At 51.2% G+C, this 141144-nt stretch overlaps 3 protein-coding genes across 16 annotated transcripts; 1 reads left to right on the top strand and 2 right to left on the bottom strand.

Annotated features, from left to right (window-relative positions):
- Positions 1-29061: 29061 nt before the first annotated feature.
- On the bottom strand, positions 29062-38636 carry DYRK3 (dual specificity tyrosine phosphorylation regulated kinase 3). 4 transcript variants are annotated; one of them, XM_036441638.2, is made up of 3 exons: positions 38382-38636; positions 36397-36508; positions 29062-30870 (listed from the first exon to the last, which is right to left on the bottom strand). In XM_036441638.2, the coding sequence occupies exons 1-3, from the start codon at positions 38456-38458 to the stop codon at positions 29299-29301; spliced, it is 1761 nt and encodes a 586-aa protein (XP_036297531.1). In that variant the 5' UTR covers positions 38459-38636; the 3' UTR covers positions 29062-29298. The 4 variants fall into 4 exon arrangements, with proteins under 4 accessions (XP_036297531.1, XP_036297532.1, XP_036297533.1 ...); XM_036441639.2 differs by lacking the exon at positions 38382-38636 and adding an exon at positions 37012-37105; XM_036441640.1 differs by lacking the exon at positions 38382-38636 and adding an exon at positions 33621-33668.
- Positions 38637-38854: 218 nt separating this feature from the next.
- Positions 38855-67287, top strand: EIF2D (eukaryotic translation initiation factor 2D). 9 transcript variants are annotated; one of them, XM_045583064.1, is made up of 16 exons: positions 38855-38872; positions 41052-41223; positions 49741-49931; positions 51226-51309; positions 53087-53177; positions 55867-55974; positions 57517-57740; positions 58154-58271; positions 60202-60247; positions 60673-60776; positions 60898-61047; positions 61407-61496; positions 62723-62818; positions 63804-63924; positions 65478-65652; positions 67085-67287. In XM_045583064.1, exons 2-16 carry the CDS (start codon positions 41168-41170, stop codon positions 67153-67155), a joined length of 1725 nt encoding a protein of 574 aa, XP_045439020.1. In that variant the 5' UTR covers positions 38855-38872; positions 41052-41167; the 3' UTR covers positions 67156-67287. The 9 variants fall into 9 exon arrangements, with proteins under 9 accessions (XP_045439020.1, XP_045439026.1, XP_045439022.1 ...); XM_036441643.2 differs by lacking the exons at positions 38855-38872; positions 41052-41223 and adding an exon at positions 48639-48866; XM_045583070.1 differs by lacking the exons at positions 38855-38872; positions 49741-49931 and having other exon boundaries at positions 41107-41223.
- A 2043-nt stretch (positions 67288-69330) lies between these two features.
- RASSF5 (Ras association domain family member 5) lies at positions 69331-140616 on the bottom strand. Of its 3 annotated transcripts, XM_036441645.2 has the most exons (6): positions 140084-140613; positions 115349-115470; positions 74859-74969; positions 73649-73946; positions 72959-73074; positions 69331-71504 (listed from the first exon to the last, which is right to left on the bottom strand). In XM_036441645.2, the coding sequence occupies exons 1-6, from the start codon at positions 140538-140540 to the stop codon at positions 71352-71354; spliced, it is 1257 nt and encodes a 418-aa protein (XP_036297538.1). In that variant the 5' UTR covers positions 140541-140613; the 3' UTR covers positions 69331-71351. The 3 variants fall into 3 exon arrangements, with proteins under 3 accessions (XP_036297538.1, XP_036297539.1, XP_036297540.1); XM_036441646.2 differs by lacking the exon at positions 72959-73074 and having other exon boundaries at positions 140084-140616; XM_036441647.2 differs by lacking the exons at positions 115349-115470; positions 140084-140613 and adding an exon at positions 95108-95316.
- Between the last annotated feature and the right edge of the window lie 528 nt (positions 140617-141144).

Raw genomic sequence — 141144 nt, 5'->3', positions numbered from 1 at the left:
GAATCATTGATTGGCTGCCTCCTGCATGCCCCACACTGGGGATGGAGCCCACAGCCTGGGTGCCCCAGCAGGGTATTGAACCGTGACCTCCTGGTTCATAGGACGTCGCTCAATCACTAAGCCTTGCCGGTGGGGCCTTCTCCTTATTTTATTTTAAATATATATTTTTTATTAATTTCAGAGAGGAAGGGAGAGGGAGAGAAATAAAAACACCAATGATGAGAGAGAATCACTAATTGGCTGCTTCCTGAACGCCCCCCACTGGGGACCAGCCTGCAACCTAGGCATGTGCCCTTAATTGAAATCAAACCTGGGACCCTTCAGTCCACAGGCCGATGCTCTATCCACTGAGCCAAACTGCCAAGGGCCCTTCTCCACATTTTAGCTAGCACATGTTATTTCTAGGTTTTGGGGTATGCTGGTTTCGGTAATAGCTATCCTAATGGCAATGGCCTTGAGAGAGTGTGAGCATGGAGTTTCAGGGCTCATAAACAGAGAAGATGCATCGGAGAGTCCAGCCCCACTACAGAGACATCCGACACAGACATCTAACGATGAGCAGGAAAGCTCTAGGCAGAGGAGACGGAGGTGACAATGAATGGGGAAATAAGGAGCAACATGGATTGATGAACAAGGACAGACCCAGAGACAGGGAAGCATCGATTGGACTCTCAGACCTCAGAGAAAAGGTAGAGGACGGTGGGAGAAAGGGGGAGAGATCAACCAAAGGACTTGTATGCATGCATATAAGCCTAACCAGTGGTCACGGACAACAGGGGGGTGGGGGCATATGTGGGGAGGGGCTTGGGGTAGGAATGGGGGGATGAGGACAATTATGTGATACCTTAATCAATTAAAAAAAAATGAGTGGGGAATGGAGCTAGATGATAAAATGCACGGCCTGTTTAGGAGCAGCAGGTAGTCAGATGGGCAGGAATGCAGGGCGTGGAGGAAAAAGTGTCAAGATGTGAGGCAAGAGGCACACTTTAGGACTAGAAATTCCACTAAGGCTTTGGCCTTTGGGCAATCGGGAGCCATGGGTAATGGATGCGAATGCGGCTGGCAAACGTCAACGTAGAGTACACATGTGAGACTTCAAAATGAGAAAGAGAGAAATGTGTTTAAAGAAACAAAGGTGCAACAGAGCGATACACAATGCCTGAAAAATGGAGGCAGATTCTGGCAGCTTCCAGGGAGGGAGCTGGGTCCCCAGAGTGCTGACCTGGGCTCATTTCCTTCCTACTGGCTCCCAAATACACAGGTAACCAAGCAACGCAAGTGGCCTGCCCCCATTGACCTCTGCAGTGAGTGTGTGTGTGTGTGTGTGTGTGTGTGTGTGTGTTTCAGGGCCCAGGGGGGCTCCTCCCATTAGATGAGAGGGTCCTGACCCCACAGGGCAGCAAGGCATCCTACTCCCTCCTGGACCATTGCACTCACCAGTGTGTGACACCAGTGTGTGCCCTTCTAGCGCAAGAATCGGAGTCACGCCGAAACCGGTTTGGCTCAGTGGTAGAGCATCGGTCTGCGGACTGAAAGCTCCCAGGTTCGATTCCGGTCAAGGGTATGTGCCTTGGTTGCGGGCACATCCCCAGTAGGGGGTGTGCAAAAGGCAGCTGATCGATGATTCTGTCTCATTGATGTTTCTAACTCTCTATTCCTCTCTCTTCCTCTCTGTAAAAAATCAATAAAATATATTAAAAAAAAAAAAAAAAAGAATCAGAGTCACTAAGACACTGCGGAGATCTCAACCCCGAGCAGCCACCTGCCTCTGACGGCCTCTTCTAAGCCTGAAGTCAGGCCTCAGCGAGGCCTCCCCAGTGCAGATGTCCCACCGTCCCCTCTGCCGTCCGGAGAGGGACAAAGAACTCTTCTCCGTTAACATGGAGGAATCTGACAAGGTCACAGAATTGTGGGTGTGTTTTTGTTGTTGTTGTTGTTTTGTTTTGTTTTTTGAACCTTTAACACATTCACAGGATACAAAATGCAACAGCCCAAAGGAGATACTGCTCCCTCCCGCCCTCACCCCTGGCCACCCAGTTTCTCATGCAACTTCTACAGGTCTCCCAGCCAGCCCAACCTCGTCTCAGAACCAGCAGGGACTGGGTTTGGGCTCAATCCCAGGATATCAGATCCTACACGTAGGAGGCATGCTGACAAGAGGTAAGTCCTGGCCTGGTCAGCGTGGCTCAGTGGTTGAGCATGGTTCTGTGAAACAGGAGGGCATGGCTTGATTCCAGGTCAGACCATATGCCTGGGTTGTGGGCTCCATCCCCAATAGAGGGCGTGCAGGAGGCAGCCATCAATGATTCTCTCCCATCACTGATGGTTCTATCTCTCTCTCTCCCTCTCCTTTTCTCTCTGAATCAATAAAAATGTATTGAGAAGAAGGAGGAGGAGAAAGGAGGAGAAAGGAGGAGAAAAAGCAGGAGGAGGAGAAAGAAGGAGGAAGAGGAGGAGGAGGAGGAGGAGAAAGGAGGAGGAAGAGAAAGAGGAGAAGGAAGAGGAGGAGGAGGAAGAGGAGAGGAGGAGGAGGAGGAGGAACAGAAGGAGGAAGAAAAGGAGGAAGAGGAGGAGAAGGAGGAGGAGGAGGAGGAGAAAGGAGGAAGAGGAGGAGGAGGAGGAGGCGGCGGCCCTGGACCAGCCATGCCTTCAGAGCTTGAACAACCCATGGACCAGCACCAACCTCCAGTTCCTCCTTTGCTCTTGGTGCCTGGGATGCAGGTGCCCCCCAGGAGTGTGACACTTTTGCTTCCCCTGGCACCTGTGAGGGAAGCATACAGTTCCTCGCGGAGCGATGGGAAGTTGGGGGTGGGGGGTGGCAGCTAAGGGTGGGAGCTGGATGCATGAGTGGGGAAGAGAGTGGGGCAAATCCTAAAAAAGGAGAGATGGGGCAGATGCTCTCTGGTTGAGTGTGAACCAGGAGGTCGAACCTGGGCTGGCTGGCTGCTCACTTGTGTCTGCAAAGGCCCTGTAACTCCGGCGAAGAATGCTGGAAAGGTAGCACAGGGGGCATGTGGGCAGCTTTCCCTTGCCTCCCCCACCCCCACCTTCCTCCCCCCCACCCCCCCCCCAACACACACACAGGTCAGGGCTGAGAGAGCAGTTTCCTCAGTGCTGGTGTAATCACGGCCACAGAGCAGAGCTCTCACCCACGTCACTCCCCAGGAATCTGGTTCTTGTTTACTACGAGGCAGCACGGCTATTCCAGAGCCGGTGGCCCTCCTCCAGCTCCCCCGGAGAGCAGAGCATGCGGAGGAGCCGGTGCTGGGAAGGGAGAGTGCTGAGTGGGAAGACCAGCAGCTTCTGGGACCCTGCCCCTCCCAGGCTCCCTCCCAGGCCAGATTGGAGAAGGAGAGGGCCTGCTGGACTCCCGCCACACCTGGGACCTGCCTCCCCAGAAAGTTGGAAGAAGGAAGAACAGGGAAGCAGAAAAGCGTATGGAGGAGAACAGGCCCGGAACAGCTCAGGGACCAGAATGAATGGGATTCTTGTGTGAAGAAATCGAAGGAACCTGGGCAGGGAATGGAGCCTCTGAGGAGATCTATGTTTTGCAAACGTTTGCATCCAGCCCGAGTGACTTGCCCAATGTCTGTCACAGTGTATGACACATCGTTTGGACACAGTTTTGCTGAATGGATGGGTGGGAGGATGGCAGATGGCACCCAGAGAAAGAGAAATAAAAGTCATGGTAATAGCTCCCATTAACTGAGCATCTATTATGTTCCTGGCATGGCTCTAAGTGCTTTCCATGTGTGAGTCAATCCCCATAACAACTCCACAAGGTAGGTGTTACTAATATATTTCCAGGAGTCCAGATAAGGAAACTGAGGCACGGTGTGAATTTCAGTAATTTGAAGTCAGGATTTAAATGCAGGAAGCTAGGCCCTGAACGGTTTGGATAGAATGTCAGCCTGCAGACTAAAGGGTCCAGGTTCAGTTTTGGTCAGGGGCACACACCTGGTTTGTGGGCTTGATCCCCAGTAGGGGAAGTGCAGGAGGCAGCCAATCAACGATTCTTTCTCACCATTGATGTTTCTATCTCTCTCTCCCTTCTTCTCTGAAATCAATACAAATATTTAAAAAATAAATAAATAAAATAAATACCCCGAAACCGGTTTGGCTCAATGGATAGAGCGTCGGCTTGGGGACTGAAAGGTCCTGGGTTCGATTCCGGTCAAGGGCATGTACCTTGGTTGCGGGCACATCCCCAGTAGGGGGTGTGCAAGAGGCAGCTGATCGATGACTCTCTCTCATCGATGTTTCTAACTCTCTATCTCTCTCCCTTCCTCTCTGTACAAAATCAATAAAATATATTAAAAATAAAATAAAATAAAAATAAAAAATAAAATAAATAAATGCAGGAAGCTAGGACCCAACACTGTCTTCTTCGGCGCCGGCTCTCCTGCGCGGGGAGTGGGGCAGCTGGACAGGGACCACCCAAAGACAGACAGCTGCCGCGGTGGAATAAAGCTCTGTCCCAGCGTCTTTCTTCCCTCATCAATCACCCGGCTGTGACCTCATCTCCATCCTGACCCCTGGGGGGCTGCACCAGCCCCGGTTCCAGGCTCAGAAAAACCATAATGAGACTGAGGCGGTTAGGCTTTTTTCCCAAACCAAAACTCCAATCATCTGCTCACTTGGCTCAAGATCCTGGTCTCAAAGCCATAGAAAGGCATGGGCCCAGGGGCCAGATCAGAGCCCTGACCTCCCATTCTACCTCTCTTTGCCGTCTCTGCCCCGTGCCTTTTCCTCTTCTGGTCCCTTTGTGTCTTCCAGAACAGTGTCCGCATGAGGAGGTGTTTCGGAAACATCCAGTCTGGCTCCTGCACTGCCCACCCAGCTGCCTGCTCTTTCCTTCCTGGGAAGCGGAGCTGGCGAGGTGGCACGACCATCAGGCCGGTGTGCTGCTTCTCAGAGTTCCCAGGGGCCCTGGCGCTGCAGACGGGAATAAGTGCCCACGTGGGATCCTTCCTCTGGCCCTGACGCCTGCTGTCTGACTACCACTCACCCCTCATCGGCTCCTGAAAAAGACAAAGGGGTAGGGAGATCTGGGGGAGATAATAGATCAACCCAAGGACTTGTATACATGCATATAAGTACAACCAATGGACACAAAACTCTGGGGAGGGAGGGTATGTATGGGGGGGGGGGCAATGTTAAAATATGTACACAGATAATAATTTAATTTAAAAAATGTGAAAATAAATAAATAAATAAAATAAAAAAGAGACAAAGGGTGTGAATAATCAGCCAGAAGAGAGCACCCGGCTCCCCTGAAGGGAGAGGGAAGAAAGACGCCTGATCCAGGGGACGGTGTGCTGTAGGGGACAAAACGGGCTCCGGAGGAGAGTGGGGGTCGGGCCTGGTCTGGGCAGATAAGGTGTGTGCAGAGGAAGCCATTAATCACGGGCTCCTGACAGCCGAGGGAGCTCTCTCTAGGAAATGGGGAAGGAAGCAGTAAGGAAGGGCCCGGGGGCTATCACGTGAAGGAGGAAGCATGGCATTAGAGTCAGGTTGAATGACCACCTCCTCACGCGCACGCGCGCACACGTGTGTGCCCCATGCATGCACACACGTGAACACACAGTTTCCTTTGGTTGGCTTCTCTTCACCTTCAGGCCTGGCTGAGGGGATGGGGCCGGGCATTATCACTGGGCATTTTAGTCAGTCTCACTTCCTGTTTCTCATGCTGAAAGCATAGTAATCATCATCATAGTAATAATAATAATTCCACTGCTTTGCCTGTGCCTCCTATTTATCTAGGGCCTCCCAGAGTGTGTATGAGTGTGCAAGTGGGAGGGGGCAGTGCGTTATCTCTTCTATCAGTCAACAGCTGGGGGCGGGGGCAGGCCTGGAGGTGACGGTGGGGGGTAGGAATGAACAATGGAAATTATTCGCCTCGTAGTTTTTTCCAGGAGGAGGGACCTACATGGGTTGGTAGTTTCCCCCCAAATGGGTGGTGTGCTCACCCTAAGGATGTCTGCATCTCTCTTCCCCCCCAAGGTCCTCCAAAATTAAATCCTCCCAAGACCTTTTCCATCCTCCAGCCTGCCCCAGTCAAGGAAGTCCTTGTGATTCGAGGCCCAGAAGGTTTGGGGGTGATTTCCTAGAGTCACACAGCAGGTCAACAGGAAACATAGAACCAGGCCAACCTTTCGGAGTTGTAACCAAGAAGGGAATTTCCAATCGCATGGGGGAACTTGCAAAGTTGTTAGGAAAACCACAGCTATTTCTGCCAAGAAAAGAAATATGCAGTCCCTGCAGGCTAAAAACCCGAGGACAAGGAGAGAGAGAGAGAGAGAGAGAGAGAGAGAGAGAGAGAGAGAGAGAGCGAGCTCTTCCTCAGAATGTGCTGGGAACATCTTTGACCAGGAGGGGGTAGGAGGAGCTGCCCCTAGCCTCCAGACTTTGGTCAGGAACAAGGGTTCATGAGATGGAGGTGGCAAGCCAGGATTTTCATCTTTTAATAGCCAGTGACCAGCTGTACTCAGAGGACAAAGGTGAGCCCTCTGCAGGCTCTGGGGACTGAGAAGGGAGTGGAGGGAAGTGGGGGAGGGAGCCATTATCCTGATGTCAACACTGACAGTCTTCCTGTAGATCCTGCCCTTCCCTTGGTGGTCTGAGGAGAAGGGGAGGGAGGGAGGTCTGCGGGAACAAAGAAGGCAGGAAGGGAAAGAAAATCACCCCAGAGAGACCCTAATTAATTGAGTTAAAAATGTTTTTAAAAGAAAATAAAAGAAAAAGAAAACCTTCCTTTCAGACACACACACACACACACACACACACACTCTGCAGCATTGTCTAGCTCTGTGGAGGATGAGAGGAAGTGATCTCACATCTTCATTCATGTGTTATTTATTGTTGTGGAATTTTTTTCTTCCCTAAAGTGCAATCATAAGCCTGGGCCTGCTTGGTGAGTGGAGGGTTAAAAACATGAAAATGAAAAGTTAACTGTGACCCTGTGAAAGATCAGCGTTGGGCTGTCAGGTTTTCAGTCAGGGGGTGGAATAAGAATAATATCAAACACTTACATGTCGGTTCTTACAAGGATATTTCTTGGATCACATGATCTCACACATCTAGAGGAAATAATGAACAACATAAACTGATGAACAAAAACAGACCCAGAGAAAGAGAAGCAGCGATCAGACTCACCTCAAACCTCAGAGGGAAGGTGGGGCAGAGAGGGAGTAAGGGGGAGAAATGAACCAAAGGACTTGTACGCATGCATATAAGCCTAACCAGTGGCCATGGACAACAGGGGGGTGGGGATATATGTAGGGAGGGGTTCGGGATGGGAATGGGGGAATGAGGACAATTATGTGATGCCATAAGAAAAACAAAACAAAACAAAAAAAACACTTACATAGCAACCCCTGTGTGCCAGACCCGGGTCTGCACCCATTATACAGTATGTACTTGCTCATTTCATGCCCACAGAAACCTTCTGAAAAAGGCTGCTGCTACCATGACATTATCATCCCTATTTGTTTCAACCCTGTCTCGGCATTTCCATTTCGGGGCCTCCGGGAGAGATGGGTGTTTAGCCACTCACTTCTGCTTCTTCCCAGCAGCAGCGGCGCCCAGGCCTGGCTACACAGTCTGCAGGACCCAGTGCACAATGCAAACGCAGGGCTCCCTGGGCAAAGGAGAGCTGTCCTTTCCCCCACCCCTCTCCTCACAGCCACATCTGCCTGGCTGGCCGTTCTGCTGACTCTAGCTCAGGGAGGCCTTCCCTCTCCTGCCCTCTTTAGCATCTCCCTGCCGCTGCCCTAGTTTTCTCTCACCTAGAATATTCCAATAACCAGCTAACCAGATTTCTTGCTTTCAACCCTGGGGTGTCCACATCAGTCCTTCACTCTGATTGCTACACTTGTGCTTTTATTAGTTTGTTCCAGAACTTTCCCTCCCCGGTTGTGAACTTCTCCAGGCAGGCTCTCTACTGGTACTCCCAGTCAGTCTCCTGTGCATCCCTCCGTGGCCCTGAGAAGAGCACAGTGGACCTTGTGGGTACATCTCCTTTGCACATCTCTCCTTTTCCTCAGCCCCAGCTTCTGGGAGTCTCAATCAAGAGAGCACATAGCAGCCCTAACCAGTTTGGCTCAGTGGATAGAGCATCAGGCTGCAGACTCAAAAGTCCCAGGTTCGATTCCGGTCAAGGGCATCTACCTTGGTTCCGGGCACATCCCCAGTAGGAGGTGTGCAGGAGGCAGCTGATTGATTTTTCTCTCTCATCGATGTTTCTAACTTTCTCTCCCTATCTCTTCCTCTCTGTAAAAAATCAAAAAATATATATATTTTTAAAGATTAGAAAGTTCTGCAGATGAGCAGTTGTGATGGTTGCTCAACATTATAAAAAAAAAAAAAAAAAAAAAGAGAGAGAGAGAGAGAGAGAGCACATGGCCCAGCCAGGGTGGCTCAGTGGTTGAGGAGCAACCCAGGAGTCAGGAGGTCCGGGTTTGATTCCCAGTCAGGGCACATGCCAGGGTTGTGGGCTTGATCCCCCCAGTGTGGGCCGAGCAGGAGGCAGCTGCTCAATGACTCTCTCATCATTGATATGTCTATCTCTCTCTCTCTCCCTCTCCCTTCCTCGATGAAATCAATAAAAATAAATAAATAAAAATATTTTTTTAAAAAAGAGAGCACTGCTCTTCGGTTGAAATTCCAGAAGAGAGTATGACATCCAACGTCCTGTCTCCTATCACATCACAACATGGTGCCTTAGAAAGACAGGAAGGCCTGAGTGCCCATCAATCCATAGGAGTGGCAGCGGTGAGAAGTGGGGGATGCTTCTTGCTTGGCACCGTAGGTGTGGGCTCACGTGGCCTGACTTCAGAAAGGCGGAGAGGCCCAACTTCCATAACGTTCAGTGCCCATCACAACGGAACTGGCAGCTCAGGGACTTGCTTTAAAGAAGTGGCCTTGACTGCTGCTGCTTCAGGAAAGAAGCCCCAATCAGAGATGCTTGAGCTGGACAGTGTTTAACGTCTTCATGATGCTCTGATCTCATGTGAAGAACAAACTCAATTACTGTGGGTCCAGGATATGGCAACCGCCCACCTCGGTGAAGATGTGCTCAGCCAGGAGCCAGCAGTGACCTAAACCGGAAAGAAGCTGACAGTTTCGTCATGAGATTGAAGGCAGGTGATCTCAGGTTGTCTGGCAGCCTGGTGAAGTCATCAGACCCCAGCGAGGATCTTGCCATCCTCACAGCGGGCTGGCCCTCACCTTCCTGCTCAGCTCATCCCCTCACTGTGGCAGGGAGACTGAGGCAGCTCTAAGCGTCGCCTCCCCAGACAAACAGGGTTAGACGGAGCAGAGAAAAAGGCAGTGTGAAACAGAGCATCCAAACAGAACTTGACATTCGAAGGGCGTGTGTTCTCCTGTGACTGTCTTATTTATCAAGAGAAAACAGGGAACCTCAGCGGATTTCCCCTCATGTCTCATTGGCCATAAATAGGCCATTGGCCCATCCAAACCCAACCACGGGGTGAAGGAAATGGAATCCCCAGGACTTGTCCCCTGAGGTGGGGAGGAACTTCACACACAGGAAAAAGAGGCTGATGGTTTTTAAGTAGGTAAGTGACAGCATGCCTCGCTCCCACTCAACGAACTCTTCCCCTGACCCTGTAACATGTTTAAGCATCCCTGGCCCTCCATTCTGCCTCTTCCCACATTTACCCATTTCTCCTCTTCCCTTCCCTAGCAAACTCACTGTGTGACTGCATCAGTCCTAGATTCCTAAACGTCAGGTGTGTAAATTTGGTAAGCCCGTATCACCCCCAAGACTCCTTGAATACACACATGCCCCGTGAGTACATATTGATTTGAAACGGAAATGTATTACTTTTCTTTGGGTTTTAACTTTCCCAACTCCTTAACATGACAGACAGAGTCATATGGCCCATAGACCTCACCCCATAGATTTCTACAAATTATTTACCCCATGGCCTTATCTTAGAATTTGGAGTTGAAAATGAACGTACCAAGTAGTTGGAATGAAGGGATGGATGAAAGGCATTTGTGGGGAATGATTGATAGGACCTGGTTACTATTAACATTTGGATGCACACAGTAAGTCCTATGTCCTCTGAATGTCCTCTGGCCAGGGGAATGCAGCCAAGTTCCTGGATTTGGAGATATTAAGACACGTGTAAACCAGCTTAGAAAATGAGAGGCCTGGCCCATGTGGGTGATGGTGTATTGGGTGGGAAAGAAAAGGAGGGAGAGGACATACAACATTAATAAACCAATCCCGCCGAAACCGGTTTCGCTCAATGGATAGAGCGTCGGCCTGCAGACTGAAAGGTCCCAGGTTCGATTCCAGTCAAGGGCATGTACCTTGGTTGCAGGCACATCCCCAGTAGGGGGTTTGCAAGAGGCAGCTGATCCATGATTCTCTCTCATTGATGTTTCTAACTCTCTATCCCTCTCTCTTCCTCTCTGTAAAATATCAATAAAATATGTTTAAAAATAAATAAATAAATAATAAACCAATCCCAAAACAACATTTAATAAACAGAAATAGGAAGGCTCAGTTTCAGACAAAGGCCAAGTAACATTCCCCTTTCACATGTTCTCTGTGTTAGAATCCCAACTTCAAAAGGCCAAGGTCAGAGCTCAGACGATGGGAAAGATCCTCAGTTTTAGAATTGGACAAAAAATAAAAAAATAAAAAGGCCAATAGGAAAGGGAACTGGAGTTAAAAAGGAGAAAGTAATTTCTAGGGATGCATCTGTGAGATTCTCTGGCAGGTGGAAGGGAGAGAGAACTAGCATAAGTGGACTTCTAAGGTAAAGTACCCCATGTACATTGCCTCATTCAAAGTCTCACACCTTAAGGTAAGAGTTATTGTTCCCGTTCTGCGTCTTAACAAAGAAAAACCTACCACATGAAGAGGAAGCAGCAGAGCCAGAACTGGAACCCAGAGACCTTTCTGACCCCAAAGCACATCTTTGTCACCTCCCTATGACCAGGAGCAGCCAGCCAAAACACCTCCCTTCCCAAGAATAGTGATATCTGTGTCCAGATTCATTCATTCATTAAACAATTTTTATTTGTTGATTTTAGAGAGGAAGGGAGATAGCGACAGAAATATTGTTCTGTTGATCCACTTATTTATGCATTCATTAGTTGCTTTTGTTCTCTTTCTTTAAAATATATTTTCATTGCACTAGCCGGTTTGGCTCAGTGGAAAAAGTGTCAGCTTGCAGACAGAAGGGTCCCAAGTTTGATTCCAGTCAAGGGCACATGCCTGTCTCAGTCCAATGTGTAGGAGGCAGCCAATCAATGATTCCCTCTCATCATTGATGTTTCTATCTCGCTCTTCCTCTCCCTTTCTCTCCATATATATTTAGTGATTTCAGAGAGGAAGGGAGAAGGGGAGGAAGAGAAAAAAAACATCAATGATGAGAGAGAATCATTGATTGGCTGCCTCCTGCACATCCCTTATTGGGGATCACGCCTGCAACCTGGGCATGTGCCCTTCAGTCCACAGGCTGACTCTCTATCCACTGAGCCAAACTAGCTAGGGCCATTAGTTGCTTCTTGATTGTGCTCTGAGCAGAGATCGAACCCACAACTTTGGCATATCGGGTTGCTGCTGGAACCAACCCAGCCAGGCCTCATTAAACAAATCATAATTGAATGCTTACCTGGTACTCTATGTCAGGATGAGCTGTGATTCTAGTGTTTTGTAGATGGGTATTCAAAGGGTCCCTAGAAGTCCCTTTTAGCTACAGAATTAGCCTCTGTAAGAAACCAAGGCAGCCACAGCTCCCTGCTGCCCAGGCTAGGGAGAGCCAGCAGGAAGTCTCTCTCAGGGTCCTGTGTTAAAAATGAGCCCAACCCAGGGTTTCTGCTGGGGATGATGGAAAAGTTCTGGCGATGAATAGTGGTGATGGTGCATAACATTGTGAATGTGCTCTGACACCATGGAATCATACACTTATTAAAATGGTTAACATGGTAAATACCCTATATATTATAATACATCTTTGCACAATAAAAAAAAAATTAAGGTACACTTATCAGGATGAACTCCTGAAAACAATTTTTGCAACACACCGTACAGCATTGCTTCCAAATGTACACCTACCCACAGAACTAACCATTCAGACCATTTAGACAGTTCAGTTCATTTTGGTTTTGAGCTATGAGTACAAAAGAGAAAGGAAGGAAGAGACAAGGAATAAAAGAAGGAAAGGCTCCAATGATTTCTGTGTGGAAAGAGTCACCATCATATTTGAACCGCTTCCCTAGCAAAGAACAAGAATTTGTTCTTGGGACTTGTTCCCCCGCCGGTAGCATCCTGTGTCAGATAGTCACAATGCACATGAAAGTACTTTCCGGTAAGGTGTCTGAAAAGAAATTGAAATAAAAAAAGGAGCCGAAACCGGTTTGACTCAGTGGATAGAGCATCGGTCTGCGGACTGAAGGGTCCCAGGTTTGATTCCGGTCAAGAGCATGTACCTTGGTTGTGGGCACATCCCCGGTAGGAAATGTGCAGGAGGCAGCTGGTCGATGTTTCTCTCTTATCGATGTTTCTAGCTCTCTATCGCTCTCCCTTCTTCTCAATGGAAAATCAATAAAATATATTTTTTTAAAAAGAGAGAGAAATACAAAAGGAGTCCTGGCCGGGTAGCTCAGCTGGTTAGAGCATTGACCCGATACACCAAGGTTTCAGGTTTGATCCCCAGTCAGGGCACATATAAGAAGCAACCAATGAATGCATAAAGCATAAACAAGGGGAACAACAAATTGATGTTTCTCTCTCTCTCTCATCAATCAATAAAAATCAATCAATAAATAAGACTGTTAATTGAGAACAGCAACAAGAAAATAGGCCCACCTCTATGTCTTCCTAGCCCCATGGTCAGCAAACTGCAGCTCGCGAGCCACATGTGGCTCTTTGGCCCCTTGAGTGTGGCTCTTCCACAAAATACCACGGCCTGGGCAAGTCTATTTTGAAGAAGTAGCGTTAGAAGTTTAAGTTTAAAATTTTGGCTCTCAAAAGAAATTTCAGCCGAAACCGGTTTGGCTCAATGGATAGAGTGTTGGCCTGCGGACTGAAAGGTCCCAGGTTCGATTCCAGTCAAGGGCATGTACCTTGGTTGCGGGCACATTCCCATTAAGGGATGTGCAGGAGGCAGCTGATTGATGTTTCTCTCTCATTGATGTTTCTAACTCTCTATCCCTCTCCCTTCCTCTCTGTAAAAAAATCAATAAAATATATTTAAAAAGAAGTAAAGAAATTTCAATCGTTGTACTGTTGATATTTGGCTCTGTTGACTAATGAGTTTGCAGACCACTGTCTTAGCCTGAGGGACACAGCCACTTTGACCTTCCCTGGAGGCAGCCCTGGGCACTGAAGAGGTGACTTTCCCCCTGACCAAGATGGAAGGAGCTTGGCAGCTGCCTGGGCCATGTGGGGTTTCTCATGCCCAGGCATGAGAGACAGTGATGCCAGCTTTCTACAGGGAATACAACCCAGCAATGAGACTAACTAGGTCCCAGGATCAGGAGCCTCTCCCTCCCCTCCAAACCCCACTTCCCCATACATACGGATGCTCCCCATTCCAAACCTGGGACTGCCCACCCACAGCATGGAGGCAGGCAGTGCCTGTCATCTCCACATTACATGTATGGGAACAGCTAGACTCGAATGAAGATACTCAAACAGGTCATCGCTTTTCGAAAAGGAGAAGCAACTCGCAAGATGCTCTCATTGGAAGCAGGCTCCTATTCAGAGCGTAGCTCTAGTGCTGTTTCCACTGTAGTGTGTCCACTCATGTAATTGAAAGAAGCTCCCGGCTAAGGTCCAGAGCTGCAGTCAGGAGAAAAAAAGGAGGAAGCTGGAAGCCTGGGCTCACAGTCATCTCCTATTTGGAGCTTTGGAGGACAAATTGCCATGGGCCCAGTAAGAAGGTCTCTAGAGGGTGAAGAAGCTGCCCCTGTGTAACTTTATCCCGATATTCACCACCAGAGGGAGCAGTTGCGCCACATCGGTAGTCTTGCCTCAGCGCTCAGCAGATACCTGCTAAGGGTGAGAGACCCCTAAGGCCATAGGGGTCCTTTTAGTTCTCCCTTGCCCAAGTACTGCCTGTCAGGTACTTACAAATGCCACTCTGTTGTAGATAAGGAAGGCTCTGCAGGGATCAGCTGGCCCCAGGCAGCTGGCTGAGTCCCCACCCTTAAAGGGTTCCAGAAATAGATTCTAGCACCTCGCTTTGGCTGCTGTCACAAGGCTGTCAGTTTGGGCTGCTAGTTGCTCACAGCCCCAGAGACAGGAGCCAGTGAGGGCAGATACCCCATCCCCCGCCCACCGTGGTAACTGTGAATCAGCCGCTGTGGAGGGAGCCGGGGCTTCACCTCCTGCCCAGAAGCCCCGGTACCTGCTTCCGTCCTTCTGGCCCCCTCCCAGACCATGCTGAGAGCAACAGGCAGAGCCTTGGCCTGGGAGTCCGGGGGCCGCAGCCCTCCCTCTGCCTCTGGAGTACTTGCTCTAAGAGACACTCCTTTGGAGGTGAGTGTGGGCTCATCAGACAACCCCATTTAGAATGTGCTCCCACCTCTTCTTGCCCCCAATGCATCTGTCTTTGCTTCATTCCATCTGCTGTCCTCAGAGGAAAGACTAATTGCATTAAAAAGAGCTGGCCTATTTTTGGTGTATTTCAGAGAAGACCTGGAGGAATAGTCACAGCGTGTGGAAAGGACCTCCCCAACACACACTAAAAAGCTCTAATTGGTTGGTTATTCTAGGATTGACAGCTCCTAAATCCTATTGGCTGGCTGGTCACTTAAGGTCGGTTCTATTCCATTCTCTGGCTGTGAATTTTTTTTTTTTTCTTCTTAAATTATTTTTTATTTATTTTTTTACAGAGAGGAAGGGAGAGAGACATAAAGAGTTAGAAACATCGATCAGCTGCCTTCTGCACACACACCCCACCGGGGACGTGCCCACAACCAAGGTACATGCCCCTGACCGGAATCGAACCTGGGACCCCTCAGTCCGCAGGCTGATGCCCTATCCACTGAGCCAAACTGGTTTTGGCGCTGGCTGTCAAATTTCAGGGTGGGGCACAAACTGAAAAGAGAAGTACTCTTCGGATGGTCTCAGTCCACATTATCTTAGAAGAAGGAACAAACTCATTATTTTGCCTTGTTATTTGCTACAAAGTCAGGGCAGCCACAGCCTGGGCATAAGAATTGTTCTGTGGAGGAAGATGGCAGGAGCAGGGTGTGTGGGGGAGGGGGGCGCAGAGATGGAGCAGAGGGTCAGATCCCAATCTCAGACTCATTACTCACATTTGAAGAAATATTGTTTCCTCCCAGAAAATTACTCTCTTTTCAAAAAAGAAAACTCATGTTTCTGCCCTGTTAAAAAATTCTTTGGTTCCTTATTTCTGTGCTCAACTGACAAACTCCCTAAACGGACCTACAGTGTCCCTTTAAAGTGGCCCAGCCCGGCCAGTGTGGCTCAGTGGTTGAGCATCAACGTATGAACCAGGAGGTCACGGTTTGATTCCTGGGCAGGGCACACGCCTGGGTTGCAGGCTCGATCCCCAGTTGGGGGGAGAAGGACGGGAGGCATGCAGGCGACAGCTGATCATTGATGTTTCTATCTCCCTCTCCCTTCTTCTCTGAAATCAATAAAAAATATATTAAATAATAATAAAAAGATAAAGTGGCCCAAACCATTCTCACCAGGTTCATTTTCTGCCATCCTAGTCTGGAATTGCTCACCGCTCCTTCCACCTCTTCGCTATTTGCACACATTTCAAGTCCTCCTCCAGGAGTTCCCTTCTGTCTGGCAATTCTACCCACTCATGGGCTTGCACTGCAAACATTACCTTCTGAAGCCTTCCTGACACCTCTGGGAGTTAGTCACTCTCTGCTGTGCTTCCCCGGAGCTTTGATCATACCTCCAGCATACCTACAGAACATGTCTGTCTTATGTAAAACATGGGCTCCTTGAGAGCAAGGAGTGTGTTCAATCATCCGTCTAGCCCGGATTCCCAGCGTGAAGTCCGGGGAGTTTTTTATAATATTAAGAAACCTGCCCTCCAGAGAGGACACAGGCAGTCTGGCCAGTTGCTCTTAGGTGAGGTGAGAAGGAAGGCGTGGAGTCAGACAGCTCGCACCCGACGGGTGTTTCCGGCCATGGCTATTGAGTAAAATCTCGGGGAGAGATCTGAGATGGGATCCTGCGGTAGATCCTGTTGCTAAGTGGCATTCCTGCTCCAGTGAAGGAAAGGACTCCCGGCCTTTCTCTCACCTGTCCTCTGCGCCCCATCTCACATTCCCGCTTCCTCCAGGAAGGCCTCCCTGAACACTCCTGCTCCTGTGTTCCCAGCTGGGACCACAATTCCAGAAGTTTCATTCTGGGTGGACAACACGATGCTGGTGTGTGTGTGTGTGTGTGTGTGTGTGTGTGTGTGTGTGGTGTGTATGTATGTATGTGGTGTGTGTATGTGTGTGGTGTGTGTATGTATGTGTGTGTGGTGTGTGTATGTGTGTGTGTGTGGTGTGTGTGTGTGGTGTGTGTGTATGTATGTGTGTGTGGTGTGTGTGTGTGTGTATGTGTGGTGTGTGTGTGTGTGGTGTGTGTGTATGTATGTGTGTGGTGTGTGTGTGTGTGGTGTGTGTGTGTGTGGTGTGTGTGTGTGTGTGTGTATGTGTGTGTGTGTGGTGTGGTGTGTGTTTGTGTGTGTGTGGGGTGTGTGTGTGTGTGTTGTGCTCCAGAAGAAGGTTTACTGATGCTGGTAACATTGCCTGCCTAAGATCACAGAGCCTGTGCCGCACTCACTCTGGATCCACTCCCACCCTTCTCCTCCGTGCCCTGTGCCCCAGGAGCTTGGCCTTTGGGGACGGCACCAGCCGGCCTCTGCTGTCTTCTGGCTTTTGGCCATCGGTGTGGCCCGTGGGAGGCCCGGGAGGAGGAGGAGATGGCAGCATACGTATCCCTTTGTTTCCGCCTGCCGGCCAGGGTTACTAAAGGCATAGCATTAGGGGGCAAGCCTCTCCTGCAGGCTCACCCACAGCCATGCTCTCCCTTCCCTGGTCCCCGTGCCTACCTCTGTGGGCCTCCCTGTCCCTTAACGGCCCCCTGGAACTGCCCACGCCTGGAAAATGGCCGCCTCCTCAGACTCTCCCGTTTCTCCATCCTGAGTGGGGGTGGACGCCGAAGCCACAGGAACCTTGTGACCCTGTCAGGGTTCTCAGCTGCCTGCCCGCCGCTGAGGACCACCTGTCAGAACCTCAGGTGTTCTGCGTGTGTCCCAGGCCCCTGTGACTTCTTACATTTTCCAGTCAGAGGAAAAGGGCACTTATTGTCAACCTCAGGAGTAATTTCCGTGGAGCTTGGGGCTCCTAATAGCTCTCCTGGAATCACAAATAATCCTGCCCCCTCCCTATTTATTTGGTGCTTTTTGGACTTAGGTATGCAAATGTGGAGTGTTTCTTTCCTGGAGAGGATTTTGTTTTTGTTTTGTTTTGTTTTGTTTTGTTTTTTGGGGGGTGCCAATTTCTCCCTTAAACCACCAACCACCTAGTCAATGCTCTTGACCCAGGGACATCCCCCCAGTTCCTCCAACAGCCCCTGCTCTCCCCCTGCTTCTCTCCCCCCTTCCCCTCCATCTCCCCGCGCCCCCCCCCCCACACACACACACATACTCACACTCCATAGCATCTGTCATCAGACGGAGAGGAGGGCTTCTGATTCCTCGTGATTCCCAGAACTGCTCCCCCGCCACCCAACGCAGCCAGCGGGCTGGCATCGCACCCTTCCAGCCCTCACACAGGCGGCATGTTCTCGCCAGAAGCCTCTCCACTCGAGGCTCCCTGACATCTCAGGGCACGCAGATCTGAGCCCGAGCTCCCGCTTGCTGAATCACTCCCCCGGGCTCCGGCACCTCAGCAGACAGATTAGCTGTAGGGGTGTCGAACTCAATCAGAGAAGGGGCCAAAATCTAAAATCCAGCCTAAATCGCGGGCCGAATGGTTTACTGAACAGTCATAAACTGTCATTGTGATGGAAATGCAGCGGAGTGCAGTGATGACAGCGCGGTGCGGGCCACATTACAAGGCCTGGCGGGACGGATTTGGCCCGCGGGCCTTGTGTTTGACACATGTGGCTCAGAGTATCACCTCCTCCGCCCAGGAGCTCCTCTCCGAGTGCCAGGACCCTGAGTGCCAGAGCTGGAGCATGCCTCCTGACGGGAAACTGAGGCCTAGAGAGGCACAGCCCCTGCCCTGAGTCACAGGAGAGGCTGGGCCGGAGGAGGCAGCGGGGCCAGGTGCACTGAGGAAGGCAGACAGATGCGCCTGGCTGGTGTGGCTCAGTGGTGGAGTGTCTCCCTAGGAACCAAGAGGTCACCGGTTCGATGCCCGGGGTGTAGGCTCAGACCCCAGTGAAGGAGGCAGCCTACAGATTATGTTTCTCTCTCATCAATGTTTCTGTCTGTCTATTTCTTTCCCTTCCTCTCTCTTTCAAAAAAAAATTCAACAAAAATATATTTTAAAAAAAAAGGTAGACAGATGCTGGTGTTCTGAGCTGAGAGGGTTGGAACGAAGAGCTGAGAAAGAGAAGTTAGGAGTGGTGTGAGTGTGTGTGTGAGTGTGTGTGTGTGTGTGTGTGTGTGTGAGAGAGAGAGAGAGAGAGAGAGAGAGAGAGAGAGAGAGAGAGAGAGAGAGAGAGAGGACAGAGAGAGAGAGAGAGAGAGGAGAGAGAGAGAGAGAGGAGAGAGAAGAGAGAGAGAGAGAGAGGAGAGGAGAGAGAGAGAGAGAGAGAGAGAGAGAGAGAGAGAGAGAGAGAGAGAGAGAGAGAGTGTTTGCTCCCGCAGGGGGCAGGGGCGTGCGGGGGACTGCAGCTCTGGCTGAATTAAGATTGGTCGTGGGACTCCGGCCAGGCTGTTTCTCCCTTCAGCTCCTCTGCCCGCACTGCCCCCCCCCACCCCCCGCACCCCGCACTGCCCTCCCCGGAGCTATCACGGTTGCCCAGGGCCAGGGCCGGGGGACTGGTAGTTTGCCCGGGGTGAAGTCCGACTGGCTGGCTCCCTCCCTGGCCCCAGGTGCCCCTTCCACCGCTCCTCCCCGTCCACCCAGGCCCCGTGGAAGCGCTGGCACGCTCGCCCCCGTGGCTCCGGTGCCAGCGGAGACGCTGGAGCGGGAGATTACCGGGCTCTTTTAACCGCCGGCTCATGTGACTGGCGGGGGCCAGGCAGCCGCACGCAGCCAGCCCTGCGGGCCGCGCACACAGCGCCATGTATTTCCTGCTGGCTGCTCCGCGGGCAGGGCTGGCAGGGCGGGGCTTCCTCATTGTATTTAAGCCTCCGCTGGCGCCACTGAATTGCCCCAGCCTCAGCCTTTGCCCCTTTCCCAACCCTGGAGGCAAAAATAACTGCCCCCCCCTGCTCCCTGGCACCGGGCAGGGGTTGGTGAATGGGGCATTTTGAGGCAGCAGAGGAGAACCTGCCTCCAAACCTTGGCTCTGCCACCCACCAGAGGGACGAGGGTGTTTGTGGCCTCCATTCTGGGCCTCCGTCTCCCTCTGGCTCTTCAGCTGGGAGGAGCCCCGAGGCAGGAGGCATTCCCCGTAAGGGTGGTCAGGGGCAAAGGTCACGGCCAATGAAGGAGGGGGGCAGTTGCCACAAAGGGCCTGTGCTGCCATCCATCCCGGCCGGCCTTCCCCTTGGTTTTTGCGGACCCCAGGGCATGTAGTCCATGCCCCCTACTACGTGTGTGTCTTTGTATTTCAATTCCTTAAAAAAAAAAAAAAATTATTGATTTTTTACAGAGAGGAGGAGAGAGAGAGAGTCAGAAACATCAATGAGAGAGAGTCATCAATCAGCTGCCTCTTCAACGGCCCCCACTGGGGATGTGCCTGCAACCAAGGTACATGCCCTTGACCGGAATCGAACCCGGGACCCTTCAGTCCGCAGGCTGATGCTCTATCCACTGAGCCAAACCGGTTTCGGTGCCTTTGTATTTCAATTCTTTTTTTTTTTTTTATATATATTTTTATGATTTCAGAGGGGAAGGAAGAGGGAGAGAGAGAGATAGAAACATCAATGATGAGAGAGAATCATCCGCCGCCTCCCGCACCCCATCCCCCCCCCAACTAGGGATCGTGCCCACAACCCCAGGCATGTGCCCTTGACTGGGATCAAACCTGGGACCCTTCAGTTCGCAGGCCGATGCTCTAACTACTGAGCCAAACCGGATAGGGCTGTATTTCAATTCTTTACCCCACTACATTCTGGAGCGAGGACCTGTTCTATTCATATTGGGATTGCTGGGCAAGGCACCTGCAGAAGGAAGAGGAGGCGCGCAGAGCCAGGTGGGCCCTGCTGCCCCCTGGGGGAGCCTGAAGAATTCGCAGTTGGGGGCAGTTGTTCCCAGCCCTGCCCCCCGTTGCTAACTTAACACCCTGTGGTCTCCTCCTCCAGTCCCCTTCCACCCTATCCCCACCCCCATCCTTAACCCATTCCCCATCCCTACCCTTATCCCCACTCCCACCCCCACCCCCACCCCCACCCCGGCCCTCCCGGCGGAAGCTGCACCTTTCTCCTGAGAGAACAAATAAAGAACCAGAGGGATTACTCTCTCTCTTTGAACTGCAGCTGCCGGGACCAGGTGGGGCTTGGAGGCCAGGGTGTGTGTGTGTGTGTGTGTGTGTGGGTGTGTGTGTGTGTGACGGGGCAGTTAGGAAGCAGTTGTCCTTGCAGGAAGCCCCATCACGGCCACGGAAGCGCTGGGCCCTGTTCTTTCCGCAGAATTGGGGGAAGCACCTGTGTGGTTCCCCGCCTCCTTCCTCTGGGGCTCCCCTCTGAGGCCTCCCGGCCCCTCTGCCGTGCCCAAACGTCCCTCTGGCCTTTTTGAAGTAGATGTGACTTTGGATTCCAAGGAGAGGAAGGACTCTGGAACGGAGAGGGGACTGGAACCGGGACGAGGTGGGGCAGCTGCTCAGAACCGAGGGAAAGATCTCAGGGACGGAGCTCCAGGTTCAGGATCCATCCCCTGCAATCACCTGCGTCTTGGGCTCCGACCCCATTTGATGACGGGAAGAAAATAAACGATGTTGATGTAGCAACCAGAGAAAACAGCAACCCAAGCCAGCTATTGTTGAGGGAAGAAAGGGAGGGAGCAGAGGCAGGGGACTGGTGCCCGCTGGCCTCCTCCTGGCCGATCTGCCTGGTGGCTTAGGTGGGCAGATTGATGTTTGAGGAGGGGCCGCAGAAGTCAATGCCCTGACCTAAAATCAAGTCTGAGAAACCCCAGGGGGTCCCCATCTCATCTTCCAGGTCCGGCTGAGGGCAGCGGGAGCGAGTATCAGTCATTTTTCTTTCCTTTTGTCAGCACGTTCTCTTCTGAAACCATCTCCCCTTCTCGCCCCACTCCCTTGCCAGTTTAGACACATTTTAAAACTGAGGCTGAGTGCAGACAACTTGGCGTTTCCTATGGACCCACCGCCTGCCTTCTGTCAGAGTCTGGGCATATGGCCTGCATACTGTCGCTGCCACCATCCCTGGCAGTCGCTACCAGAGTGCTTTCCACACCGCCATTGCTCAATAAGTCACTGTTGAAAGAACAAACGCACCCATGCAGGCCTGCAGGGACATGCCCCAGGAGGGCAGAGGTGAGCATGTGGGCCAGCGCTCCACCCTGGGAACCATCGAGAACCCTCCGCTGAGGTTCAGACCAGGCTTCCTGGGCCTGCGCCTTCACCAGGAGCTGGGCAGCAGCCAGACACAAACAGCCAGGCAGCCGCTGCAAATAAGGCCACATTGTGCCCAGTTTTCATGCTACAGAAAGGCCCATCTCAGCACCGGCTCGGTCTAGCTGAGTCACTTCAGGTTTCTGCCTCCAAACAGAAATTCCCTCCTGGAGATGGAAAAGCGATGGACCGCACAGCTCCAGCCCTCATCGCCACTTCCCTGCCTTCCCTAGGTCCTGGGAGTGTTTGCCCTCCCTGCAAAAGAAAGCCACGGGCACATCCTGGCCGGCTTGGCTCAGTGGATAGAGTGTCAGCCTGCGGACTGAAGGGTCCCACGTTCAATTCTGGTCAAGGGCACATGCCCAGGTTGTGGGCTCCACCCCCAGTAGGGTGCGTGCAAGGAGGCAGCCTATTAATGATCCTCTCTCATCATTGATGTTTCTATCTCTCTCTTCCTCTCCCTCCCTTCCTTTCTGAAATCAATAAAAAAAACTAATATATATATATATACATGAGTAGCCAGATTATCATGATCTCTGAATGCATAATAATCTGGCCACTAAGTAATAAAAGGCTAATATGCAAATTGTCCCCTCCACCAGGAGTCCAACCACCAGGCAGGCTGGCCAACCGCCCATGTCCCCTCCCCCTGGCCAGACTGGCCGGACCCCACCCATGCATGAATTCATGCACCAGGCCTCTAACACACACACACACACTGAGTGGCCAGATTATTATGCGTTCAGAGATTATATGTATAAATATAATGGCGCACTCGGCCATGGGGAAATTTAAACAGCTTTGCTGAAGGCTGCTGCTCTTGTACGTACTCTAGCAGCTGGTCTCGAACTCACAGCTGCTTCACGAACACGAGGAGGCCTTTCTCTAGCTTTAGGCCAGGCCGCCACGGGCAGCCACAGGCCATAGAAAGCCTGTTGGGAACAGAAAGCAGTCCTTGGGTCAGTGCCGCTTAGCTCAGTGGCCAGGGCACTGATGGCCCCGGGCCAGATCCGAAGCCAGGAGGAGGGGAGTTGCCCCTAAGAATATGTCTCCCTTTCCTTCTTTTGCTTGCTTCCCTCTCGTTTTAAATTGTCCCCCGGACCAAGGCCTGGGCCTGAGAAACACAGCGCCACTTCCCAAAGGAGCCGAGTGCCGGGCTGCATCCTGGAGCTGCTGACCTTGGGCCCAGCACATGGGACAGTGGCACAGCCCATGGAGCTGACGGTCAGGCTCCCAGGACGAGGGCCAAACCTGAGCACCCCTCTCCCACCTCGTGCTTCCCAGCTCCCTCTTCACACCAGGGCAGGGCTTAGACCGGAGCCCTGGGAACCGAGAGGACGTTCCAAGGCAGACTCTCTGCAAGGCTGTTGCTCAGCCTGCTCCTTCTTCCGTCCCAGGGTTTGCTTTTTCAAGCGTTTTCTTCCTCTATTGCTGCCGGCGGTCGAGAGGCTGTTCCTGCAGCACAGTGGAGCCCATGCTCCCTGGTGGATGGCACCCTCTCTATCCCTTCCCCTCCTCCACACACACACACACACACACACACACACACACACACACACACGGGGGACAGTGCAGGGCACAGCACCCAGGGCTGGGCTGGGGCAAGTTCCCAGCTTTGGTTTTGAAGCAAGCATGAGAAGCTGAAAAATGCTCAGAGCATAGTCACCCTTACTTTTAAAAAACAAACACCCCAAAATAAAAAAAAACAACCACACTGAGTCATCCACACAGACATTGCTTTCCCGGGGGAGCGTGCCAGCAGATTTCCACGGACTGTGGGAGAATCTCAGGGCCCCTAAAGGACCCCTCCTCATGCTCTGAGGCTGGCATCCTGAACTGGAATAGCCAGGGGCACCATCTGGCCCGCGCTGGGGCGGGCGCTCCCTTTTCGGGTTGTTTGTGTGGTGGTGGAAGGTGCGCCTTTCTGGTCCCCAGGCAGGCGGTTCTCCTGTTATAGGAAAACCAAGGAGTCCAGGCTCCGCGGGTGCTTGGCGAGCTATATTAAGAACCATCTCCTCTCCTTCAAAGTCTAGACAGTGTATTTGTAGCTCTGGCTTATCTCAGGGGTTATGGATGCAGGGACCGGAGAGCTTTCAGTCCTTACATGGATGGGTTCGCTGTGACTCCGAAAAAGGTCCCCCTGAAATTAGCAGGCATACTCTGACAGACACTGGGAGAGGATTGTCCCTCATTTGGTTGAAGGCCAGGTTGGGAAGCAAATTCTCTTAAAAATCTTGGGCTTTAGGAAGTACAGGCTGAAGATGGAAGTGGTACATGTTAGAAAGAGGATATTTAAAAAAAAAAAATGTTATTTAAAACGGAGAGGCTGCTCTGACTGGTTTGGCTCAGTGGCTGGAACATCGGCCTGCGGACTGAAGGGTCTTGGGTTCTATTCTGGTCAGGGGCATGTACCTTGGTTTCAGGCACATATCCAGTGGGTGTGCAAGAGGCAGCTGATTGATGTTTCTCTCTCATCGATGTTTCTAGCTTTCTATCCCTTTTTCCCTTCCTCTCTGTAAAAAGTCAATAAAATATATTTTAAAATAAATGAAAATAATACAGAGAGGCTGCCCTGGCTGGGTGGCTTGGTTGGTTGGAGCATTGTCCCATGCACCAAAATGTCATGGGTTCGACTCTCTGGTCAGGGTACATACCTGGTGTCCTGGTGGGTTCCACCCCTGGTCAGGGTGCATATCGGAGGCAACCAATCAATGTCTTTCTCTCATATCGATGTTTCTCTCCCTTCCTGTTTCTCTAAAATCAATAAAAACATATTGTTGGGTGATGATTAAAAATATACAAAATTAAAAATTTTATAACTGGGAGGCTGACCCCTGGCACAGGACAATTCTTCCTCCATCTGCCACTCCCTGTCCATGTGATGGGTGTCTGCAGTGGCTCTGTGGATAGTAAGTTCTAGCACGCGAGAGGGGCCCCTCTGGCGAGCCTGAATAGACAGGGGAAACATGTTCTGGTAAAGTCCACCTGCTTCGAAGGACAAGAGCTTATCCTCAGTTCGCAGGGGAGACCAGACATCCCGGCACAGTCTGGAACAATCACTGTCACCTTTCCAATTTCCGTGTTGATGACATCAAATGACAGATGCCAGAGACATAATTAAAAATGAACGAGAGTTTCCCATGATTCACTCAAGGGATAGGAGGATTCTGTTAGTCAGAGAAGCTCAGCACCATTTACCGGTATTAGCTGCTACCCGAAGTTTAGCATTTGTTTTCATTATGCCTTGCTTGGAATTAAGCAAAAAAAAAAAAAGGTGTTCCAACATGACCAGCTGCTCTAGATCCCAAACTGCTTCCCAGTTGACATTTTTATTTAATCTTTTGTTTTGTTCGGTGTTTTTTGTTTGTTTGTTTGTTTTGTTTTTTTATGATCAGACAATAAGCTCCATTCTTAACAGATTAAATGTCATGAAAAGTAAAATATGATGACCTTGCCAGCTCACCTGTCTGTCCCAACCCTCCTGAAAACGAAAGCACCTAAAATCCCCCTACGCTAGTCATATCGTTTCCTCTGGGAGGGAGCCCCCACGGGGGGGGCGGGGGGGGGCAGAAGCAGACCTTTATGTCAGCCAGGTTCCAGTTGCATTTTTCTTTTCGTTATTATGCTGGACCAGAAGAAGGTGGTCTCATAGAACCTTCATCCAATTATCCTTTTTCAAAAAGAGATCGGAGAGTAACTGTGTGGGTCAACTTAAAGAAGACAAGAGGTGAGCACACTCCTGGTGCGTGGGAGGGAGCACTCCATCACCTGCCCATGATCAGAAGCACACACACCGGTTAACTCAGAACAGCAATTTTCAACCTTTTTCATCTCATGGCGTATAAATTACTAAAATTCAGTGGCGCATCAAAACATCCTTTTTTTTTTTTTTTTTTTTTTTGCTGATCTGACAAAAATAAAAGGTATACTTTTGGTTCATTCACACTAGATGGCTATTGTGTTGGCTTCTGTCATTTTATATATTTATTTATTTATTTATTATTTTATTGATTTTTTACAGAGAGGAAGGGAGGAAGGGATAGAGAGCTAGAAACACCGATGAGAGAGAAACATTGATCAGCCGCCTCCTGCACCCCCCCCTCCCACTGGGGATGTGCCCGCAACCAAGGTACATGCCCTTGACCGAAATCAAACCTGGGACCCTTGAGTCCATAGGCTGATGCTCCATCCACTGAGCCAAACCGGTCAGGGCTGCTGCCATTTTTTAATTTGACAATCTAAGGGAAAAGAGGTCAGTGTCCCTGACTCAATAGTCAGGTATTGCATGTTTTCAAAATTCTTGGGGCAACCGGGGTGCCTGCCACGGCCCAGGGGGAGGGAATCGCCGACTTAAGAGCGTCAGGAAGTCAGGGGCCTGCCCCTCTGAAGCTCACATTCTAATGGGAGGAGGAATCGTGACCACACTCAGCAAACAGCTCAATCACTGGCAGGCAGAGGGTGGGACAGAGTCAACAAGATGAGCAGGCATCAGGGACGTCAGCCAATTCCCCACGTGAAGAGACAAAAATAGTTTCAGGAATGAAGTAAAACAGAAATGTCTACCCAAATCTGTGTCAAGTGGGAATTTGGAAACTCAGTCGATTTTTGCCAATTTTAAAATCAGTAAGAGAAGTCAGTTTATTGAAATGACCTGAAGAATTTAAAAAATGACGAAAGAACCCTGTAACTGTAGGACAGGGTTTGAATCTCTGCGTAACTCTTGGTCTGATTGGGTCACACACTGCTACGGCTGGCAAGAGATCCAAGCAAAAATGTAAGCGGCTGAGAAAAGGGGGCACAGGGTGACGGCATCTATCAACCACAGCTTGTCCCCAGACTTGATACCCACTCACACACCTCCCCAAATGCATCTGCACAACCTCTGCCCTGCATGAAAGCAGCCCACTCTCCCCAAACTCGAATCAGCCCGCAGAGACTGCCAACTGGGATGACTCTGCCCTCCGTCACTCCCCAGCTTGCCAAATTTAGGCAAACACATCATCCGCCTTTTTATTTGACAACCTGCGGGAAGCGAGGTCAGTGCCTCTGACTGAACAGTCAGATACTGCATGTTTTCAAAATTCTTGGGGCTTTCTAGAATTTGTGTAGTCATGGGTTGTCTCTCTCCTGTCACTCGACCCATTTCAATAACCTCACTGTCCACTCCACACCCAGAACCAGACCACGTGCCAACCTCAGCCACAGGCTCCTGTCTCCCCCGTCGCACACGGTGCTGACCGACCAAGACCACCGCTCACTGAAAACACAAACATGGAGATCGCATGCCCTCCGGTGCCCATCGGGTGTTCAGGGCAGAGTTCTTTGAACAGTTTTCTTAAAAGAGCAAGTCTTCCAGACTGATAACAACTGGCAAAACCACCTCCACATATGCTCTGCACAGATAACACAGGAGATTTTACCCAGCTTCTCTCTATGTTGGGAGAGTTCAGCAGGAGTTAGAGTGGTGGTTCTCAGCCTTTCTAATGCCGTGACCCTTTAATACAGTCCCTCATGTTGTTGGTGACCCCCAACCAAAAAGTTATTTTCGTTGCTACTTCATAACTGTCATTTTGCTACTGTTAGTGAATCGTAATGTAAATATCTGTGTTTTCCAATGGTCTTGGGCTCTACAGCAGCGGTTCTCAACCTGTGGGTTGCTGAACCTCTGTCTGAACTCTTCCCTGCCAGGGGGGGCTGAGGCCCGCTCTGGTCCTTTGCTTACTGTTTTCATAGCCTGTGCTGTGGCAATCAGGAATACTTTTTTGGATAAGGCAAAAGATCCTTCAATAATATACCTCTTTTTTTCTTTCTTCCTTTCTATATATATATTTGATTCTCAGGGAGGAACATCGATTTGTTGTTCCACTTATCTATGCATCCGCTGGTTGCTTCTTGTATGTGCCCAGACCAGGAAAGAACCTGCAGCCTTGGTGTATCAGGACAATGCTCTAACCAACGGAGCTGCCTGCCAGGGTGACCTTTTTCTCCTTTTTGTTACTGACTTGTCCAGCGAAAGGAGCCTCCTGCTCTTAGGGAGTTTGCAGACTAACTCCTAGAATGAAAAAGGAACTGGCTCCTCCCGAGAGCGAAGCTGTAGGAAGCTACCGTGTCCTCCAGGGCACACACGTGCTTCGGAGGAAGCTGGGAGCAGCGGAAGGGAAGGGAGGAAAGTAGAACTAGCGGCAGTGTTACCGGGTTACTGACTCTTCTCCTTCCTTCTTAGTAAGATATTTCCTTAGCAATCAGTTTATTACTAGTCCTCACTGTTTGAATCTTAGAAAAAAGGGTGTTGAAGAGAAAGGAAATGGATTACTACGTTTCTGATTTTCTTCTTATAACTGAAGCTCACTTGGAATGTAGGGACTAGTCGGCGGTGTCAAGGGCAAGTGGAACAATTGTGGCCCAAAGCTGGGAAAAGAGGAAGGAAAGCAACGAAACCCACGTCAGGTTCACCTGAAAGGGACCACTTTTGTAAGGGAGAGTCCATGGAAACGCAGCAAGTAGGCTGGTCCAAGAAATGAGGGAACTGCAGATTGCTTGCAGACTCCACCTCAGCGTTGGGGTCACTTGGGGCAAAGCAGCTGCATCTTCTTCCTTAGTGGCCGGAGGGGGGGGGGGGGGGCGCGGAGGCATCGGACTCGCTTTAAGGCCAGTACTCGGCAAAGGGTAAGTGGTCTGCAAAATGCTTTGAGTGCCCAGGAAACAAATCGGAGGCAAAAATAAATAAATAAATAAATAAATAAATAAATAAGTACAATACAAAATAAAGCTCTGGTCGGTACGGTAGTAGTTAGAACATCAGACCTTGAACTGAAAAGTTGCGCGTTCAATCCCATCAAGGACATGTACCTGAGTTGCAGGTTTGATTCCCAGTCCCAACAGGGGCATGTGAGGAAAGCAACTAACTACTCAATGTGTCCCTCTCACAACAATGTTTCTCTCTGTCTTTCTGCCTCTCTCCTACTCTCTTTCTCTCTCTCTCAAAAAAAAAAAAAAAAAAAAGAAGAAGAAAAAAATATTCTTGGGTGAGGATAAATAAATAAGCTGCACATCACAGAATGAGTCACTGAGAAGCAGAAACACCAATTTCCCAGGGAGCTTCCTTGACCCTGTCCTCTGCTGTGACCTCTTCACCTAGAATGACCCCAGAATGGCCTGCTGGGGCAAAAGTTCTAGCTTTGGCTCTCATCCATGTCCCACGTTACCCTCCGGAACAGATGCAGAGGGAGACTACAAGAGGAATGGTCAGAATAGACTTTGTGGGATACCTTCTATCTTGAGAGAAGAGATTTAAACCAATATAACACACAGCTTGATGTACATCTGGCAATAATAACGAAGACACATTGACTTATAAAAAGTCATTTAATGTATATTCCAGGATGGCCAATACAAGCTGGTTAGGTAATTAGCCCTTGAAGAGTTCCTTTTACATTTATATAAAAATGTTTTGCCTTGTTAAAAAAAAAAAAAAGAAATCTAGTCTAAGAAAAACATATCCACCAATGGCTTGTATTTTTCCCCCTTTTAGGTAAGATAGTTAAAAATACATACATGTGCGTCTCTGAGCATATCGCTGTCCATTAGCTAATCAGTTTTGGCAACACACTGCACAGAGGTATACCACCATTGGTTTCTGACATTAAGTTAGCTTTAAGCTTGTTGGCGATGCCAACGACAGGAGGCAGCTTGGAACCCAGTCCCTGGAAAGCATTTGCGGAATTCACGACCCGTTTCCCCGACACCTTCTCCACGGTGAGAGGTTTGGGTACAGACTTGCTGATCCACGGGTGTCTTAGCGCTTGAGCTGGGGTCAGGCGGGCGGTGGGGTCCCAGTGAAGACATCTTTTCAAAAACTCTATGAACAAGTAGTCATCGCACCCTTTCAGAGCTGTCACCCAGTCTCTGCTGCCTGGGGGACCCCGCTTTTTACCCCTCCGCGAGCGACCCCCCACCAGCACAACCCTCCCGTCAGCCTGAGTAGTCACAGAGCAGTAGCGAGGTAGGCCCTTGGAGTTAATAAAGTACTTGGCACGTTTGGACTGCTCCAGCAGCTTGGGCGGTGGCATCCCTAGCAGCTCCATCATACAAGCCAACTGGTCCCCCTCGTCCTCCCCTGGGAAGAGGGGCTGTCCGGTTAGAAGTTCTGCGAGAATGCAGCCAAAGCTCCACATGTCGATGGGGGTGCTGTAGCGGCCCCCCAGGATGATCTCCGGAGCCCTGTAGAAGCGGGACTGGATGTATGTGTAAAGCTTCTGGTACTCGAAACAGCTGGACCCGAAGTCAATGACCTTGGTGGCGCTGCGCCCGTGGTGCTTCAGGAGGATGTTTTCTGGCTTCAGGTCACAGTGAATGATCTTGTTTTTGTGGAGCGCATCCAAGGACTGCAAAATGGATTGAGCAAACTTCCGTACCAGCTGGACACTGAAACCCTGAAACTTGTTTTTCTTGATGAGCTCGTATAGGTCTATGCTCAGCAGTTCGAAGGCCATGCACACGTGGTTCCGGAACGTGAAGCTCTCCAGCATGTGGATGACGTTCATGCTGCCGGTCTTATCCTGCTTCCGGAGATGCTCCAGGATCCGGATCTCCTCGGCGGCTTGGCGATGGAAACGCTTCTCGTTGCGCACCATCTTCAGGGCCACGTACTGTCGGAGTTTGTGGTCATAGACCCGGGCGACCTGTCCGAAGCTCCCCTTGCCAATAATCTTCAGCACCTCGTATCGATAAGCGAGGTGGTCTCGAGGCACGTGAATGTAGGCCCCTTCGGCATCATCATACCCCCCGTTATTGGGACCGCCAAGGACTCCGTGCCTTTTTTTGGCATTTGGACCCACAAAGTAAATTTCTGGGTAATTGAGGATTTCCAGCTTCTCGTAACCGGTGAGCAGGTGCTTGTACTGCTTCAGCGCCTGCTCCGGGGTCAGAGGCACCGCTCTGGGGGCTTTGGGTGAATTGCCGGATTTTACCGTGCTCAGGCTATCTGAACTTTTACCCTGAGAGACAGGAGAGCACTTTTCCGAGTTGTGAATGCCATCCGACTGGAAAGTGTCAGCTCTTCGGTTGCCAAATTCTTGAAACAGCTCTTCTACCTTCATCTCACCTCCATTCAGAAAGCGTTGGGTATTCTCTCTTGTTAACTGCTCAGTGGTGATCTATGGAGAAGGAAAATGAATATGTGAGAGTCACACCAAAACAGTGGAAGGATGAAAGAATCCTCCCAGCACAACAACAGAACATATCCAGTCGTTGAAGTAACAGGACCCAAAAGTGAGGTGAGATAAGGAGGAGTCTCTAGAAACTGTTATGTTAATTTTCAGACCCCCTGAGTATTCTAGCCACCCCTACCGCCTATATGTGCCTTGTTCTGTTCGAGACAAGGTCTTCTTACCATACCCTAAGCATTCTAGTTCCTTCTAATAGGCATGTCTTTCTACTGAGAGTCCTTTCGTCCTAATCACCCAAATCCTAGTCTTTCAAGCCCAATTCAAGACCTCTTTCTTCCACTTAGAATTACTCCAAGCCCATACTAAATAACCTTATAGCTTTTCTAGTCTGTACCACAAAATCTGGCACTTCAATTTTACACACACACACACACACACACATTTTTTTTTTACTAATGGTTTCAAGTACCTTCCCAAATCTTAAAGGCATATAAGCAAGATCAAAATAACGTACATTCTAGTGTTCTGTAAATATTAAAGAATAGAGGCAGGATTTGAACCCAGGTCTTCTGACTATCTGCAGTGCCTTCCCATTAACATATCTTGGCACCAGGTTCTCCTACTGCCTGTTCTACTGCTCTCCAGGAGGGCTGAATGCTGACCAGGGTCTGGAACCAACCAAGGCCTCATCATCTACTCTCAGGTCCCTAAATAAGTTACTGCAGCCTTCTAGCCCAGCTCATTGAATCACAAAGGTTCTAAGCCAAAGAGAACTCTTGAGATCATCCAGGCCAATTCTTTGTGTACCTGAGTACCAATGAGAAACCAATGCCCCGTGCTTCTTGTCACACTCTCCTGAAGTCTCTCTCTCTCTCACATACACACACGCCTACTCTTCCTCAGCATGAGCCTCGGTGATGAAGACATATTACTATCCTTTTCACGTGGTTTTGCTTAACCTTTGCCTTCAAAAACAGTAACCCACAAAAGAAAGCTCTACTTACTCCTCTGAAATGAGACAAGGTTCTTTGAAATTAGATGGAAGAAAAGAAAAGCAAAATATCCAAACACTAAAAAAAAAAAAATCAACCCCCAAACAAAAAACAAAACCTATGAAAAATGTAAAAAGGTGCTAGAAGAAGAAAAAATAATGTTAACTCTGTTGTTAAAAAAGTTATGGGACACTTCAAAGGACATTTGTTTTTCTTAATAAACTCTGAAGAGCTGTACTCCCAATAGTTTGATAATTTCTGACAGCCTCTATGATCAAGAATAGGTAATTCCAGGTGAGTTCTTAACTACAGTCTCAATCCCTAAAAAATATGATAAAATTTAAAGGTAATGAGATAAAATGGCAAAGCCTTTAAAAAAACAGAACTTTAATATAAACTAAAGAAACAACACCTGGCTTATTACCTTAAATAAATAAAATATAAAAGATGAAAATATAAACAACAAAAAAAGGATAATAGTGATAGTATTTAAGTGTTGACATACTCTTTTAAAGACAGCTCCCAAACTAAGTTATAAAAGCAAAATATTGGTTCTTGCCTCCTCCTTTTAGGTCATTGAACCAATTGAAACATTTACAGAGTAGCACAGTTAAATGAGGCATTATTACACAATCTTACTCAAAAGCAGCCTGAACAACTACAGCTACACTTTGGCATTTACTTTTGAAGTAAGGAGGTGAGATATGGACCAGGAACAAACTCCCTTATACCTAAATAGATAACTATCACTGGTCAAAAAACTAAAATAGGCCTGTAGACAGAAATTAAATACCTTGCTAAGATAGAAAAAACAATGCAAGGTTTTTCTCATCAGTAATTAAGTCAAATGACTATTCCTGTTTTTAAGGATGAAAAATACAAGAGGGTCCAGTCTCTCCATCCAACAGTCACATGAACATTTATTGTTCACGATTACAAATGCTACAAAAACACAGCATTCTCAAGGAACACCCATGAATTAGGAGAGACTTCCGTTGAACTAGGGAATTATAAATGTTTGGTTTTAGTAGACTTACATAACAAAATGAACATCTGCATACATCTCAGCCTGTTTCCTTTAAAATGTTTACCCTCTAACTTAAATATATCTGGATATTTACCGCTAGACTAAGGACCCACTCTGAAGCATTGTGAAGTCAGAAGGCTTGGGTTAGGGTCCTGTCTACACTGCTTAAAAGCTGTAAGTCTTCGGACAGGTTGCTTAACCTTTAGCCCAGTTTCTTAGTCTCTTATCTGTAGGATGTGGACCGAATACCTGACGTTGGTGTGACTCAGATGATGATGGTGATAATATATGTAAAAGACTCTCACAAACTAGAAAACATTTAAAAAATACTGGTAACAAATAATTCTCAATACATACGATTTAAACTCCTACACACTCTCCCTTTCCCCTTTCAGTTTAATCTCTTCTCTCTGGGGGGCCTTCTTTCATATTTCCAGCCTCCCTCCACTGACGTCTGCACTAGCATGCCTCCTGCTCCATCAAGCCCCAACAGGCCTTCCCTTAGGGTGCACAGAATCACCTCACCCACTGTCTCCCCCACATAGCACTTGCTTGCAACTTGCTATACAATTGAATGTGTTACCTCTCCAGAGATATTTGCACTTTAACGGAGGATCAATGCCTTAACTCAAAGGAATGCCTCTCTAGGAACTGCAGCCGTCAATGACCTGCTGGTAGGAAAGGGATTTGTGGTCCAGGCCCGTCCCTGGGCATCTCACCTACTCTGCCTACATGTAAGGCTGCGCTGGCTCTGGAGGTCTTCGTTTCTGTCTGCGATAAAAAGAGGGTCTCAGGTTCAGAACATGAATAAGAACAGATATATAACAGAAATTTAATTTCCACAGAATTAGTACAATCAGATTTAATTTTGATTTTGATTTCCTGACTCATTGTTTTTCCTAATATGGAGCCTACATCTCCCCCCACCCGCCCCACCCCCAAATTAAGTCTTGTTTTGCCCCCTGGAACTACACAGAAGTATCCAAATTTCATGCCTCAGATACCTACAGGGGCTGCCCTGCCCCCACCAGTTTTTTCTCTGACATTCTCCACCTCCCACGGCAGTGTCAGGTTCCCTTACTATCCCATTCACGTTCTCAGTACAGGCTGCACTTTATGTCTCTCTTCAAGTGTGGCTCCCAGAACAGAATATGATGCTTCAGGTGTAGTTCACCATGGATTGCCAACGTTCCGATCTCCAGTGAATCTGAAGAATTCCAGGGAGGAATCTTTCCACACCGGGAGGGGTTTTCTCCTGAGCTTTCTTTCTTTTCCTGTAAATATCTCAAATACCGGCCTGAATCAATTACGTATCAAGTCTCTGTGCTATAAATAAAATCTCCCACTGTTCTAGGAGACTCTAGATTTTTCACACATGTTACAGTGTAACAGTTTTAAACCACTGTATATCTCCAGTCTTGGGTTTATAATCACAATAAACAAATAATGTACATGATCAACTATCTCGAATATCTTAACTATGTAATTGTATCCAGAGAAACAGATAAAGCCAGATGAGTTATGTTTTATTCAAGAATGCTTCATATATACTATTAATGTGGAGGTCTCTTGACATTTCAAATAGAATCTTCCACTGTGTTAATCAAGTCTTAAAGATCTTGTTAAGAAATTCAGAAAAAAAATTAGCCTTCTCCCCTGGATAGAAAACGCTACCCTCCCTAAGTTCTTGACCTAAAAATCTCTGCAATACAACACTTAACCCAATAAAAGCCCAGGAGCAGATAATGGGTAGGTTACAATGAGAATGCAAGAGCATCTTGGATCAAGAACAACACTACAAACTTTGTGAAAATAGTAATAGGGTGTCGAGACAGATTCATAGCAGCATGAATTGTAAGTGTAGCCAAGACGTCAAAAAACATTTTCCCGCAAAATTTGCAAAGACATTGGGTTAGAATCTACAATCTTGTGTTTCCCCAAAATTGCTAATCTAAATACCATACAGTAAGAAATTAATTTTGGTCCTGACACATACAATGTAATGACCTACTGGAAGATGACTAGCATTAGCCGACTCTGAATTAAAGTTACAGTCACATGGTAATGCGCCAGCCTCCTATAGAATGGTGCTAATTGGCAGCAAGTCATCAGGAAATCGGAGGGTCAACACAAGGAATATGTGGTTCTGGACTTCTCAGAGATTTTTACGTATTAAAGAAATAAATTTATGGAAAGGAACCTTACTTCCCTCCACAGAGAGTTTAAAAATAGGGTGACCAGCCTTCCAAATATATTTAGCCCATACTTTGTATTATTAGCTTTGAAAGTAGTGAAATGGTTGATCAGCAAAAGCTGTCAAAAAAAATTGGGAAGGACTATGAAAAATACAAGTAATGTTTTTCATATAGAAACAATTTTAGGTCTTCAACACAGAAATATGAAGGAGAAATATTACAAATCAGTCTCTGCAATTATTCAATTTGTTCATTAGGTGCAGCAAATTTAAAAGTGACAGGATAGCTTCTCCCTATCATGGAACTTGTCCAAACCCTGGTCTCCTTGCTACCCTAAGGGAATATGAATCATTTTTTTTTTCTTAAGTAAAATAGTGTCCAAAGCTAAATTTCTGCAGTCTCCAAAATAATTAAATGCCTCAAAAACCAAACTGTGCTGTTATGTTTTATTTATGAGCTATAAAACGGGTGTTCTCAAACTGATGATTGCCAGAGGGATAGGAAAGGGGAAGGAAATTAAGAAGCACAAACTTCCAATTATAAAACAAGTCATGCGATGAAAAGTACAGCATGGGGAATATTGTCAATATCATAACTCTGCAAAGTGCCAGGTAGATACTAGACTTTTATCACTCTGTAAGTTATATAAATGTGTATAAATATATAAACTATAATAAAGAATAAATTAAAAAAAGAAAATGTAAAACTAAAAAACATTAGCATACTAATAAGCTAAAACTTCATTTCTAATTGCAAGAGAAAAACCTGTAGATCTATGAATTCAGGGATATTTTTGTTAAATGTAGCCTTTGAATACAGTATATATCATGTCATAACAAAATAAACATCCCCTAGATAAAAACAGCATATTATTTTCTTCCTAAGGCCATGTATTTATCCCAGTGATTAAAAAGAATCGGTGAATAATAGAAGTTACTTTTTAAATATATTTTTATTGATTTTTAGAGAGGAAGGGAGAGGGAGAGGTAGATAGAAACATCAATGATGAGAATCATTGATCGGCTGCTTCCTGCATGCCCCCTACTGGGAATCCAGCCTGCAACCTGGCAAATGCCCTTGGCAGGAATCGAACCTGGGACCCCTCAGTCCTCAGGCAGACGCTCTATCCACTGAGCCAAACCAGCCAGGGCTAACAGAAGTTATTATTCCAATGTCAAGAGAAAGCCAAAAGGAAACAATGTCTGGGTTGCCAGTGAGATGTAACTGTACCTTGGGTATTAAGTAGCACTTCCTCCTTTCCAAGACAATTACAGCACAAAGAATGACTTCATGTACTTACATTTAGTCTTCTAGGCAGAGATGGCTCAGAAGGATTGCAGAGAACATTTGAACAGGGTGGGCATTTGGTTTCATCTATCATCATGAAGGTATCATAGACACCATCCCCCAATCTAGTTGAAAGAATCGCAGATAAGATCTGTTAGTGACTGAAGTACACACATTTTTATTTCCAAAACATCCTGTGTCTTAACTCTTCAGATCTGCCACGAGAATAATGCATACAAATAAATGCTTATGCTGCACTGGGGTGTTTGGCAGAGGAAGAAAGGAAACCAAAATTTTAAAAGTATAGATATCAATAGCATTTCTAGGTTTGTATTTTATAATAGTTAAAACAAGTCTTTCTTTCTGGATGTTGTTAAAAAGAGGAGATATCAAAAAAAGATTTCATTTAACTTACTACCTAGTTAAATTCTGAAGCCTAAAAACTGACTTGGTTTTTCTAATCTCAGCTCTCTACCACTGGCTGCCCTGCATCCCTCCTGATTCCATTTTCCACAAGCCACAATGGGGAGAATAATTCCAGTCTACACCTTCTGGGTCTTACAGGCAAGAAATAAAAGGCCTTCTGAGGGCTCTTCCCCCCCCCCCCCCCCCCCCCCCCCCCCCGTACCTATTTAGCATCTAACCTAACATGTAGAAAAATACAGCAAAAACTACAGCAAAAACTACAGCAAATACTAAAAAACTACAAAAGTACTAAGTTTATGGGAGGGAGGGGAGGGAGATTGGTAAAATATGTACACACATAATACCTTAATTTAAAAAAATGAAAAAAGTACTAAGTTTCACTTATTTTTATCCACTCCATTTGGATATACTACATGCTAAATGCTACATGATTAAGGACCGTCTCTCTCTTTTTTAACACTGTGTCTATACCATGGTAAGGAAACACAAAAAATGAAGAGGATTTATTTAACCCACAAGATGGCCCTGAATAACGTACTTCATCTACCACCAAGAACGTGGATTTCTCAGTTACACACGCCAGCATTTCATTCTGTCATTTTTATATGCTACACAATGATGATGGCCGGGATGCATGGAAAAGGCTTTTTTTTTTTTTTAATCTTTAAAATATGCTAGAATATTTGTCGCCTTTAGAAACTGTTTTGTAAAATTCGTCTAGGGTTTTCTTAATTGGTCTTGTAAGAATATACACAGTAAGAAAAAATAAGACAGAAAACACTACAAATATTTTTGAAATGTTCTTTTTAAAACAGGCTCGCATTCTGACAGGATCATTTGTATCTTTAACGAAAACTGCTTCATCGACAAAACCAAAAAAAATTTGGATGTGGTTCAGTCTGCCAACAGTATGAACAAAACGCGACAGACGTCCAGGTTTAAAAAGAAAAAAGATCTGCAGATTTCTCATAAATCCCCAGAGGGAATTACCCAAAGGAAGTCTCCATGCAAATGAAGCGAGGAAGGGCCCCTCTCCCCCACTTCGGGGTAAAATAGAATGCGAGGAGGAGGACCTCTCCAAATATTATAGGATCCCCCGAAGCCCCTTCAGCAGAGCCTTCCCAGGCAGATCCGAAGCCAGCCGCACCCCTGCCCTCCAAGCCCCAAGTTCAGCCTCGGTTATCTGCTCTGAGCAACAGGGCTCCTCAGAAAGCGATTGCTCCCTGTCTCCCCTGGGGAGAGTCTGCTAAAAAGTCCCAGCTTCTCAGAGTTCCTTACCATATTACCCCCCCCCCCCCCCCCCCCCCCAATCCCCCGATCCAGGGCTTCAGAGACAACCCTGAGGCTGGGAATTCCTCTTGCCCTAAATCCGCCCCAGCTCCCTCCCCGGCTCTCGGTGGGCTGGGGGGAGGGGAGCTCAAGAGGAATGGGGGGGCGGCTCCTGGGAGTGGGTCAGATCCCTCCCTTCGTCCCTCCCGCTGGGGTCCAGGCCTTCCCCGCCCCCTGGCCTCGCCAGCCAACGCCGGCCGCTCCATCCGGAGCCCCCAGCCCGTTACCCGGCAGCGCCGTTACCTCCGCTGCTGGGGCGGGAGTCCGGCTCCGGGCGGCCCCGCATCCTTCCGCCCGGGCCCGCGAGCCGAGCCTCCCATCCGCTAGCTCGGGACCCCCGGGGGGAGGGGTGGCGGTTGGAGGGCCCGACGGGCAGCGTCCACTTGCGCCGCTGGGGCAGCCGCCTCCCGGGCCACGATGCCTCCCCGGGGCGTCTCGTGCAGACACTGCAGCTCCACGCGCCCCGGCTCGCGACTGGCGGCGGGGCGGGGAGGGATGGGAGGACAGGCAGACTGGCTGGCGGGGAGGGGCGGGGAGCGCGCAGTGTGGTCGCCTAGCAACCGGACACGCCCCGGGAAACGCCTCTGCGCAAAGACGCATGACGCAAGGGGGCGGGGCCCGTGGCCTTGGCCCACAGCGCAGGCGCCGGGAGGTCCGCCGCGAGGGGCCGCCGGGGCGGGCGGACGGGTTCTCCCGGCGGGGAGCTGAGGGCGGAGGAGGGCGGCGGCGCGGAGGTGAGGGAGGCGGCGGTGGAGGATGGTGCCAGTGGCTCTCTGAGTCCCATGTCTGCCTCAGAAGTCTGCTGTTCCCTGAACAGGCTGCAGCCTGGAGTTCTCAAAACCTCGTTGGGAAATGAATTTTTTTTTTAAATGTGTAACTTTGGAAGACTCCTCAAGCGGAGCCTCCGGCCACCCCGCCCCCCACACCGGAGAGCAGTCACAAGCCCCGTTCGTGTCACTGCCAGGGCTTTCAAACGTTATATTGTGTGTTTTTTTTAATTTATTTCATTTTACCTCAGGAACCAGACCAGATGACAGGGTTCTCCCCCCCCCCCCCCAACCGCCCTCTTTTACAGCTTTCAGCTCTCTTTTCCAGAATATAAACGGAGGACCGAGTCCCCGGCAGTGGGATGCTACGGAGGGTAGGTCACAAAGAGCCCTTTTAGGGATGAGAAAACGGAGGCCCGAGGAGCCCGGCTCCCCCAGAACCTTCCCGTTGGCAAAACCTGACCTAGGAGCGTGCAGGTTCCCCGGCCTCCCCCCTGCTGCCCAAGGGGACAGGCTTTCCCTGTCCTTTTCTGTGGAATGTGTGTGTGTGGAGTCAGTGTGAAACGGATTTTTGGCAGGTGAAAGTGAGAGAAAAAGATGTTAAAAGAGAAGAGCGCGAGTGTTTTTGGTTTTTGTTTTTTTTTTCTTGAGTGCGGCACCGGTTCGGGTTTTCTAAGCCTGCCCCGCACGAGGCCACCTGACCCTCGTGAAAGGAACCGAGCGCTGAGCTCAGCAAGCGCCGAACGTGGGCGCCCCCTGGTGGTGGGATTTGGGGACTCGTGGGCCCAGACCACAGTCCATAAGTGAAAAAATTTCCACCCAAGGCTCCTTTTCCGCATGACTAAAAGTCATGTTTCTTGCTTTCATGTTTCCAAGTAAACTTCCCTTATAATTTTGTTTGGGGGGATTTTATTCTTTGTGATCAATGTTGTGTTAGCCTCTGATGTAAATATAAGTAAAAAATGTGGTCTTACATGATGCTTTAAAAAGTTTCCAATTTTATAAAGTTTTTTTGTGTGTTTTTTGATTTGTTTTGTTTTTTTTGACTCTCACCCCGGAGCAATCCTGTTTTCTTACAGGTTTGTATTTGGGCTCCAGTGGAAGCTTTTATTTAAACAAAACCCCATGGCAACAAAAGGTTTGAGCTAGGTTGTTGCTGAGGTCCCTTTCAGCTCTTAAGATTTGCAAAACTCTATTAACAATCACTCTCCTTAGTACCTATGTGTGGACACATCAGACCACTTCGCATCGGACTTGCCCCACAAGTTTTGTGATGACCTCATTCTGAATCACTGCTTTGAGAGAATTGGATCTCTGTGTCCCAGGCGTATCTCTGGGAGCCAACCTGAAGCATCCCTGCTCCCTTCCTCCCGGAGACAGGAAACACCAATCCTTTATCTTGATGCTATTCCCATGGTCAAGGGGTGGGGAGGATTCCTTGAGGTTGCTAGAGCTTCATACATCTCTAACATTAGTGACCCAAGTACTTTCCAGGGTTTCTTCAAGGAGGCCCTGATTTAACAGGTGGCTGGGTTCAAGTCCCCCACTGAGCTGCAGCTTCCCCCTCCAAAGCCTCACACATTCTTTGCAGCTACTTCCCAAAAGTAGTGAAGACTATTTTAGACTATTTTCCCAGTTCTTTAAAAAATATATATTTTATTGATTTTTTTTTCACAAAAAGGAAGGGAAAGGGATAGAAAATTAGAAACATCAATGAGAAACATTGATCAGCTGCCTCCTGCACACCTCCTACTGGGATGTGCCTGCAACCAAGGTGCATGCCCTTGACCAGAATCGAACTTGGGACCTTTTTTTTTTTTTCTTAATTGCTTTTAGAGAGAGGAAAGAAGAGAGGGAAAGAGAGAGAAACATCAATGATGAGAAAGAATCATCAGTTGGCTGCCTCTGCATGTCCTCTACTGGGAATCGAGCCCAAAACATGTGCATGTGCCCTGACTGGAATTGAGCTGTGACCTCCTGGTTCATAGGTCAGTGCTCAACCACTGAGCCACTCCTGCCAGGCTATTTTCCCAGTTCTTGAATCTGGCCAGCTATATGAGTTGCTTTGACCAAAGAAAGTGACAGAATTGTGTCATTATGAGTCTAAGCCTCAGGAGACCTTACCGGTTCTCTCTTATGCTCTTAGATGCTGCCACCATGTGGACAATTCTAAACTAGATTGGTGGAGAGTCAGCCCCTGCCACTGTCAGACATGTGAGAGACCGAGCCAGCCGAGATGTGTTGCCAGATGACTGCATTCACATGAGGATCCCAAGCAAAACCAGCCGAAGAACCAAGTCAGCAGATCCTCGAGAACTGTGAGCAAATAAAATGATCATTTTAAGCCACTAAATTTTGGGGTTCTGCAATAAATACATGGTACTTTTGAAAAAATACCAATTTGGACCTACCCACCAATTCCTCCAGATCTAATGATTAAGAATTTCTTGATAAGGGGCTCCACTGTTGTATATTTTTTAACCTTTATTGCTGAGAGTATTACAGATGTCCCCCTATTACCCCACACTTGTTTCCCACCCCACTCCAAACCTTCAGCACCCTATTGTCTGTGTCTGTAGGTAAGATTTTTGGTTAATCTCTTTCTGCCCCCTCTCCCCTTCCCTCTGAGATTCGTTAGTCTGTACTATGCTTTTATGCCTCTGATTCTATTTTACTCACCAGTTTATTTTATTCATTAGATTTCTTGTTTGTTTATTTTGATATTTAGATTCAGTTGTTGATAGATATGTATTTGTTGCCATTTTATTGTTCATATATTTTATCCCTGCTCCTCCTCCCTCCTTCTCCTCTTCTCTTCCTCCTCCTCCTTTTTCTTCTCCTCCTCATCTTCTTAAGGAATACCCTTTAACATTTCATGTAATACTGGTTTGGTGATGATGAACTCCTTTAGCTTTTTCTTGTTTGTGAAGCTCTTTATCTGACCCTCAATTCTAAATGAGAGCTTTGCTGAGTAGAGTAATCTTGGTTGTAGGTCATTGCTATTCATCATTTTGGATATTTCTTGCCAATCCCTTCTGGCCTGCAAAGTTTCTATTGAGAAATCAGCTGATGGTCATATGGGCACTCCCCTGTAGGTAACTAACTGCTTTTCTCTTGTTTCTTTTAAGATTTTCTCTTTGTCTTTAACCCTTGGCATTTTATTTATTTTTTTAAATTTAAAAAAATACATTTTATTAATTTTTGATAGAGAGCCAGAAACATCAATGAGAGAGAAACATTGACCAGCTGCCCCCTGCACAGCCCCCACCGGGGATGTGCCTGCAACCAAGGTACATGCTCTTGACCGGAATCAAACCCGGGACCCTCCAGTCCCCAGGCCAAAGCTCCACCCACTGAGCCAAACCGGTTTCGGCTATTTTTTAAAATATTTTTATTGCCGAAACCGGTTTGGCTCAATGGATAGAGCGTCGGCTTGGGGACTGAAAGGGTCCTGGGTTCGATTCTGCTCAAGGGCATGTACCTTGGTTGCGGGCATATCCCCAGTAGGGGGAGTGCAAGAGGGAGCTGATCGATGACTCTCTCTCATCGATATTTCTAACTCTATCTCTCTCCCTCCCTCTCTGTACAAAATCAATAAAAAATATATTTTAAAAAATAAATAAATAAAATATTTTTATTGATTTGAGAGAGGAAGGAAGAGAAACATCAATGACGAGAGAGAATCATTGATTGGCTGCCTCCTGCACGCCCCCTACTAGGGATCCAGCCTACAACCTGGTATTTGCCCTTGACGGAATTGAACTCGGGAACCTTTAGTCTGCAGGTCAATGCTCTATCCATTGAGCCAAACGGGCTAGGGCAACCCTTAGCATTTTAATTATGATGCATCTTAGTGTGGGCCTCTTTGGGTTCCTCTTGTTTTGGGACTCTGTGCTTTCTGGACTTGCAAGTCTATTTCTTTCACCAGGTAGGGGAAGTTTTCTGTCATTAATTTTTCAAATAGAGTTTTGATATATTGCTCTCTCTCTTCTCCTTCTGGTACCCCCATAATGCAAATGTCGGTATGCTTGAAGTTGCCCCACAGGCTGTTTACACTATCTTCATATTTTGGGATTCTTTTTTTACTCTCCTGATTATGTGATTTTTGCTTCTTCATAATCCAAATAGTTGATTTGATTCTCTGAATCCTCTATTGTTGAATCTCTGTAAATTATTCTTTATTTCAGTTAGTGTATGCTTAATTTCTGACTGGTCCTTTTTCATGTATTTGACATTCTCACTAAGATCCTTGAAAGTTCATTGAGTAACTTTATAACCAGTTTTGAACTATGTATCTAGTAGTTTGCTTGTTTCCATTTCTTTCATCTGTGGTATGATTCTTTGTCTCTGAATTTTGGTTGCTTCCCTGTGTTTGTTTCTATGTATTGGGTGGAGCGCTACATCTCCTGGAATTGATAGGTGTCCTGTAGGGCCCAGTGCCTCAGCCTCCTCAGTAACCTGAGCTGGGCACTCTGGAAGCACCCCTGTGTGGGCTGTGTGCACAGTCTTGTAGTTCAGTGTTTCCCAACCTTCTCTCATGATGAGAATCACCTGGTGGAGTTGTTAAAACACAGATTCCTGAATCCCAACTAAGAAGTGCTAAACTAGAATTTTTGGGAACATACAGGTAAAATTGTATACTTAACTAGTGCTCTAAGACAGATTTTATATACAGAGCACTAAGTTAGGTATGCAATTTTACCTGTATGTTCCCAAAAATTCTAGTTTAGCACTTCTTAGTTGGGATTCAGGAATCTGTGTTTTAACAACTCCACCAGGTGATTCTCATCATGAGAGAAGGTTGGGAAACACTGTTGTAGTTGAGCCTTGATTGCTATTGGCATCACGAAGAGGTGTTGACCTCCAGGCCAATTGCCTGTGAGGACCACAGTGGGAGAGCAGCTGTGCAGGATACACTCCTATGGAGCAGGATTTGCTTCAGTGGGGCTTTGTTGCTCACTGAGTCTGCCCCTTGAGTGTGTCATTTATGGATGTGTAGAGTTGTACTCTGTTATGGTCTGAAACTGTCCACCAGGTGTACTGGCTCTAGGGCCTCCAGGGAGGTGCAAAGTCAGCCATTGCCTGGGGCCACCCGGCAGGAGCTACAGAAGGATCAGCAGAGGGCTGCTATTTGCTATTTTTATTGGGCTTGGAGGTGCCCAGGTGAGGCCTAGCTGTGAAGCAAGGCAGGCTTGTGCTAGTGCCGGGTCTTGGGGCATGATGTTACCAGCTGCAGCTTGTTTGAGAGATTTTAGCAAAGTCTGAAGCCTGAGCTAGGACAGGCTGTTTATATGGAAAAGCTGCTGCAAACAGCTTGAGTGGGGCCATAAATTGGATGGAGTGAGTCTCAGGGAATCCCCAGGGCGGAACAAACAGTGTGCTTCAGGCTGATGGAGACTCAGATGGTTGCCAATCAGCCCTGTGAGAGGGGAGGTCCCAGCACTGGAACAATGACCTCTGTGAGCACCCACATCTGGGAGAGCACCACCCCCGAGTTCCTGCACTGATGCCAGACAAGCCAGTTCCTCCCTGTGTGTGTCTGAGTTCCCTGGCACTGGAGCTCAGAAGAAGCAGGATTTGCAAGTTAGTGCTCCTAAAGAGGAACACTGGAATTTCAGCAACCTCCTTGTCACTCAGCCACAATCCAGCCTGGGTTTTTTTTGTGTGTGTGTGTGTTTGTTTGTTTTCTTTTAAAAATTCTTTATTGTTGAAAGTATTACATATGTCCCCTTTCTTTCCTCATTGATACCCTCCAGAATTTCAGTTGCTAGCTGTGGCCACCTGGCCAGCCCTTTCACACCCTGTGCCCCTCCTACTAGTCTCTATGCGGTCTCCACTTTTGGTCCTTGGGTATCATGGTTCTCTCCTGCAAGTCTTACCTTGATTATTTAGGAAGTTTTTCTGTATTTTAGTTGTAATTCCAGTTTGTTCCTGGGAGCATCCACTTTGCCACTATTTTTAATCTAAGTTGGTATTTATAGCCCATAGTTTCTGGGACTTCTCTTCCCTGCCCTGAAAGCCTGGGCTGGGGGTCTGGTGTGGGCTGGGACTCCTTGCTCCTCACAGGCAGCCTCTGCAGAGACAATCTCCCTCCCAATTAGAAAAATGGCACATGAGGGTGACGGACCAGCCAGTTCTGCATCTCAGCCCCTCATACCAGTCTCAATGTGCTTCCTTCTCTAGTTGTAGGACTTCTATTCAGCCAACTTTCAGGTGGTTCTGAATGGTGGTTGTTCTGCATTCTAGTTGTAATGTTGATGTGGTTGTCAGAGGTGGCCTGTCTAGGCTTTTACCTATACCACCATCTTGGTTCTCTAGGGGCTCCACTGTTGTTCACCCACCAGGTCTGGAATTCACTAGTGTAGACCTTGGAGACTAAGTCCTACTGGACCTTGGAAACCCACTAAGGCTGTTCTATTCATACCACCTGGGCCAAGGAAATCAGTTCTCTGTCTCCTACCTTACAAGTATTGCAAGTATCAAGAAACACACGACAGCCCTGGCCAGGTGGCTCAGTTGGTTAGAGTGTCATCCCGTACAACAAAAGGTTGCAGGTTTGATCCATGGTCAGAGTGTGTATGAGAGGCAACTGATCAATCCTTCTCTCTCTCTCTCTCTCTCTCTCTCTCTCTCTCTCTCTCTCTCTCTCTCACCAGTGGAAACATATCCTAGGGTATGGATAACAAAACGAAACAAAAAACCAATTATAACTGCTCAAAGAAAATGTATTCTGAAGGTTTATAAATGTATAAATTTATGTATAATAAATGTACTATAAAAGTGAAGGTTCCCTTCTCTCGCGGAGTTTTCCCAGAGTCCATTAGGTTCTGAGAGTCACCAGTGACAGGTTTCTGCCACAGGCTGTGGAGGACATCTTCACCTCAGACCAGTCCTTCCAGAACAACTGTAACTTTCTGAGATGTGGAAGGTTTTACTCCTGAGCAGCTATGTGATCTTTTTCTGTCCAATGCTAGTGTCTGAGGGCTCCTATTGGCCTCATCTGGAATCCTCCAGATTCACTAGCTTTTAGAAGTGTGAGTTGGGGAGGCCATGAAGAAGAAAGGAGATTAAAAAACCTAGCTGAATATGTAGTTTGGCCAGTCCTAAGGAGAAAGGACAAAAGGACATCTTACAAAGGAAGTCTTCATCCCCCTGAACAGTGTGTATCTTGGATCTCCCTGGGTGTGTGGCAGGAAAGCTAGAAAGTAGGTGCCTCTGTTTTTACATGGGGTGCCCTGGTCTCGGCTGGGGCACCCCCACCCCGGCCAGGAGGACCAGGCAGTGCTGAGTTGGGCATGGTGACACTCTTCCTTGTTCTGAGAGTCAGCCCTATGGTTTGGTTTTGCAAGAGCAAGACCTTTACCTAATGTGTCTCCCTTTTATATTATGGTTCAGTAGCATCTCCCCATTCATAAAAAAGCCAGAGTCACAGGTTTCCTGGCACAGGGTTTTTCTGATTAAAGCTCTTCCCTTCTCTAGACCTCTCCAATTTTACATTAGTCAAACATCTTAGACTTTTCAATTTTTGTTAGCTGTAAAGTACAGAATAGGTAGTATAGTCAATTAGAGGCCCGGTGCACAGAATTCATGTACTGGGGAGGGGCTGGTCCCTTGGTCCCTCAGCCTGGCCTGCCCCCTCTCAAAATCTGGGAGCCCTTGGGGGATGTCCAACTGATGGCTTAGGCTGGCTATCCACAGGAGCGGGCCTAAGCCATCAGTTGGACATCCTTAGAGCTGCTGTGGAGGCAGGAACGCACTGACCACCAGGGGCAGCTCCAGCGTTGAGCGTCTGCCTGCTGGTGGTCAGTGTGCATCATAGAAACCGGTCATTCTGCTGTTTGGTCTATTTCATATTAGCCTTTTATTTCATAAGATTATTATATGATAGGATAATAGTGTAAATACCTGTGAATGGTTCCAAATGGGTAGTAGGCTTAATTAGGGGATCACTTCATAAATTATATAAACATCTATATCTGGAACTAATATAATACTGAATGTCAACTGTAATTGAAAAATAAAAAAAGTTTTAAACAACTAACTAATAGTGGATGATTTCCAGGGAGAAGAGTTGTACTGCATATACCTATAGATTCCATCACAGTAACATGAACAAATTGTCCATTTCAGGATGCAATGGGATGGAGAAATGTTTGGTTCCTATATTAGTTATCCATGGATGTATAACAAACCACGCCAAGCTCCAGCTTAAAACAACAATAATTACTTACTATCTTGTGGTTTCTATGGATCAGGCCTTCAGACAGGGCATAGTGAAATGGCTAGTCTCTGTTCCCCGATAGCTGGGGCCTCAGCTGGAAGACTTGAAAGCTTGTGGGGTCAGGCAACTTACTCAGAGCTGGAGATAGGCTCCCCCCACCATTGCCCCCAGTATGGCCAGGTGTAGGGGTACAAGGGGACAGGGCTCCGGTGCTATCCTCCTCTGGACTCCTCTGACTTTGGTTTTATGGCTGCAGTGCTTTAGAATAAGAGCCTGGTGGGTCAGAAGTGCAGGGGAGCCTGAGCTGGGACTGGCCCCTCTGCTGTATTAGGGGCCCTTCCAAGAATGGTGGTGGGCACACACTGTGCAGGGCTTGATCTTTGGGCAGTTAATGTGGCATTCTCCTTTGTGCAACTATGTCAGCTAATAAAGCAATTAGGTTTTTTTTTCTTGATGGATAGACATTCTGGGCTGAAGTTTTCACATGAAAATTTTAATTTAGTAGGGGCCAGGACCCCAGGTGTTCAAATCCTCGCCTCCATGGTACACAGCTATCACTCAGAGAAACCCAAACCCTCACCTCTGTCTGAGTCAACTAATATTAACTATTTATTGTTAATTTGCAAAGCCCTTTAGTGTCCTTGGGCTCCTACTGGCCTCATCTGAGATCCTCCAGATTCACTATTTTTTGGAAGTGTTAGCTGGGGAGGCCATGGGGCGGCCTCACATGTTACCTCAGTTGTTTCTCATGGAAACTCTAAGGTGGCTATGGCATCCACATGTCAGAGAATGCAAGAGTTTCAGAAAGAATAAGCCGTTGGTCCATGATCACAGCTGCAAGGGCATTTGATCCTAATCTAGCTCACAGATTTTTAAAAATAAGCAATATGAGTTAATAAACATATTAACTTATGAATGAGTAATAACATAATTACTTTGGAAACAGAACTCTCCAAATAATGCCTGAACCCAAAATTTAAATACAAATAGCCAAAAATATTTTAAAGTAATACATTTGAAAATCATTTGTAGTTTTTTTCCTCATAACATGAGGGGCAAGTCTGTGACAAGAGTAGATTCCCTGTTATTGTTATTATCACCCCATAGTAATAACATTTAGACATTTTCTGATAACATAGTAGAAAATCTTGGAGAAAATCCTAGCTTGAGGCTTAGTGTGCAAAAAATGAAAAGATTTAATAAACAAAAGCCCTTAAGAAAAGCATTCAAGGGGCCTGCAAGTTTAATAAAACACAAGAGTTCAATTAATTTTGTGGAATTGAATTAAATTGAGTGGAACGGGGGCTGGCAGGCCTCCTACTCAGCACACTTCAAATGTGATGAAGTGGAAATGAATGCAGTCTCTGTTGGGGCGGGTAACTACAGACTCGCTGGCTCAGGCCATTTGCGATTGCGCTCTGGACAGAGGGGCGTGACTCGGGGAGGGGCGTGCAGGAGCCCGCCCCGCCCAGTTTCTGTTCCCGGCCCTGCCACTGGGGGCGGCCGTGAAGCTGCGCGGCCGTGGTTTCCACTCGGACCCATATCCGGCCGGGCTCATTTCCCCGGCCAGGCCCCAGTATGGCTGCGCCCAGCGCTGCGGGTTGGGGAGACGCTGCGCTCTGCTTTTCCTGACAGCCTCTGACTTCTGTGCTCGACTTCTCTTCCTCAGGCCATTCCAGCAAACATGTTTGCCAAGGCCTTTCGGGTCAAGTCCAACACGGCCATCAAGGGATCGGACAGGTGAGGGGGAAGAGGGGCCTGCTCCGCCCATGAGGGCACCCAAGTACTTCTCAACCCGGTTTGATCCAGAGCCCTCTTTGGGTTGGGTCAGGTCGCGGGGTACACCCGGGAAAGGGACTCCAGGGGGCAAGTGTGGGTTAGGTGAAGATGAGGGCCTCATATATCTCCTAGGCTGCCTTTTTTTTTTTTTTTTAAATGAGTTTAAAAGAAAACATAATTCAGGAATCGCTTATAAAATTCAATCTAAGGCGGGGAGGATGTAAAAATGAAGGAGTACAGAGTCCCTGCCCTCCAAAGAGCATAGAGACCTCTGGGGCGCAGAGAACTACAGGCACACAAGCAAAAGTGCCCAGTGCTTGCTTCTGGCAGGAGGGACAGGAGGGTAAAGTGGGAGAGGATCGCACAGCACATATGGTAAGAACTAAATATGTCAGTATTGCAAATGCAGATGTCACGTTGGCACTTCCGGAGCCAGTGTTCTAGAGTTGTTATTCTCGGTGCCCTGGTATAGTGATGAATCATAAGCTGGCAGATTCACCAAGCACACATGAGCAAGGAGTGGGTCTGAGAGCTGAGCATGGTGTCAGGAAGGCAGGGCTGAATTTCCAGTTTCAGGCTTACTTGGAATGCTCACTGGGTCTTGTTTTGTTGATTTTTTTTCTTTGTTTGTAAAATGAAGAGATTTGCCTAGGAACATGTGAAAATAGATGAGACATTGGTGTGAAATAGAATAGGATGTTTAGGAAGCGTGTGCGAGAATAGAGCATTATAAATTAGTCTTTTCTTGGCTCTCGTGATTTTATAGCGTGTCCTCAATGTTTATTAAAATCCACCCAGACAGCGTTCATAGCTGGCATTGGTGTGCTCTCTGCAGGAGAAAGCTTCGGGCTGATGTGACAGCTGCTTTCCCCACCCTCGGAACTGATCAGGCCTCCGAGTTAGTGCCTGGGAAGGAAGAGCTCAACATCGTGAAGCTGTATGCTCACAGAGGGGATGCCGTGACTGTGTACGTGAGTGGTGGTAACCCCGTCCTATTTGAACTGGAGAAAAATCTGTACCCGACAGGTATGGCAGTAGGATGGGGATGGCCATCATTATAGCTCTTGCCTAATATCTGTTTCTCCTTATGTCTTCCAGTAACCTGTCTTTCTTAAACAAGTTGAAAATCTCTCAATACTATCCCTAAACATGTTTTTGGACCTAATATTTCTAGAATTGGGTCTTCCAAGGGCAGAAACTGTTATATGAGGGAGAAAAGAAAAAAAAAAAAGTTAACACACAGAGAGGGTAGTTGCCAAGGGAAATTCTGAGATGAAGTATATAATAGGTTACTTAGAATGGAGCAGAGGTCTTGAAAGCAGGTGAATATCAGGGCATGAATGTTTCTTAAAGCTACCTCTAGCAGGATTTTCATAAAGTACCAAAGACATACTATTGTAGGAAAGAAGCTAGATTGATTAAACTACATACTGGCTTGCTTAGTGATGTACTTCAGTCATGAAGATACCTACCTCATTGGGAGTCTTTCTTAGGCTCTGCCTGGCTCTCAGGATTCTTTGCTTTCTCTCTTTGTCACAGATGTCAGAGACTGTGTTCTTTTTTGTATTGTTTTCTTTCTTTTTTAAAAATATATTTTTATTGATTTCCGAGAGGAAGGGAGAGAGAGAGAGAAACATCAATGATGAGAGAGAATCATTGATCAGCTGTCTCCTGCACGGCCCCTACGGGGGATCGAGCCCACAACTAGGCATGCCCTTGACTGGAATCGAACCTGGGACCATCAGTCCACAGGCCGATTCTCTATCCACTGAGCCAAAGCAGCTAGGGCCTTTTTGTTTTTTATAGCTACGGACACCTACTTTGTCATTTGGGGCTTTCTTCCTCCCAGCTTGGCTGAGACAGTGCAGTATAGTGTCCTAAGGCCACTCCTACTTTGCTGCTGTACAATCACAGGCTCTTTCTGATCTAGGGTTTTATGGCTAATCACTATGGAAACAGAATAAAAATAATAAACACGGGCAAGTTCAACATTTCTTCACCAGGTACCCTGTTCTTAGGTTACTTGCTTCTGAGGTAAATGGAAACCTGTTGTGTCTGTGTCCCCACTTTTATCTACTGTGGTCATTTGCTGCTGCTGCAATCCAGGTGGAACAATAGGTGCCTCCAAATCTCAAATGACTTCCAATTTCTTAAATCTCTGCGCCTTCAGGAATGAAATCCTTTGGGCATCTTCTCAGCAACCTTTATAACTTTTGCTTTTTCTATATCCTAACTAAATCAACCTTAATGTTTGTGTTTGCCAGTTCCTCAGGGGATGGACTTTGGCAGTTAAGTGTTTTCTGTGTTTGTTTTTGGACAGTGTACACCCTGTGGTCATATCCTGATCTTCTACCAGCATTCACAACATGGCCTCTGGTGCTGGAAAAACTGGTTGGGGGAGCAGGTAAGAGGATTTTCCTATGTTCTGGCTCTAGGCTGAAACCTACTTAGTAAGGACAACGAAGACTTTAAGAAATGTATCTATTTCCTATATTCATTCATATGTTTGAAAAATGGATTTCATCCACCATGAATGTTGTGGCTCTCACTTGGCTGCCTCCATGAGCCCTTTGAGCTTCTCTGACCCTTTATAAAGTTTAAATAAGGTAAATGATGTGAAGGTACCTTGGGAACTGCCATATGCTATACTGTAAATCAATAGGCTGAACTTAGGAGACTAGGATAAGATAGATTGTGGAGCTGGAACCTCAGCTTGGTGCTTCAATATGGCCACTAGCCCGTGGCCCCCAAAGGGAAAAGTCTGCTATTCAGGTTGCCTTTTTTTTTTTTAAATATGTTTTTATTGATTTTTTTTTTAATAAATATATTTTATTGATTTTTGTACAGAGAGGAAGGGAGAGAGATAGAGAGTTAGAAACATTGATGAGAGAGAGTCATTGATCAGCTGCCTCTTGCACACCCCCCACTGGGTATATGCCCGCAGCCAAGGTACATGCCCTTGACCGGGATCAAACCCGGGACCCTTCAGTCCCCAAGCCAACGCTCTACCCATTGAGCCAAACCGGTCTCGGCTGTTTTTATTGATTTTTTACAGAGAGGAAGGGAGAGGGATAGAAAGTCAGAAACATCGATGAGAGAGAAACATCGAAACAGCCGCCTCCTGCACACCCCTTACCGGGGATGTGCCCGCAATCAAAGTACATGCCCTTGACCGGAATCGAACCAGGGACCCTTGAGTCCGCAGGCTGACGCTCTATCCACTGAGCCAAATCAGTTTTGGCAGGTTGCCATTTTTAATTTTCATTATGAATAATCCTATCTAATAAAGAGGGAATATGCTAATTGACTGCCACGCCCTCACAAGATGGCAGCACCCATAGTCACAAGATAGCCGGGCCCTGTCCCCTCAGCCCTGCCTCATCCAGAGTCCCCCAGTCCCCTCAGCCCCTCAGAGGAAGGCATTTGGGTGCAATTAGGCTGGCAGGGGAGGGCAGTTGGAGGTGATCGGGCTGTTGGGAGGGCAGTTGGGGACAATCATGCCAGCAGGGTAGCAGCTAGGCATCAATCAGGCCAACGGGAGCGGTTAGGGGGCTATCAGGCTAGCAGGCAGAGTGGTTAGGGGCAGTCAGGCATGCAGGTAGGTGACCAGTTAGGAGCCTGCAGCCCCAGATTGTGAGAGGGATGTCCGAACGCTGGCAGACATTTCCCCGAAAGGTCCCAGATTAGAGAGGGTGCATGCTGGGCTGAGGGACACTCCATCCTCCCCCTGCGCCCGTGCATGAATTTCATGGATCCGGCCTCTAGTCCTATATAATAAAAGGTTAATATGCAAATCAACCAAACGGCGCACTGGTCGCTGTGATGCACAATGACCATCAGGGGGCAGATGCTCAATGCAGGAGCTGTTCCCTGGTGGGAAGCTTGGCTCACAGCTAGTCAGTGCAGCTGGAGCCACCACTAAGGATGTCTGACCACGTCTTAGGCCCGCTCCCTACACTGTCAGTGGGACATCCCCCAAGGACTTCCAGACTGTGAGAGGGCACAGGCTGGGCTGAGGATTCCCCTCCCCCCCACCGAGTGCACGAATCTGGTGCATTGGGCCTCTAGTGTAGTTATTACATTAATAAATATTTGTTAAGTGAATAAATAAATGATGTTAAAATGTGGAATTAGATGGAGGCAAAACATAAATTGTGATGCTTTTGTTTTGTTTGCTGCAGATTTGATGCTGCCGGGAATAGTGGTGCCCCCTGCTGGTCTGCCTCAGGTACAGAAGGGTGACCTCTGTGCCATTGTCTTGGTGGGAAACAGGTATTGTGCCAGCCAGCTGTGCCTTTGGGGGAAGAACTTAGGTAAAATTGGGGAGGGGCTTGGGGAATGATAATTCTCAAAGCATATGGATAAAGGATTGAGAGGGGGGAAAAAACAGGTTCTTCTAGAAGACAGAGAATGGCAATGAGATATGTGAGGTATCCACATATCTGGGGCCAGTGTATTTGCCACTGATGCTTCTTTTTCCCCCCATAAATTTTATTTTATTTAAAAAATTTTAAATATGTATTTTTTATTGATTTCAGAGAGGAAGGGAGAGAGATAGAGAGATAGAAACATTAGTGATGAGAGAGAATCATTGATTGGCTGCCTCCTGCATACTTCCTACTTGGGGGATCAAGCCTGCAACCCGGGCATGTGTCCTTGGCTGGAATTGAACCTGGGACCCTTTAATTCACATGCCAACACGATCTGAGCCAAACTGGCAAGGGCTCCTAAATAATCTTAGATTACAGAGAGTTGTAAAGAGTACGGGGTTCTGCTATACCCAGCTTCCTGTAATGATCAACATTTTGTATAACCACAGTATAGTTACCAAAACAAAGGATTGGTACAATACCATTAACACAATTACAAACTTTAGTTCAGTTTTCCCCTGACGTCTTTTTTTTTTGTTTTCCTTCAAGGATTCAGTCTAGAACAGTGGTCGGCAAACCACGGCTCATGACCCCCATGCATCTCGAGAGCCGCAGTTTGCCCCTCTGTTGACTAATGAGTTTGCCAACCACTGGTCTAGAATACCACAGTGCATTTAGTTGTCATGTCTTCTTAGCCTCCTGTCTGTGACATTTTCTTGATCTTTCCTTATCTTTCATGCCGTCCATACTTTTCCCCCATCATCCACCTCATCATCCTCATTTAATTTTTTCAATAGCTTGGTTGAAATGTAGTTTACATATTATAAATTAATCTGTTTCAAAATTACAATTCAGTGCTTTTTAGTATACTTACAGCATTGGTCAGCCATGACCACCCTGCTTTTAAAAAATAATATAGGAAGTAATGATAAGAACAATTCTGAAAAATAAAAAATTCCTGTATCATAATCTTTTTCTCCTAGGAGTAACCATCTCATGTTGAGGCATATCTTTGACAACCTTCTTCAGTGCATAGATGCATGTGCATATAAAAATGTATGAATGTTTAAAGCTATGAACAAATAGAATTATACTTTATATTGTTTTCACTGATGCTAGTGTGGGCATTTCCCGTGTAAGCAAGCCCAGATATACTGATTCCTCTTACCTACTCTGTCATGATGGGAGCGGTCCTTTCCTAGTGGATATTCTGGTGTCTACAATTTGTTTCTATCAAAAAAGGCATCTTTGTTTTTCTAAAGTAGCTACTACCATTGCCCTACAAAAAAGCTGTATCAGTTTTCACTCCCACCTCTGGGTGTGATTTCCCTACATTCTCACCAGCTCTGGAGATGGGTCACTTTGATTTGTGTCATCTTGAGTGAAAAATGACATCTCATTATTTTACTCCTCACTTCTTTGACAAGGAACAGGTCAGTGTTTAAAGATCTTACTTTTGCTATTGATATTCTCCAATTTGCCTTGAACCTTTTGGAGCCACGCACTTACAAATATTTTCTTCCTTGTTTACCTGTAGCAAAATTTGCAATTGAAAAGAATGGCAGTGTTGTTGTTTTTCCCCCTGGTATTCTGTAGAAGAAAGGGGAAAACTCCAGAAATATGTATTTGGCCTGCCCAGTTTGACCTTTAGAATGCATATGGGGATGAAGCTTGGGGGTAGTTGGTGGCAGGTTAAAGGTACAAAGAAGTTTGTTAAAACTACAAGTTCTCTTTGAGGCTGAAGTTCCTGAGTTATTGACCGAGTGGTTGGAAAGACCCCTCATTTAAGAGCTGGGAAAGAAGCCAGTTTCTGTGGAAATAACTGACCAATGGGCCCAGGAAGCTGCTAAATTAGTAAACATTTTTTTCAAGTTCAGGTATTGGGAACTATGTACTTGAATCTTCTCGCTTGGGCCCCGGTGACCTTACCCCACAGCTACTCAGCTGGTCACTGATCCTTACAAGCAATGTGTGAGCGATGCTTGAGTAACACTGGGATGACAGAGATTTCCCATTTGGGCTTTGCAAGTTTTTGTAGTTACTATAAAGGTGGTGGTTTTGACATTCTGGACACACTCAGTTCCTAGATAGTTACACAGAGCAAATCCCGTTATAAAGAGTCAACTCAGAAGGAACCTCTTTAGTTGGCGCCACTATTTATCTCTTCTCCCTTCTTTATGATATCCTTCAGCCTAACTATGGCTTATGAATGGCCTTTCTTCTGAACTTCGGTATAGGATGGCTATGCTTTCTTTAAGATAGGGGAGTAATTTATATTTTTGAAAATAAAGAAAGGGAACTTTAAATATACTCTCATGGGTTTAATGACCTGCCTGGGTTTAATTCATAATGGGAATAAACAAAAAGTGTCAACATCAACAGAGGAATTGCTTAAAAGAAAGAGAGTATTTGGTCAAGGCTTTTTGAAAGTCATATTTTTAGGCAAGCTGAAGAAAATTGAGATTTCTGTGATCCTAGTGGATGCTTTAGATTTTCAACCATGTTGCTTTTAACATATGTGTGGAAAGGTGGTACTGACATGCTCCCTGGAAGATGCTCCAGGATCTTTATCTCTGCCTTCTCCTTCTCAGGGCCCCTGTGGCCATCGGAGTGGCTGCCATGTCCACATCGGAGATGCTGACTTCAGGCCTGAAGGGAAGGGGTTTCTCTGTGCTCCACACCTATGAGGACCACTTGTGGTGGGTCTGCTGTTTTTTTCTGTTCTACGGGGAGCTGCATGGGTGGAGAGAACATGGGGCCTGGGTTCAGAAGTGAGAGTTTTTTGGTACCTGCTGGGTCCTTAGGCAAGTTGCTGACACAGGCATTAATTTATATACATATATTTGCCTATCTGGAGAAGAAATTAGAGAGAACTCTTAATTATTTTCTCGGTGGATTATAGAATCCTAGGCTTTGAATAAGGCCTTAGGGATTGTCTGCTCCACCTCTCAATGCAGTTATAATCTTTATTTTTATAGCTCTGGTCCATCTGGTCTTGTCTGCCATCACATTTAGGCATCTTTTGGCCTATTCTAAGTGCTCAGAAATTCTCACTTCTGAATCCAAATCTAAGCAGAGTAGATCCTTTAGGCACCAGGGTGGTGATTATTATGTTGTTGAGGTTTCACATTCCAGATCTCTCCAGTAGGGAAGTTATTTCTCACTGTAACAGTTGCTTTCTGAAGCCATGTACCAGTCTATTTTCTGGTTATTTTTTTGTTACTTTCCCAAAACAATACATAGTGCTTTTCTCAAAAGCGTTATACCTGGTCTTTTGGCCAAGTGTTGTAGCCTGCTGGTATAGATTCATCCTTACATTCTTGGCCCTTCTTGGAGTTGCTCATTTTACAAATATTAGCTAAGCCTTGCTTTGCTGGGGATACAACCTCATCAGCTATGTTTTGCAGACATTTGCGAGCTGCTTACTGATGTTCTTACAGCACCTTGCAGTCAATGTCATCCTAAGTTGCTTTATCAGCAGCTCCTCAGACCCTACTCTCTCCCTCCTTTTAAAAATATTTCTGATATTGATCTGATCAGAATAGCCTAACCATACACTCTGGCATCACTAGTCATCAATAAGCCTTGCTGCAGCTGTTAGTTAAAACTTAGTTTGATTTACATAATTTTGATCAAGCTTGGCGCTTTTACCTCTTTCTGTGCTCTGCTGTTTGCCATCACTTTTTTTTTCTTCCTAAGGCTTAGTGGCATAAACCCTTTTTAATCTCTACTCTGCAAGTTCGATTGCATTCTGCTTTAACAGCAGGTGGCTTTGCAGTCCTTGAGCATTGCAGGTGTTTGTACTTTGTTATATTCTCGGAGCCTTGGGTGTTTGTATTTCACCAGAGTAGGCCTACAGATGCATTGCGATCTTAATTTTGTTCTTTAATTCAAAATAGTTTTATTTTTAACTCATATGAATAGAATACTTTTGGGGTTTCTCTTTAATTATTTTTCCTTTAATCTTTTTCTGTCCCCAGATGTCTGTTAATATTATTATCATTCCTTGAGATAGGGAGGAGGCAAGAATTATTCTCCCCATTTCAGAGATGAGGAAGTTGAGGCATGTGACATTTCTGGTCACAGAACTGGAAATAGAGTTTATATGAGACCCCAGGTTCTCTGTCCTCTCCTGAACACCCCTCCTCAGCCTGTGGCTCTTACTCACTCTGAATTCCTGGCTGACCCCTGACCAGGTGGAAAGTGCTATGTTTGGTGTTTCTGACATGAGCTTTTTCCAGGCAATCTGGAGACAGGTCCTCTCCGCCTTTTATTGCCCCACTGACCCCGGATCCCCCAGATGTCAGTGAAGAGCAGGATGACATGAGGCGCCTTACCCTGGAGGGAAAGGAGGAGAATGGAGAAGATCAGCAGATGTGTGGGGAGAAGACCCTACCAGAAGCCTCAGAAGACCCTGGCATCGGGGGCCTGAATCCAGACCCTGCAGATAGCAAAACCCTTCAAGGTATAATGCTGGGAGCGGGGGACTGTCCTCTCAGTTTAGGAGCCTGGAGTGAGCAACACTGGGCCTCTGGGAGGGAGGCCACGTCCTTATTTCTGTTGAGGCGGTGCAACGGCTTTGTGACAGCGCACCTGGGAGTCTTATCCACACAAGTCAGGCTTCCCTGGGGTGTCTGCCTTGGCATTTGGACTGTTTCCAGTTGCCGGAAGTGTTGGCTCCTGGCTGGGTGGGACTTTGTGCTTAACCCTTTCTCTGGGGTCAGCCCTCTTCAAGGCTCCGTGCTCCAGGGAGTCTGGGAGTTTTGGAACCTGGGGATGGGTTCCATGGGTAAAGTGGGGTCGGGGTGGAGCTGGGCGGGAAGTGCCAGGCATCTGTATCCCCCAGGAAGGATGAGGTGTTTTGTCTTCTCCTTGCAGAGCAAATGGATGAACTGCTACAGCAATGCTTCTTGCATGCTTTGAAGTGCCGAGTCAAAAAGACTGACCTCCCTCTGCTCACCAGCACTTTCCTCGGTAGCCACGTGTTCTCCTGCTGGTACGGAAGGCATGTGTGGGTGGGCGGCGGCCAGGCACAGTCTCTGCCTTATTCCAGGACAGGGCTGATGGGGCACTGGACGAAGGACACATGGTGGAAAGAGTGGAGTGCAGGGTTGATCTGGTAAATAAAGTAGGTCCTAAATTTTATTTATTTTTTATTTATTTATTTATTTAATTTATTTTTTTTATACAGAGGAAGAGAGAGGGATAGAGAGTTAGAAACATCAATGAGAGACAACCATCGATCAGCTGCCTCTTGTACACCCCCTACTGGGGATGTGCCCACAACCAAGGTACATGCCCTTGATGGGAATCGAACTCAGGACCTTTCAGTCTGCAGGCTGACTCTCTATCCATTGAGCCAAACCAGTTTTGGCAGTAGGTCCTAAGTTTTAAAGCTTAAATCTTAGCCAGCAAAAGGATGCTGAGGAAATGAACAGTGATTTCAGGGCACTGCTCTGCTGTGGTGCTCCTGGCAGCACTTTCTATCCAGGAAGAGTCCCGAGAGGCCTCTGTTAGGAGGCTTCTTCTGGAAAGTCAACCCCCTCACTCTCCTCCTGAGAAGTAGGTGGGCTGGGTTAGTTTATATCAGGAGGGAAAAGTAGTATGCTCTCCACCTCTCCTCCAAGCACCTGCCATCTGGAGAGGGAGTATCACTGTGGATAGGACTGAACTTTGAAGACAGAGCCATCTGAGCTCAAATGGCAGCTTCATCAGGAGTGGGAGCAGGCGAGCTCAAACTCGGCTCTGGGCTTCTCTCATTTCGAGCACAGCCTGCCCTGGCTGGTGTGGCTCAGTTGGTTGGACATCACCTGTGCTCTGAAAGATTGCTGGTTCGATTCTCAGTCAGGGCACAAGCCCAGGTCATAGACTTGATCCCTAGTAGGAGGTGTGCTGGAGGCAACTGATCATTGTTCCTCTCGCACATCGATGTTTCTCTCCTCCTCACTTTCTCTCTCTCTAAAAATCAGTAAAAATAAAATCTTAAAAAGAGAGAAATTAAATAGCCTCACACTTAGTAAGCACTTAATAAATAACATGTCAGGAGGTTTGCTTACTGAGTTTTACCCTGAGACTGACCTTTCTGTGAAGGCTTTCCTAGACAAGAGTGGGGTCTGTACTGTGTGGCAGGCATTTGGTCATTGGCCCTGACTTTGCTGGTGGCAGGTAACTTAGGGGCCCTGAATGTGCTCCAGATAGAGCTTCCTAACGGGGGGTTTCTGGAAGGACTCCCTGGGAGTTGCACTGTGGTGTGTGGCACACGTGGAGAGAAGATGGAAGCTATGGAGGGTGTTCATTGGGAGCCTCCCGTGAGCTAGTAGCCCTAGGGCAGGAACCAGCAAACATTTCTGTAGAAACAGGTAGTAAATGTTCCAGGCTTTCTGGCCGTGCAGTCTCCATTGCAAACATTCCACTTGGGGTTGTGGCACAAAAGCCAAGGCCGTGGAGTCAGCAGCTGGGTGGGCGTGGCCTGAGGATATAATTTGCAGAGTCCTGCTCTGGGCTCACTTACCACCATGAGCTCAGTGTTAGAAAGGTTCGCCTTGAGGTGAAACTTCTGAGGCCTCAGAAAATTGTCTAGTTTCAGAGGAATCCAAAGCTGTGTCCATTATAGTGGATATTTAAGTTAATTAAAATGAATAGAGTTTAAAATTTAGTTCTTTAGACACAGTCACATTTCAAGTGCTTAATCGCCACACTTGTAGAATAATAGATAGTGAACACTCCATGTTCATGGAGAGGTCTGTCGGACAGTAAAGATCTAGAGTAGCCTGGAGTGTGTCCCACTGCAAGGCCACCAGGGGGAGCTCTGGCACAGTGACCTCTTTCTGAATGAGGGGGAGGAGGGCTCAGCAACCTCCTCAGTGCAGGCAGGTCCCACCACTCTGGCTCTGTGAGCTTAACTTGCCTTTTCCATCTGCCATCAGCCCTGAAGGACGGCAACTGGACATAAAGAAGTCAAGCTACAAAAAAGTAAGCAGGCCCTTCTCTGCACACCCACAGAGAGTTGTGTTGGGGCACACGTGGCAGGAGCTGGGTGGGCACAGGAAGCTCGTTCTCCAGGGCTGAGGCTGGAATTAAACTTTTAATTCCAGGTGTAAGGTGGGGGCGGGGAGAAAACTCCTTGGGCTGAGGCAGTGGGTGGGCACCCACTCCCTTCTCTCCTCTGCATCCTTTGATATCTGATCAGAGTTTGGAAAGGCTTCACCATTTATTCTGTAGCAGCTTCTCACCCCCCGAGCCTCTGGGTGGGGGCCTCCCCGTTCCTAATTTGATGAGAGCAGGGACTGTCCCGAGTCCTTCCCCAGGACCTGCCTAGCTCGGTGTCTGGCACATCCTATATGCTCAGTGTGTGCAGAAGTGACAAAGTCCCCTCCCACTGGCCCTCTCTCCCTTAGCTCTCTAAGTTCCTGCAGCAAATGCAGCAGGAGCAGATTATACAGGTCAAGGAGCTGAGCAAAGGGGTGGAGAGCATTGTGGCTGTGGACTGGAAACACCCCAGGTGAGTGCAGGGGGCCTGCTCACCGTAGCTCAGCTGGCCCTGGGGCACTGGGGCCATGAACTGGGACTTGCAGAGACACTAGTATAAAATGTGTTTTTTCTTTCCTTCTGCTGGGTTTTAGGATCACATCTTTCGTCATACCTGAGCCCTCCCCGACCTCCCAGACTATCCAGGAGGGTAGCAGGGAACAGCCCTATCACCCTCCAGATATAAAACCCCTCTACTGTGTCCCAGCCAGCATGAGCCTGCTCTTCCAGGAGTCTGGCCACAAGTGAGTTTTTGGAGAGCAGCCCTTCTCTGCCTGCTTGGTGTTCTGGCCTGTAGTTCCTCTCCGCCTTAGTATTCTTCTGTGACTGGCAAAACCTCCCTGCCCTGTTCTCCCTTTCCCCAGGTCCAGCTCAAGCTTCCTTCCCAGAAAGTGTCTCTGGACTAAATGAGAGAGTAGGTCTCTCCCGTTCCTACCTGTAATTACTCCTCACACGGCCCTGCTTATTACCTCCATCAGGAAGAGGGAAGAAAAGAAGAGGTTGAAAAGCTGGGGAAAGCACCCTGCTGAGCAGGGAGTGAGTCTTGGGGTTTGCAGGTTATCTCCTGGCACACCATGAATTAACCCCCAACACTTCTCACCAGGAAGGGGAGCGTCCTCGAGGGCAGTGAGGTCCGGATGATCATCATTAACTACGCCAAGAAAAATGACCTGGTTGATGCAGACAACAAAAAGTGAGTGGATCTGTAGTGTACATCTTTAGGGGACTCAGACAATTTGTGGAGGATGTTGGGATGGAGGGGCATATAGAAATAAGACCAGGGTTTTTAAACCATGGGTGGAGACACCTAGATATTGTCTAGGGCAGTGGTCGGCAAACTCATTGGTCAACAGAGCCAAATATCAACAGTACAATGATTGAAATTGCTTTTGAGAGCCAAATTTTTTAAACTTAAACTTCTTCTAATGCCACTTCTTCAAAATAGACTCACCCAGGCCGTGGTATTTTTGTGGAAGAGCCACATTCAAGGGGCTAAAGAGCCGCATGTAGCTCTTGAGCTGCAGTTTGCCGACCCCAGGTCTAGGGTGTTCAGTTCCATGTTTGATGTCAACATTGGCTATAGACTGGGAAGTATTATACCTATCTACTATTGATTTTCAAATGCAGGTGCTTATTGGGAGTGATAAAATGCAAACCTTAAAGAATTACAGCTTTTTGGTCTTTTTTAAAAAAATAAATTTTTATTGATTTCAGAGAGGAAGGGAGAGGGAGAGAAAGATAAAAATATCAATAATAAGAGTATAATTGATTGGCTGCTTTCTGCATGCCCCCCACCTGGGATTGAGCCCACAACCCAGGCATGTACCCTTGACTGGAATCGAACCCGGGATCCTTCAGTCCATAGGTTGATGCTCTATTTACTGAGCCAAACCAGCTAGGGCTTCTGTTTTCTTAGTATAAGTGGATACAGAAGATAAAAAGCATCCTATAATATTTTTATTGATTTCAGAGCAGAAGGGAGAGAAACATCAAAGATAAGAATCACTGATTAACTACCTCCTGCACTCCCCACACCCCAGGCATGTGTCCTGACCAGGAATCGAACCGTGACCTCCTGGTTCATAGGTCAATGCTCAACCATGAGCCACTCCGGCCTGGCTTATTTTTACTTTTAAAAGACATCAAAAAGTTGTACTGGCCTACTTATAGTTAGCTAGTAGCAGAACTGAGCCAAAACTCCTGGTCTTCAGTTTTCCCCGACAGTCCGCTTCTCCCTTGTTCGGGGAAAGCACACTTGCACCTCCCATCATGGGTGCATTGTTTCTTGGAGTGTGACCCCACTTTGGTTCTATTTATCCTGACTAAAAAGGTTATTATGACAGGTGAATCCTGAGCTGGCCCCTGGGTCAAGGGGCGAGGCTAGGACTGCTCTGTTAATAGCCTCTTCTTTCTCTTCAGTCTCGTGCACTTGGATCCCATCCTGTGTGACTGCATCTTAGAGAAAAGTGAACAGCACACAGTCATGAAGCTTCCATGGGACAATCTTCTGACCAGGTAATGGGGAAGACCACCCCTCTCCAAAGTTTCAGCCCCTCCCCCAGCACATTGAACTTTAGAATCGTCATTGTCTTAGTTTCTGACTTTCCATAATTCATATCTCATCAGTCTAAATAAACAGGCTTGGGTAATTCTCATGAGAAGGGTCTTTGGAATGACATGAGCCAGCACAATAGAGGAGAACTTGAGAGGGAGAAAGAAAAAGAACACTTTAAAAATAAGAACTTCAGAAAAATGTGAAAGCAAAAGAAGATGTAGAAGGAAGTGTCTTAAGTCTTCAAAGGAACTATTCTTTACACTCTTTCTTTTCACAGAACCAAAACTGAAAATAATTTGTCAATGGTTTGCAGACTTACAGCCATGGGTCAGATCTGCAAACAAGGTTTTGTTGGGACTCGGCCACGCCCATTCACTTATGTTATTGTTGCGGGCTGCTGTTGGTGTCACAATGGCCAAGTCGAGTGGTTGCAACAGAGGCCACATGGCCCTTAAGGGTCAGACAGTAAATACTTTAGGCTTTGATAGAAAAACCCCTATTTGTTGAAACCCATATATGGCAAAGAGAAAATCTGGCTAAATAAAAGGCAGAAATTCCTTGTGGTAAAGGCATTCTATAACATGTGCACTATTGCAGCATGTTGGAAATGTGACACTTCGCCAGCCTGGGGAAGGTGGAGTTTTCAGACAGGTAGTAAGTCCATAAGGAAGCCTGGGCAAATTCTCTGAAGGCCAGGCCAGTTGGCGGGGCTCACGTCACTGAAGTTCCCTTCCCTGAGTATGAGTGGGTCTCAACTTCGGCTGCACCTGGCGAGTTTTAAAATACATATATACTTGGTTAGTTTCTGATTTAAATGGTCAGGGAGCAGCTCCGTAGGTGATTTGAATGATTCATGAGCAACCAAGGGCAAACCACTGGTGGTGGGAATGAGGCAATGGTTTCTGGTGGCTCTGTCAGCCCACAGCTCATTGATTCCCGTTTCAGATGTTTGGAAAAATTGCAGCCTGCCTATCAAGTGACCTTTCCCGGACAAGAGCCCATTGTAAAGAAAGGCAAAATCTGCCCCATTGACATCACCCTAGCACAGAGAGCTTGCAATAAAAAGGTAATTTTAAAAAAGACAATGTTTGAAAATGGTCTCTAATGTGGTTGGCCTCAAATACCACAAAGGCTATTTATGAAATACCCATGTTTGTGTGACTGGGCTGGGCTCCATATAAAGCAGGTAAAGCTGACCTCTCACTCGCTGACCTCTAGGATTTTGTGCCAGGAAACTGGCCAGAGCCTGGTTCCAGAGGTAAATAAGATTTTTTGTCTTTATAGGCTTCCAACTTTTATTAATTCAGTTATCTCTTGGGTCTTGCTCAGTGAAAGTAACTTGCAAAGAATTGCTAAGGAACTGACCGTGTTTGGCCACAGAGTCTTGGGAAGCATTCCTGGGGAAAAGGTGTGCACATTGTGCCTCAGGGAGACAGCAGGATGGCTGGGCAGGAGTCCCAAGCAGACAAACTTGGGTTCAAGATAACCTGTTAGTGTAGGGTCATGGGATTAGAGACCTGGGTTCACACGTGGCCTTTGCTTCGCTGCTTGACCTTGAACAAGTTAATGTCTCTTAGCCTAAGTTTCCTTATGCAAAAAGATGGGAATAATACCTACCTGATCAGGCACCGTGAGGATCAGCGAAGGAATATAAGTGTGTGAGTGTGTGTGTGTGTGTGTGTGTGTGTATATAAGGTTATTTAATAATTAACACTCATTTTATATATTAATAATTAGAATTGCCCAAAATTGAAATTTGGTGTTTTCTAAAATAGGGAGTTATTTTCTGGAAGTCAGTTAATATAGATTAGGCAGCCACTTGTTCATGCATTTGGTAGAGGTTGGAATAGATGTGATTTCTAGTGTCTTGTTGATTCTGAGAGTCTCTTAGGGCTGGAGCCCCTTGGCAAACATAGGTTATTTGGAGCTTTTACGGTCTTTACTGAAAGCAGCTGTCCCCAGCCCTCTCCTGATAGTAATGTCCTATACCATCTCCAGTCATGAATGAGAGAGAACGTGTTTTAAAGAAATGGGAGAATTGTGACTTTTAAAAGTATTAATATTTTTCTTTTTCATCTCAAAGTCACATGTCATTTTTGAAGTTGATGAAAAATAGAAAAATGCATGTGTTACTGATGAGATACTTGGTATTAAAATTGTTTATTTTTAGGTGTGATATTTTGCCTTTATGATTAAAAAGCTCTTATGTTTTGGAGGTATACACTGAAATGTTTGTGTATGAAGTGATCTGATATCTGGGAGGATTTGCTTTAGAGTAATATAAAGGGGGTAGTGGATGAATCAGGTTGGTTATGATATGATAACTATTGAAACTGGTGATGGGTATGTGGGAGTTCATCATGCTATTATGCTTTTCTTTATGCTTAAAATTCTCCATAAGCACATTTTTTAAAAAGGTATATATTATGTATGTGGGATAGAAAATATCCCACTAAATATTTAATATATATTAAATGTGCTAGAATCAATTTAGAAGTAAAAAATATTTGGGTATTAAGACACCATGGTTGTAAGAATGGTGAACATAGGGGGTGTTGAGTCGGCTAGCAGGAGGGAGGGTATGTGTCTGCACCCATCATCAGTCTTTTGTTCCCTTAGGTGACTGTGGTCCGGAATTTGGAGGCCTACGGTCTGGACCCGTGCACAGTGGCTGCCAAACTGCAGCAGCGATGCCAGGCTAGCACCACTGTCACTCCTGACCCTGGGACCAAGGACAGCCTGCAGGTCCAGATCCAGGGAAACCAGGTCCATCACCTTGGCCGGCTGTTGCTTGGTGAGCATCCCCTCTGAAGAAGCAGAGACACTGATCTCACTTGGCAAAAATCTTCCCATCCTCTGTATTTGGCCATACAGTTTTTACCAGCCAACAAGAGGTGGAGCTAATGCAACAGATCCTTTGGAGTAGTTTTCTCCCAGTCTTTCTCTTTTTATAAGCATTGTTGGCACCCAAACTGCTAGGCACTTGCAGGTGTGACCTCTCTAATGGTAATGAAGCTGCAGAACTGGTTCTGTTTTGCAGATGGGGAAACTGAGGCTCTGAGAGGGTCAGTGCCTGGCCCTGAGATAGCTACTGACTGCTGCAGCTGGGCTCTGAACTTGTCAGACTAGAGCAAGCATGTCAGACTTGTGGGCTGCGAGTTTGACATGCTTGCTGTAGAGCCAAGTTCTTTCGACCAACTCTGGGTCACACAGCCTCCAGTCTGTCCTCAATTCAAACTGCCTTCTGCATTTCTGCCTGAGTCAGTTTCCTAAAACAAGTGTGATTACATCACTCTCCTCTAAAGTTATTTTTGCCTCTTTAGTGCGCTCAGAAACAAGGCCCTCCCAGCCTGACCCACCACAGGCAGGCCCTTCAGCAGTTCCCAGGCCTCAGCCACTGGCCTCCTGCTGTGCCCCAGACACACCGCGCACATTCACACTTGGGTACTCACCTGGCGTGGCTCCCACAGCCAACTCTGCCTGGCCCTAAAGGCTCATTGGCCAGCTTAGGGGCCACGGGAAGCCTGTCTCAGAGCTTGTTCCATTTTTTCTGCTTCCTAAAATAAGAGTTTGAGAAATTGCTAATGTAGCACTTTCCAGTTGTATTTATAGTTCTGGTTAGTGTCTGCAGCTTGGCTAATTTTTTTTTGTCAGAACTTCCTGCTGAGCATCTTAAGTCAAAGACCTTGCCCCTTTCATCCTTTATTCATGCTCAGGGCCTGGCATGTAGTAAATGCTCAATAAGCAAATTTATTTTATGATAAGGCAGTAATCAGCAGTTAGCTTTTATAATTGAGCCTGTTTAAGCTCAATTATATAAGCCCTGTATGAGGTGCTGAGAGAAATACAGAGGAAAACACACAATCTCATGAGAAGGTTCTAAATGCCTGAAATACACTTAGCAAGTAGCTATCAGTGTGAAAATTACCGAAATTCACACATACCTCCACATCTAGGAAAAACACTTCATCCCAGAAGGCTTCTGTAGGACCGAGTTTGAACAGTGCAGAAGAGCAGATCCATGGTGGGAATGGTTTGAACAAATGGTCAACAGGAATGAGCACCCAAGTGATGAGAGGGCCAGGAGGTAGCTGTGCAGGGGGCAGGGGGGGGGAGCCCATGGGGCTGGGGCCAAGGAGGGACCTTGTGAGACAGAGCAGGGGCTGTGGGAGGGCAGGAGGGGGAGTTCATCCCCCACTGACGAGTTCCTGCGTTTTGGATTGTAGAAGAATATCAGCTTCCTCGGAAACACATCCAAGGCCTAGAAAAGGCTCCCAAGCCTGGCAAGAAGAAGTGACAGACTCTTGCTTCATGCGGTCAATCCTGTGGAATCCAGGTTCTGGGCTGCTCACTCATAGGAGCATTTTCAGCTTTTGCAAACAAAAAATATATAATTCTTTACCAGAATAAATTTTTATTCTAATCTAAATCTGATTTCCCTCTTGTTTCCTCCACTTAGCTAAAATGTACTAAATTTTCAAGCCAGGAGCCATTTTACCCAACAGAAGAAGCTGAAGTGCCTTTCCATTCATGTGGCTTCAGTGGTTTGGGTTCCTCCCTGGTTCTCAAGTCCAAGCGGCCACCAGAGTGCAGGCCTTGTTAGTTTGAAGTCCCTCTGACAAATAATCCACAGCCTCTTGCTCTGTAGGAATCCTCATCTATTCCTACTATCTCACTAACCTCCCACCCAAAAGAATGCTTCCCATCTCAAAGGATTATTCATACAGAAAGCAGAACCCTGCTGTTTTGACATCAACCCAGGCAAAAGAGGCAAGGACTGGCCCTGAATTACAGCAAAATTTAAATTCTAGGACGCGGGTTTCCGTCCAGTGATTCTTCCCAGCGTTAGTGCACTGCCACTAGCAGTGGTAAACTGATGCGGCCTCCAGGTGATGGCTTCCTTGCCGTGAAGGCTTATCAGGCAAATGCTTTCTAAACTTCCTAACCGGGCTCCTGCTAATGAAGCTGGTTTTCAGAGGGGCCACGAACTCCCTGAAATAGTACACCAGGTTTTGTCTGATCATTTTCCCAAGAGAGGTTACCAGGTGTTTGTCGCATTCCCAATGGAACACTCAATGCAAGAATGTCCAGATCCATTGCCTTGGTCCCTGCTCAGTTCATGGAAGTCACTTCTGTGGCTGAAACTCTCCTGTAAAATTGGAGGGAGAAGGGCTGAGCTGAATCCCTTTAGGGTTCTTTAGGTTGTACCATCAAAAAAACTACACTTCAACTTAATTTTTTCTTTGTCATCTCATTTTTTAAAAGAAACAGATGCCCAGCTGGTGTTGCTCAGTGGTTAAGTCAATCTATGAACCAGGAGGTCTTGGTTTGATTCGGTCAGGGCACATGCCTAGGTTGCAGGCTTGATTTCCAGTGTAGGATGTGCAGGAGGCAGCTAATCAATAATTCTCTCTCTTCTTCTCTGAAATCAATAAAAATATATTTTAAAAAGGAAAAAAGAAAATGGAACCCTCATGCCCTGCTGGTGGGAATGCAGATTGGTGCAGCCACTCTGCAAAGCAATATGGAGGTTCCTCAGAAAACAAAGTAGAATTACCATATGACCCAGCAATTCCACTTCTGGGTATTTGTGTGAAGAAAACAGAAATGCTAACTTAAAACTATATCTGCACCCCTGTGTTCATTGCAGCGTTATTTACAGTAGCCAAGACATGGAAGCAAGCTAGGTACCATTGACAGACAACTGAATAAAGGCATAACACAGATAATGAAACATTAGCCATAAAAAAGAGTAAAAATCTTGCCACTTCTGACAACATGGATGAACCTAGAGGGCATCATGCTAAATAAGTCAGACAAATACTGTAGGATTTCACATTTATGGGAAATCTACAAAAACAGACTCAGATACAGAGAATAAACTAATGGTTGCCTGAAGGGAGGGCGTGGAGGGATGGATGACAAAGGTGAAGGAGAACGAGTAGTAAACTTCCAGTTATAAAATAAATAATTCATGGGGATATAGTATACAGCACAGGGACTATAGTCAGTATCATAATGACTTTGCTGGGTTACAGATGGTATCGCTTTGAAAGGTATAGAATGTCCAATCACTGTGTTGTACATCATACCGATACGTCGTGTGTTGCTTATACTTGAATCATAAAAAATAAACTGGAAGCGGAAAAAGAAGTAGAAGAATCCTTGCTTACCTCAGTAGCTGGTCCTGGAGTTTAATCCTCCTCAGCTCCAGAAAGCCCGTCTCTTCTCCCTCAGTGTCTTTCCTCCCCTGCTCTGTGGGGATGTCGAGTAGCCGGTCACCTAGCAGCACTCTCCGGCCATGGATTGGGGCAGTTTCCTCAAGATTTGAACAGTAGCCTCACGCCTCTGTCCGCAGGCGAAAGAAAATCTGACACTGCCAAGAAGAGGGTGCTCGTCTCTGATCCCACCGCCCTCCAGCTCCCAAGTTTCATGAGAAGGTCAAGTTCAAGGAAGAGGTCTTCAGTCTGAATCACTTTTGCAATTAACTTTTATTACTTTTTTTTTTGAAACCCATATAGGAAAGGCATTTAAGGAGGAAATATCCTCAAAACAAACACACTGGGTAACGAGGATAGAAGGCACTACCAGCAGTCACGCCCTCCGGGGAGGGAGGGGATATTTGGTCCATCCTGGTTTTGGAGGCTCGGACCCTGGGTCCTGGGCTAACTGCTTCAGATAAAGTTTTGCGTTTTCCCATAACGTTCTTATTTCATAAACATCCCTCTCTTCATACATAGCTTTATATACAAAGCCTTTATGGTATACATGTACATGAGTTTCGTTTTCTTCTTTCTCAAAAATAAAGTAGCCACCCCCGTCAGGAGGTTCTCAGCAGCATTCACAGCGTTGCAGCAGGAGCCGTGCCTTCTATCCGTGGTAGAGACATGCAGCGTGAAGGGAAAGGACTGGACCGCGCCCTGAACTACACAGCAGGAGAGGCTTGGGGGTGGGGTGGGGAGTGCTAAGGCTGAGTGTGAGATGGCAGACCAGAGCGTTCGTGGTTAAAATCCCAAGCTGCCAGCCTGCCTCGCTTCTGCAGCTCTGCAGACTAGCACAGCTGGTACGATGAAGGGTCAGCATTCCTTCTGGGGTCAGGGCAGTGTGGACTCAGCAAGGCTGCACAAAGGAACCTGGGCTTGAACCAACCCCAGGGAGTCCTGGGAAGGCAGAGGACATCGAAGAAAGGTCTCTCAGAGACCGACTGAAAAAGCTGCCCTGCTTTCTCCCTCGCACTGGAGTGTCTGCATCCGGCTAGTACTTGCTTGCACTGTGTGGCTAGTGTACTTTAAAGTTTGGGCTGAAACAAGGAGCCAGTACAAGTGAGAGTCAGGAATCTGATCCGCCCTGTCAATGTAGCTTGACATCTCTTACTCCGGGAATCAAAGCCCAGGAACTTGGATGGGAAGAAGGCTTGACCCTGACCCCTGACCTCTGACACAAAAAGGGAGGGCTCCCGGGCCTTGTCTCCCACACCGCTGTGGCCCACTTCCTGGCAGGAACAAGCCAGCAGCAAAGCTTCAAACAAACTCCCTGCTCACGTCTCTCTGGAAACAAAAAGGCACTGAGGTCAGCGGGAGGCCAGCCCCACGCTTGCTGAGCGCAGTGCCACTGGCTGGGTGGGAAGTTCCCCTCTGAAATCGAGGCAGCTCCTCTGGCAGCACCCCGATTCCATACCCCCATACTGGCGAGGCTGTGCAGGAGGCCCAGGACCACGGCAGCTAGGCCCACCCCATTCCCTCGCTGGTGGAAAGCTGGAGACACTTGGACACGTTTCTCCACAAGCTCTTTGGCTTCCTCTGGCTGCCCGATTTCCGTGCTAGCAGGAGACTTCTAAAATGGCGAGTAGCTGGTTTCCTTGGTGGAAACACGAGGATGATGGCAGTATTAAATACAGTTGTAACTGAAGAACAAACAGTTGTTGACGACAACACAGCGAAGCACTACACACACACACACGCAGATGTACGCCTTCACCTTTGGGCTCACATGTGCACAGACTCCGGCAATGAGGGCCAGGGCTAGTCTGCAGCTTCCCCAGAAATCTGAGCCAGCCTCAGCCCTGGCACTTCTGACCTGGGCGCCGGGGGCCAGTGCGAGCCAGTCCTTTTATGAGCATCCTCCTGCTTTCAGGAGCTTAGCTCAGACCTGCCAAAGGAAGACACTACAGCTTTTAACTCATAAATAAGATCCCGTGGGTGGCACATAAAGGAGAAATAAAGGAGGCAACTATTTGGTTTGTGAAAGGCTCGCAGGGAGGACGCCAGCTGCTCTTTGCACAAGTGCCACTTGGCAGGTGCAGACGGGTGCTGCCTGGCGGTGGGCAGGACTCAGCCCCATGCACACAAGTGTCCATCAGACTGTGCCACATCTGGGACTGCTGATGGGCACACGCATCCGCCAGAGATGTCCTGAGAAAAAGTGTCTGTTGCAAAATAATAGTTAATAATAAAAATAAATCCGTGGGCACTGGGAGTGAGGAGGCGGGACCGGTTAGCCAGGTTGGCCTTGGGACTCTCTCAAGGCCTCCTCCAGTTTCTGCCTAAACTTGTCATACTTCTTCTGCACTTGTTCGATTTTGTCCTGCTCTTCTTTTTCCAGGATCGTTAGGAAGTTCTGGAGCTCGGGGATGGAAAAGGCATCCCACTGTGAAGCGAGAGGGAGAAGCAGGGAGAGAACGAATAGGAGACGGGTTAGAAGTCACCTGACCCGAGGGGCCCTGCTGCTCAGGCTCACAGCTGCGCACGGTCCGCTATTGAACAGGCAGGTGCAGTGAGCAAAGCCTGGCTTTCCCGTGTCATAGTAGCAACACGTTTTCAAGTCCTCATGTATCACCAGCAAGAGGTTATCTATGAGCCGGTTTTTAATATTATTAGTCAGTAATCTTAAATGTTCTCTGTAGCAGTTGAGATCTTAACAGTGATGCTGGGACCACCCAGGCCCCCGGCTGGTCTGCTCCGTCTGTCTGTGGGATGACAGGAGGCTCCCCACATGCAGACCCTCAGGATTTGGAGGAGAGCTGGACTTGGGCTCAGGAGGCTGAATTTCAGCCTAAATCACCCTGTGACCTTGAGCTCCTCACCACCCTCACCTCCAGCCCCCGCCCTTCTCAGCCTGTTTCCTCATCTGCTGGCAGAGCAGATAATGAGAGAACATAACCCGCAAAGCTCTGCAGAGCTTCGCTGGCCCAGGCCTGCCCCGATGGCCTGGCCTTTCAGGCTGACCTAGGAGCTGAGGCCCCTGGGGGGCCAGGGGTTTGGACTCCTAAATTCTTGGAGCACATAGGAGTGGTGAGGTTTATCTGGTCTCATCCCCACACTGCAGAGATGAAAAAACAAGTCCACTCAGGGAAGGCACAGTAACCACGATCACAGAACTTGAGGCGGCATAGCCAGAAGCAGAGCCCAGGCCTTGGTAACCCCAGGCCCACTAGCTGTCCCCTGGGCCAGCCATGCTCCGGCCTTTCCAGTGGAATACTTTCCCAAACAATCAGATCTGCCTGGGTGAAGTGGGGAGAAGGGACAGAGCCCCACTTGCCTAGATCCCCCACATCTCCAAAGTGACCCCAATACTGCTCTGCCAAGCCTGAGGCCTCCACTGAGCACCGAGTGACAAACACCGAGAGACTCCCCTGCTCTCCGTCACAGTCTCCGCCTTCCCAGCGTCCCAGGCGGCTGGGGCATCTGTCTGGGTTCCGCCCGTTTTACACCACCAGACTCCTCTAGGGCGAGCGCGGTCAATGTTTAAGAACCAGGGAGAGACAAAAGGCTCAAACATCTCTCTCTGGTGCTTCTGGGCCTCAGGGCACGCTGGAGCGAAACCACCCGGGCTTACCCAAGGAGTTCCAGTGCCCCTCCACCTGAGCTCTCAGAAATGAAGCACACGAAATCCTCTTTCCACAGACCTTGCCAGACACAGGCCCAGACTCGTTGCCAACCTGGCTTACACCCTGGACCTGGGCCCACACTCGCCCCAGCTCCACTCCTCCAGCCATTTCCCTGCCGCACCTGTGCCGGGCAGTGAGGACACACCCCTGCGCCACCCACAGTGCCCTGCGTCTGCGGTCTGCGTCTGTGCAGCTGCAGAGGGCCTATCCTTACCTCCACCTCGCCAGTCTCGTTCTCCTTGAGCACAAAGCTGAGAACGTCCGTGTCGGGCCCAGCCAGCAAGCGCAGGTAGAGGGGGCAGTCGGCCACGGAGAGCTTCTGGAACAGCACTGAGAACCGAGCAAACGAGAGGGGGGCTGGAGCCGGGCTGGGAGAGGGGCGGGCCCTGCTGGGGTGGGGGGCTGGACAGAACGGTGCTGATAACGGATGGAGTGGTCCTTTCAACCATAGAATGAACCTGACAAGAATATTCGGGGAGTGCTCGACCTCCAGTAGGGGGGCGTGGAGGCAGCTCTCTCATCATTGATGTTTCTACCTCTCCCTCTATGAAATCAATTAAAACAACAAGAATACACAGGGAGTAACCTTTCATCTCTGTGAGGGGGAAGCATGTTTCCATTCACGTCATCTCCCAAAAGATTAGGAGCGGTGGGGCGGGTTCCCACTCGTTCCAGATTAGGAGGTGGGAGCCCGGGTGTGGGCTTCCTGAGTCACACATGGAGCGAGGGGCGCAGGGAGGGCGTGAGCTGCAGCCCGCTCCCGGCCCAGCATGTGTGGCCCACAGACCTGCTGCACACGGACGGCCTGGCCTCACAGCGGTGTCTGCCGGCGAGGGCCACACCTCCCCCAGCTCCCGCGGGTGGGGACACAGACAGTTAGGAAGGTTTCCTCTCGCTCTCATACCTTGCCCGTCCTTGTGTATCCGCTTGAAAAGTGCAAACTTCTGGGGATTGTCCACGACCATGAACTTCTTGAGCAGCCCCTGGATGACCTCGCTGACCGTGGTGGTGCTGCTGATGTGCAGCTGCTTGATGGCATCGAGCGGCAGGTAGAAGGACGTCCGCTTGTCCGTGGTGGCCGCCAGGTTCACTTCCTTGATGGCGTCGTAGATGGACTGGGGCCGGATGCCAGCGGGCACCGTCACCGGCCGCCGCAGTTTCAAATGCACTTTGATGAAACCCGTGTAGGTGCCGTCTTCACTCTGCCCGTGAGGGGGGTGGGTGGGGGAAGGACAGATGGGGTCAGGGAGGGTCTGCCTTACACACGGTCCTTGCCACTGCCCCGGGCAACTCTCACATGTCTCCCTGAGTTCCTTCCTGTCTACTTTAACCTAGGGGTGCCCACTGGGTCCCAAGAAGGCCCACAGTATGTAGCTATCAGGAAGCATATTTGGGGCAGCTGTAGCTTGTCCCCAGAGCTGCCTGCCCCAAATCTGCCACCAGTCAGATGCTGATTGCCTTAGACAAGTCCCCCCTCTAAGAGGCAGGGTCTGAGTGGCCTCTTTCTAAAACCCACAGCCTGTAAGACAAACCCAGGCCCATCTGTGACTGGGTTTCCTGGGGTTTCATTTGGTTGAAGCCCCAAAGAACCAGTTGCCGCCAGCCTCCAGCAGGGGGCAGGGTTCTGCCACTTTCTCCTCCCCTCCCCACTGAAGATGGCCTTTCTGAGCCTGGCACAAAGTGGGCACCCCACCACCTCTACGCCCAAGCTCTGCCCAATCCAAGGAAGCTTTCCCAGACACAGGATGTACCCGTGCAACCAACAGGGGCTGCAAACACCCCTTGTCCAGGGCTTCCTGAGGCCCAAGCCGAGCCAGGCCCTCAGTCACTGTGTATCTCCCTTTTACCGTAAAACTCGGAGAAGTTAAAGTCTCCCAAGTGGACAAGGGAAGACCCAGAGATGGGATCTGTGTCTTACTCTAAAGCCCATCCTGTTTCTCTAAAGTACAGGGCCCTGGCAGCCTAGGCTGTCTTCCACAGCCCCCGAGGCCTCCAGAGGCCAGAAGGAAGGAGACGCCAAGGGGGGAGCCCCAGAATCCAGAGGGTTTGCAGAGGAGCAAGATGGGAGGAGGGTGTGGAGAGGCCTGGGGGCATGGGTGGGCGGGCCCGCTCACCAGCTTCATGCCCAGGCAGTTCTTCTCGCGGCTGTTGTAGCTGGCGATCTGCTGCTTGATCTCCTGCAGCGTGGGCGGGCGCCGCAGCTCCTCCACGGGTTTGCAGACATTCTGGAACAGACACAGCGGTGAGGGTGGTGTACGTGGGTCTCAGGACTCAAAGGGGAAGGCCACGTCTCTCCCTCCCCCCGCTCCCCGCAAGGCCTCTGACCCAGCGGAAGCGAGCAGCAGCCCCACACAGAGACAATGGATGGCGGGACCATCTATCTGCTAGACCTGGAGCCGTTACTGTCTGCTGCTCAGGTGTCCACAGCAGATACAAGAAAAATGGGTCCCCATGCTGTCTGTCTGACTGTGGCAGCCAAGAATGAATGGGGAATACGGGAAAAAACATGGAATTTCTGCAACTCAGACACAACTTTGTAAGCAGTGAAGAGCCTGTTTTACTCCAAAGAAGAATCTGAAATATGAGTTTATGAGAGAAGTACTGAAAATCACTCCCTTGCCCTCTGACTGATTCACTTTTTTTTAAAATATGTATTTTTAAATATATATTTTATTGATTTTTTACAGAGAGAAAGGGAGAGGGATAGAGAGTTAGAAACATCAATGAGAGAGAAACATCGACCAGCTGCCTCCTCCACACACCCTACTCGGGATGTGCCAGCAACCAACGCACATGCCCTTGACTGTAATCGAACCTGGGACCTTTCAGTCCACAGACCGATGCTCTATCTGCTGAGCCAAACCAGTTTCGACTGATTCACTTTTTAAGGGTTGAAACTAATTAAAACTCAGCCAGTTTTTTTACCAAAAAAAAAAAAAAAAAAAAAAAAAAAAAAAGCATGGATTTAGGGTAGAAACGGGCCAAATCCCAGCTGTGCCATCACCACACCCACCATCCCTGGGGAAGTAACTTCAATCTCCCTCAGCTTCAGTCTCCTCATCTGTGAAATGGGCGCAATACCTCTCCCTTGGGCTTGTTGTAAGAACAATGTGAAAGTGCCCGTCCCACAGGCATTGACTTTGAACTCCGAGAATCAGCAGAGCTCTTTCGCTGATGAAGGGTTGCTATGGAAAAGATGCTGTTAGATGCTATGGACAATGCAAAGAAATGCAAGCACGCTCCATCTCCTCGGGGAAGTAACAGTGGAGGTGGAGAGACCTGAATGTGCACGGATGCAGCATGTGCAGACCCAATGACAGCAAATCTCCCAGGCTCAGGGCCCGAGGGCGCGGGGACATGCGCTCAGGCCCCATGTTGTAGCAAGTACGTGTGCAGTTGTCAATGAATGAGGGCAGTGGTGGGGGCCGGGGCTGTAGCCCTCTGATAAATTGAGGGGATAAACCTCCTTTGCTGGGGCGGAAGGACGCCCAGCATTCACTCAGCACCTGCTCTGTGCCTGCACTCGGCATGCATTGCCTCACTTAATCCTCATGAACCAAAACTCTGCGAGACAGTGTACTGCCCATTTTACAGGTGGACTGCGGAGAGCAAGAGGTTAGCAACTTGCCTAAAGCCACAGTCAGTGTGTGCAGAACTGGAAGGAAAGCCAGGTCTGTTCTGTTGTGCTCTCCCCGTGACGTCATGACTTCTCCCCTCTCACCCACCCCCAGGAAGGTAAAGGGCAGACGGAGCTGAGGTATGGAGGTCAGTGTTCTTCACACTGTGGAAAGGGTCCCTCAGTCAACCTCCTGGATTTCTCTCAAGTTCATTGTCAACCACCTTCCCAGTGTTTCCTCCTAGTCTGAGTGTGGCTGGGAGTGCAGGAGGAGCCATAATTTGGGGGAACAAATGACTAAGGAGATTGGTTGGTCAAAACCCACCCAGAATTTGCCTGATCTCAGAAATCTACCCAATTCAGGGAGGGTCAGGGCTCTCTTTTGGCCAAAGAGAAAAGAGGCCGAGGGAGACAGGTGATCTCTGGGCTGCCTCCCTAACACCACCCAACACCGTGCCGTGGGCGTCGGGTTTGGCTGGGGAATTCACAGCCCTCTACCACCACATCACCACCCCGGGGACACGTCATCACCCCGTGAACACCACGGGCACCCACAGCAGAGCCGGACCTGCCCCCTCCCTCAGCCAGCTGTCCTGTGGGAGACACGTCACCCTCAGCAGCATCCATCACTTCCTCCTCTCACTTTCCAGTCCCTCGGAGCCCATAACACGCCAAGCTCGGCGGCTGCCAAGGAGCGCCGGCGTGGCCCCCCACCCTCCGCGCGGAGGTGAGTGGACAGCCCTTGTCGGCGAGGGCCTCTTCCCTCGGCCTGTCCTCCCCCTTCCCTCTTCCTCGGGGATCTTGAGAACAGCACTGTGCCACGCGCTTTCACATGCCCGGACTCCCACTACATACACATCTTACTATTGTCTTACAGATTACAAAACCGAGGCTCGGGGAGGCGAAGAACGTGCCTGAGTGTCTTAGGTCCCCCTGCTAGTGAGGGGCTGAGTAGGGCCTAGAACCAAGCCCACCTGAGGCTGAAGCCATGTCCGTCTCCATCACCACGTGGCCGCCTAGGACAGCCTCTTCCGCTGAAGGGGCTGCCCCTTCCCCCGCCCCCGGCCCCCGGCCCTCCAATGGAGGTTCCACGCCACATGGCTGGAGGCGCAGCTGCTACACGAAGGCCCATCAATTGGCCTGTGAGAGGCTCACCCAGGGAGCACTGGACCCGTGGATCAGGCCAGAGGTTCAGCCCACAGCCGGCTCCTGAGAGGACGGTAAGAAGAGCTTCTCATCTCTTCAGCCGCCAGGATGGAGGACCCATCTTTACCTGCTGGACCTTGAGTCCAAAGAAGACCAGCCAAGGGGAACCACCCAGGACACCTCCTTTCTGCTTGAGCCTCTTCATTTGCTATTGATTCATTCATCCAGGGACCTCAAAACGGAGCTGCTCCCCCCTTCCCTGGGCGCCACTCTGAGACCTGGCCTGCCCGCTGGGAGCTTCCAGTCCAAGGACCCGGGTCCTGTTACTAGTCTGCGTTCCGTCCGGCTCTGCAGCACGCAGGCTGCTGCTCAGAGTGAATGGCCTTCTCATATCCATCTATTTAAAAGAGTTAATGGATGGAAAGAAAACTCTAGACGCTCTGGGAGATCTCTCATAGTTTCCAACCAAACTACTAGAAAGGGCATCTGTGTCCCCCCCCCCTTCCACAGACCGTGTTCCAGGCCTGGTTTTGAATGCAGCCACGGTCAGGACTGCCCCAACCCAGGGCTTCTTCCTGTTCCCTTTCCCTCAGCAGATAACCCATCTCTTCTAAGCTGTTCCCACCGCAAACCTGGGGGAGTGACGCGGTGGTGCCGCAGGCACCCCCTCTGGCACTGACGCAGAAGACAGCCGTCCAGACCCCACCACCCATCGGGGAATGCCAGGAGCCCTGCGTGGCCAACACCCAAAATCTCACACCCTGGGATGTCAGCCGCAGGCTGGGCTGGCTGCGGCCCGCGCCAGATCCGGCAGACAAGGTCTGACCCACGGACCGAATGAGTCACCTCCCAAAATAGGCCAGCCAATCAGCCAGCAGCCACAGGGGCCCGCCAATCCTCTCCCATCCTGGGCTGGCACAGAATCTAGACCGGTGATGCTTAAACGCGGTAGCACATGCAATCCTGGGGGGGTTGTCAGACACTCAGTGCCTGTGCTCCATCTGGGACATTTCATTGGTCCGTGGTGCACCCTGGGCACTGGGAGTTTGGAGTCTCCCAGGTACCCTAATGTGCAGGGCTGTTTGAGAACAACTGGTATTTACAGACCTCAGGGGTCCCCATCCCGCTGCAGAGGCCCACAGACACCCACTGCCCAAGCATCTGCTGTGTGAACAGATCAGTCATATGGTAATCTTGCTGGGCTCAGTGGTTGAGCATTGACCTATGAACCAGGAGGCCACGGTTCGATTCCCAGTCAGGGCATCAGCCTGGGTTGCAGGCTCAGTCCCCAGTGGGGGGGGGTGCGGAAGGCAGCTGATCAATGATTCCCTCTCATCATTGATGTTTTTCTCTCTCCCTTTCTGAAATAAAAATTTAATTAAAAAAATAATAATAATCTTCAGAGGATAAGGCAAAGACCCCAATCTCTTCACCTGCCAGATTCTCCAGTGCTCAGAGTGAAAGATTTGTCTCTGTCCATGGCACAAAGGTAGGCACCAGGGAGATGGAGTTTGTCTCCTGGGGTGGCCCACGATGAAGACAGAACAGGAAAGTCACTCTTATGATTTAACTAATACTGGTTGTGGTCCATGGGCATCTCTCCTTGAGGGGTTTACCTATCTCAGTGCATCTGGCATGGAATCTGTCTGCTCTGATTAAGCCCTGGCATTGGTAGCTGATGGTTTAGCTGCTCCCCATGCCCTTGGCACATCCAGGGCATTGGGGGTGGGAGGTGTCCTGAGCCACAGAAAGGGCTATGTCCTCTCTTTGCTCTCAAGGATATTGGGGTGCAGATGCCTGAAAAGGCTGGGTGTCACGGGTCAGAGCAGAGATGCCTGCTAAGAGAACAATCCTCAACATTTCCTATTAAAATATCCTTAACAACAATATACAAAGCACCATCCCCTGGCAGTCTGGGGCCTACCTCCAAGCAGATTTCCCTTAAGCTGAATTTTTCCTTAAGAAAAAGATAAACACCGGCTGATGATGTAATCTAAGCAACGATCTGAGGAGAAGAGGCGCTGAGTGAATCCTTTGGCTTTTAGTATCCCCAGGTACACACAGGGCAGCCCAGGAGCTCTGACAACGAGGGGCCAGTGGTAGGGAGTTGGCGGAGGAGACTGTGTCCCACCCTGAGGGTGAAACAATCAGATGAGCATTCATCCCATCTTTTCTTGACCTAAAGCACACAAACCTCATTTCTGTCTAGTCCCTTCCTCTGATCGCCCCAGTCCTGAATGATGACGATGATCATCCTCATTGTTACTTGCTGGCTAACTATGTGCCAGGCACTGTTCTACTCGCCACCAGTTTATGAGAAACATACCATTATCATGCCTACTTCACAGACTCGGAAACAGAGCCCCAGCAAGGTTAAAGCAAACCTACATCTAAAGCTAACTCTATAGCACCTGGCACTTAAACAGGCAACTATTGATAATAACCTCCAAGTACACAGTCCATCTTGGTTATTCTTCCCAACTAGACTGAAGCTCCTTAATGACTTACACCATTCTCCCATTTCTTCTCTTCCATTTCTTCCATTACTTGCCCAGGAAACTTCAATGCCCTACCAGTGGTCGGCAGATTCATGAGACAACAGAGCCAAATATCAACAGTACAACGATTGAAATTTCTTTGAAGAGCCAAATTTTTTAAACTTAAACCTTTTCTAATGCCACTTCTTCAAAACAGATTCACCCAGGCCGTGGTATTTTGTGGAAGAGCCACACTCGAGGGGCCAAAGCAGCATGTGGCTGGCGAGCTGCAGTTTGCCGACCACGGCCCTAGACAGTTTTTCTCAGTGGCTAGAGCATAGACCGGCAGACCGAAGGTACGTGTGTTCAATTCCCTGTTAAGGGCATGCACTTCGGGTTGTTGGTTCTATCCCAGGCCCAGTTGGGGCGCATGCAGGAGGCAACCAATCAATGTGTGCCTCTAACATCGATGTTTCACTCTCTCTCCTCCTCCTCCTCCCTCCCCTCCACTCTCTAAAAATATCAATGGGGGAAATATCCTCAGATGAGAATTAAAAAAAAGGATACCTCAATTGTCCCCCACTGGCTACAGGAAAGAAAGGGTCCAACTTTCCCCGAGGAATCACAGCACCGTGAGCCTTGGACTTCAACTTGGACTGAGCTCTGTGGGAGAAGAACCCGTGCCTGTCTTGCCCACCTGGCACTCCAGAGCCTGTTCCACCTTGGCACAGCGTAGAGGCTCAGGGGACACCTGCAGGATGTAGGGGTGCTCATTCTCATTACCAAGTGATCTTGAGAGTCAGATAATCTCTTTGAGGCTCAGCTGCTTCCTCTACATATTGGGGTGACATCCTTTATTGCAAGAGTGAAACAAAATGAGATGATGAATAGAAAAGTGTTTGGGGAAAGATCAAGCCCATCCCAAGGCTCGTGTTGTTACCATCTCCCCAGGCACATGCAGTCCGACCCCGATGGGCGCTGCTTCTGCAATGCCAGTGCCGGGGAGTCTGCTCACGCCTTTCTCTACGCTAGTGGTGGGCGGACATTTTCTGTTTGGAGCCAGATAATATATATTTCAGACTTTCAGGACAGATCGTCTTTGTTGTAGCTATTCAACCCTGCCATTGCAGCACAAAGCAGCCATAAGGCAAGTGTGTCTCAATAAAACTTTATTCATAGACTCTGGCCCCTGGGCAGCAGTTTGCCTCTCTGCTGGACACGGCTGTTTGTGCAGTTCCTCCTGCCCCAGAACACTGAGCCCCCATCTGCACTAGCTCCAGCGTCTCCGCTTGGTTTCCCCTGAGATTCCACGGCCCCTCCTCATTCTCCCTTCTCCTAGAATACTAGACCCCTGACATTTTAATTCCCCGATGGAGACAGGGGAGCAGGTTTGATCTGGTCCCTGCCTTTTTCCTGAGTCATACTTCTGCCCAGTCCTGCATCCTGTGTATTTCCTCACGCCTTCAGCTGACGGGCCTTCTGTACCATCACTCTCACCTGATGGACGCTTTCCACAGGCGGACAAAGGCTTTATCGCTTCCTTGGAGTCCCGCTGACTCTCCTGCCTTCTCCAATGAGGAGGCAACAGGCTGGCTGAGGGAGGGGTGTGGGTGGACCTCTGAGCCCCCTCACCGGCTCCGGGGCTCACTCCCAAACACCAGCTCCAAAGCCTCAGATGCCTGTTGTTGCGAAGCTGCAAACTGCCACGTGCCATGGGCCTCTGCAGCGGCTTGCACAGGTCAAACCCACTCCTGCCAGGACCTCAGCCTGCACGGCTACATGCAACACCTAATGACAGGCTGCCTTTTATTGTTCAATTATTGTTTCACATGTGCTCATACTACCTTCCCAATTAGATGCTCCCTGAGGGAAAAAGACAGGATGTCTGATGACTCTGTTTCTTTTGTACCCCCTGCGGGGCCTGGCTGACACTGGGCGCACCCCCAAGGTGGCAGATAAATGCCTGTGGCCGGGTGGCAGGGAGAAGGCGGAGCAGCCCGGTGGTTCCCAGCCCAGAGCTCAGCAATGGGCGCCCGGTAAGCCCAGGAGCACCTCCCCCCAGCCCACACCCTAAGAGGCAGATGCTCAGAAGGGGTGGGCTGCAAGGGCTTGGGCTGGACGCCGGCCTGTGGCTCAGCTCCTGGCAGTTTCCTGGTGACAACAAATGCCAGACCATCAAATGACCTGTGACCTCTGGGGAGCCACGCCACTTCCCCTCTCAGGGCCTCGGTTTCCTCATCCGTGAAATCATGAAGTGAGACCAGCAGAGCCGTGTCCCTTGGCAGCTCTAAGATTTTACATACAAGATAGGGTGGCTTCTTTCATCACTGCTTCCTCTTCCATTTCAGAGAACAGGGTGTGGGGCCGGGCCTCTGGGAGGGCCGCGGGGGGCTCGTCCGAACAGCAGTGCTAACTGGTCTGGAGCAGTACCCAGACCGGCTCCAACCTCTGCTGCTCGGCCTGTCTCAGGACTCCCTACGTGCCTCCTCTGCCCGACGGCAAGACCCCCCCTGAGCCCAGCTCAAGTAGGTCTGCACCTTCTGAACTCGTAGGGTTCGAGAAAGCAAAACAAGAACTACCCCGGAAGCCATTGGCCATGAGCCTTTGCCACATTTCCTCTTTTCTTGGCTCTTAGCACATCCGTCAGCAGCAATTCTCACAACCCTCAGGCCTGTGCCGGGGAGGCGAGCTCCAGGCGTGAGAATGGCCGTCTGCCGACACCTCTACGCTGTCCTGCAGCCCAACGGCGGGGCTGAGCCCGCACACCCGAACCCCCAACGGACAGGGCCGACACCCAGCTGTCCGGGCTGGTTGGGATGCCTTGCTCCAGGCCCCAGACCACATTCAAGGCCCATCGGTCCCTCTGGGGTGTGCTGGACCAGATGGGAAAGCGGAAGCCCGAGTAGCCTCATCGTGGGCCCCTCCCAGGCCCCGAGGGGCTGGTGCCCGGATGGCGTTCCCAGGCACCTTGGCAGTGACGCGGTGGCTCCCATTCCCTCTCTGAATGGTCCAAGGTCCCAGAAAGAGAGAGGAGGGCTAGAACTTCCAGAACACTGCCCTCCAATAGGCTATTCCCAACAGAGGCTGGAAGGAAAGGCTTCAGCATGGAGCCATCCGTCCAGCAGAACGTGTGGAATTTGACTGCTTTGAGGGGAATACAGAAGAAATCTGGGAAAATCAAGGCGGGTATTTGATAAACTGGAAAGAGACAGAAATCCCCAAAGACAAAACTGCACAGCAGATGGCGAATGCTGAAAGTCCATCAACACTTACTGAGTTGCCTATGGGTGGAGGATATGAAAGGGACATGAAACTGTCAGGGTGGCCCCTGTCCTCAGGAGCCCAAGGTTATCTGAGGAGGGAGGACATACATGGATGGTGCACAGGCCCAGCGGCTTTCGGGGCAGCCCAGGCCAGCTCCGGGGTACGCATGTGATCTCAGTGAACGCGCCAGGAGTGTCCCCACTCATTTAGGGGCCCGTCTCAGTCTAGAAGCAGAGCAGGTAGCCTGGGGAGAGTCAGGACCAGGGAAGGCTGGGCGAGTCCTACGGCTTCGGAGCTGCAGGGACTTAGGTTCCCGCTCCGAGTACCTTCTCATCATAATAAACATCACCTTGGCCAGGCATCGCTCTGGGCTTCACAGTCACAATGTCACATAACCCCCGAAATGACACAGTGAGGGGTGGAAATCAACAACACAACACAGTTAGAAAACGGACAAAGGGTTTGGAGAGACATTTCTCCAAAGACATCCCAATGGCCAATAAGCACGGGAACAAATGCTCAGCCTCACGAGTCCCTGTGAAAATGCAAATCAAAACCACCCTGAGAAGATACCACCTTCCACCCGGCCAGGTGGCTACTATTAAAAACACCAGGAACCAGCGCTGGTGAGGACGCAGAGAAACTGAAACCCGTATGCGTTGCTGATGGAAATGGAAAAGGGAACAGCTGCTGTGGAAAAGAGCATGGCGATTCCTCAAAAAAAAAAAAAAAAAAAAATTAAACAAGAAGTACGATGTGCTCTGGCAAGTCCACTGCTGGGTATCCATCTACCCAAAAGAAAGGAAAGCAAACATTCAAGCCAATACGCACACACTCATGTTCAGAGCAGCCGTATCTGCCGGAGCCAAAAGGTGGAAGAAGCCCTGGATGGACGGTGAATGAACAAACAAAATGCGACATCTGCATCCAACAGAGTCTTCAGTGAAATGAAGCAAGTCACCAAAAGACAAATGCTTTAAGACTCCGCTTATCAGAGGTTCTATAGTAATCAGCTTCAGAGAGACACAAAGCAGGGCAGTGGTCGTGGGGGGCTCTGGAGAGGTGGGCAATAGGGAGTTATTGTCTAATGGGTACAGAATTTCAGTTGGGGAAGATGAAAAAGTTCTGGCAATGGAGCCACAGGGTTCTGGTGATGGCTGCACAGCAATGGGAGTGCACTTAACGCCACAGACAGCACACTTCCAGACGCTGGAAGCGATGGAGAAACGTCTCTTCAAGCCCTTTGTCCGTTTTCTAATTGTGTTGTTTTGTTGACATCCACCCCTCGCTATGTGAGTGTTACCATAACAAGGGAGGATTCCAAGGTCAAAGGAACCCGGAGGCCTTAACACCAGCTGGTTTCATCTGGTTCCCATGAAGCGGGGAGCTTCCGTTACTTTCTATAGTCTAACCAAGGGAGGGGCCAACCCCACTTCTAAGCAAGCTGCCCCATCACCCCCAGGCCTCAGAAGCAGGCTCTTCCCCGGGCACTGGCAGTGGCTGGATGCTCAGGAACCCAGCTTGGAGGAGCTGCTGGCGCCGCCCAGACAACTCTCCCGAGGGCAGCCCGGAGACAAGGAGCCCGAGCTCCGAGATCTGGAGGGGCCTCGAGATGAACTAGTCCCGTCGCCTACATCTGAGGCACCTCGAGTCCTGAGGGGGCTCACCTAGCGGGGACTCTCAACCGCTTCAGTGCTCTCCCTCGACCCTGTCCCAGCTAGCCATGGCCACGGAGCTACGCCAGGCTTCCGAGCTCATCCTCCTCCAGAGAAATGGATGCAACAGCAAAAGGAAGACTTGGGGGGATGCTCTCCCAGTCACTGAGCTGAGACTGTCAGAGCTACCCATCGCCCTGTCCCCAAATCGCTCCCTCACCCTCACAAGGTGGGCTTCCTGAAGGAGACAACCCCAAATCGCTCCCTCATCCTGACAAGGTGGGCTTCCTGAAGGAAACACCCCCAAATCGTTCCCTCACCCTCACAAGGTGGGCTTCCTGAAGGAGACAGCCCCAAATCGCTCCCTCACCCTCACAAGGTGGGCTTCCCTGCATGGGAATGCTTCCAGTCCAGGTTCCCGCAGAACCCTGAGTGCTGAGAGCTGTCGAGTGAAACCCAAGCACAGCAGCATCACTGGGCCACGAGAGAGGGGGGCTCTGGGAGTGCAGCTCCTGTGGTCTGTGGGCCCGGTCCTGGGCGGGACAGGGAGCCGTGACCACAAAAGCCGCTCTCCCACCACCAGCAGGATCCAGTTGGCTGGAGCTCCTGCAGGATGGGGACCAGCACCAGACACCATGCGGGGAATTTGGAGGCAGAGAGCTGTACATGGGGCCCAGTCTCAGCATGCCAGGTTCCCAGCATGCCTAGTCCCAGCATGCTCGGTTCCCAGCATGCCCGGTTCCCAGCATGCCCGCACTGCCCTCACTTGCTAGGAGGGGTGGGTCGGCCAGGACACCAGCCTGCCTGCCGTGCAGGAGGGAGTGCAGTCCTCCTTGGCTCCGCTGCCTGGAGGCCTTGGCCTGCGCTTACCGCTGAGGGCTGGGACGGTGCTCGGTGCCAGTGCCGGAGGCTCTTTGCCAGCCCACACTTGCCCTCTCGCCGCTGTGCTGCCTGCCCGGTAACCCAGCCCCGCGCTGGTGCTTGGGGTTCGTGTCTGATACCGAAACATGTCTCTGTTGGTTACCAGGTAGCTCTCCCTGTGTCATACAGGCTCGGGGATGTTTGACTTCCCCTCTCTCCTAAATGGTCCTCCAGAGTGCACCACCCTCACTGACCCCTGCTGACAGGGGCTGGCAGGGGGCGGCACCTTTGGGCCTCACAGCGGGCTCTGACTGCTTGGACAGTCTGGAAAGTGCCATCGGAGAGGCAGACAGCTTCGGGGCTAGGAGCTGTGGTGTCAGACCTCTGGGCCCAGATCCTGGATCTGCCCACACTCCCGTGTGACCGTGGACACAGCACCTCACCTCCTTCTGAGCCTCAGGCGGGGAGGAAATGGGATCCTGGGCATGGGGGAACCGGGCATGCTGGGAACCGGGCCTTCGCTTCACATGCAGCTCTCCACCTCCAAATTCCCTGCGTGGTGAGTATGTACACGCAGAGCACACAGAACGGGGCCTGACACGGCCCAGGAAGCAGCAAATATTGTTACATATCCTAGCCCGTTCCCAGCAGACCCCTCGCTCCTGCCCTGCCTCTGTCCTGGGAACAGAGCCTTACACCTCCACACCCCAACAAGAATGCCACATCCCATGTCAAACTCAACGACCACGTCCATTTCCCCAAACGGCCTTTGTTTTCTAAGGCCCGGAGTTCTCCGTGGGTTCTCACCACCAAATGTGGGGCCCTCCTTTGGCACCCATTCTCCCCTGGAGGGGTGAGTCCTCCCACTTTTTTAAAATATATTTTATTGATTTTTTACAGAGAAGAAAGGAGAGGGATAGAGAGTTAGAAACATCGATGAGAGAGAAACATCAATCAGCTGCCTCTTGCACACTCCCCACTGGGGATGTGCCCGCAACCAAGGTATATGCTGTTGACCGGAATCAAACCTGGGACCTTTCAGTCCACAGACCGATGCTCTATCCACTGAGCCAAACCGGTTTTGGCCTCCCATTTTATGGGAGGAGAAAGGAAGGCCTCGCCGGGCGAGCATGCTTCGTGAGGTCACACGGAGTGAAGGCTCGGGGTTCCAGGCCAGAGTTGGGCTCACTGACGTCAGCATATGCCCCTGCCCACTCTAGCTGGGCCCACTGAGAAGCCTCCATCTACAGGGACCGCCAAACGGGGTCTCCCCTTGCTCAGAACTAACCTGGGAAAGTAAGCCAGATGCGGGCGGAGTGTGCTGGTGCCTCCCCCTCCACCCGCCCCTCCCGTGTCTGGAAGGCAGACCGCGGAAGCCTGTCCCAGGAAGCTCTCCCACGCTCGCAGGGCCCCTCTCTCCCAGCCCCCGGGGGGCCCTGCTAGAGGAGGGACCACGCCAACTCCTGCCAGCAGGTGCCAGCCTGGTTGCTTAGGGACCCGGCCCTGCCTGGCCTCCTCCTCCAGGGCAAACAGCTGAGCAATCACAGATGGGGCGGAGGGGCCGAGCGTGTTTGGAAAGCTGTCCTCCTTGCCTTTTCTGCTCGCTCAGTGAGATTTTTTCTTTGGAGTGACTGGAAAAACCCATCGATTCCACATCCAGAAGCTTCACAAGCTTCCCTTGCACACAAACAGCCCTGGGATCAGCGTTCACAGACCTGGCCCTGAAGCACCGCCCGAGTATCCTCCGGGGCGGCCACCTCTTAGGCTCCTGTGACTGAGAGAGGGGCCCGAACCCTCTCCTCCTTCAGCCACGCGCAGCGAGCACCTGCCACGAGCCAGGGACACACAGACGAACCGGGCAGGGTTCCTCGTCCAGAAAATCACAACCATCCAAACGGGGGCGAGGAGAGAACGGTGTGGTATTTGGGGAGCAAAGAAGGGGGCATTCCAGTTACAACCAGAAGCGCCCTTTAAACACCCCAACCCCCCAGCTCCCACATGCTCCACACAAACCCTCACGTGCCCAGCCACGTGTGACTGAAGAGTGAACACGCTACCGCCTCTCCAATGTGGGGCCCCACCTCGCACTCCCCTGCAGACCCGGCTCCCATCGTCCCTCACAGCAGGGCGGAGGGGACAGTCCCACACCACTCTTCACACCAGGGGAGAGCCAGGAGGTGAGGAGGATGGTGGGGGGACTCGCGAACTGGAGGGGGCGAAATGACGAGAATGGAGTGTGGTGACCCAGATTCCCCGAGACCAGCACAGGAAACTGGCTGAGTGAGAAAAACAGCTTCTGACGATAGGTCACCGGGGTTTGAGATGGGCGACCTGAGATGCGACTCGGTCTCACGCAAGATGCCCGTGTGCGGTGGAAAGAGCGTGTGCTCTGAGGTTGGACAATGAGCAGAGGCAGACAGAAGCCATGGGCTCTGATTCCAGACCGACGTTTCCCACCACCATAGCTCCCCTTTCCCTCCTGGCCCCACAGCAAACGCATCAGGTCCTCTGGGGACACCCAGAGGATACTCCGAGCCAGGCTGGGTCCCCAGGCTCTTCTCTGAAGAGGGAGGCATCTGGAAAAGGAGAGCGCACAGGTGTGGGCTCCTGGCCAGTGTGGAGCAGAAGGTAGAGGAGAACCTGGGCTCCCGGGCACCCAGGCAGGGCCCAGAGGAGCCAGCCCATCAAGCTCTCGGGCTGGAGGCTGGATGCAGAGTACCCCCTGCCAGTGCAGACTAGGAGCTGGGATTCTGGGCTTGCTGTCAGCCTCTGAGCGTTCTCCTTCTCTCAGCTGCACAGGCGGGTGGGTGCTGCAGGTGCCGAAGCTGCACCTGGAGTTGCTTTGGAAGGAAAAGCCAGCGGAGTCGGGACTAATGTGAGGAAAGGGGGATCTGAGAAAACACAGCAGGGAGGGTGTCTTGGGCAAGTCCAGGGGGTCCTGAAGAGAGGCCTGTCTTAGCCATCCAGGTCCTCCTCCTGACGCCACCCTAGGGAAGCGCCCCCTTACAGCACTGGGAGGTCAGCACCTGGATCCCCTGCCAGCCCAGGAGGAGCTGGGAAGGCGGGCCTGCTCGCTTGCCAAGTGGGGGTGTGTGTGTGTGTCTCAATTCAGGAAGAAGATGGGGCCAGGCACATAGCTCCTGGACGTCAGTATAGGGGGGTCACCTGAGGAGAGTACTTAAAAAAGCAGATGTGGCCCTAACTGGTTTGGCTCAGTGGATAGAGCGTCAGCCTGTGGAATGAAGGGTCCCAGGTTCAATTCCGGTCAAGGGCATGTACCTTGGTTGCGAGCACATCCCCAGTAGGGAGTGTGCAGGAGGCAGCTGATCTATGTTTCTCATCGATGTTTCTAACTCTCTATCCCTCCCTTCCTCTCTGTAAAAATCGATTATATATACATACATATATATATATATATATATATATATATATATATATATATATATATATTTTTTTTTTTTTTTTAGCAGATGTTAGGGTCCTAGCTCCAAAGATTCAGGAGCCAGGAAGTCTGGTTGGGGCCCCTGAACCTCCATTTTCAAAAAGTGACCCAAAGAGTAATTACAACGAAGATCCCAGCCTGAAGCTTCAGATGCTACAGGGACCAGAGAGGTGCCAAGTAAGGAAAAGCACCTGTCCTCAGGGAGTTCCCAGGGCACTGAGGGGACACAGGGCCCATTCCAGGCACCGTGCATCCTCCGTGACCGATGGAGAGGTCCAAGGTCCAAGAGAGAGACTGTGCATGGCCCCCGCCCCCCTGCACCTGGTGTGACTCACACCCCCCTGCGCCTCCAGCTGAGGCCCCAGGAAGCTGCCATGTCTGGAAGGAAAGGACCAGCGAGGCCTGTTCCCATGTCCTCTCTGGCTCTCTCCCCCCCTCCCTCCCTCCATCCCTCGCCAAGAAAGTGAGAGCAGCGCTGCCTGAGCGAAGGCAGAGAAGGTGCTGGGAGGGTGTGTGGCAGAGACGGCTAAAAGCTCACCACAACCGGCTTCCTGCTCCACCTGGGCTCACAGACTTCATTTCCCAACCTTCTCTGTGGCCGGCTGTGGTCATGTGACTGAGTCCTGGCCAATGGCACGGGGGTGTCAGAAGCACACCATTTCCAGACCTGGCCAGCAAAAATCTCCCACGTGTGACTGGGGCCCCCACCTGCCCATGCAACTTGCCTTAAAAAAGAAATAGACTTTGATTCTGTTCAGCGACTGAGACCCAGGGGCTGTTTGTTGCAACAGTCAGTCCACCCTGATTATACAGGATGTAAGCATGCAGTGTCGGCTTTTGCAACTGGTACTTGGTGCTGCCTTGAACCTGAAGGAGATACAGGTTCTCATCTTACAGAGCTTAATTTCTTTATTATTTAAAAAAATATATTTTTATTGATTTCAGAGAAGGGAGGGAGAGAGAGGGAGAGGATGAGAGAGAGAGGGAGGGAGGGAGGGAGGGAGGGAGGGAGGGAGAGAGAGAGAGAGGGAGAGAGAGATCAACGATGAGAGAGAATCATTGATTGGTTGTCTCTTGCACACCCCCTACCGGGGACCAAGCCCACAACCCAGGCACATGCCCTTGACTGGAATTAAACCTGAGACCCTTCAGTCTGCAGGCCGACGCTCTATCCACTGAGCCAAACCAGCGAGGACAGGGTTTACCCTGACCCCCATATATACTGAAGTCCAGGAGCCATCAGTGCACCTAAAAGAACCCTCATGCAGCTACGCCATGTAGCCCTTTCGGCTAGCCTTGGGCTGGGCAGGCTTCTGAGAAAGCACATAAAAACACAGTCCACTGGTCCAATGGGCCTGAAGACTTCTACTTCCTTTTTATTGCTCCAATTTGGAACATTATTTTTAGTATCCTTTTCTCTTCTCTCATGCCAAGAAGGTCAGGGGCAGGTGTGTGCCTGAGGCTTGGCATGCCCGATGCTGGCACAGAGATGGGGACTTCCCTGGCTGGTCCCAGGGCCATCAAGCTTGGCTGACATCCGTGGAACGCCACCGAGGCCCTGACCAGGGAGGGGCTGACTGGCCAGGCAAGAGTAGATGGGACAAATGCCGGCACAGAACCAGAGCGGCTTCGTACTCTGACCTGAGACCCCTTCCTCTGCATCTTCCTTGATTTTTTCAATGGTGTCAGCATAAAGCAAAGAAAATCTGGTGGAGGAGAGGGGGGTGTGTTCTATGTGTGCTTTAACCAGAGGTAAAGTCAAGCTTATACTTTCCACATCCAAAGAAAACACTCGCAGGAAGGCTCTCCAGCAAGCGGTATGTTAGGATCGACACGAGAACTTTAAGTGATTAAAGCTGTAAGACTGGAATTGATGACAGGTTCCTCCTGCTGGTGTTAAAGGTAGGGCCAGTGTTCCTCTAGCAGTATGCCTTACGGAATGGAGGAATGGGCAGGATCACATGGATTGGAGGGATGGGAAGGATCACATGGAATGGAGGGATGAGAAGGACCTTATGGAATGAAAGGATGGGAAAGGACTTATGGAATGAAGGAATGGAATGCAGGGATGGGAAGGATTACATGGAATGGAGGATGGGAAGGACCAATGGAATGGAGGGATGGGAAGAATCACATGGAATGGAGGAGTGGGAAGGACTTACGGAATGGAGGGATGGGAAGGACTCTCTAACCCCTTCCCAGCCTGAGGCCATCTGGGCCTTCCTATTGTGGACAAGCTTCTGAAAGGACAAGGCCTACATCTGTCCCAGTCACTCGCTGAGTGAAGAGGATCAAGAAGAGCATTGGACAAAGATAATTTAATACAAAAAAATTTAAAAAAAAGAAAAAAAGAAAAGAGCATTGGACAAGGAGTCCAAGAGAGATGTCAATCATGACTCTGCCATACATCAGATGTGGGGCCTGATGAGTCCTCCTTACCCCACAGGCCTCAGTGTCTCTGTCTGCGAGACGAGGCACTAGCCCAGCCATGACGCTCTGCGAGAAGCGGGCTGTGCATGCCCTGGTGCGCGCCTGGTGCTGTGCAGGCCCGGCGCCTGCTGAAGGGCAGAGCGCGCAGTGCCCGTGTCCCCGCTCAGAGTCAGCCCCTTGCCTGCCACCTGCAGTCACTCAGGGGATGACAGGAAGAGGATGGCCCCCTTCCGGAGTCACATCCCAACAGGAATAAAGGAGCAACTGGCCTCACAGAGCGCTCCATCCGGCCTCTTCCTGGGCTGGACGGCAGGAGACGTGGGCTCTCACCTCGGTCCACCATGAACTTGCTGTGTGACCTTGGCCGAACCCCTCAGCCCTGGAGACTCCGACAGCTTAGACGGGAGTGACTGTGTGTGCACCTGGGCTGCCCCTCTGAGCACCCAGGGGGTTTCCACATAAGCTTCCAGGGGCCCCGTTTGGACACGCATAACCCTGGGTAACACCAGCATGACCCTGGGAAACGCCACCTGACCGCGGCCAGCCGAGGGAGAAGCCCGTGAGAGCACAGCCCCCGCCCCGCAACTGCACCTGGCGTGACTCACACCCCCCTGCGCCTCCAGCTGAGGCCCCAGGAAGCTGCCATGTCTGGAAGGAAAGGACCAGCGAGGCCTGTTCCCATGTCCTCTCTGGCTGTCTCTCCCCCTCCCTCCCTCCATCCCTCCCAGGGGCTGCGGAGAGGCCCCAGGAACTCAGGGAGGCTGCTGGGCCTGCTCCCAGGAGGTGGTGCCCGGCCCAGAGCAGCGGCCAGGCCTGCCCACCGCCCGCTCGGCCAGGCCGGACCCGGAGACGCAGGTTGCCCTGACAGCTATTTATAGACGCGTTAGAAGCCTCTGCTCTCCCCGATGGGGGCCTCGGTCTCTGGGCGACAGGGAAACACACATGCCTTTCCTTGGAGACAGGAAAAGAAATTCCCTGAGGAGCTCAGATGTGATCTCTTTGGGCAGGAAAAAAGCACCGTCGGGGGTCAGGCTGGGGTCAGAGTCTGGCCCATGGCTTTGAAACCGCGTCCAGGAGGGAGAAGAGAGCTGAAAATATTATGAAAGGTGTGAAAACAAAGGCTAAAACATCTGGCTGCAGCTCACCCAGCCCCTCGGTCGGCCACACACATCCTTGTGCTCCTTCAGCTGGGGCCAGCCCAGCGCCGGTCACCCTGCAGTGGCCTGTGTCCGTCCCCCCCCCCGCCCCCGCCTGCTGGCCTGGTGCTCAGGGAGAGCACCCTGACGGCAGCTCAGTCTCCAGCTGGGATGCCTCTCACGCTGTAGTCAGGCCGAGGCCAGGGACACGGAGGGGCCAGGCCCACCGCACACGCTTTAGGAAGCATCGAGCCCCGGGTTTCCACAAAAGGGCTTTCTGAGAAGGGAGTCCTGCCCTCCGAGGGCTCCCAGGCGGGCAGCACAAGCCAGGGAGCATGTGCAGAGGCCCCTGTGCAATGAACGGATCAAGAGCCAGCCAGGAAGAGCTGAGGTGGGGGCCAGGCGAAGGTGCATCTTCAGGAGTGCGGCTAGGAAGGGGAGCTTTGGGGGGGGGGGGCGGGGGGAGAGGAAAGGCTGTTTGGTCCAAAAAGCAAGTCAGCCCCCGGCCCAGCGTATTTTCTTGTGAGGTGGTTCTACTTCTCCCAAGAAATACCAGAAGCAGCTGCCAAAGAAACCCCAGCTTTGCGGTGTGCCTGCCCCTTCCCCCCAGTCATGCAAAAAGCCCACATTCTAGGGCCCGGGGCTCACAGCCTGGCTGGTAGTAAGTGCGGCAGCTGAACTTTGTTTAAAAACAGGAACCATCCCCCCCCTTAACCCCCCCCCCCCCCCCACACACACACAGCAGCAGAGCTCTGGAGCAATGCTCTGAACCCCGGGCAGGCACACGCTCCTCAGAATGACCTGGGCAGCTTTTCCAGGTCCTGCTGCCCACGCTGCACCCCAGGCCAATTCACTCTGACTCTCTGATACCCCCGTTTCCTAAAGCTCTCCAGGTGGTTCCGGGGCCCAGCTAGGATTGCGAATCACTGGCCTAAAGACCCCAGACGGCTGGAGTGCCTGTGTGTGTGTGTGTGTGTGTGTGTGTGTGTGTGTGCGCGCGCGCGCGCGCGCGCATGGAGGGGGGGGCGGCGGCAAAGAGGGATCCACACCATCAGGCAAAAACCCCAAAAGAGAAGACAGAGAAGACACCTCTGTTCTGCAGCCATGCTGTTCTTCATAAGCCTCCCCACCCTCACCCCTGCAGCCTACCCACCCCGGCCCCCACCCCTCCAAACAAGCCCTGCTCTCCAGCCCCGTGAGGGGGCCCAGATAACGGGCGCGGGGCCGAGGGGCCAGTGTGCGGGGCCTCCATCAAACACGAAAGTCAAAACCTCTCCTTTGGGTTCCGGGTGTCCCCTCGGGTGTCCCCTCACAATGGAAAGGCCCACTTGTTTGACACGTGGGCCCAGCAAACTGGGGGCCCCCAGGCAGGATGGATGGTTAACCAAGGAGGCCTCAGCCGAGCCCGGGAGCTCTGGGTGCAGTCTGCAACTACAGGATGGGCCGCTCCATCGGCGATGAGCCGGCTCACGCCTGTGACACTGACCAGCTCACCCTGGCCTACAAACAGCCCCTGTGAGGCCACCTCCCCTAGGATCTGCTGAGAGGTAGCCACTCCACCAGGTCTGTGGCCATTTGCTGGCTGTGCGGTCATGGGGGGCTGAGGAGGGGGGGGAAGAGACAGGGGATTCAGGTGAGCTGGGTGTGGAGGGGCTGACAGCTTTAGGGAGCACAGAGAACCCCACCAGGAGACTCACGCAAAGCTCTTTAGGTTCCTCCCAAGCCACCCAGGAAGTTAAGATGGTGGCAGGACAACCGCCTAAGAAAGAAGTTTCCATGTGCTCTGAAAGCACCCGGGGCCTCGGCCGAGCTGCCAGACTGCGTCTAAAGATGGTTCTGGCCATTCACCATGGGAAGCCTCAGCCTGTGGAGGTTTACCCTCCAGAGGCACTGGCCGAGGCCTGCTTTCTAACTAGAGCTCCAAAGCGCTGGTTTGGGGGAGAAACGACGAAAGAAAAGAAAAAAGGAAAAGAAAAAAACAAAAACAAAAAACAAAACAGTTGTCCATCCCTCTCCCCGCCCCAGGTAAGCATGTGGCCAAACCCCGCACCAAGCACCGTCCCCAAACTGTGGAGAGCCATGTTGGGAAGGTCGAGGGGACAGGAAACGCTGAACGGAGCCGTAGAAAGAAAATCCGAGGGGCTCTGGATCCAACTTCTGGTCTTGCCCAGCTGCATCCGGAGGGTCCCCAGCCAGCTGCCCACCCGCCCTGGCAGCACATGGCCCGGCCCGTTGGCCGGGAGAACGCTGCCCTCCGAGACCACAGAGGGTCCTCCCCACACCTCCCCACCCCGCCCAGCAGAGCCTCTCTCGCATCCGCATCCGAGCGCGTTTACCTTGGCAGAGTGCTTGCTCTGCAGGTGCCTGAAGAAGGTGGTCTTGGCCGTGAAGAAGCACTCCTCCAGCTCGTCCTCCAGGCGGCAGGACCCGCTGCTCATGCTGCTGTCCACCGTCATCGAGCCGAGCACGGACGAGACTCGGACCGGGACCCGCAGCGCATCGGCCGGGCCGCCTGGGGACACGCCCGGGGACGCGGCGGTGCCCGGAGCCTAAGCCCCTGCCCGGAGCCTGCCGGCCGCTCAGGGACCCGCTGCCTGGGCAGTTCACCCGGCCCGGCGCTCCAGCTGGGAACCTGCTCCCTTCCTGGCGCGCCCACCGCCGTCAGAGGCTGCAAACACGGGTCCGACCTGCCCTGCCGCGCCTGCCGGCTCCCCTGGCCTCTGCGGTTTCAGGGCTTCACGTCCTGGGCGCCCGCTGCCTCCCGCCGCCCGGAGCGCAGAGCGAGTGCCATCGCCACACCTCCCCCGCCGCCCGCCTCCCCGTGCCTTTCCTGCCCGGGCGGCCGGGGCGCTGCTGAAGCCACTTCCTCTGCAAGGTTCCTCAAAGCGGCGCCCCTCCCTCCCTCCCTCCCTCCCTCCCCTGCACCTCTCCACCCACTCGGTGCCACGACCCCGGTGCCAGCGGGCTTAGGGCACCGCAGGTCTGATTAAGGATGCAAAGGAGAAATAGACCAGGATGGGCCTGATGGGGGGGAGGGAGGGGGTCCTTCTGTCCTCTCTGTCCTGCAGACAGCTCCTTCTCATCCCCCGTTCACTGGGGGAAGGTGCTATAAGGTCAGCCGTCCCTCCTCCTTCCCCTCCCCCTCGCACCCCGCCCTCCCATTCCCCACCCACTGGGTGCAGAAGCCTAGTCCATCAGAGGAGTTAGAGAAGGCACTGGAGAAGGAGGAAATCGATATTTGGCCTGGCTGGAGAGCAGCAATATTTTTACTTGGAAATGTCAGAAGACACTGGGAGGGAGGGGGAGGACAAGCATATGCAAATCAAATGCAAAAGTTATGGCAACCTGGAGAGAAGCCGCCCTTCCCGCCAGGGAACTTGACCTCTGAGAGCCTCAGGGTACTGAAGGAGCCTGCGGACAACACCCTGTTATTTGTGCGTTTCCCTGACACTCCGGCCCAGAGGGGTTTTTGCCAGATCTTGTCCTTCCCACCATGGACAGCTCATTTACATTTTCTCCATGGGAACATGCAGGACACCTTCCTTGGCCGGGGCTGAATCCGTCACAGCAATTAGGGCACTAACCCTATCCGTAACCCCCCACCCCTGCACACACACACACACACACACACACACACAACTCCCCAGACCGCATTTGTACACAGTAGTTATAGCTGCCAGCGTTCATACAAGGGCTGCATGTGCCGGGTAATTCACAAGCAGCTCGCCTTTTAACTTTCCCAAGAGCCGGAAGGCAGAGATGATGATCCCCATTTTATGGATGAGGGGACTGAGGCTCAGGGTTACACAGCAGGACACTGTGCTATTCTAGGGCCTGTGCCCTCAGCTGCGGCGATGTAGTCTCTCTCGGCAGAGGTGGGACTGCTTCGATGTGCACTCTGCCATCTTTCCATCCAGTGTGGCCCGGAGTCCCGGAAAAAGACGCAAAGCTTTCCGAGCCCGGCGATGCCGGGGGGGCACCGTGCCCATGGGGTCTGATGGATCCTGGGAGCCCCAGAGAGGGTCTGAGAGGGGTCACCAGGCCCCTGTCCAAGCCTGTGTGGCTCTTCCTGCAGCTCTGAAACAATGCAGTCCAGGGCACAAGGTGGGCAGAGGGCTAGACTCGGCCCCGACACCGCGCTGCCAACTCCGTTTTAAGCTCTGGTTACTTCCCTGAGGAACCCGCTCCCTCCTCCACCTCAGCCAAATCTGTGCTCCAGGGGGTTTCAAACTGCAGCCCGATTTGGCTCCATCCTCCCACACAGTCTTCCTCCCAGAAGGCTGTGGGGCCTGGCAGGCACGGGCTGGAGAGAGCCGAGAGCCAGCACCTAGCTGCTGGCCGCCTGGGCTCAGAGGCCCTCCCCTACCAGGGGGGCCGCCTCCCGGGACAGGGAGGTCATGGGGGAGGCAGAGAGCAGACGTGGGGGCCGAGGTGAGCTACGGGCTGATTGAGGGGAAGAGCTAACATGAGTGGGGTTAAAAGTAGGTTCTGGCTTTTGTCTGGAGCAATCTTTTCTTCAAATGAGTATTTTAGAAACTTTTTTCCCCCCCCAGGGGGTTCCCCAGAGACAATGGTTCAGCCAAAGAGGCTGGTATTGGCTTTGGCAGTACCTCCTAGCCCAATGCCAACATGTGGAATCCTGCAAAGAGGGGCCTGGCATGATCTCGGCCATCACTGGCAGCCTACCTGCTATGGCCGGCCAGCGAAGAAACACACTTTTCCTTTGTCAAAGGGACTTCTTGCTCGGTGGGACTCCAACACGTAGGGAAAAAAAAACAGGCCCGGCGTCTGTGTGGCCACACCGTGTCCTTGGGGTCACGCAGGGACCTCTGCCCAGCACCTGCAGCGTCACGCGTCAGAACGCGATCTCAAAACACAGCGAGCGCCTTGTGTCAGACAGCAGGACAGAGGCCCGGCGTGGGCATGGCCTCTCCCTGGGAGCCGCGCCGGACAGCCAGCCACGACGGGAGAAGCTCTACGGGACACGGTGTTCTCTGCGGTGCTGCTCGGGGCCGTCACAAATATGACGAAATCTCGATGTCTCAACAGGGCTTTGCACAGCCTTTTACCAGCCATTACTTCACGCAGGGTGCTCTGTAACGCTCAGAGCAGCGATTAGCCCCTTTTCACAGGCGAGCAAACGCAGGGGAGCCGCACGCTCCATCACAGCTCACACCTTTCACACCTCTGAACCCCTTGGTACTGTGTCTCGGGCCCACATCACCTGTCGATGAATTCTAGGCTCAGAGAATCTAGGCTCTCGGGAAAAGTCAGCAAAACAGACTGCACTGGTTGCGGATCCCGGAATAGAAGAAATCCGCATGTGCATATACACAGAGTGGCCAGATTATTATGATCTCTGAATGCATAACAATCTGGCCACTCAATATATACACACACACACACACACACACACACACATATATATATATTGTGTGTGTATATATATATATATATATATATATATATATATATATACATATATATATATATATAGCCTGGTGCATGAATTCGTGCATGGGTGGGGTCTGGCCAGGTTAAGGAGACATGGATGGTTGGCAGGCCTGTCTGCTGGTCGAGGGGACAATTTGCATATTAGCCTTTTATTATATAGGGTATACACTGAGTGGCCAGATTATTATGCGTTCAGAGATCATAATAACCTGGCCCCTCGGTGTATAATGCCATAAGCTGGCCAGCCTCCAGAGGAAAACCCAGGCTGGAGCCCCAGGGTCCCAAAGAGAGAAGGCTGGATTACTGTCCGTGTCCAATGGCCTCTCCCCTGCGAATAACCAGCAGCAGTGATAACCTGGTGGGGGAGTGAGGGGGGTGTCAGGGGAGAGAAAGGGGCACAGAGAGCCTCCTTTTATGCACCAGGAGGTGAACAAACAAAGGATGGGAACCGGGTGTCCTTGTCCCTGGGCCCTGGAAGAGGGGCCTGCACCTCAAGCAGCGCATCCAGAACCCTAAATCCATGCTGGGGTTCAGGGGCCCCACTGAAATGGTGTGTGGGCGACCTCCCCGTCCCAAAGTGTCCGATGATGAAAAGCATGACACTATGCTTCCTTCCTTCCCCAGTGCACCCCGACAGGCGGCCGGATCCCACCGCTGGATCCTCCCCGTGGTTCTTTCTGCTCCAGAAAAGCTGTGACGTGAGACAAGGTCGGAAGTGGTTCTCTGGTCCCAGCTCCGCCTCCAGCGTGAGCAAGCTGGGCCCTCAGGTTTCCTCCTCCTCCCACTGGAGGGGTGTCAGAGAGGGAGAGCTGCCTTCGGGGGCTGGACACCGGGGTGAGGTGCCACCACACACTGGAAACGCATTTTTTGAATCGTTAGTAGCCACGACGTGCAGGCAGTGTCCTAGTGACCTTTTAACGGCATCCCCACAGCACACCGACGAGGAAGCTGCCGTTATTATCTCTGTTTTGCAGAGAGGGAGGCGGGTGAAGTCACCTGTACATACAGCGACAGTGCGTGTGGGGCGGAGCCAAACTGGCCCGGCTGGCCCGGTGCAGATCCCGGGCCCGGAGCTCCGGAGTCACGCGTGAACTCACAGCCCTTCGCAAGCAAGTCAGGACCCGCTTCCTCGGTCTGTCTGAGCCCTGCTCCCCGTTAGCTCCCTGGGGTTCTCTAGAGTCCAGCCAAGGACTGTCTTCTTCCCCTGCGTGCCCATGTCTCCAGGGGCCTGAGTCTCCCCGGTGCCGCCCGATGGCATCCACCACACCCACAGACTCAAGTCTTGAATCCTTTGTCTCCAGGCAGCTCCAGGTGGGTACCTGCTCACTGAGCGCCCAGCCCTCCTCCCCCTGCAGCCTGGCTCTTCCCGGCCTCACTTCCGCCTGCTCCTTCCCCCAGGTCTCTCCCATCTCCAGGGATGCCACAGCCTACATTAGTGCAAAGCTTTCCAGTAGTTTCCCTGTTCCCATGTGTGCCTCCTGGTTGCCCAAGTTCCCCTTCTAGACCAAGATCTGATCACCATTGTGAGAATATAAAACCTCCTCGTCCAGTGGTCGGCAAACTGTGGCTCGAGAGCCACATGAGGCTCTTTGGCCCCTTGAGTGTGGCTCTTCCACAAAACACCATAGCCTGGGCGAGTCTATTTTGAAGAAGTGGCATTTCTTCTGAATAAGTTTTAAAACTTTGGCTCTCCAAAGAAATTACAATAGTTGTACTGTTGACATCTGGCTCTGTTGACTAATGAGTTTGCCGACCACTGTCCTAGTTCGTTATCAACTAATAATTATTGAGTAACTACTACATACCAAGATCTAGTTGCTTATTCTTTCAGATGTTCATTTAACAAATCTTTACTGAGCACCTTCTACATGGCAAGCACTAGCTTCAGGGTTCAAGTTCAGGCTCAAATACGGCACAGTCCCCACCTTCTCATAATGTGCAGTCTAGTAGGACATGAAATAAGAAATTATCATTAGACTCACCGAACTCTTACACATTTCATGATCTCAATCCTCACAGCCCTGCAAGAAGGTAATGTACAGAAGAGTAAGCTGAGGTTCAGAGAGGTCACACAGCGAGTGAACGGTAGAATCAGACTGCAAACCCAGAGCCTCCGTGTCTGACAACTTTCCGTTATAACTGCTGTCCTTCCTCCAATGACTCCAGGGACATCCCATAGTCGGAGTGGGTCCTTCAATGCCGAGTCAACAGTCCACACTCATCTCAGGCCACAATCAAGGTTCCCTCAATTCACTTTCCCTGCCCTCTTGTGGTTTGGTTCTTGCCCATCAATATCCTCCTCCTATGTCCTCCCGACCTCCTGACCCATATTCGCCAATAACCACTCCCACTCCCACACCTTCCCATGCCTCTCTGAAGCCACCTCTCCCAGGTGTCTGCTCTGGGTTATATCTTAAGAATGCTACCTCCTGCCGAAACCGGTTTGGCTCAGTGGTGGAGTGTCGGTCTGCGGACTGAGGGGTCCCGGGTTCGATTCCTGTCAAGGGCGTGTACCTTGGTTCTCGGCACATCCCCAGTGGGAGGTATGCAAGAGGCAGCTGATCGATGTTTCTAACTCTCTATTCCTCTGTAAAAAAATCAATTTTATATATATATATATATATATATATATATATATATATATATATATATATATATATATATATATATATATTTTTTTTAAGAATGCTACCTCCCACCCTGAGAAAAGCATTTGACAGCATGAACCAACTATGCACAGCAGAGAAGTTAATTTCTCTCCAGACGGCTTCCTGTTATAAGAGGTGAGTGGCTGCACACCGTTCAGGTTAGACTCAGAAGGTTCGCTTTCTCGGGGGTTCTAGCCCACCCTGTACTTCTCTTGCTTGGCCGCCGGGCTAGCAGCTTGGGTTGGACACTTGGATTGGGCAGTTACAAGAGCCGTGGCCCTGAAGAGCTCCTGCAGGTCTGAGCCAGGCCCAAGGAGTCTGCCTGCCAATTGCTCTCCTTTGGGAAGACGAGGGAAGCACAAAAGGTGTGTCTGACCAACCCCACACCTCGCAGGGCCCCTCTCCAGCAAGGCCAGTCCTCTGATGGCCAGGCGGGTGTGGTCACAGTGGGAACAGGTCTTGAACTTCTGCACATAGACAGAGGGCTCTGCGGACGCCTCAGAGCCACAGGCCTGACCTGGCCCAGCCAGAGGTCATCTCCGCAGCCTATTGCTTCCTGGGTAGAAGCAGTGGCTGAGGCTGTGAGGAGCACAGAGAAATGTCACCGGGGCTTAAGGATTTCTAGAGAAATAAATACTAGAGCTCTCTCCCTCTCAGAGCCAGGATCTTAAATAGTTCCTGTTTGGGTTGCGCCTTTCAGCTCTGCCTGGCCAGCCTAAGTTGTTCAGAGAGGCGTTGGAGCAGCTCCTGGGAGAGGCCAACTGTCTACTGCAGTCAAATCCCTGACAGCTTTGGCCGGCACCTCTGGCTTCTAGAGCATGGAGGGAAATCTGTGGAGCGTGGACTGGATGTCCCAGATGTAGCCATAGCTTAGAGAGAGGCTGGGGACTGACTGGCACATGTAGGCAGTCTGGCAGTGCATAAGATAAAATGGAATCATAAAATATATTTAATTCACCCAAAAGAAGACAAAAAAATGAAAAAGGGAACAAAGAACAGCTAGGACAAATAGAAAACTAATAGTAAGATGGCAGACTTAAATCTACTTGTATCGATAATCACATTAAATGTAAATGATCTAAATAACCCAATTAAAGGGCAGAGATTATCTGACTGGATTAAAGAAAAAAAGATCTATCTGCTGTCTATAAGAAATGACCTTTAAATACAAAGACACAAATAGCCTAAAAGTAAAAGGATGAATAAAGAAATGCCATCCTAATGGTAATCAATAGAAAGCTGAAGTGGCTACAATGATATCAAAGTAGATTTCAGAGCAAAGAATATAACCAGGGATGAGAAGGTTATTTTGTCATGTAAAGAAAGGGGTCAGTGCCGAAACCGGTTTGGCTCAGCGGATAGAGCATCGGCCTGCGGACTGAAAGGTCGGAGGTTCAATTCCGGTCAAGGGCATGTACATTGGTTGCGGGCACATCCCCAGTAGGGGGTATGCAAGAGGCAGCTGGTCGATGTTTCTCTCTTATCGATGTTTCTAGCTCTCTATCCCTCTCCCTAACTCTCTGTAAAAAATCAATAAAATATATTATTAAAAAGAAAAAAGAAAAAAAGGGGTTAGTTAACAAGATGAAATAATCATCCTAAATTCTTATGCACTGAATAATGGAGCTTCAAAATACAGGAAGATAGAACTATGTGGAGAAATTGGAAAATTCAAGATTAAAGTTGGAGATTTCAACATACCTCAGTAACTGATAAACAAGTGGAGCACATGCTGTGCCTCCGTGAATAGCACCTACTGTTGTTATCAACCACAATTCAATTTGATAGACATTCATGGAACATTTCAGAGAGAGGCCCCAGCCCCCAGAATCCACTGAGGTGGGTATCTATCCAGAAGGGTTGTTAGGAAGAGGGAGAGGCAGGCCCTCAGGAGGGACAGACCTGTCCCCCACTGCCCTCCCCTTTTCTTGCTCCCCAGCTCCCCCTTGTGGTAGTTCAGGGTTCAACACATGGCCACTGGGCTGAAGACTGGGGCAGAACTGGCCCCAGGTGCTTCCCCTCCAAAAAGTTCTGGAAAGACAGAGCCCAAGTACAGAGGCAGTGGCAAGACTGGGGAGGGAGCGGTGGGGGGGCAGGGTGCCAGGAAACTTAGCTCTATAAGCCAGCTGAGTCACCACTCAGCGGCTGCAGGGGCTGAGGGAGATGGTTCCAGAGGGGCCCTGCTAAGGAATGACAGCAGCTTCATGGGGAGGGATGCAGGCAGAAAGGCAGCAGCAATGGGTGAGACTGAGACCACAGGCCGGGCTGATCTACCGGGAGCTTTGGAAGCCTCTGTCCCTTCGGTGAATGGGGACAGGGTCTGGGTCATTTTTAGCAATGGGGTGGAGTAATATCTTGGGCTGCAAAGGAGGATAATCGCTTAGCCGTGCAGTTAGAAGTGCCCACCCAAACCTCAAAGGCACAGTGTCCTGGTGGTACATACAGGACAGTAACCCATCTGCCCGTGTTCTGGAGAATTGGCAGAGCCAGCCTGAGAGGTTTAGACAGGAGTGGAGGGCCACAGGAAGCCACTGAGGGCTTTCACCACAGGGGTGATGAGATTTTAAAAAATCCAGTTAGGCTGTTAGAGGCACCAGAACGGCCCTGGATGCTCACCCTTCCTCTGCACAGGCTGCCACCCACATCTCTCGGAGCCGCACACCCACCCTGCCTGCTGTCCCATTTCTCAGAGGGGACACCTGAGGCCGAGACCCTGGGAGGTCTGTCCTGGGTCACACACCAGTGATCTCGTCTGCACAGTCTGGCCTAGAACCTAGCTCCTCTGTCACCTAGGCTAGGGGGTTTCTCTTTTGCTTAAGAAAACATGCACCTCCTTTTTTGGAAAATATTGTACTAGAAACGCATGTCAGTATCTGGTTATTCAAATGGCACGGAAGGGAACAGCAAAACTCCACCCTTTTCCACTCCCACCCTTTCCTAAGTGAAATCTCCTCCAGCGGTTGGCTGGGCATCTGCCAGACCTTCCCTGTACACACGCACGCACACACACACACACACACACACAGACACACAACATACGGGTTTGCCCCATGTGTACTTGTTTTCACTTCTCGCTATTCCCTGTTGGTACATATGGGTCCGTCTGTCCTTTGGAAGCACCGGGTAGGAGTGTGGGTGGCGGGCATGCCCTCCCAGCTCCCTGAAGCTCCTTCCACTGCTCAGTGCCCCTCAGGCACCAGCGGCACCCGGGCACCCACTGGAGGCAGGTACCAGGCTGGACTCTGTGGGCAGCAGTTCCCACGCCTGGCTCTGGGGATTTCAGAGCCGTGCTTGGCTCAATGACTCTGTGCAAAGGAATTTGAGGCCGTCCTTCGACACATTTTTCTTTTCATTTTAGAGATTAAGTATTAATTTAAACATGTCAGGAAAAAATCCCAAGTCCATCAAACAGTGATTCAAGGCTTTTCAAAGTCCCTTTACCACAAGCTCAGGTTGAGTGAGTCTATTCAAAGGGAAACACTGGGTACATAACAGCGGAGGTGGGACACGGGTCTGGCCAGAGCCCTAAGTGGAAGGGGCCCGCGGGAGGCCTGGGAACTGCTGTGGGAGGGGCTGGACTTGGCGGCCGGGACCTGGGAGTCTGGTTCCTGAGCGGCTCCTGGCTCTGGAGGGCCCGGGGGAGGGGGAGGAAGCGGTCTGCCAGACATACGGTCAATGCCTGGCTGCAGGGATTCCAGCGGAACAAAGAGTCCTTTTTCTTGTCATCGGTGCCTTCCTCGTACCAAGAAAAACAGCACCGAGGGCCACAGGGACAGGCCCTCAGGACCCCCGTGGGCGGCAGCAGGTGGCGGTGAGAACAGTTTGGGGTAAGGACTCCCTCCCTTCGGGCCTGCCTTTCCGAAGGCAATGAAGGGATCGGCCCAGACCAGCAGAGGCCTCACCTCATCCTGGGCACCGGGGGAAGCCCGAGGGTCTTTTCCATCCCGCACTTGTAAGACCACCTGACGTATAAAGTATGAAGCCTCTGGGGCAGGCCTCCAAAGAAAAACAAGAACCGCAGCCGGTTTGGCAGCATATGGCGGCCTTCATGTTCTTGGGGAAGCAGGCATAACCTGAAGACAGGATCTGGGGGGACTCGAAGGGATTTGCCTGGTCAACAAGGGAGGGAGGGGGAGGGGGAGAGGGAGAGGGAGAGGGGGGGAAGGGGCTCAACGATGGGGGCTATCCAGCCCCTGAATGGTCTGCCACCCAATGGAACAGTTGGACATCACAGGTCTCAGGGTGTCCAAGGACAGACACCAAAGCACTGCTTCTGAGCTCCCAGCTGCCGTTCCCCAATCCTCTGCACACCCCACATGGTCCTGTGAGTAGAGCTGGGGCTCAGAGGTCCCCCACCCCCCACACACGTCTGCCTCTTCCTCCTCCCGCCTCCCACAGGCGTGGCAGAGAGGGGACAGAGGAGCCTGGGACTCCTGCTTTCAAAGGCTGAGACACATGCTTACCTAGAGGATGACCTCCACAGTGACTGGAAACATGTACGAATGTGCAGGAAGAAAGAAAGAAAAATGCTACCCTTCAGTGGTTCTCTCCGGAGAGAGGACATTCCATGATTTTGTCTGTTTCCCTCAAAGAAAAAATGTACCGCCTTTTTAGAAAATATTAAGAAAACATGTATCACGTTTTTAGAAAATATTGTACTAGAAACACATGACAGTATCTGGTTAGTCAGACAGCATGGAAGGGAACAGCAAAACTCCACCAGACAGACACCCTCACTGCTGTACGGCCCCAGGTGAGCTGAGCTCAGACCGAGGCCCTAGCCACCATAACCGCCCCCCCCCCCCCTCCGCCCTACCCCCCGGAAAATGCACTCGCACATTAGGTGAGCCAGCCCAGGTGACGGTGTCGAGGTGAAAGCAAGTCCATCCTGGTATTGAACAGAAAAGCCAGCCAAGGCGGAAATCAGCACAAACCAGCTTTTCAGAAAAGGCGAGGGAGGCTGGAGCAGGGCCCGGGCTCTATTGATAGAAGGCTAGGTCCTGCCCCGCTTGTGCTGAAGCACGCAGCCTGCGCCGTCCAAGGCAAACACAGCAGCCCTCCCTCCACCGAACCCCCTGCCCCCCTCCCCCAAAACTCCCCCGCCAGGCCGTTTGCTGGCTGAGGGCTGTTCCCCGCCCACAGGGGACTCCTGGCTCCTTCTACGTTTCTGTGTGGCTCCCTCTCCATGTCAGCGTGCTTCTGCTCTAGACACAGCCAGAGGGCCCCAACTGAGAGAAACAGGGTCCCTCTGCTTCCAGATACTCAGATTGGGGAGCACCTGTTCACCGCTGACTTTCTGAGGATGAGACGGTGTACATGGCACACCCCAGGCCCTGCTCTGGGGCCTTTTGCTCACCACCCCTGGCAGCTGGCTAAGCAGCGCTAGGGTTTCTCAACCTCGGCATTTGTTTTTGTTTGTTTTGTTTTGTTGTTTTAGGAAGGGGGAGAGATTAAGTGAGGGACAGCCATTTGTTGTTCCACTTATTTATGCACTCATTGGTTGATTCTTGTATGTCCTGACCAGGGATTGAACTCTTGGCAAGCTTGGCATCCCGGGATTGATGCTCTACCCAAGTGAGTTACCTGGCCAGGGCTCCGCACTGTTTGGGGTCAGATGGCTCTGCTGTAGGGGCCTTTTTGTGCACTGGAGGGGGCACAATCCCTGGCTTCTACCCACCAGATGCCAGTAACACCTTCCAGGTGTGATCATCAAAACCCTCTCCAGAAACTGCCAGATTACCCCCCCCACCTGGGGGGTCCCATCACCCCCCCTTCTGAGACCGGCTGTTTTAGAAGAAAGAATAGAGGATATGGAGGGGGGCTCTGGAAGCAGTGGGGGAAGCAGGCTCCAGGTTGGGGAATGGGTAGATTTAAGGGAAACAGAAAGAAGAGAGGCTTGGAAGCTTCCAGATGGGGCAGAAAATTGGGAAAGTAAAGAGTTGTTTAAATAAGATTAGGAAATGTTGCTCTATGATGTGCTATTAGCCTCCCTTTTCCTTCTTCGAAGGAACACCATCAGCAAAAATCTGCACCATTCACCAGGGCTTTGGGAGTCAAATCTGTGCTTTCTCCTTTTCCTGCCCTCCCTGCTCCCCCTCCCCCACCTGAATGGATAGCTTCCAGCTAGGCACAAGGCCCTCCCAAGAGGCTGGGTTACATTCAGGCCATACCATAGCAGTTACTACTACAAAGTGTATGGAGGATAGAATTTTAAAATACATATTTTGATTGACTTTTATTGATTTCAGAGAGGAAGGGAGAGGGAGAGAAACATCAATGATGAGAGAGAATCATTGATCAATTGCCTCCTGCACGTCCCCCCTCTCCCCCCACTGGGATTGAGCCCAAAACCCAGGCATGTATTCTGACTGGGAATTGAGCCATGACCTCCTGATTCGTAGGTCAATGCTCAACCACTGAGCAACACCGGTTGGGCTAAAATACATATTTTAGAACTGATTCAATATCATGTTTATGAAAACACACACCTTGTTTGCTTTCTATAATAGTAATGCTTTCTCAGTGAGAGAAAAAGGCGTGAGGGAATAGCTGAGAGGCAGGTAACACCCGTGGGTGGATCAGATGATTGGACATCGTTGATCACGTGCATCGAGGTCCGAAAAAGCATGTTCTGGGGACTTGGGGGCCGAATCCTGGGTTCTTGAGGCTCTCTCAGATTCTCTTCAGGAAATAGGGGGCTATCCAGCCCCTGAATGGTCTCTCACACACATGGAGCCTGTTTGTTTCAAGTCTTGCTTCCCTGCTGTACCGCAGGCACGGCAAGGGCAGGAGTCATATCTGCTTCCTCTATCACTAAGTCCCTGGACTTCCTGGGCCTGCATGTGGTCAACATTCAAAACATATTTGTGTTTGTTTTTCCAAAACATATTTGTTAAATGAATACATGGACGGCGTCCTGGCACACTCCTTACTTCCTTGACCTGCTAGCAACCTTTGACTCAGACATTAAGACTCAGATCAAATGTCATCTCCTTTGGGAACTCCTTTCCGATTTTCCAACAGAAACAATTGCACTGTGGACTCAAAACATTAGGTTCATATTCCTTTTTCTTTTTTTTAATATATATTTTTATTGATATTTCATAGAGAGGATGAAGGGAGAGAGAGAGCTAGAAACGTCGAGGAGAGAGAAACATGACCAACTGCCTCTTGCACACCCCCTACCGGGGATGTGCCTGCAACCAATGTACATGCCCTTGACAGGAATTGAACCTGGGACCCTTCAGTCCGCAGACCGATGCTCTACCACTGAGCCAAACCGGCTTCGGCTTGGTTCATATTCTTACGGCAACATGCATCACAGTATATACCATTTGGTTGTATTCTGCCTCCCGTGCCAGAATGTAAGCTATCTGAGGACAAAAGCTATGATGTGTATCGTTTATTATCCCTACTCTCACCAGCGCTTGGCACATTGTAGATCCTCAATAAACGCCTTTTCAATGCAAAAGAGGAAAAAAATAAATGCTCTCCTGTAACCCTTCCAAATGCTAGACATCAAAGTCCAGACACATCTGGTTCAAGCGCTGTGGCAAAGTCCAGAACCAAGAGCTGCATTGGGTATCCAATTTCCTGGCCCTCTAACGCAGGTGGAAGCTATCTGCCTAGCTCCACTGAGGCTGATTGGTCCTGGCTGGCTGCTCCACATTCCTACCACCCCAGGGCTTTAAGGCCTCAAAGGATCTTCAAGAGCCTTCTTTGGAACCATCCCCCTTCTCCCATACTCACACCCACACCTCTGGCTTAAAGCCCTGGGTCAAAACGGGCTCCGTACAGGGCCCTGCAGATTTCTCTGTGTCACTGTTCCTGTTCCACACCCCTCTGCCAGTCTCTTGGAAAGCAGTGTGTGATATTGAGAATCATAAATATATATATATATATATATATATATATATATATATATATATAATATATATATATATTTGGTCTTTATCCCCATTTCAGGCACAGAATTCATAAAACCCTAGGACTTTCCTGAGTGACGAGAGCAACCAAGGTGTCTCTTGTCATGTTAATGAGGTGATGCTGGAACCCTACCTACACATGGGGGCTAGGAGGTTAAAACATGGCAGCGGAGAAAGTGGATGCAACATGGACACTCTCCCAGGACCAAACTGGAAATATGACTAAAATACAGAAGAACCATCCTGGAAAATCAACTGAGGACTAGCTGGAGAGAACCCTGATAACCAAGGACCGAAAGTAGGAAGGGCAGAGGTGTGTGTGAAAGAGCTGGCGGGGCTCCCATAGACAGCAGCTGAAGTCTCCAAGAGATAGCTCAGCTGTGTGTGTGTGTGGGGGGGGGGGGGGTCCCCACTGCGAATTCTGGGGTCTAAGTACCAAGCTTGGGTCTCTAGCCCAGAGCACCAGAACTGAGAAAGATGCCCATATAACATCTGGTTGTGAAAAGAAGTAGGGTTGCTATGTCCTAGTGAGAGATGTTTGAAAATGCAGGCACCTTCTTAAAGGGCCAACACAAAATTTTGAGTGCAACTTATCTTGGGCTCTGACAGGGAGAGGGAAGAGTAGACTGGAGCTGTCTGAGGACAGACCAGGATTGGTGGCTCTGGGGTTGGAGCTTGGAGGGCCTTCATCTTGGTTACCTATGCTGAGTCATTCCCTCATGTTCTCCTCAGACGTTTGCTATCCAGTTATTTTTTTTTTTGCCTGGGCAAAGGAGTTGACCCGCCCTGTTGGAAGACCTCTTGCCTCACCCTGTGGTCAATAGCTTGAGGCTAATCACATTGGAGTGTCAATGGGACTTCAGGGAGAGGCAGGTCACTGGAGGCTTTGAGACTTTGCCTGATCCAATCCAGGGACTGTGGCTAGGAAAAGCAGACCCTGGTGCAAATTTTGGTCCTTTCCAAAGGCAGTCAGCCCCAGCAGAGAAAGCCATAAACTGTGAATTGCTAATACCTCCAAACAGTATTCAAGGGCAGTCACAAACAGTGTCTGATTTTGTCCTGCACTAAAGATTGGAAGTTGTAGCAGATCCACCTAATACACAGAAACAAACCCAAACAGGCAGACAAACTGGGGAGACAAAAAAAAAAAAAAAAAAAAAAAAAAGCAAAGCCCCAAATGAAAGAAATATAGAATTCTCCAAAAGAAGAGCTAAATGAAATGGAGGTAAGAAATTTATCAGACATAGAGTTCAGATATCATGATGGCAAAGAGGCTCAATAGCATGAGAAAAGATATAGTAACTATGCAGAATGACATAGCACTGATAAAGAACACAGTGAAAAAAATACATAGTAGATTAGGGGAAGTGGAGTATCAGGTCAGTGAATTAGAAGACAGAGTAGAAAAAAAATAACTCAATCAGAGGAACAAAAAGAAAAAAGAAAAAAAAGAAAAAAGAAAAAAAAAGGAGGACAGCTTAAGGGAGCCGAGGGGCAACATGAAACATAACTATATTCTCATAATAAGTATATCAGAAGGGGAAGAAAGTGAGCAAGGGTTAGAGAACATGTTTGAAGAAATAATGGCAGAAAACTTCCCTAACCTGGTGAAGGAAAAAGTCACATAAGTTTAGGAGGTAGAGAGAGTCCCAATCAAAAAGAAAATAGGCCCACGCCCAGATACATCATAATTAAAATGTCAAAAATTAAAGACAAAAAGGGAATATTAAAGGCAGCAAGAAGAAAAGCAATTTTCACCTACAAAGGAGCTCCCATAAGGCTGACACCTGAATTTTCATCAGAAACTCTACAAGTCAGAAGGGAATGGCATAAAGTATTAAAGGTAATAAAAAACAAGGATCTGAAAGCAAGCTTACTATATCCAGTAATGCTATCATTCAAAATAGATGATGAAATAAAAGAGCTTCCCAACCCCCCTGCCAAAAAAAAAAAAGAAAAAGGCTAACAGAGTTTATCCCCACCATACCAGCACTGCAAAACAAACAAACAAACAAACAAAAAACTAAAGGGATTGCTGTAATAACAAGGGGAGGGAGAGGAGAGGAGAGGAGAGAACAGGAGAGGAGAGGAGGAGAGGAGAAGAGAGGAGAGTAGAGGAGAGGAGAGGAGAGGAGAGAGGGGGGGGGAGAGGGGGAGAGGGGGGGGGAGAGAGAGAGAGAGAGAGAGAGAGAGAGAGAGAGAGGGAGGAGTGCAGAATTTAAATGGAAATAAGTATCTATCAATAATAACCTTAAATGTAAATGGATTAAATGCTCCAATCAAAAGACATAGGGTAGCTGAATGGATAAAAACACATAAACCAATTATATACTGTCTACAAGAGACCCACCTCAGAACAAAAGACTCACATGGGATGAGAGGAAGGGATGGGGAAAAAAAATCTTCCATGCAAATGAAAACAAAACAAGTTAGGGTAGCAATAATCATATCTGACAAAATAGACTTCAAAATGAAGGACATCACAAAAGACAGTAAGGTCACTACAAAATACTAAAGGGATCAATCCAACACAAGGATATAACCCAGGTAAACATATATACACTCAACAGAGGAGCATCTGTCTAAATATGTAAAACAGCTTCCAGAGGACTTTGACAGGTTGACAGCAATACAGTCATGATAGGGGACTTTAACACCCCGATGACTTCACTGGATAAATCATCTGGACAAAAACGTAACAAGGAAACAGAGACTCTAAATTACACACTGGATCAGATGGATTTAACTGACATTTAACTTTCACCCTAAAGCAGCAGGACACACATTCTTCTCAAGTGCACGTGGGTCATTCTCAAAGATAGACAACACATTGGGACACAAAACAAGTCTCTATAAGTTCAAGAAGATTGACCTCATATCAAGAATCTTCTCAGATTACAATGGAATGAAATTACAAATAAACTACAGTAAAAACACTAAAAAACATTCAGACTTATGGTGGCTAAATAGCATGTTATTAAACAATGATTAGGTTACCAATGAGATCAAGAAAGAAATAAAAAAAACATCCTGGAAACAAATGAAAATGAACACACAACTGCCCAAAATCTATGGGACACAGTGAAGAGTCCCGAGAGGGGAATTCATTGCACTGCAAGCATGTTAAACCCGTGGCTGGAGGGCTGCATGCCTCGACCCATGTTTGACATGCTTGTACTACAGGTATACCTCAAAAACCAAGAGAAATTAATAATAAACTATTTAACCGTACAACTTAAAGAATTAAAAGAGAACAAGAAAAGCTCAAAATAGAAGAAAGGAAATAATAAAGATTAGAGCAGAAATAAATGACATAGAGGCTAAAAAAATAATACAAAAAAAAATCAATGAAACCAAAAGCTGGTTCTTTGATAAGATAAAAAGATTGATGAACCACTAGCAGACTCATCAAGAAACAGAGCGAGAGGAGCCAAATAAATAATAGCACAAAAGAAAGGGGTGGAGTAACAACTGTCACCACAGAAAGACAAAGGATTGTAAGCTATGAACAACAATATGCCAACAAGCTGGACAACTGGGCGAAATGGACAAATTCCTAAAAAAAAATACAATCTTTCAAAACTGAATCAGAAAGAATCAGAAAACTTAAAAAGGCCAATAACTGAGGAAATACAATAAGTAAAACAAAAATAAAAACAAAAAAAACCTCCAAGCAAACAAAAACTCTGGTCTGGATGGCTTTACAGGGAAGTTTTACAAAACCTTTAAAGAACAACTAACACCTATCCCCCTCAAACTATTTCAAAAAATCCAAAAGGAAGGAATACTTCCACATTCTTTTTATGAGGCCAGCATTATCCTAATTCTAAAACCAAATAAAGCCACTACAAAGAAAGAGAACTATAGACCAATATCCTTGATGAATATAGATGCTGAAGTCCTCAACAAAATATTAGCAAATGGCATCCAGCAAGATCATACACCATGACCAAGTGGGATTTATTCTAGGGATGCAAGGCTGGTACAATATCCACAAATTAATAAGCATGATACATTACATAAATTGAAAAGACAAAAATTACATGGTCATTATCAATAGACGCAAAAAAAGCATTTAAACAAAATACAACACCCATTTTTTAAAATAAAATCTCTTAGCAACATGGGAATAGAGGGATCATATCTCCACATAATAAAGGCTATATATGACAAGCCTACAGCCAACATCATACTCAATGGGCAAAAACAAAAACATTTCCTCTAAGAACAAGACAGCGATGTCTGCTTTCACCACTCCTTTTCAATATTAGAGGCCCACTGCACAAATTTGTGCACCAGTGGGGTACCCTGGCCTGGCCTGTGCGATTGAGTCATAACCGGCTCTCTGACATCCCGAGGGGTCCCGGATTGTGAGAGGGTACAGGTCAGGCCTAGGAACCCCACAAGTACATGATCAGGGCAGGGAGGGATGTGGGAGATTGGTCATCTGGGGAGAGACTGCAGAAGGCTACAGGGCGTGTCTAGCTTGTCTTGCTCAGTTCTGATGGCCAACCCAGCAGCAAGCTAACCTACTGGTCGGAGCATCTGCCCCCCGGTAGTCAGTGCATGTCATAGCAAGTGGTTGAGCAGCCTTAGCATATCATTAGCATATTGCACTTTAATTGTGAAAAGCAGACTGGTTGACTGGACACTTAGCATATTAGGCTTTTATTATATAGGATAGTACTGAAAGTCCTAGCCACAGATTAGACAACAAGAAGATATAAAAGGCATCCAAATTGGAAAGGAAGAAGTAAAACTCACATTATTTGCAGGTGACAGGATATTGTACATAGAAAACCCTAAACACTCCATTAAAAAATGACTAGATATAATTAAGGAATTTGGCAATGTAGCAGGATACAAAATGAACACCCAGAAATCGGCATTATTATATACCAATAATAAATTCTCAGAAAGAGAAACCAAAAAATAATCTAATTTACCACTGCAACAACAACAACAACAAAATTAAGATGCTTATTAATAAACTTAACCAAGATTGCAAAAGATTTGTATGTGGAAAACTACAGGACATTGAAAAAAGATAGAGGAAGATATAAACAAGGGGAGTAATATATTGTGTTCATGGATTAGTAGAATTAACATCAATAAAATGTTCATACTGCTCAAAGCAATCTATAGATCCAATGCAATCCTTATTAAAATACAAAGGCATATTTCACAGATCTAGAGCAAATACTCCAAAAATTTATATAGAACCAAAAAGGACCTCAAATAGCTGCAGCAATCTTGAGAAAGAAGAACAAAGTTGGAGGAATCACAATACCAGATATTAAATTATACTACAAAGCAAGTGTATTCAAAACAGCCTGATACTTGCATAAGAACAGGCATCTAGATCGATGGAACAGAAGAGAGACCCCAGAAATCGACCCAAAACATTCCCATTCACTGGTCATGCGGTTTGGATCCCTGATTTTTCATATGGCAGGTCGGGCGGTTTAGATGCCCTGACCTTTTCCTCCCTGAAGGCAGCATCTAGGCCTCAGTTGTATTTCAGCTCCAGGCTCGGAAAAGCAGTAAAACCAGACAAATGCCGCCCTGGCTGCCTTAGGACCAGCCACATTGACTAATGACCCTCTGCCCTGGCACCAGCCAATCAGTGAAGACCATGACCCTGAAAGAGCACACCGGGAAAGCTGATGAACATTCTATATTTAGACCCTTCCCCAAAACATCCCCTAGGATTTCCACCTGCGAGAGAGAGATATCCTCCAAAGAGCACGCCCTGCCATTCCCTTCCCCCTCTTCCCTATAAGGACCCAACCAGGAGAGCAGTGGGCAGTGGCAGCTCATCCCGGGCTAACCCCCTGAACCTGTCTCCCAGGCAAGTTCCCTGAGCCACAGCAGCCCAGCCTAGGCTCTCCTGCTGCTTCTACTAGGCCTTTTCTGTTTCCCTGTCCTACATGTATCTTTCCGTCATCTACGGACCCAATACCCTTTGGCTCAGTGCTGGGTAGCCCCTCCCTTTGGATATCCCCATCCCCATCCCCTTTTCCTTAAATAAATTCCATTTTTCCTCATTCACTGTCTGAGATGGCTCTTAAGCCTGCCCTTGCATCACCAACTTTAACCTTTCAGTATCTGTTTATAACAATCAGCTGAGTAACGTATTCCTCTGTGTTCTGCGAGCCACTCTAGCAAAAATCAAACAAACCCAAGGAAGGAGATGTGGAACCTCCCATCTATAGCCGGCAGGTCAGAAGCCCAGGGGACCACCTGGACTTGCAATGGGCATCTGAAGGTGAGGGGGCGCAGAGAGTGAATTGAACTGTGAGGCACGCAGCTGGTTTCAGAGAACTGCTTTGGTGGTATGTGGGGGAAGGGGGGCAGAATCCACATATCAGAAAAGAACACACCCGGAAAGCTGATGAACATTCTATGAACATCGAGCAGAATCAGAATGTATGTCTGGTCACCTGGCCAGAAGGGGACCCCAACATCCGGCAATACTCATGCCCCCTCCTGCTCACCAGACCTCCTGCGAGAGCTGTTCCCAGCCCGGCGCCCCAGCTTTGCTGCCTACCTGGCCAGCGGTTGGCGTGAGCGTGCAGTCCGGAGAAGGTCTGTCCCGGAGCAGGCCTTGCTGCTGGCTGCAGTCCAGCTGGATCAGGTGGCGGCATTCTGGGTGGCAGGTGAACTTACAGTCTGGAGGGAAGAGAGAAGCAGGGTCAGGGGCCAGGCTTCCCGAGAAAAACCTCAGGGGACTGCATCTCGCTCCAAGAGGGAAAGGCACGGGAGAGGATAGTGGACGGTGGGAGAGCACGCTGAGAATGAGGCCCTGCGCTCCACGCCATTACAAATGGCCAACATTGACCAGTGCTAGCCAGGCCTGCCTCGGAGATCCTGCACGTTGTGGTTCCAGACCAATGCCATAAAGTGAATTCTGCAATAAAGCAAGTCACACCACCTACGGAGAAGGTTACCGAAATGTGACGCAGAGACACGGAGGGGGCCAATGCGCCGATGGACCCGCTCAAACAACAATTTGTAAGCACCATGGTATCCTTGAAGAACAATGAGAGAAGCACAATAAAACCAAGTAGGCCCATGCTTGGCCTTTCTTACTTTGTGTGACTGTGCAGTCATTATTGTTATCACTTTACAGACAAAAAACTGGGGCTTAGGGATGTTAATGACTTTCTCAAGGTCAGATCATTTTTCTACGAATATACATTAATCTGTACTAATTCACATTAATTCATACTAATTCACATGAATTTACACTCATTTACATCAATTTGCATTAATTTGGTCTCCAAGGGACCGTGGATCCTTGGGGAAGGGCCTGACTCTTCTGGGCCTCATTCTGCCCAACTGTGAAATGTAGGTCACAGCAGCCCATGCCCGGGGCACGGGATGTCTCTGGTTTTAAGGGAGAGCAGGCCCTCACGGGTTACAAGTGCATCCAAACACCAAGGCATTGTCCTCGGCAGCAGGAAAGGCTGCTCCCCGTCTCTGACCTGCCCCGTCATGGCCTCTCTAACCCCGCTGACACACCCTCCAGACCACATCCCACACCAGGTGCTTCAGACTGAAAGCACACGGGTCACAGACAGTGTTCGCGCCCATGGGAGCAGGACCTCATGGGCCTTGGGAAAACCGAGGCCCAGAGAGGCAAAGGGAAGTGCCCAAAAGCACACAGCATGGTGGCAGAGCCGTAGCTTCCAGGATCTTCAAGGCAGAAGAGAGGTCCAGTTACGGGGGTGAGGGCCTGGCTGGAGGGGGCAGGGCTGGTGGTCGGCAACTCAAGAGCCTGGACTGGTTGGGATATCCTGGTCACTAGAGGACAACTTTTTAAAATACAGACTTTTAAAAACTGATCTCAGAGAGCAAGAGAGAGGGAGAGAGGGATAGCAACATCAATGATGAGAGAGAATCACTGATTGGCTGCCTCCTGCACGCCCCCTCCTGGGGACTGAGCCCTCAACCCAGTATGTTCCCTGACGGGGAATGGAATCATGACCTCAGGGTTCATGGATCGACACTCAACCACTGAGCCACACCGGCCGGGCACTAGGGGACAACTTTTGGTTCTTAAGGGCTTAGGCTCCCAACACTTTTCCTTTGTTTTGAAAGCATCACACACACTCTATCGTGGGGTGAGGTGGGTCTCTTCTTCCCACTCTCTTGGAGCGTTCCGGAATGAGACCCTCACACTCCCCAGCTGCCCCCTTCCCAACCGCCCCCCCAAGAGAAGCACCTTGTTCATTCAGGTTTGCCTCTGAAGTCTGCAGGGGAGCCCCCTGACAAATGCAGGGACATGCAGAGTTTCTGGAATCCTCCAACCTGACTCAACCCTCGGAAGCTCGCTACTCCTTCTGGGGCGGCAGATGACGCTCTGCTCATCTCCCTCAGGCCTGAAAGCGAGGCCCACGACGTCCCCACCTTCATTCTAGGCCTCCCTCCCGACTCTCCTCCTGGAAGCTGTCCCCTCACTCGGAGCCAGAATGGGTGAAGCCAGCTCTCTGGGCATGCCCCCTCCCTCTGCCTGTGCACCTTCCACCGCGTGCATTTCTGGGTCCCCCTGTGGGTGATCTCTACCTGGCACAATGTGGAGGCCAAGTCCCTCTCCTGCAGGGCCCAGAACCGCCAGGGCTTTGATAAGGCAGCACGGAGGCCAGAGCCGCGCCGAGTGGCGTTGTTCGGGCTCCGCTCCTGGAACGCACCTGTGCCGCTCTGGCCCTGGCCAAGCTCTAAGCAGGAAGAGTGCTCAGGGTGCCCGGAAGTGGAAATGGGGAGGAGGAAGGACCGGAAGCTCCCCCAGCTTTCTAGTAAGCAAGCGAGCGAGCGCTGCCGCCTACTCACAGATGGGAACGCGTCTTGGGAGGGGCAGAGGCCCCCCAGCCTCCTCCTTCAGCAGCTGGCTGTCGGCACAGGACACAGCGCTCCATCTGATTCTCAGTTTCCCTCTCCTCTCTTCCCCTCCCTTCCCACTCGGTCCCTGTCTGACACACACGCCCTGTGCAAAAAGCACCGAAACCTCCAGACGATTGTTTTGGCAGGCCTTGCTGCTGGGCTGGATGGAGCTAGGAAACAGGAGATCCCAGGAGGAGTGTTTCCAGATTTTAGGAAAACCCCTTTGAGCACCAAAGACGTGGATCCATCAGGCTGGGTAACCACAGCCGGGAGCAAACACCGCAGCACATCTGATAGTTCCTGGCCCCTGGGCATGCCACACTCAGATGAAGTCAGAGCCACCGTGCCTGTCTCCAGCCACAGCAGCAAGCCCACGGGCCCCCCAGGAGGCTGGCCTGCTGCGCTGAGTGGGACACCCCTGAGGTCCCAGTGACAGGGCCGTGTCCTCCTGGGACCCAGCGCTTAAACCCCGCAGGTCCTCTCCCTCAAGGCAGCTCATCTCAAGGTGCCGCTAAGCCAAATGGGCCCCGGCTTCCATGTGCTCCACAGCCCCGGCTGCTGCTGGATCTGAGAGAGACGGGACTTGGTGGTGCAGGGCCTATGGGCCCAGGAAGGGCTCAGCCTTCCCCAGGCAGCAGCACCATCGCCTTTGGCCGCAGCTTCTACGTCCTGAGCATGGACTACCCGTGCTCGGTGCTCCCATGAGGGGGAAGATGAGAGGAGGATGGGAGGAGGATAGAGGGAGGAGGATGGGAGGATGGGAGGACGATGGGAGGAGGAAGGGAGGAGAAAGGGAGGAGGATGGGAGGGCAGCAGGGGCCTCAGGCTAGCCGGGCAGACACACACGTGCAAAGGTAACCAGTGAGGGAGACCCTGAAGCAGGGCCCAGATGGAGGAGGCCTGTGCCGGGGACACAGTGCCTGCGGCCACGGCTGTCAGGACGGCTCAGGAGGCTCGGGGAGTTAGAGGATGATCAGACCCCAGGTGACTCCCAGTCCCTCCTGGCAGGGGCCAAGCGGAGACAGGAGCCGAGACATCGCAGAATAGGCAGGAGGGGGACCTCCCGACCCGAGGCAGCAAAGGGTTAGGGAGAGCCACTCCGACGTTCTAGCTGCAGTGTCTTCAGGGGAACTGGCATGGCTTCGCCTCAGCACTGCCCCTCCCGCTCACCCTTCCCTCCAGCGCAGGCCCTGCCTCTGGCCCCAGGGGTGCGGGAGGAATAACTGTGCTTCCCGGTTGGGAAGGGGCCGACTGTGAGGAGGAAGGCAAACCACAGAGGGTCTTCTCCAAGGAAGGAACCAGGAGCCGGACGGAGAGGGCTCGCAGGGCCCACCCTCAGCCCCCGGCTCGGCGAGCTTTCCAGCTGCTGAAACAAAGCACCATGGACAGGGCAGCTGAGCACGGCAAGCTGCCGCCTCGGCTCGGAGGCTAGAAGTCTGAGTCAGCGTGGCGGGGTCACACCCCCTCCAGAACCCGCAGGGAGACCCCTTGCCACCGCCTTCGCCTGGCCTTCTCCCTGTGGCCAGTCTTCACATGCCATCTTCTCGTAAGGTCAACCGTCATACTGGAATAGGGACCACCTGCTTAACTGGTTGCACCTGCAGCCGCCCTGTTTCCAAATGAGGCCCCATTCTGAGGGCCTCAGGCGATTAGGATGTCAACCTATGTTGGGGTGGGGCACAATTCAACCCACAACACAGAGCCTGGCCATACTGGGCACCCGTGCCCTTAGGCCCAAGCAGACGGGGTTTCTCACGGAACCAGCAGCCTGGAGCCCAGCAGCAGACAGACAGGGGAAGCGGCCAGGGGGTGTGGAGCAGAGGCCCGGACACCCGCCTCCTCCACCAACCCTGCTCCTGACATCCTCAGTCCCTGCCTGTCACCATCAAAGGCACCATCTGGAACCAGGGGGTCAGGCCCAGAGGTCCCGGCAACCAATGCCCAGAGATGGCGTTCCTTCTTCCACTTCAGCCCGGAGAAGGCGAACCCAGCAGGCAGAACCACCTGTGCCAGGAATTGTTTTTCCAAAACGCAGACACAACAAACCTCCTCCTAATCCCCAGGGCTGCCCAGGTTAGTTCCTGCTCCACCCCAATTGCCACAAGCCATGCAAACACACACCACACACCACACACACGCACGCACGCAGGCACGCACAAAAGGCACACACGCTGCTGCATAACCTGAGAGGCGAATTTTCATTGATAAGACATTCCACTGGTAAGGAGCCCTGAAGGCCTTTCACCCAGACCTACAGGCAAGATCCTGAGACAACATGGAACCTTCCCCTGACCCCCAGATGGCGCAAAGGCTGGTGAAAGTGGGGGCACCCAGGAGACGAGCCTGGTGGACAGCAGGCCCACAGGCCTCCCTGGTGAGGGTCACTCTCCGGCCCCGAGAGCAGCTTCTCACCTGCACGGCCAGCGCCCTGTGAGGCCTGAGGGGCGGCCTCCGAACCCAGGAGCCCTGCACCCGTTCTCTGGGCACCATGGCCTCCGAGCAGGAGGGCAACCTCGGAGCAGACTGACCCCTGCCGCAGCCTCCTCCAGGGCCTGGCCACACTCGGGGAATGGGAGGAAGATGAGAGAGGTGGGAAAAGGATGCCGGGAGGATGAGAGGAGGATGGAGGGAGGATTACCGCCCCCTCCCCCTGGCTCCTGGAGGGGTAATCCATAGTCTCATCACCTCCCCCATTCTCCGCCCATGGAGGGAAGATGAGGGGAGGATAGGGGGAGGATGGGGGAGGTTTGGGGGCAGAATGGGAGGAGAATAAGGAAAGGATGGGGGAGGATGGAAGGAGGATGGGGGGAGGATGGGGGAGGGTTGGGGGGAGAATAGAGAAAGGATGGGGGAGGATGGAAGGAGGATGGGGGGAGGGTGGAAGAGGATGGGCTCTGAGCAAGGCCTGGCCCAGTCACTGCTTAACCAACTCCCTGAACTTGAGGAGGTTACTGGACTTCTCTGACCATTGACTTCCTCCGCTATGCAATGGGAATAACAGCGGCTCCTCGGGCGGCCATGAGCATGGAGGGTTCTTGGTGTAAACCCCTCATGGAAGGCTGGGAGCACGGAGGCCCCAGATTTCCCCCGACTCACCTTTACTCAGCTATTACCGCCCCCACCCCCCCCCCCCCTCCACTCAGCTATTACCGCCCCCACCCCCACCCCCCTCCACTCAGCTATTACCGCCCCCACCCCCCCACCCCCCTCCACTCAGCTATTACCGCCCCCACCCCCACCCCCCTCCACTCAGCTATTACCGCCCCCACCCCCCACCCCCCTCCACTCAGCTATTACCGCCCCCACCCCCCATCCCCCTCCACTCAGCTATTACCGCCCCCACCCCCAAGCTCCTGGCGGGTAATCCACAGTCTCATCACCTCCCCCAGCTAACCGCTCCCAGACAAAGCGCACAAACAGCTTCTGGTTCTAAAGTCACTTTGCTCTTAGGCACAACAGAGAAATCCGAAACAAACCAACGCACAAACCACGTGCGCTGGGAAGTGACATCATCATCCAAGTGTTTTCCAAGCAGGAGGCTGCCCCGTCCTCCTGACCACATCGAGGGGACGGTCCTCAGTCTCTGGCCTCAGCCTTGGCTCCCTTCTCACACCTTCCTGAGACCAGTGGGGGCCCCTCCCTCAGCCTGCCCACCCCTGCAGCCCCAGGGCACTGTCAGCCTGCTCCCCCCTGCCTGCTCCCCGAGCCAGGCACACCCCCTCCATGTCACCCGGCCTCCTAGTCCCCAGGCTGCAGCTCTGAGGTCCGCTCAGCCCCAGCCTCTGCTCTGGGCCCCGCTCGGCGTTGGAGAGGCCCGGTCACTAGGAAGCAGCTCTTACAGAGCCGGGGAGTGGGCTGACCGTGGCCTCCAGGGTCCCCAGGGTCAGGGCTGGAACCCAAGCCTTAGGCCATATACTTAACCTCAATTTTCCAAATGTGGACTTTATTCAGCCTCAATTTCCTCATCTGCAAAGTGGAAGTAATATCTACCTTGCCAGCCGATTTGTTGCCAAAATCGGAATATATGGGCAGTATCCAGCAGGACCTGCACATGGCAAGTGCTCCGTGAACAAAAGCTGTCCTGGCCAGTGTGCGCAGTGGTTACAGCGTTGGCTCACAGACCAAAGGGTTACGCGTTTGATTCCCAGCCAAGGGCATGCACTTTACCTGCAGGTCCCTGTCTAGGCACAGGCAGGAGGCAACCAATTGATGTTTCTCTCTCTCTCCCCCTCCTCTCCCTCCTTTCCACTCTCACTGAAAAATCGATGGGAAAAATAAATAATCAATGAACGAAAGGTAGCTATACTTTTCAACTACGGGGCTCCTCTTTCTGTTGACGCGTGGAATGCCAGAAAGCTTCTCAATGTCCGAGTCCTTGTCTAATGTGTTGAGTGACGAAGAATTGCACAACTTCGCTGTTCATTTAAAGCTCCTCCTCCCCGCTCCTCCCTCCCTCCAGCCCTTCCTCCGATGGGCCTGGAGGACCAAGGCGGAGACAGCAGAGAATGGGGGGTGTTGGCGAGGGGGAAGGTAGACACTGGGACGTGTCAAGCTTGGGGGTCTGCAAGCCATTGCTCACATCAACGTCCTCAATACAGTTTCCGTCCTCCTGGTTGAGCTCGGCGTGAGGCTGGCAGCGGGCGGTGGAAACTCCCCACGCCTGGGCCGGGCAGCGCGCCCGGGACACCTGCTTCTCCAGGAAGCAGCCCGGACCCAGCCCTCCTGAGGCCGTGGCCTGCGATTCCTTGTTTCAGGGGACAGGCCACCCTGAGGGCACTCAGCACCCCAGCCTGCCTAGAGGGCATGGAGCACGCACTGCTCCCTCCCACCACACAACCCCAACACACACACACCTCACAGAATGTGCCAGAAAGCAAGCCAGGAAGCCACAGGCCGGGCAGATGCAGTGGTAGAGGAGAGGCCCGGACAGGCCCTGGTCTGAGGTCAGATGGCCGGCCCCCATGGACAGGAAAAGGGGGGCAGCCGGGTGCCCTGGGCGGTTGTCTCTGTGCAAAGAGCCGGGAGGGACATACCCGAACGTGCACAGGTTGGGGTCAGGTTAAAGGAGAGGGCTGGACGGGAGGGCTCCCCGGGGGCAGGCTCCCCGGGGGCTGGCTCCCCAGGGGCAGGCACACCGAGGTGAGAAGGTGTGGGAGAGGGGGGGATCGGTGCTGGCTGGAGGAGGACCCGAGGCCACCCCAAGATCCAGGCCCCCACCGGCTCCCCAAAGGACCGAATCGGTTTTGGGTGTGGCACAGCTGGGCAGGGGGGGAGGGGGGGGGGAGGTGGTGGTGTCAAGAGCTCTTCTGAATGAGGGTTCGGTCCGCAGGGGTAGGGCCTGCACGTGGTCCCTGGGTCTAAGGTACCACGTGTTCATTCCAGCCTGGCTCCTGGCCACACACCAGGCAGGCTGGATGTGCCCCTGCACCCGCTTCCCAATGACTCGGCTGGCCGCGGGCACCATCCTGCCCCGTGTGGGCAGGTGTGGGTGGGTGTAAGTGGGTGTGGGCGGGTGTGGGTGGGTGTGAGCGGGTGTGCCTCTCAGGCAGGCCTATTAATCATCCCTGGGCTGAAAGAACCAACAAAAGGAAGGCACTGCGGCCAGGCCAGGGAGCTGTGCTGGGTGGGGAGGTTTGAGGAGGAGCAGGTGGAGGGAGGGAGGGAGGGCAGAAGAGTTCACAGGGAATTGAGACAGAGATGCAGGAAGTGAGGGGCATTGCAGGCAGTGCCCGTCCTGTGCCCAGCGAGGCAGGGACAGGGCCAGAGCACCTTGCCCACGTGGTCAGTTTCACACCACTTTGTCCTCTGGGGGTGCTGTGACCCTTAAGCATGCCCCCGCCCCACCCTGTGCATGTCTGCATGTGCGTTTTTCATTGTATTATTTACACTTCCAATGTTTAGAACATTTACATTCCGCTGTAGTCATCATTCCCAGAGCTGTCTAAAATGAACTCTACTTTAGAATGGATTTGGCTTATTTTTTTTTTTTTTACAACAGTAAAACTTTTTAATTTTTCAATAAAATAGGATATATCTATATAGGAAAGTAGATATGTTAACTCCTCTTTTGGCTGACTGAATCTTGGGGGCGTTATACTTCTATATGCTCTGCTTCCCAGGGGTGCTTCAGGCACCTTAAAGAGATGTGCCCCTATTTCCCATCAGCTCTGCGACCTCATGCAGCCCACATGCTGACAACACCGCTGAGGAGGGGCCGCTGTGCGTGGAGAAGGGAGAGGTGTCTGCGGGCCTCGGTGGGACATCACAGCATCTCCGAGAACCCCCCTTACCCCCCGCGCACCCCCTCCCCCCCATCAATGATGGGGGAAGGCAACCGACTATAGGAAAATGTAAGAAGAAATGATTTGAGGTGCCAAATGGGCCCCATTCCTCACATGCAATTATCTGGAGATGGTCACCTGGGCCCTCTGACCTCCTTTCTGGAAAGGTCCACATGGTGGCCATTCAGACAGAAGTACAAAAGCGTGACACGGTTTTTGGACGGGGGCTGTTACAGTATGTGCGGTTACAGAACACGCAAACCCAGAGACACAACGAGGGAGCATTAAACCTTTCTGTGCAGGTATGTCTCTCTTCTTCCCACCTACCCACTTACTAGTCTGCTTTCCATGTATGCATGAAGGCTTCCTTCCACACAGATTCACCAAGGCCGACTAAGTCAAGCTGTTCCGAAGGACAGTTCTATCTGGAGACTTTGCAACAGAAACAGGTATGAAAGGAACACACACACACGCACACACACACACACACACACTTCCCCCAACATACACATATCCCATTTTAATTGCCACCCCAGAAAAAAAAATATAAGTAAATCCAATTGCCAGAGCACCACAAGAAATGGAAAAACGACTGGGAACACTGTATGCAGTTGTGTTTCAGGGGAGTTAACAGATAGCAACGGCCCTGGTCTCGAGTCAGCGTGGGGCCCCCAGATGCCTTCTCGGCTCAGGTCAGCATAGGAGGGGCGTCTGCCTCCTCCAGGCGTGTGTCACTCCACTCTGGGTGTAAGAGACACAAAGCAGGGGGGGTCCCCTACCACTGGGCTGGGGCCTGGGCCTCGGAGAAGCCGGAGGAGGAGCCGGGCCAGAGAGCAGGGCCTGGTCGAGGTGCGAGGGGCAGGCGTGGAATGAGAGGCTTGCGGATGTGTCTGTCTGTTTTTGCTTTTACGTTTAAAGCAAACGCCATCTCAGAGAGGGCGGCCCAGGGGGGACCTAGCCTCTGGCGAACGGGGAGTACGTTCCTGGTGACATCCCACAGACTCCACACTAAGGGCAGCCCAACGGGTGTGCGAGAAGCCCTGCGGGGGCATTTGCCGACACAGGCCGGGGGTGGCGGGGGCTCCCTGTGGACGCACGCACAGGTGCATGCGCAGGGATGCCAGGAGGTCACAGGAGGCCGGGAGCAGACAGGTTCAGCCCTCCGTGGGGCGGCCTGGCGGCTGCAGGCAACTGGTTTTTCCACAACTGCTTTCCTGTCACCTGCATTCACAGTGCAGATCAACAGCCCAACACTCACCAGCCGGTGAAGAGAGATTTTTTTTTTTTTTTTTGCCGAGAGAAGGAAAGCAAATAGATGACGTCTGGGGCTCTCCCTGCAGGAGACACACAGAGGCCCCTTCACAACTGTATCCCCGTGGCCAGGGCCACCGCAGACCTTGGGGGAGACCCAGACCTGCTTCCGGCGGACCCCCGGGCAGCCTTTTGAAGTGACACACGACGTGTGCCCTGGCAGCGTGCTTGCTTAGCGCCCCAGGGTGCGCGGTGGGCTCGTCTAGCCCGGCCTCTAATTAAGTGGGGCAGTAAACTCGATGACAGGAACTTTCCCAGAGGGCGCCTTTAGGAGTTCCACGCCCCGCCCTCCGCCAGCCGGGCACCCTTCACCCCCGCCCTCTCTCACGGAGATGCAGGCAGCCCGCCCAGGTGCAATGGGAGAGCAGACAGATGACCCCCTTGTTAGAAGTGCTTCGGGGAGCACCGCACAGCAGCAGCATCCAGTGAGGGCTCTGTGCGACAGCCATCCCGTCTAGCGGTGGACAGCCGCACACCACCAGCTTGACCCACAGGACGCAGGCTGGAGGCTGGCATTCCTTCCCCGTTTATCCCGGGAGAAACAGAGGCTCAGAGAGGCTCATCTGGGCAAGGAAGGCCTTCCAGCCAGAAATCCAAGATCCGGACTCTGCCGGCCTGGCTCCAAGCCCGTTTCCCCAAAGCCCCCACCACAGGTCGCTCCCGCGGCCCTGTCAGCAAGAGGAGCCACTCTGGAATTCAGTCCACAGGCTCCGGCTCCGTCCTCTCCAAGCACCACCTTCCCCCTCCCCGTGCCATCGATTAAGTCCGCCCGCTAACACAGGTCAGACAGACATCTTAGCCGCAGAGCAGTACAAACCCTGACCTCAATGCTGCCACTCCGGGCCTGATTGATTTTATTAAATCCATAGCTCCTTGGGCGGAATAGCCAAAAAGCAAGGAAGTGATCCGCTGAATAATTCTTCAGCGGGAGGCGGGACGGGCGGAAGGCGGACAGGAAAATACCAGTGAGCATTTAAATCCAGGAACTCAGTCTCCGGCTGGCTTCTGAGTGAGGGTCGCGGTGTGTATGAGGCTAGTGGTGAATATAAATTATTCAGGCTGGCTAAAGAGTATTTGTCTCTGAATAGGGGTTAGGCCTAGTGGAATTAAAATCCCCACTTCTCGCCGAAACCGGTTTGGCTCGGTGGATGGAGCGTCGGCCTGCGGACTGGGGGGTCCCAGGTTCAATTCCTGTTGGGGGCATATACCTTGGTTGTAGGCACATCCCCGGTGTGTGTGTGTGTGGGGGGTGCAGGAGGCAGCTGATTGATGTTTCTCTCTCATTGATGTTTCTAGCTCTCTGTCCCTCTCCCTTCCTCTGTCAAAAATCAATTATATATATATATATATATATATATATATATATATATATATATATATATATATAGTATATGTTTTTAAATCTCCACTTCTCAAGAGATAAAACCTTAATTGGAAAACTTATCTTTTCCATAGTCAAGAGCAAACTCTCATTTAAACTCTACTTTGAGAAGTTTAGCTCGGAGATGACTTTTCCATCTAATTCCATCCCTAAGGCTCGGTGTGGAGGCCACCCAGAGGCCCACTCCCTCCTGAATGTGTGTGCGAGCGGAGAGGAGACGTGGGCCGGAGCCCGGGGAAAGCTGACGGGCCCCAACGATCGGCGTCAGAGGGAAGCAGGATGAACAGAATCCAGGCTGGTTGGCAGCTCTGAGCCTTAGCAAAGGGCCTGCCTTCCCTGAGCCGCCTCATCTGTGACATAGCAAATCCTTCCCAACTACCATATAGCGATCTGGAGGGAATATATATATATGTATTTATACACACACACACACACACACACATGTATGTATTTATATTTTAAATCCTCACCGGTGCATATTTTCCACTGATATTCAGAGACAGTGGAAGAGAGAGGGAAAGACAGAGAAATATCGATGTGAGAGAAACACACTGATTGGTTGCCTCCTGCACGCACCCCAACCAAGGCCCAGGCTGGGAAGGAGCCTGGCAAACCAGGTACGTGACCTTGACCAGAATTTAATCTGGGACCCATTGGTCCACAGGCTGAAGCTCTATCCACTGAGCCACCCCGGCTAGGGCTGGAACACATGATATTAAAGACAAAGGGCCGAAACCGGTTTGGCTCAATGGATAGAGCATCGGCTTGGGGACTGAAGGGTCCCGGGTTCGATTCCGGTCAAGGGCATGTACCTTGGTTGCGGGCATATCCCCAGTGGGGGGTGTGCAAGAGGCAGCTGATCGATGACTCTCTCTCATCGATGTTTTTGTCTCTCTGCCTTCCTATCTGTACAAAACCAATAAAATATATTAAAAAACAAACAAACAAAGGAACACCCATCTCTGCCTCTTCAGCAGAAGGTGCGCTGAGGAAGAGAAGGTGCGTGGCCGCCTGACGAGTTCCGCAGGAGGAATCCCAGGCTGGGAGGCAGGTGCTCAGCCCCTGGGCCTGGCGCTGCCCCAGCAGACCTCAGGTGGGCCCGGCTCCTTCCTCAGACCCCGGGGAGCAGAATGACCTACACTCTGTGGAAATGTGAATACCCCCGCCCCTCCTCCTCTTCCACGCAGCCCACTGTCCCCTTCCCCTTCCCCGGGCAAAGACTGTCCTCACCCTACACAGAGCTCCGGGGAGGAGACCTGGCCCAGCCACAGCCCGAGGCTGGGGCTCCTGTCCAGCTGCGCCCGCCAGCCGTCTCCGGCCCGTGCTGCCTGTCCCTCAGGCACCTCCCCCAGCCCTGCAGGTGAGAAGCCTTTGCCTCGAACGCATCACGCCCCCAGGTCCTTGGTAACTGATGCCCCTCGGAGCCACGGGAGAGGCGATGGGAGCTTCCGCCAGCTCAGGAGCCCAGGTGAAGAGGACTCCGTGGCCCTAAGTCTCAGCCAAGGAAAGGCTGTTAAACCCCATGGCCAACATGGGCCTCTGAAATGGGGGGGACCATGTCCTTCAGGTCCGCCTGCTTCCCCTAACCCTGTTGGGGTGACAGCCCTGGAGCCCCCGGGGGGTCAGCACTGAGCATCAGGCTGCTGCGCCCCCTTCCCCGTGGGGGAGGCCACAGAACTCCCCTCGGTCCCTGAGCACCCCCAGCCAGAGGGACATAGACCTACCGCGAGCCAGCCCAGCCTCGGGGGGGACCCTCTGCAGGGCCTGGAGCTGTTCCGATCCCAGGTGGCCCTTAGGGAGCCTGCGGAAGAGCCGCCGGAGCCGGGCGGTGACGGTCCCGAAGCAGGCAGTGGCCGCCCCCCGCGCCCGGCCCTCTGTCATCCCAGCCGCAGGAGGTCAGCGGCCTCTCTCCAGGCCCGGGGTCCGGGGGCGGGGGTACGAGTGGGGCAGTCACCTCCCTGGACCTGGAGGCTCGTCCGGCCCTTGTGTGACCGAGGCTCTGCTGCGATCAGCCCGGCCTTGCTGCTGCTGCTAGGAAGCCAGACACCTGGGCCCCGGCCGGCACAGCCCAGCCTGAGTGAGGCCCCCTCCCTCCCAGATGAGGTCCTCCCTGCCCCCGCCCCCAGTGGAAAACTTTCTATTCCTGGGGCTTTTAGTCGATAAGATAAAGATGCCCCACCGAAGAGGCTGCGGGGCAGAGGCTGCGAGCCGCACTCCTGGAGTGGCCGGGAGTCTGGAAGCCGGTGTCTCCCAAGTTCCCACAGATGACAGCGGTGACTGCCTGGCCCCTGAGCTCCTTAATGGAGATCTTCGGGGATGGCGGTGAATCATGCTCTGCCCGCGGCACGGGCTCCTGGGGGACCACCGGGCTCCTTCACATCCTCCAGGGCTGAGCCTGCGGTGGGAGGGGTGGGGCTCAGCTTGCAGCCACCCAGGCCCTGCAGAGGCCGCGCTGCTCTAAGAGGGCCCATTGATCTGAGGCCGGACACCTGCTCGGAGGAGAGAGCCAGGCGGAGGAGAGAGAGGAAGGAAGAACAGAAAAGAGACGCTCACATAAAGGGCAGACATGCTGTCCCCTGGCCCTAACATGATGCCCAGAGGGTATCACCTCCACACTGAGTCCCAGGAGCAGCCAGGTCCTGGGGAGAAAGTTTCTGGGCACCCTGTTGCCCAGCCAAGACGGGTAGCTGGCACCGGACAGGCAGCCGCGCCTTCCAGGAAACCTCTGGTCTCAGGGCTGGAACACACGCTATTAAAAACAATCAATCAATCAATCAAGAATGCCCAGAGATTCCAGAATGCCTCTGCCAACCATGAGTGGGGCAGGCTTCAGAGGAAGGAGAGGAAATGAGCACAGAGGGCGCGGGTCCGAGCAGAAAAGAAGCCATGTGTTCTGGTCACCCAGTGTGAGGTCAGAAGCCAGCTCTCATCAGTTCGGAGGTGACTCTGCTGTTCCTCTTGCGAATGCCAACCTGCGCCAGCCACACACACACTCACACACACACATCCCTGTGCTGCAGATTTCCCAGGCCACAGAGCATGCTGATGGGCATCCTCTCCCCAAGGCCATGTCCTTGGCCCACTCAGAGAAGAAAGTGTTGGTAGAACAAACCTAAGCCGCACTCTGCTCCTCCTCACAGGCCACCGTCCTTCTAAGAAATCTGGCCAGGAGGCCCCGGCCATCGGCCGCCCCTCACTGCTGAGGGCCGCAGGACTTGGTGCAGCAACAATAAAAACTCATTTGGACGCTCAACCATAAGAACACGTTTTTACTGCCTGGCCGGTGTGGCTCAGTGGTTGAGCATCGACCCGTGAACCAAGAGTCCACAGGTTCAATTCCCAGTCAGGGCGCACGCCTGGGTTGCAGCCTCCATCCCCAGTAAGGGGGCGTGCAGGAGGCTGCCGATCTATGTTTCTCTCTCACTGATGCTTCTATCTTTCTATGCCTCTCCCTTCCTCTCTCTCTCTCTCAAATCAATAAAAAAACAAATTGTTACAAATAATTTATTAAAATATTTAATTTAGAAATGCGCTTCCCCCAATGCCACCTTTTCTCAGGCTGGGACACTGGTCCTTTCCCCCTGATTCTTCCTCAGTGGGACTAGCTGCAACTCCCGCCCCAGAAGAGGGTCATGAGCGAGTTCGGGTCCTGAAATGACACCTGGGGCCAGGGCTGGCGTCGAGGTTCCTTGGCTCTGATCCTTGTCCCCGAGATGGCCCCACGGGCCCGGGGCACCCACCTGGCTGAGCACAGGCCAGGGGGCAGCCCATCGCCACCCTCAGAGGGGACAGCACACACAGTGGGGGGATTTTAAAGTGTGAGTCACATGACAGAGGTAAAAATCCCTCCCGAATGCCCCATTTGGGCTCCGGGATAAACGTCTTCCTCCTCCCTGAGCTGTTCCTGGAGGGGGTTCCCACCGGGAAACCCGGTGGGAAGGGTCTGGCAAGGACTAGACTGGGCTCCGGGAGGCTCCTGGGCCTGGGAAAGCTGGACCCATCCCCATCCCTGGGGCGTTCCGGAGGAGCGCTGTCCAGGATGCCCGCGATGCCCTCCTGCTGCCCCTGGCACCTGGGCTCTGGCCGATGACCTCGATGCCCAGGCCCAACAGAATGGGGAGAAGCACGCTTCGCCATCTTAAGGGTTGGGTTAAACTTTATTCTCACCTTGAAGTACTCCTCTATTCCTCTACAGGTACCTCCAGGTTTCTTTCAAAGACATTCGTCACTAAGACAGACACTGACATACTGTACGCTGAGCCCCGTCTCTCAACACCCCCCAGTTACAGCAGGAATCTGTTGTTCCGTTTGCAGAGTGAGGCATCTCTGAGGTTTTCCCTAGTTGCAGAAAGGACGTGATTGTTTCAGCAGAAACCACAAAACTTCCAGCTTCCATTCAACTTCGACGGAAAAACAACAAAAAAACCCCCAGCTTCCTCCGAGTCAGCAAGGAAAGTAAGTGATGATCCTCAAGTGATCCGGTGAGAGCCTGGCCTGCAGACACGTGCAGCCAGCCTGTGGGGGAGGGGGACTCTGCCCTGAGGGGCTCCTCCCCACCGGGTCATACCCAGGTCTCGGACTAATTTTTCAGTCTCTGTCCAACTCCTCTTCACCCTCGCTGTCCCCTCTGAGATCCATCCTGATTCCACTTTGGTTCCTGCGTCATGAACTCTGACCCTGGTCATGGTAAGGAGGAGGCTTGAAACAGGCAAAGACCAACCTGCATTTCTACACTCACCCTCCTACACACACCCAACACCAAGGGGGTGGGAACGGGAAGGATACACTTGTTTCCTTTCTTATTTTTTTTTTTTTAATTTCCCCCAGTGGAAGGGAAGGGGAGAGAAAGAGGGAGAGAAACATCGATATGAGAGAGACACATTGACTGGTTGCCTCCATCACTCACCCCCAACCAGACCAGGCCCAGGATCAACCCTGCAACTGAGGTACATGCCCTTGACTGGAATTAAACTCAGGACCCCGACCGAAGGCCGACCCTCTATGCACTGAGCCAAACTGGCTAGGGCTCCTTGTTTCTTTTATCTTGGGATTTTGAAAAACGTCACCGTTTGTTGAAAGATCTCAGGATTTACACACATGCGGAAACCCAACCCACCTACTTAGAAACCCAACGCTGACAACAGGCTGGAGCGCAGCCAAGGCACCATTATTCGGGCGCTGGCTGGTGCTCTGGCTTGCACGTGGCTGGCCCACCCCTCAGCCCGCCCTCCCTTTCTCCTGGGCCTCCTTTTAGGGACATTTCCGCATTCATTGGCAGGTGAGAGGCAGATGAATGAAGGAACTCAACTGCCTGGCATGTTCGGTGATAGCAGCTCACAAGGCAAAATGCTGGGCTGGGTTCTGGCGCAAGGTTTGGCACGTGACTGGGCCGTCTTGGAGAAGTCCTTGGATTCCCCAGATGCCATACTTCCCTGTCTGTGAGAGGGCGAGGATTCAACCAGCCCTGCCTGCCTCACCTGCAGGTGCACCAGAACGCCTTAGAGCAGTGGTTCTCAACCTTCCTAATGCTGCGACCTTTTTTTCTTTTTTCTTTTTTTTTTTTAATATATATATTTTATTGGTTTTTTTACAGAGAGGAAGAGAGGGGGATAGAGAGTTAGAAACATCAATGAGAGAGAAACATCGATCAGCTGCCTGTTGCACACCCCCTCCTGGGGATGTGCCCGAAACTAAGGTACATGCCCTTGACCGGAATCGAACCGGGAACCCTTGAGTCCGAAAGCCAACACTATCCACTGAGCCAAACCGGTTTCGGCGCCGTGACCCTTTAATACAGTTCCTCATGTGGTGGTGACCCCCAACCATAAAATTATTTTCGTTGCTACTTCATAACTGCAATTTTGCTACTGTTAATGAATCGTAATGTAAATATCTGTGTTTTCCGATGGTCTTAGGCGACCCTGCTAGTGGTTCTCAACCTGCTGTAGAGCCTAAGACCATCAGAAAACACAGATATTTACATTACAGTTCATTAACAGTAGCAAAATGACAGTTATGAAGTAGCAATGAAAATAACTTTATGGTTGGGGGTCACCACCACAAGAGGAACTGTATTAAAGGGTCGCAGCATTAGGAAGGTTGAGAACCACTGCCTTAGAGGATGCCAGATCATCTCTGAGATAAAAGTATCTCCATCCCACAATTCCTTGGCCATTCTCCACTCACCATGCACAGCAGGGTTGGGGGGCCTTTTTCAAGAGCCATTTGTTTACTGTTTTTAAAAATATATTTTTTATTGATTTCAGAGAAGAAGGAAGAGGAAGGAGAGAGATAGAAACCATCAATGACAAGAGAGAATCATTGATTGGCTGCCTCCTGCCCGCCCCCCGCTGGGGATCGAGCCCGTAACTTAGGCATATACCCTGACCTGGAATTGAACCATGACCTCCTGGTTCACAGGTCGATGCTCAACCACTAAACCATGCCAGCCAGGTCCAAGTGGATATTTATAACATCATTCGCCGTCCATACAAAATTATGAACTTAAAAATGAGCCTGCTATGTTTGGTCAAACCTTTAACTCACTCACCCCCAATGCCTTGGTAAGGGCCAGACTGAATGATTTCACGGACCTTCAATGGCCCTCGAGCCGGCTGTTCCCAACTCCTGATCTACAGGATTATCCCATCCTGACAGGCTCCCATCCCCAGCAAACACAGCGATAACCCCTTCCCAGACCCAGCCTCCAGTGGAAACAGGACGTAAAAGGGTTACAGAAGAACCTAGACACAGAACAGCACGCTTCGTGAGGCCTGGCTTCCGTGAACCTGTGGCCTGTTTTCTTAAAGGTCCGTAGAAGCCAAGTTTCCATGTTCCAGCAGCCCTAGCCAATAGCCACTGCAGACGCCTGGGTAAGGCCCGCCCGCCCTGGAAATGTTTGTTCAAAAGAAACAGGGAGGGACAGTGGAAGGTGGGGTGCAGGCCCTCCACTGAGTAATAAACATGACCAAGCCCACTATGGCCACAGCCAGTGACATACCTGGCCACCTGCCCGCCGCCGGTGACACACGGCAATGAGCAGACCGGACTTCCCCGCACTGGCCTTCGTACAAAACCACAGCACAATGCCAAGTCCCACCTGTGCCCCTGATGCCCTCACTGGGGCCAAGACAGTAGGTGTGGGGAGCGCAATCCTAAAAAAAAAAAAAAAAAAAAAAAAAAAAATCGGGGCCAAAACCGGTTTGGCTCAGTGGATAGAGTGTCAGCCTGCGGACTGAAGGGTCCCGAGTTCGATTCCAGTCAAGGGCATGTACCTTGGTTGTGGGCACATCCCCAGTAGGGGGCGTGCAAGAGGCAATTGATCAATGACTCTCATCGATGTTTCTAACTCTCTCTCTCTCCCCCCCTTCCTCTCTGAAAAAAAATCAATAATATATATATATATATTTTTTAAAAAAATCGGGACCTGTTATAGCAACCAGGGGTCATGAGACCCCCCCCCCCCCAGCCAAAGGCACCCTCCACCGGGAGGCTGGGCACATGGCTACCAGGCCAGGTGGGACCCCTGCTGCTCTGTCTCCTTGTCTCCAAACATCTCAGTTTTACTTCTGGGGGCATCTTCCAAGACCCTTCTCTGCACCCAGAGGCACAGGCTAGAATGGACCCTGCATGAGCTTGTCAGCCATTATGGCCAACACTTACACCATGGAGCCCCCTGGGGCCCTGCCAGGCTCTGCCCACATAGAGCCTGGGGTGCTTCACAGAACACCTACATTTCACCTCCCCAGGTCTGAGTCAGACAGTCTTGACCTTGAACCCGGGTTCCCCATCACTACCCCCCCCCCCAGCACTGGTTTTATTCCCCTTACACCAGTGCCCGCAGGAAACCGAGCCTGCTGCCCTGTCTGACATCACCCTGGAGGCCTCGATCTTTCCCCAGAGCCAGCGCTGGCTCAGCTCTCTTCCCAACCCTGCAATCTGGCCCTGAGCATGTGGGGAGAAGCTTGCCAAAACTCCTGGAAAAAAACCGAAAGTGACTAAATGAGCAACCATCTCCCCAGTCAGGACTGGCCTTCCCGGCGTCGCTGGCCGCCAGCATTCCTGACCAGCCGGGGAGCCGGCCAGGGCCCTTGGGGAAGGGTGGGTGGCCTGTGAGGTCAGCAGAGGAGGCTGGAAGCATCCTGCCACTGGCACTGGATCCACGAGCGTGGGGAGTAGGGTGCGAGTGAGGTGCTGGGTAGGAGTCAGGGGAATGCCTGTTGCATGCTTGGACACCCACAGATCCTCCCCGCCCAAGAACTGTCGCTGAGGGATTGGAACAGGAAGGGCCTCCCGTGAGGCCAGAGGAGCGTTTACAGCTCCCTCACCAGCCTTCATGGCACCTGGGCCGGGCCAGGGAGGCGAGCAGCTCCTCTGATGGGGAAACTGAGGAATGAGGAGTGGGAGTGGGTAGCCAGTCAGGGGATGTCTCCGACATAGAGGTGCTGAGCATGGGCCGAAGCAGGGAAATGGCTGGACAGCCGGAGATGCCCGAGGCCTCCAAAGCCAGTCTGGTTCACCTAACCCCATGGTCGGCAAACTGCGGCTCAGGAGCCACATGCAGCTCTTTGGCCCCTTGCGTGTGGCTCTTCCACAAAAGACCACAGCCTGGGCGAGTCTATTTTGAAGAAGTGGCGTTAGAAGAAGTTTAAGTTTAAAAAATTTGGCTCTCCAAAGAAATGTCAATCGTTGTACTGTTGCTATTTGGCTCTGTGGACTAATGAGTTTGCCGACCACTGGCCTAACCTTATCTGCCCCCAGCCTGGTGCACTGGCGACTCCTGCCCGCCTGAGACCCCGGCAGAGGCCTCCCCAAGTTCTGACCTCATGAAGCTGCTCAGAGGCCAAGCGTGGCAGGGAGCATGAAAACCCCGGGCTCTGCAGAGGCGTTCATCATCCTCCCAGCGGGCCCGGGCCTGCCTGAGCCTCAGCCGCCCTCCTGAGCCGCCAGCCCCTGCTCCTGGCGAAGGCGAGTCCCTCCACCAGCCAGGGCCCCTGGGCCTGGGCTGGGCGGTCCCTCCTCTGTCACTCAGAGCCTAGCAGGCAGGCTTGGCATCAGCGGGTTCACTGGTGAACTTGGGGAGAGGAGAGAGGGTCCCAGATCAAACCCTCCGCGCTGAGGGGAGGTGTCAGTTCACGTCCACCTCATACCCCGCAGGATCAGCAGGCAAACACACTCGCTCATTACCAATTCCAATGAGGCTGGCGGACAAGTGGCATTAATCATTTTTGACTGTACCTGGGATTCCAGCCCCTCTCCCTCCCTACTCAGGGAATTTCATGCTCTGATGAACGGGGGCGGGGAGTGGTGGAATTAAGCCCACATTTTATCCTTTCATGCTCATCTTCTGAGAAGACAGGAAGCAGGGACAGAGGAAACAGTCACGTGTGGGGAGCTCAGAAGGCCGCTTTCAAAGCATCCCAGACCCCTTCCCTGTCCCCCCACGTCCAGCTCCCACACACTCCATGAGGGCCTTTCCCAAGAAGACCCCACTAGGAGCCAGGAGCAGGGGAGGGGCTGGATGTGGGGGGCGGGGGGTTCCTCAGGCTTTAACGGCATGACACCTGACTTGGTGCTTAACTCCCCTAACCTCCAAGGCAGGCACGAAACCACTGACAGCACTTCACCCACACACCTCGGTGCTACTGGGGGCGCTGGACAAGCACCACGTTCGCTGCCCACGTGGCCGGGTTCTGGATCCGCTCCAGGGATACTCCAAGCCCGCGTCCCCCTCATCTCGCCCACAGAGAACCCACCACAAGGCACAGGCCTGCAGGACCCCTGGCTGCCTCATGCGTGGTTTCAGCGTGTGCGGAGCGAAGGGTGAAGCCTACCCATTAAGATGCGGTGACAAGACAAGGCGGCCGGACAAGGGGCCCTGGGCGATGCCAGCCTCCCTCCTCATGAAGGTCCCCATCCCTGAAGGCCATGCAAAGGCCTCGGACTCACACCATAATTAGCATCTATTACAGGAAGGGGCGGTTAGCTGATGAGCCACACGCCCCCTCTTCCCCTCCCCCCTCCCCGCCACCGGCAACCCTGTAATTCCCTCACTTAGCACGCCCCGGCTCCGACCAACGCCCTCCCAGAGAGACCGGCTCTGGCGGCGGGCACGTGGCACTCCCTGGCAGCACGCTAGGTGTGTCCAACCAGCCCTCCTGGGATGCCGAGTCGGTCTTAGGCTTCCCCACTTTCCAGATCATTCCCTGGAGGCTTACATATCAACCAAAAGGAGACAGGAGGTCAAAGGGCACCGCTATGTGCCTTTTACCGAGGAAAGGGACCATGACCTGTAAGGAACCTTCCCTGAGAAGTCAGTCAAAGGGCAGGGGGTTGTTTGCTCTGACCGCTCCCACCTGGAGCGCTGGAAATGGATATTCTCTCTGCCATCAGGGCCCTGCCCCAAAACACACTTGGTCACACCATTCTCCTCTCTCTTCACCTCCCTCTCCTCACCAATCCCCACTAGATTCCCTTTCCTACCTAACCAACATGATTCCTTCAATCCTAGAAATGAACCTTAACCCTGAACGTTCCTGCGGGCAAACCCAGCGTGAACCAGAGCTCAGTTACAGACCTCGAGGCGGGAACTTTCACCAGAAAGACAGGCAGGCAGGCAGCTTCCTCGCAGCTGCCCTCGTTATAGGCCCATTTTGCCAACAAGGTTCCCACCCCGTGTCAGCTGCCTGCGCAAGCAGGTGTCATTCATGTTCGCTCTGCCCTTCTGCTCATTCCCAAGAGCAGGGAGATTTCACAGCCATAACAAGCTGCTGCCTCCATCAGCCACCACTCACCAAAGCTGTGCTCTGTGCTGGGGGCGAGGGAAACAAAGCCAGGGGCCCATGGCATGCTGGGAGTGATGTTTCCAGAGGACATGAATGTCTGCACTTCCTGGGACACGCGTGACCCTCGCTTCCTCACTGAGCTCTGCGCCACGCAGAGCCTGAAAACTACACCTCGCTTGGAAAGGTGACCCTGAGAGGTGTCCCGTGCCAGGCACGTTGTCCCCGAGCTGCACAGGGGGCATAATAACAACATCCGCATGGCGCCGAGCATTCATATGCATGCTCCATGCATTCATTCGTTTCATTCTCACATGAACACACCAACAGAGGACTGTTATTGTCCCGATTTTTTAAAGCTAGGAGGTGAGATACAGGTTCCCACCGAGACTCGGGGGCCAAGTCAAGATTCACACCCACGTCTCCTGGTTCCAGGCTGTCCTCTAAATTATTCACAGTGCTGCTTTTCGAAAGTCATCTCTCCCAGCCTTACCTGTCAAACTAAAGACAAAACGAGCCAAACCCTCCATGGAAGGAGACCCTCAGCGTAAAGGAAGGCCCTCGGGGGGCCCAGCCTGCTGTGCCCCCACCTGCCAGCCCTCACTGGTCCCCTCCAGCCACAGGTCCACAGCGGGGCTCGGCCTGTCCACGTTAACAGTGACGGACAGAGACCCCTCTCCACAGCCCCCTGGTCCCAGCGCTGCCCGCCCGCGCTCCCTCTGGTGCTCAGCCTCCCCTGGTTGCTATGAAACCTGCGTGAGGGCCACCAAGTCACACAACGTCAAAGGAAACGTCTCTGCCCCTGGTCTTCCTGCCACCAGAAACCACTCAGGCACTAATTACATAAACAAGTCTAACGTGAAGCGAGCGTGCATTCATCTAGCCGTGGAGTAGCAGGCATATGCGCCCATGCGCACACACATACACACACACACTGTTATCGCCATCCCGGAAAAATCAGAAAGCTATGTGCAAAATGTTCAACAACGGATACAAACGTCGCAATAAAAACTAGAATTCCAATGAAGCGGATTCCCCGGGATTCCCACACAAGCAAAGCCATTCCCGGGAGGACGCTGCCTCTGGGCTGATGGGGTTGGGGAACAGCAGGGAAAAAAAAACAACAACAACAACAACAAAAACCCTGAGAGGCCAGAGCTGTCAACACATCTGAGGGCGAGTTGCATCCATCTCCATCCTACTGCAAGGTCAGGGCCTTACCAAGTGGCAGCAGCCTTGGGCCCATTTCGCACACCTCTCTACCTCTCGCTCTTTCCTTGCTCCTTGGCACCTGAGCTGTGAGTTCTGGTGTTGGAGGGAGGAATACCCCACGCCCCCTGTCCCTCTCCAGTCTCCCCTTTCCACTTGACCCAGGTGTAGAGTCAGCTCTCCTTGCCCGCAGCCAGCTGCAGTGGGAGGTACCCTGCCCAGCCTGGGTGGTGGACTGACTGCAGAGAGAGAGAGAGAGAGAGAGAGAGAGAGAGAGAGAGAGAGAGAGAGAGATAAAGTGGGCTTTTCCTGATGTGAACGAGGCGGGTGCTGTCCAATGCGGCAGTCAGAGAGCATGGGGGGAGGGAGGGCCAGCTGCTGGAATAATATGCACAGCCCGTTTCCAGAGGTGCTTGCTAGAGCTGTGCCACTGTCTATGCTTTGTGCCTCAGATACGGGAAATATGAATCTAAACACATACACACACAGGTATCCAAACACGGGCCACAGCAAACATGGAGGTGGGGGCGGGGAGAGGAGACTCGTTAAAGAAATACACACACCTAATTGTAAGAAGAGGAAAATAAAACCCCAAGAAGCATACAAAGAGGCTCAGAAAACCTGGGTGTCCCTCATTTTACCATCAGGTTGGAGGAGAGCCTGGCTCAGGGGAGGCCTAAGGGACCGGGCGGCTCTGGGGAGGCTGGGGCCCCAGTTGGTAATGTTAGAGCATGACACCCAGCGCATTCAGAGCAATCACAGGAGGAAGGGGCGGAGGCGGGACACAGCCAAACATCAGAGCCGGGTCCAAAGGTTTGAGGGGCCAGAGAGAGAAGGCAGCAGGGGGCACAGGTCCAGGGTGACCTCAGGCTCTCTCCAGCCTCACAGCTGGCGCTGGCCAAAGCCTAACCAGCTCCCCTCCCTCTCCCAACAGGACACCTGGAGGAGAGGGAGAGCGCGGACCATCGGCCTGTGCCACAGGCGGACCAGCCAACCGTTCTGCCCTGCGCCCTAATCAGCACAGGCCCACGGCCATCTCCATGCCCAGTCTCACACCCACTCCCCAGAACCCACAACAAAACCAAGCGGGTGCCACGGCATGACCTTGCAGCTGCGGCCATCCACCCAACCCGCGCGCCTGAGCGTGCACACGTGTGTGCCCCGGCAGGTGCCCGTCAGGAGAGGCATTTGTGGATGCCGCAGAGCCATCGCTGGGCAATAGGCGGTCACTAAAGGGGACGGGGCGGGGGACAAGAGAGCAGAGAGTGTCCAGGGGTTATCTCCTTTCATTACAGCCGAGGTCTCCCCTGGAGCCAGAGAGGGCAATGCCCCCTCGCTCTGTCCCAGCCCCCCGCCGCTCCTCGCCACGGACTGCGGTCTCCCCGCGCCCCCCCCCCCCCCCCCCCCCGCCCCGCCCGGCCCCGGGGCCCCGCACTCACTGGCGCAGCGCAGCGCCTCCCGCAGCACCTCCCGGCCGCACAGGTCGCACCAGCCGCGGCCGCTCGGCAGCGCCAGCTCCGTGAAGCGATGCCCCTCGCCGCGCTCGGCCGGGACGCGGGGGTCCTGCGGCGGCTCGAAGATGCTCCGCACGTCCCGCGGCCGGGGCGCTCCGGGTCGCCGCCGCAGCCTCTGCTGCAGCCCGGGCCGCAGAGGGCGAGCGGGGCGGGCGGCCCGCGGCGGGGGGTCCGGGTCCCCGCGGGGGACCCTGCGGGCGCCGCGCCCCTCGTGCGCCCCGGGCGCTGCGGAGACGGGCGCGGGGGCGCAGCGGCGAGAGGCCCGGCCCGGCGGCGGCGGCGGCGGCTCCGGGCCGCTCAGGGTCTGCAGGTAGCGCGGCGGCTCTGGGTCCAGGAGCAGCCGGTACGGGCGCTGCCCAATGGCCGGGGACGCCATGACCATGCCCGCCAGGAGCGCGGCGCGGCGCCGGCGCTTCTCCCGAGTTCGCCTCGAGAGGGGGCGGCCCCGGACCGGCGGCCTTTAAAGGGGCCGCAGGCTGCGGGGCGGGGCGGGGCGGGGCGGGGGCGGGGAGACGCGGGAGAGGCAGGAAGGACAGCCCCGGAGAGCGCAGACCCGCGGAGAGGCGGGTTCGGCGTTGGGGGACGAACGGACCAGGGTGGGCTTCGGGGCGTCTTCAGGAGGCGGACTGGGCCGCTGGGGCCGCTGGAGGATGGCGTATGGGAAGGGCTCTACGGGGAACAGCTCCTAGGAGGCATCTCGTTGGGGACCAGCTGCCTTCAGCCCCACCCCTGACCCTCCCCCATCACCTCCCACTACCCCAGACCCTCCCCACCTCCCACCCACCCACTTGCAGCACAGCACGCCCAGGTGGGGGGCGGGCGGGAGGAAGGGCTTAAGATCTAGGGAAAGGTCCAAGGCCTGAGGTCTGCCCGCCACCCTCCTGGTTCCCAGCGGACCCGAGGGATGTGCCCTTTGCTCCCCTCCCCTGGGAGCCGAGCCCCCAAGCAGAGCCCCGTGAAGCGGGCGGCGCTGCAGATGCTGACGG

This window comes from Pipistrellus kuhlii, unplaced genomic scaffold (genome assembly GCF_014108245.1).
Source record: "Pipistrellus kuhlii isolate mPipKuh1 unplaced genomic scaffold, mPipKuh1.p scaffold_m20_p_18, whole genome shotgun sequence".
Classification (NCBI taxonomy): domain Eukaryota; kingdom Metazoa; phylum Chordata; class Mammalia; order Chiroptera; family Vespertilionidae; genus Pipistrellus; species Pipistrellus kuhlii.
Note: the sequence above shows the minus strand (reverse complement) of the source record. Positions and strands in the feature narration are given on the sequence as shown.

Bases quoted from the DNA above. Each gene is read 5' to 3' on its own strand.
- DYRK3 (XM_036441638.2), bottom strand. From the start codon at position 38,458: ATGGGAGGCTCGGCTCGCGGGCCCGGGCGGAAGGATGCGGGGCCGCCC. The intron at 36,509-38,381 runs GTAACGGCGCTG...TCTTTCAACTAG, and splicing joins CTCCCGCCCCAGCAGCGGAG to ATTGGGGGATGGTGTCTATG. The intron at 30,871-36,396 runs GTAAGTACATGA...CCTTCTCCATAG, and splicing joins CTCTGCCTAGAAGACTAAAT to ATCACCACTGAGCAGTTAAC.
- EIF2D (XM_045583064.1), top strand. From the start codon at position 41,168: ATGAGGATCCCAAGCAAAACCAGCCGAAGAACCAAGTCAGCAGATCCT. The intron at 41,224-49,740 runs GTGAGCAAATAA...TGCTCTCTGCAG, and splicing joins TCAGCAGATCCTCGAGAACT to GAGAAAGCTTCGGGCTGATG. The intron at 61,497-62,722 runs GTGAGTGGATCT...CTTTCTCTTCAG, and splicing joins GTTGATGCAGACAACAAAAA to TCTCGTGCACTTGGATCCCA.
- RASSF5 (XM_036441645.2), bottom strand. From the start codon at position 140,540: ATGGTCATGGCGTCCCCGGCCATTGGGCAGCGCCCGTACCGGCTGCTC. The intron at 73,947-74,858 runs GTGAGCGGGCCC...CCTCACGGGCAG, and splicing joins ACTGCCTGGGCATGAAGCTG to AGTGAAGACGGCACCTACAC. The intron at 73,075-73,648 runs GTATGAGAGCGA...CTCGGTTCTCAG, and splicing joins GATACACAAGGACGGGCAAG to TGCTGTTCCAGAAGCTCTCC.